The 144,179-nt window shown below is 44.5% G+C and overlaps 4 protein-coding genes across 5 annotated transcripts; 3 read left to right on the top strand and 1 right to left on the bottom strand.

Moving 5' to 3' along the window:
• The first annotated feature begins 71,617 nt into the window (after nt 1-71,617).
• TMEM72 (transmembrane protein 72) lies at nt 71,618-78,158 on the top strand. Its single transcript, XM_026076879.1, has 5 exons — nt 71,618-71,687; nt 76,059-76,125; nt 76,541-76,612; nt 77,334-77,473; nt 77,698-78,158. Exons 1-5 carry the CDS (start codon nt 71,618-71,620, stop codon nt 78,156-78,158), a joined length of 810 nt encoding a protein of 269 aa, XP_025932664.1.
• A 19,075-nt stretch (nt 78,159-97,233) lies between these two features.
• LOC112971450 (lipase member M-like) lies at nt 97,234-105,504 on the top strand. Its single transcript, XM_026076878.1, is given in 11 exon segments — nt 97,234-97,349; nt 97,351-97,391; nt 98,085-98,283; nt 99,018-99,127; nt 99,876-100,012; nt 101,608-101,750; nt 102,832-102,907; nt 104,006-104,042; nt 104,045-104,070; nt 105,272-105,401; nt 105,404-105,504. Coding segments are annotated over 11 exon segments (1,116 nt in total).
• A 6,104-nt stretch (nt 105,505-111,608) lies between these two features.
• Nucleotides 111,609-122,977, top strand: LOC112971442 (lysosomal acid lipase/cholesteryl ester hydrolase-like). 2 transcript variants are annotated; one of them, XM_026076869.1, is made up of 9 exons: nt 111,609-111,823; nt 113,928-114,042; nt 114,689-114,887; nt 115,457-115,566; nt 116,915-117,051; nt 117,653-117,793; nt 119,652-119,723; nt 121,611-121,679; nt 122,744-122,977. In XM_026076869.1, exons 1-9 carry the CDS (start codon nt 111,698-111,700, stop codon nt 122,975-122,977), a joined length of 1,203 nt encoding a protein of 400 aa, XP_025932654.1. In that variant the 5' UTR covers nt 111,609-111,697. The 2 variants fall into 2 exon arrangements, with proteins under 2 accessions (XP_025932654.1, XP_025932655.1); XM_026076870.1 differs by having other exon boundaries at nt 116,915-117,055; nt 117,657-117,793.
• A 2,062-nt stretch (nt 122,978-125,039) lies between these two features.
• Nucleotides 125,040-138,397, bottom strand: ANKRD22 (ankyrin repeat domain 22). Its single transcript, XM_026076868.1, has 6 exons — nt 138,200-138,397; nt 129,884-130,075; nt 128,032-128,139; nt 127,637-127,714; nt 126,317-126,415; nt 125,040-125,522 (listed from the first exon to the last, which is right to left on the bottom strand). The coding sequence occupies exons 1-6, from the start codon at nt 138,218-138,220 to the stop codon at nt 125,445-125,447; spliced, it is 576 nt and encodes a 191-aa protein (XP_025932653.1). The 5' UTR covers nt 138,221-138,397; the 3' UTR covers nt 125,040-125,444.
• Nucleotides 138,398-144,179: the final 5,782 nt, after the last annotated feature.

Below are 144,179 nucleotides of genomic sequence, written 5' to 3'. Positions count from 1 at the left end.
TATTGTCCGTGACATCTCTATAGCATATTTTTCAAGGTAACTATCATGATTGAGTGGGCTTTCCATAGTCATCTCCCTACTGTGAGATGAATACATCAAATCTGTTTACAAAAGGAATAGACCACCTAATTGGTCCTAAAGCTTAAGGGTGCCTTGCTGAACAACTGGTTTCTTTTAATTCAAGACAAAGCAGAAGATCCTGCTCTACTGGATCAGCAACTTGAGCCAAAGCAGAGGTTCCTTTCTTCCTTGATCAAGCTGTCACCATCTCCTCTAGTGCCCTAACCATAGTCTGCTTGGTTTTCCTACTCTGGGCTGCCTCACTGGCTGAAAGATCCAAAATCACAACAGACAATGACGCCCTTTGTAAATGAAGGGTGCAACCATACTTGAGGCATCTGTTCAGAGGAAAATACTTCCTGCTTTGGCCACTTGTGCACAGATTCTTTGGTGGGGGGACGCCATGGTTTGAAATGAACACTTACTGTTTGAACTGACTGATGATAAAGTGATGATTTGCCACCGATGTTGTCTCAACTTATTGCCTCAGGTTCAGTTATGACATTGATTTGACTATTGCATTATTGTAATGATGTTAGTTAAGTTACAGCAATGGTCTCGGTGCTGGGTTTGCTGAATTTTATATGTGTATGCTTATTCTTTAATAAGATCCACTACAAGCTCTCGTCAAAAGATCTTTCCCACCTTTTGCATTTGCAGCAGGGCTGGTAACTCAGAGAGCAAAGATATTCAGCTGAGGTATTTCAAGCCACTTGGCTCAGTTTCTGAACAAATGCCTTTGTCCTTGATTCCCACCACATTGTGGATGCCAGCAGACAGAGAAAGGAACAGGGTGGCTATGCTCCTCTCCCCCGAGGTTGCTGAGGAGAAATCCTGCAGCATTTGGCACTGTCTGGCGTTTCCAGGGGCCTAGAGGCTTAATGCCAAGGCATACGGCATTGCTAGCCAGACTGAAGGCAATAGAAGCAAGTACAAGGCTGGGGCATCATTTGTGAGGATGGGACTCTAACACTTGCAGAGAGAATGGAGAGTTAAAATGGCCAAGAAGTACGTCTGCCCCCAAACAGAGTTCCTACAAAGTCTTTTAAGCATCTGAGTCCTATTTTCTGTAGATGAACCGTACATTAAAAATAGTAGCATCTGGGGAGTAAAAAAATACATCCACTTATGGATCTGCAAGTTTGGGTCAGGAGTTCAGATAGTTGCAAAAATACCTTCTCCCTGGGAGGAAAAGGAAAACCCAGAGATCTTATGGATTATCCAGCCTCTATCCCAGAATCAGTATTTCCTTGGAGGCTCAGTCAGCCCTTTAATTTATACAGCCACACTTTACCACATGTGTCAGACTTGTACCTCCCTGGTAAACTCTTCTCCTTCCTGGCCTTTCAAGTGCAGGATCTCACCTGCTTGGATGTCTCTGAGTGATGCTCATAGGAAAACAAACCTTGAAACAGATGTGAAAATGCATCTGAGGAAGAATGTATGGATAGTACCCATCTGTCATCACCCTTTTCACCATCTCATTTTCTACCCTTTCATCTGGTGCCCACCTCTGCCAAGCTATGAACAGAGGAGCTCAGTGAAATGTGAGACAAAGGCCTGTTTAACCTGATTCTGTTTCTTCAGTGTGAGCTCTCCACTGGTCTTTACCTGACTGTGTGAAATTCAGCTTTGCTTCAATGAATATTTTCTTTAAGGTGGAAGAACAATGCTTAGGTATTTTGGGCAGCTTCCTACTGAAGAATTGGTCCACCTTAACAAAGGTAATGAAGATACGAAATTTCATGACCCATTTCTATTTATATAGAAAAAGCAAGATCACCACTACCGCCACCATGTGTAGCCAGTCTAAACAGTTGTTCCTTTCATTTTTAGCTGCCTAGATTTCCATATTTCATTTTCTTTTTACTGACCTGCTCTGAAAAAGTTAAACACTTTCAAACAAAGGGGTTTTTTGTCAGAGAAAAATACCTTTTCCAAAGCTGACATTTTTCCTGTGATTTTTTTTATATCAAGAAAGCTTTTGTGATGAAATAAACAGTCAATATTACAATGTTTTTCAGAACTTTGATGAAAATCTACATGCATGTAAAAACTAATAAACACCATGATGAGTTGCTGCTTAAAAAAAAAAAAAGCTCCCTCTCTAAAAGTACAAGAAATTTGCAGTGGATCCCTAAGGACCTTGCAAAAATACACAGAGACAGTCAGAATTTCTCAGTGGAAGTTAAAAATAAGATCAGTCTGAAACCAATGGAGTGACACCATCCTCAGCCTCTTTTAAACAGTTTTTTTTTTTCTCCAACCATTTTTCCTACATGGTAAATTCCATTTTCTATAGGTAATTGAACAGTAACATTAACCAAAACTCTCCTACAATCTTCTTAAATTATAGGCATTTCCCTGCAAATGCTTTGAAAGTCTCCAATTTCCAGTGCTTTCAAAACAAAGACCAATTCTCTCTATCCCGTTTCTTCAATGCCAGATGGGACAGATAGCACATTCTTGTTGCTCCTATTGAGAAAAGAGATTTGATTTGCTTCTTGCCTGTATCAGAATAGCCCCACTTCCTTCAGTAGAATTAGACATAAATTTTTACCACCACAAAAAGACAGTTAAACTTTTCCTTTCATTTAGTCATTTGCTCTTCTCTAGAAGTCCACAGAGTCGCTAAGAGAATCTGAATTACTATGCTGCTTGCCTCCCAGAAGACCCACCATTAACAGATTATTCCAGCATGCCCTCCCTGTTGGGGAGGTTGGACCCTGAAGATCTGGCTATGGAAGTGCACAGCTTTTTACTCAGAGACAAGCTGTATGGGGATGTGCAAATGGTGAGGAGAACCAAGCAGCAGATGGGACACACTGGCTCTGGGCTACCAGGCCCTGAGTTTCCTATTGCTCACCCTTACAGAGCTAGCCTCACCGCCCAGCATCACCACCAGTGTGGGGGGAGCTGCTGAGAGGACTCTATCTCTTTCCTCAGACAGCAGGATGACCACTGTGGTGCCTATCTTCTGTTACAGAAGCACTGTGTTTCCAAGAGGGGATTTTGGTGCCAAGGGACTGCTGCATAATTGCAAACAGGAAAGGGAAACTGCACGGCCACCCTCCAGTGCTCTAGGATCCCCATTGCGCATGGACACGAGACACCACCAATCAGCTGAGCAGTAAGCAGTATGTTGCTCCTTTCAAAAAGTAATATTTACCCCCTTTTGCTGGCATTCTGCTTATCTGCTTACCCTCTCTCTGGGCAAGAAAAACACAGCTTGCCACTCCGCTGACCCCTAGTCACCAGCCAGCCAGGAAGGCTTCCCCATGTCTACTTGCTTACAACTTTAAAGCATCATTGTGGAGCAGAAGCAGGAATTATTGTTCATAATAAACAAAGCAAATCATTACTTAATAAAAATAGACTAGATATGATTTACTGTAGGGGAATTTGTGGAAGAAGATTTACTTTAGAGAATAACATGTGGTCTTTCTCTTTTTCAGAAAAAAAAGGCTCTAGGAGCCCTCCAGTTATTTTAATTTGCCCGAAATCTGAGCCATGTTGATACAGATCTTTTAATTAGTATCCTCTGTTGACCTGGACAAAGTATTGTGAGGAGACTTCAAATCAATCAATTCCATCACTTTGACTGAGTGCTCACCTGTTCAAAGGTTTGGTTTTGGTTGACTTATTTTTTTGAAAAACTTGCAAGCAAGCAAAAAGAATTTTTCGCACCATTTTGTACCAATAAACCCTTTCAAGCAGCCATTTGAGCAGCCACTCTTGTCCTACTCACTGATCAAAAAGTCCAGAATTCATTCCTAGAAAAAATAATTAAAAGAAAAGAATTAATAATTGAAAAATAATTTTTAAAAATACTTGACTTGGTTGATTGGACTGGAATGAATTTCACCAACAGATGGCAGCTCTGAAAAATAAGAAGGGTTACTTTCCTAGCCATGTAAACAGAATGAAAAAACATAATATTTCTATCATTTAAAAATGTTATTAGTCCTGCTCTTGAGACAAGTCCTACAGAAAAGCTGCTGTCGAGTCAGTGGATTTGGCTTATATGCAGTAGAAAATGCTGTGCAGTGATACTCATCATCATGCTATGGGGTTCCCTAAGCAGCCTATACCCTTGCAACTTCCAAGGCACACAGGTTTTATTTCCTCTGTAGAAAAACTTTCAGAACCCAGAGGGTCAGGATGGAAAGGGAGGAGAAGGTGTGAATGGAGGAGTCTGTTCTGTGGGGTCTGTTCTGCCAGAAGACATGCAGAGTGCTGGCAAGATTCCAGGAAAAATAAAAACACCAACATGCAAACGTCAAAGCCTCAGAAGGAGAAACAGAATGGCTCACCAGACTGCTGCATCGGCTGCAGCACTCACCCCGGGGAGAGCAGGGAGGCAGTTCTGCCGTAGAACAGAGTACACACACCTGGCGGCAGAGTGTGCATTTGGACATGGGCGCACAAGGCTCTCTTCTAAAGATGCCTAAGCAGATGCAACAAACACCTACTCCAAACACCAGGGCAGCATTAGACATGGCCAGGATTTTGGAATAGGAAAATGCTTGCAGCAAAGACAGAAGTTTCACTTCATAGTGTGTTTTTCTGGTGAAAGTCTCCATTTGGATGACAATTTTTAATGAACTTCCAGGAAAATCCATACAAGGCTTTTTTCTTTTGAATCACCATTTCTAAATTAAATAATCATAAAAGGTTCAAACGTGACATAAAGGAGAAAAAGCTGCTTCTGCTGCCCTCAGCTTCTCATCCTCAGGAGAGCCTGAGGAACTGACTCAGCCTCCAAACGCACCAGTATCCTTTTTGCAAGATGCAATCAACATGCAAGTTCACTCTGTTCAGCTATCCCTGTAGGTCAGCACCCCTAAGATCACAGGCAGTAAGGAATGAAAATTGTCTTGTTTTCAGAAGAGCTCATAAACAAGCATCAGAAAACACAGGGATCGCTTTCTTACTTTTAGTTTTAAAAATGAAACAAACATTTTAACAGCATGTAAAGGCAGGGAAGAATTATGTGGTTAAAAGAGGCTATTGGTCTGGAATGATCAGGGTCCTGAGGCGCAGACTGCACAACAGGTTGGCTGAAGATGCTCTTTGAATGCACATTTTCCTTAGTAATTGTGAGATCAACATCAGACCAAGGTGTTGAATAAAGACATCTGGCAGCATGCCTTGACACTGCTATAGCTGTGGACGTAAGGGACATGGATGATTTAGAGGACAGGAGAGAGAACAGAAAACTCAGAGAATCGGCTCCTACCTACTGCTCATCAGAGTTCATGCAAATAGTGAACTGTCTGGCTCCTCTGAGACTGACTTGTTCTCACACAGATGGCAAAACTAACTAAATTTGAGGGGATAATTAGTTGGGTTGCCAGTTTGGGAATGTTTGAAGATCCCAATAGAAGCCCACCTACATCTGTAGGCACTTGAACATCTTGGGAAATCTGATCCCGTTCCCTAAGACTCAAGAATGATCTATAGCCAGGGGATGTAATTAAGCAAATGAAACAGAAGCATTAGTATCAGAGCCAATGCATCTCAATTTCCCCAATTTCTGGGACAGCAGACCACAGGCAGAGCCAAGGCAACCCATGGGCACCTATGAACTGCACACACTGGAGCCAGTGTCCGAGTGTGGCAACAAAATTGTGCCAATGGGGGCTAACATCACACACAGGTCACAAAATAGTAAAACCTAGTCCTTGGGCAATCTGCAGTCCTTTAGCAGAAAGCCAGAGGCCTTCCCAGGGGAGATCAGCAGGGGTGAGTGGTTTTCCTTCAGGGCTGTCAACACAAGCAGTTGTCACTAATCTGTTCCTGCTCTCGGGCGGCTGCAAACCCCATGGGGGAGGGAGAGAGCGTTTGCGTCAGCACATACACTGCTCTGCACAGGGCCCCTTTCATTAGCACCTGGGCACCACCTCTGCCGCCTTAACCAGCGCTGGCCTCCCAACCAGGGCCCTCCCCGCACTGCTGGAGCTGCCCAGGCAGATGGTGTAAGTGACCCACAGTCCTGGGGGAACACAACACTCAGATTCCCCTCGCACACCGGAGCAGGGTGTCACTGGAGTGCCAGGAGGGGGAATGACTATCGACCGTTTATCAGCACGAGGTGCGATCAGTCCACCTTCACTACCCACAGAGAGAGGGGAACCGCAACATTTCCAGAGCTGGGTGCTGCAGATGCTCGGCAGTCCTCTGCCTTTCTGGCCCCGAGCCAGCTAAGCGCTCTAGTAAAGTACATGCTTCCTTTCATGTGCAGGGGCAGCCCACTGGGATTCACGGGGACCACCCATGTCCTCACACACAGCCCCAGGTTCAGACGGAGCTTCTGGACACTTAGGCAGTGTGAGTGCTAACTGTGAAGAAGCATCCCAGAACAAGCCTGCGTTTTGCCACAACTTGTTTTCCCCATCTGTAGAGCATGCTGCAACATTCACACTGTGAGGTGCTGAGAGGGGAAGCACAGAGATTTTTAGAGGCTCCCTTTAAAAAAAGCTAATGGCAATGAGCTGAGCCAGGAACCTGGTGGGGTTGGATTGCATTGCCATGCACGCTGTCTCTAGAGGCTCCAAGGCGGACGCTATAAATGTCAGGGATTTGTCTGCCAAACATAGCATCATCTATCAGCAAAGCCTGCCAAGGAGATGGCTCTGATAGGAAGAGGTAGTTAGGTGAGAGATTGCTCACTGAATCAAAATGGTTCATCCTGAATTTTATGAACACCCTCAGCCAGCCAGGGCAGAGACAATCAGCCTGGAAAGAGATGCACAATGCAGAGGGACACAACAAGAGCACCATAGCTACAGTGCTGACTGCACCGTGCACACTGGGAAGGGCTTTAGCAGTGCCTGGCGAGCACAGTGGCATGCTGTGCCCCGACATCTCTCACCTAGTCTGTAGCTCTGCTTGCACAACTTCACCTCTCCAGGCAGCACAACAGCTGGAGCCAGGACTGCTGACTGCTTGGATTTTGCAGCTCATATGCAATTGCTCTAAAAAGCCACAACTTCTGGCAGGGATGAATTCAATTTTTCTTCACCCCACCCCCCTTTTTTTTTTCTAACCAGCTTCACTTAGTGGATCTGAGTTTAATAAAGTTCCTGCAGCAGCCAAGCTGCTATCCAGTCTAGAGGAACACACATACAAATACTCTCCTGAATGCCTACCTCCCAAGCTGTTTTCCACGGTTTGGATGTCACTGATGAAAGTGAAACCTTAGATGTGAAGTCAATGCTAATATCAGTGCATCTCTGAGCTGTGCTTCCTTTCCTTTTTTCTTTTTTCCACCCATGCTCTCATGTATACATTTTGCAGTCTTGAACCAGAGACAAGAGGGACCCTTGTTCCATTTCACTTTGCCTTACAGCACCATGGCAGTTTCTGGCGCAAGCGCCGGTACAGAGGCCCACACTTAAAATCCATCCGTTCTCTCAATCCCATACTGGAAGATAAGGCAGGCAGAGCACATCAGTATTTCTCAGCTCCTCTGTCCTTCCTTTAGACTCTGAACAGAGTCAGATCCCCGAGAGGCAGCTGCTGTGCCCTACCTCTATACAGCATCTAGGCTTTTACATGCAGGGAGTCTTTTTCCTCCCATAAACTGCAAGAGGTAGCTCCAGTCCCTTTTCCTCATAGATCTGTCAGACTTCCCCAGATGCTTTTAGTGGATGCAAGAGCCATTCCCTGTTATGGAGTACATAACAGTGAATTCTTGCTGTCCACAGGATCCATAGGTTTTCAAGTCCAGAAGGAAATGGTACAGTCAGACAATCTGATGTCTGGCATCTCACGAGCCAGAGAACATCATCCCCTGTGGTGGGGCTAGCCCAACCTTCTGCTGAGGAAAGCTGCATTTTAGAGAGGCACCTGGTCTTGATTTAGAGATGACAAGTGGTGGAGAATCCTCCACAGCCTCCAATAAATTATTTCAGCAGTTAATTCTCTTCACTGTCAAAAAATCTGCACCTTATTTCCAGGCTGAATTGGTCTGGTTTCAGCTTCCAGCCCCTGGATCTGCTTGGACCACACCTCCAAGAGAAGCATTCCCTAGCATCCAGCTTTCTCCCTTGGCAGCTCATGTAAACCAGGATGTAGTCCCCTTTGAAGCTCTGCTTGAAGTACATCTGCAAAATCTTTTATAAAGGGACTTAACCCCCACCAAACTATATGTGCTGAGTCAGTCAGAAAACAGGGCAGACATATAAGCCAGGTCCAAAGACCCCTCCAGCCTGGTCTCTTGACAGTGTTCGGAAGTAGCTATTTCAGTAAAAATACAATAACCAGGGGAGGCGGAGTGTCACTTCACCTGGCACATCTCTCCAGCTTCAGTTCTCAGGGGTTTAGAGGCACCAAGCTGAAGCTCTTAGTGAGGTTTATTAGCTCAGGTGTAGGTCACCTGATTTGTGTTCGTCTGGCTTCCAGACTGTTTGGAGCATGGTCAGATAGAGTTCATGTTTACTTGCATAATACTTTGTAGACACACCTACCCTTAGATAAGTATAATGGATGAAACTGCAAGGCAGGTTTTCCAGATATCATCTCAGTCACTTTTGTCATCTCATCATAAAGCTCAAAGTTCTGTGACTTCTCACCAAGAGTTCCCAGTCGCTTTCCCCTAAGGTTTCCCTACACAGAGCATAACCAGGACCATGGCTTGGTACCTATCCATTCACACCTGTATTAAATTAAACACAGAGAAAAGGCTCTTGGCTGCATCTCGGCCATCTCCTGGACCCATGGCTCAACATTTCTGGCTTAGTTTATGTTGCCACTACACATGCCCTAAATTGACAGTATCTGGTTTACATTTACGGCAGTTTATACAACTCCTCTGGCTGAGCTTTTGCAAAATTTCCAGTGATGTATACAGCCAAATGCCAAAAATCAGAGCAGATTATTGTGCTTTTCCCTGACAAGTATCACATGCTTCTCTTCTATGTTTACTATTATTATGATGGCACATAGGCACACCAGCCTCAGGCCAAGACCCCTTCTGTGCTTGATGCTGTACAAATACAGGGAGGAAAAAAAAAGTCACTGCCTCATACAGCTCATGACAGCAAACAAGTGAGGGCCCCAGAGGACGCAACAGTCCTCTGGGACATTGCTGCCTCCCAGGATGAAGCAGTGCTTCCTCCTACAGATGAAGGTGCTGGGCACAGAGCCCCCACCCACACTAAAAGGATTACTTAGTAGTCTCAGATATACAGATACTGACTGCCAAAGCCATCTCCCAAGCTTGACAGAATTTGAAATGGAGCAAGTGCTAGCAAGGCAGCAGGTAGTAAACTGCAGCTGACTAGCAGCTTATGTGATGTGTAGCTCGAGCGATGGGTGAAGAGGGGCTGGTTATCCTGGAGAGTACTGTGGCCTAGCCTCACGGGAGGTTGTTCTCTCATCTAGCTACTTAAGGGTTTATTTTCTGTGAAAGACAAATCTGAAATGAGCTTCTACACCAGAAGGTTTGGAGGAAACTGCAATGCAGGACTGACTTCAGTTACCACATGTGTTAAGGACAAATTAGATTCTTGTCCTGGATGGCACCAAACACGGTGTTTGGAGGGTTGATCTTACATCACTGCGCCATCTCTCTTACTAGTATTAGTCTTCTAATTTTTTAAATGAAACTTCACTCCTGTTTTCTACGTGGCTCCATTAACTGTACCTGCTAGTTCAGTAGATCACATAGGCTTAATTCCATTTCTTCCAGTGTACTGTCCCACATATGCTTTAGTTTACTTTTAGTACTGTATCCTTTTACCTAACTCATCATAAACAAAACACAGAAGCAGCAGAGATGGAAAGCATTAAACTAAACAGTTTCTTTTGGGTCATGTGCAATTTTCCGTTCATTCATCCCAAACCACTCATTTTTTTTTAATCTATCTCCTGTAGCTAATGGACGAGAGGGGATGTCTCAGCTAAGGGCAGACAACAAAGATACACCTCCCACCTATTCACCCTGGACCAAATACATGAGTTACTCCATCTGCTCTTGAACTGCCAGGGTTTACAAACTAAAGCTTTGAGGTATACTACTGCCAGTCTCAATGTGCAGTGACACACCATGCTCAGGCAGCCTGGGAGCCAGAGGAGGGGAAGCACAGAACCAGTCCTTCTTTCCTTCACATGAAGTTTGAACAGGACATGAGGCTTTTTGTTGCTGGTTGGGAAGCCTGCTGAGCACCTCCCAGCCTTCAGAACCACATGGCTGAAATCACGACAGTGAATTCCTGGCACCAAGCCCACACCTTGTGTTCCCCACTGAAGATGGCTGGCAGAGCACCTCCAGAGGGGGAGGCAGACTTAGGTCAACACCTGATTTCATGTGAGTAGTCCACTGCCAACACTCAACCACTGCATTTAGCCAGAGGACACATGTTCACTTAGCGTACTCAGCCTACGACATCTGGAAGATTGCTAGAGTAATATAATGATATATGAGAAACATACTGATTCTTACTTTGATGTTGCTGATATTCAACTCCACTTATTTGTGCCCATCCTTTCTCAAATTAACAAGTGGCACAGGGGTCAATGGGCCATGATACAAACTCCTGCAAATGCTGATAGGAAGCTCTGAGCTTTCTACAAACATTCTTGTATTGTTTCACTTGCAGGAATATTTGTGGAGAGCAACTAAGTGTGGGGAATAGCATCAACATGGCTTCATGGCTTTTATCACACTCATATTTCAGTATTTCCCCCCTTTAATAGACTCACCAGTCTGATATGTAGGTCACAAAGAAGTAGTGAATCATTTTCCCAGTTACAAAATGCAAGTCAGCAGTACAACTGCTAGGCATATCAGTACTGCTACTACAATACCCTCATTTGCAACCCTAGGATTACTCGGTACCTTCTGTAATAGGCTGTCAATAGGCAGTACTCCCTCATTACAATTCCCCCAGGACTTTGCACACACAAACATTGCAAGCTGTGTCCGAATCAGAATGTAGGGCTAAAGCCTTTGCACAGTTTGCTTTAGCTGCAAGCCCAGGGTCCAGCTCTTTTATCCTCAGCTTTCAAACCTGCTGCTTGCCAAGGTTTAGCAAGACAGTCAGCAAGGCAAGGCTGGCTCAAATCCCTGTACAGTTACAATGGGCTACCCATGGCAAGGCTTATTCAAGTACCTCAACTCTTGAGTCGTTGTGCTGGCGGTAACAGGTGTTCCCATACAAAACGGCAATAAAAATGAATACTCTTCTGACCGCTAAGAAAAGATAGCAAAAAAGAGTTTACTAAGTGACCTCCTCACTCCTCTCTAATTGCTGCACAGTCACTGGCTCTGTGAACTCAGTCAGTAGTCTGTTAACACAGCGATTAATTACAATACATGCTGAGTAAACACAAGTTAGCTTACAAAGGTACATAGGCAGTATATTTGTCATTTATTTGTAAGTGATCTGTAATAACTGCATTGTTTGGGATTTTTTCTTCTGTAAGCCTATAGCATTTATCCTGAACCCAAAGAGCCCCAGATGCTCACAACGCAGAGTAAAATCACACTGCATTCAGCGAGAACTCCAGTGTGGAAAAATGGGACAGAGCCTCCACTGAGCTCTGGGATGGTCAGTGGAGAAGCCAATTGTCTTCGCACCCCCAGCCACAAGTGTTCACTTTCATTCAGAGAGATAAGAAGAGAGGGCTCTAGAAAAAGAAAAAAAATACAAAGCAAGAACTTTACAAAACAGAGGTGGCAATTTCCAAGTCAATGGAGGGTTTGGGGACTGCATTTATGCTTCCACTCTCCATAGCTTTATGCTCCTTAACCTTTTCACCAGCTTATCACCTGAGAGGGACAGACAGCAGGACCTCAGCCCAGCAGACAGGAGAGGTGTTCCCCGAGACCTAAAGGTTGTAGGATTTGCCTCCCTGCAGCTTTCCAGGGGCAGTGATCATCATGTCATGGATGCCAGATGTAAAGCCAGCTGTTCACCAGAGTCTGTGTGGTCAACTGAGCAGGATGCTCCAGGTTTCAGGAGATCTGCCTTCCATTTCATGCAGTGCTTGGATCAAAGTGCAGGAAAATCTTTGGACTACCGTTTCCCCTCCCACTTTCTGACTGTCCTGTCTTGTTAGGCTGAAGGCTTTCAAAGGCAAACTGCAGCATGTGGAGGTCTTCCTCTTTCTCTTAACACATGAATATGCTACAGCTAGTCAGCAGATTATTTTTTAATGAAAAATGGCTGTAATATGATAGTTTGCCAGAAAATCAATTATCAGAAGTAACAGCTAATCTTTCTTTTGAAAACAACCCCCCCCTTTTTTTTTAACTGTACTGTTTAAGGTTTTTGTTGCAAAGCACACAAAATTTCAAATGTCATCCAACACTAAAAATTTGGGAAGGGTCATGGCATTTTCTAATGAAAACTTACATCTTTTGCATAAACTTTCAACAAAAACAAGAGGATTGAAATAATACCAATAGAAAAGAACATGCAAAACATAATAATAGGAAACATGCAAAATATTATCAGCATCTCTAGTTTGGACAGCACTTAGACAAGGGGATCCTAAATTCCTTAGGCAAATGAACTGTTCACAGCACAATGAGGCACTCTTCTCTGTGTGCATCTGCACAGTACTGTCTGCAATGGGACTATGATTTCATAGTACCAAAACCAACAAGCCCTAGAGCTCAATTTCATCTTGTACTAAACCCCATACAATAATGAACTACATTGGATAATGAACTACACTGGTCTCTTTACAGCTTCTAGCACAAGAAGAAGCAGCTAAAAGTTTATTAGGGCCCCTACAGCACTTGGCACAAGAGGACATTGATCTTGGCTGAGTTCTGTGCTGCAGTCATCACAATCTTGATGCACATTACAATTTGCTGCTCCTACTGATTTTATTTCTTTAGCTTGTCTGTTTAAAGACAGTGCTTTAAACCCATGTTTCCTCTGGACCTGGGGTAGAACTGTCCTTTGAGCTGTGTTGATATAGCTAGCTGCACCAAATGCTTACGAAGGTTGAGACAACTGCCTAAGCCACCCAGGGCTTCCAAGAGCTTTGGAAATCAACGTTTAGTCCATGCCAAGCATCTTCACTTCCCTACTCCTGGCAAGGGTGGCAATGGTAAGGAGTCTGTAGCCTGAGTGAACATTTGTTGCCTGGTACGGCTGCACAGAACTCCTACAGTGGCAAAAAGCACAGATGCTTCCCAAGATCCAGATGGAGGCTTCCTAATGGCAAACACTGGTGCGGGAGCTGCTGCGGCTGCAGTAGTTCTCTGCGCTGTGTGCGATGATTGCACTGCAGCTACAGTTTGGGAACCACTGTTCCTTACCACAAAGGAAGGATAGGAATATGTGCCTCCCAGGATGTGCCAGCCTATATCTTCATAGGCTTCCTCTGCGTTACTTACAAGCCAGGCTTCCTGAGCAAGGCACAGCTGGCAACAAGGCCAAAGCTAAACATTAATTACTGCCACATCAGGTTTAAAAAGTTATCCCACAATGCAAGTGGCTTGTTTTCTTTTCCTCCTCATACAACATCTTGTCACAGCTTGTGACCAAAGGACATCATTGGGGGAATACAGAGGGAGGTCTGAAGATGACCTCCTTGCACAAGGAGGTACCCAAAGAGTTCCCAGTAGTGACTGGGCCTGGGGTCTTCAGTCAAACAGAAAAGCAGATTGAAGTCCTGCCACTGAGGCTGTACTAATTCAGATAGAAATCAGGTCTATGTTTCCTCACACTGAGGGTGATTAACTACTGGACATAGTGTAAAGTCCCACATTTGGGCTTCTTGAAATCAAGGCCAGACCTTGGAGAAGGGACACTGCAGCTTATTCAGAGTCAGAGAACAATTTCCTCTATGCCTGAGAGCTACATTCAAAAATGGCAGGGGCCACCTGCGAGCACCTCATGGACTCATAACAAGTGTTTCCCATGGCTGAGGATAGAGGAACAAAATCTAAACACAGGCCAAGCTGAGCCCTTCCCATAAAACAGCGGTCACCTCTTCCAGGAAAGGCTTAGGGACTTGTGCTGTGCTTCCTGGCCCGGAAAGGTGAATTGCTGACCACTATTTCATCAGCCAACAACAGTGTCAAGATGGTGAAAACACAGAGACCCAAAAGGGCCCAAGTTGAGCCCCTCTACATTGCCTGAATTTGATCAAAGCAGAAGCAGCCAAAAAGGGTGTCTCTCTCTCGGTCAAATCTCCAGAGACTCCCCAAGGTGCTACCTACAAGTTAGAGGCCGAACGGGCAAAGGAAGGAGCACAAAACAATTCCCCCCTCTGTGCTCCTCCATTAACCCCCGCCTTTCTCCATTAAGGTCTGCTCCCAGGAGTTCTCCCCTGGGGAACCGCACAGCTTTCCTGATACAAGCACAACCCTCAGCATGTTGTGTCTTGCATCTCAAATAGGCATAGACAAGGGGCAATTCATCCTTTTAAGCAATAAGTTCCTGAGGGCACATCCCAGTTTTCCCCCAGTTCCTCTTCCCCGCAGACCCTTGTTCATTTTGTCAGGAAACGTCGCTTTGCTTGACTATATATTTACATCTCACACAGAGAATATCCCTTATCACCTCTGATGTTTATACACAATAGCGTAGGAGCTCTGCCCCAGCTACTTGCTACTGAGGGGTCAGCTAGGGCCTGATTCTTATCTCTGGCACTGCAACAAGCCTTTGCTTCCCACAAGGGCCATAAAAGCCCCCCCAGCTCTTCAGGAAAATAGCTGAAATTCCACAGAAGGACGGGTCTAAACCAGGCATGAATATGTGACCCTACAAATAAACAAACTTCCACGCATATTGCTTGGCCTTTTTAATATTTCAGTCAGCACAGGAAACTTATGGTGAAGGAACCAGACAATATTTCAGTCAGTGAAAGCAGCCTATTAGTCATGAGTTTAACAGGGAAAGCATCCCTAGAAATGCAGCAAATGGAAGAGGCAGGGGCTGGAAAGCCACAAAGAGCAGCTATGTTACCGTGGGGAGACTCATGTTCCCCCATTTGACTACAAAGAAACAGTGGACAACAAGAACAGTGGCAGCCTCACTATTAGTGGGGTAGCAGGTGACACTCCCAAGAAAGGCAGAGCCACCATGAACTTGATGCTCAAGTAATGCAAATAATTCAAATCCCAAGGAGTCAAGCTAGCTCTAACTCCAGGAGAGGTAAATTTTATGTAACATGCTGTGCATACCCATTAGTTGTTATTATTTTTCCTTTGTTAAGTTGTGGTAGAGGTAAAAGACTACCGAGAGCAACACTCTTCTAGGTCAAGCCATTTGATCTCAGTTTTAGGCTAGCCTGCTAATCTTCTGCTGACCGCATCTAACTAAGGATACAAACTGCCTGATATATCTTAATAACACCACACGCTTTAAGGCAAAGCTGCCATGTGCTAACTGCCAGCAAATTCACACATGTCAGTGTCTTATCCAGGACTTGGTCTCTCTTCACTATATAAAGGACTGTCTCACCTCCCAAATACGTTAGGCAGTATTTCTCACTATGAAAACTTGGTAACTAGCTTTACAGTTAAAATTAAAGTAGATCCTTCAAGAATAATATAATTCATATCATAGCTAAGGATAGAAGGGGAAAATTACAGCTTATTTTTACAGGAAATTTAAAAAATTTGTTCTCTAAATCTTCAGGGGAAAACTAGTTGAATTAAAAATAGGAAAATACGAGGAGAGGTTTCATTTTCTCCCTCCTCTCTCCCTGCCCATTTTTATCTTTGTGGCCTCCTTTTTCAGCAGAAAAAAAAGGATAGGAGGGAAGAAAAAAGGGAGGTGGAAGACTAAAAGAAGAAACAAATACTAATGCTGATATTGGAATTTTGAATCAAATAACTTGGTTTTCTCCCCAGGCATCTGGTCCAGTCAATATAAGGTTCCTAACAAGACACATTTTTATTCTGTTACATACTGCGGGGGATTTGGGGGGGGGGGGTTGTCATTGTATTATTTGGCTCTGAAGTCTCTGAACTGCAGCTATGGCCAAAATGTCTTCTCACCTATTCTTGTGGAGCAAGGCCTCTTATCACATTGTAGTCCAAAGAGATGGCATTCTACCTATCAGCTGAGCCAGAGTAACAGGTTTTTCTAGGTACAAAGTAAAACCTTTAGTTAATTTCCCTGGCTGAGCTGAAAAATAAGTCATTAAAAAGCAATAATTAAACCACTCTGGGGCAGAAAACATACTCTGCAAAGCTTGATGCTGCAAGGAAAAATTTTCAACTGAAATCAGCCACTGGATTTAGGGTGACTTGTAACTTTCTTTAATTAGGGGCTTTTGCTGCCTCCCTTCGCACACCTCCCCTCTGCCCTCCCCGCTCTGCCAAGCTGTGCCCCCCAGCATCCCTCCCTCTGCCCATCCCCACCGCAGGCTTGCCTAGGCCACCCTCTCCCCTGCTCCTACAGCCCAGATTGCTCAGGGCTAAGCACTAACCCTCCTGCACCTCTGCCTCACAAATTTCAGCAGAGAAAGAGCTTCCTCCCTTTGTCTGTGGCTCTACATGCTGGGCACCAAGCACCAAGGGCAGAGGGGTGCAGACTGGGGAGCCCTTTTCGGAGGAACCCCTTTTGAGGGCACTCCCAAGAGGTGTTCCACAAGCCACTTACCTCATATGCTCACAAATAAGGAGCAAGTGACCCCAGAAAGTCTGAGGGTTTGGCATTCAGGGAGCAAGCGATACCTCAAGCTTTGGGGAACTGCAACTGCTGTAGCACATTGCTGTTCAGCCCAATCGCCCACTGTGGAGGGTCATGACAGGGTTAAACTGGTAGAAAGTTGCAAGTAGCAAGCAACAGGAGCCTCAGACAAATGTACCCAAGGACATTGGTGCAGCTGGGAATGATACATCCTGAGAAAGTACAGATAAACTAGCAGAAGCCAGTGGGAACCAAGGTTAAGGGCAAGACAGCTTTTCTAAACAAGTAGCAARGTACAAGRCATGATCGCTGCGTGCGTGATCGGTGTAATGATTGGCTACCTGTGACATAATCTGCATGATGACTGGCTTAGCAAAGTGTGTCTGTGAAACCACTGAAGCAGCTAACCTTTTAAATATGCTCAGAAACAAACAATAAATGTCTCAAGGTGCACCACGTCTTGAGTCCGTGCCATTCATCCGCCACAGCCCACAGCTGCCACATCAGAGATGGGAGCACTGGCTGCAGCACAGGGAGGGGGAAGGACAGGCCCCCGCAGCCTCCCAGACGAGCACCCTCAGGAAGGGGCAGCACAGGAGGTGCGCGGGGCACCGCCCAGCACGGCTCAGCTCCAACATCTGCGCGTGAGCAGGGAGCCAAGCCCCGTGGGGTGCTGCGAGGGGCCAGGCCCCGTCTTCGCAGCAGATATGCAAAGGCACATCTGTGATCTATTTCTTGTGCTAACAAGGATTCCCTGCATGAAGTCTTTTAACTTCCGATTCTTGTCCTTGAAGATGAGGCTAATGATAGTCCTAGGATCTCCTATACAGGAACAGAGGAAACTTCATTAATGCTTGCAAAACCCTTCAGAAAACAGCCTGGGAATGAGCAAGGGTGATTTCACTGATAAGCTGTGCATTAACCTACAGTTTGAGGAGTCAGATTTTCTTCCTCCGTGTTGGAGGAACTTCTCTTTTGCCCACCCGGACTGCAGTGGGATCAGCTTAGGACTGAAATAAGCTTTGGGGAGTCATTGAACTCTGACCTATGCTAGAATAATAGGATGTGTTTATGTCTGACAATGGGGGGCTTTGCAGAAACCTCCATGAGCTCCATATGCAACACTGTTTTTATGGTCCTCCTAAGAAGGGAATTTCAAGGGATCGTATATGCCTTAAGTGTAAATTATGACATGCATTAAGGACCACCCGCATCAAATGGATGGTCGCCCCAGCCCGGGGTTTTCATGGTGAATTGAGAACAAATTCCACAGCCCCTCTGGTTTGTGCTTCCATAGAATAATATATTTTCAGGTCAGCAGAGCCGTCTGCTTCTCACACAATAGATCCTTTCTCCCCTTTCCCCATACCTGTCAATCGCTCTCTGCCTGGTGCCTAATTTATGTTTCACTTCCGAACTGTATGACTAAACTCTGGAAACGTGTGAGGATAGAACACCTAGGAAAAGCCTATTCCCAGCCATATTAAGCTCAGAATTATCACTGCAGAGATCCAAATGGACACAAGGAAGCCTTAGAGATGAACTGCATTACCGTACAACGTGCATTCAAGATGGCAATGCCCCTTTTTCAGAAGCCCATTTTTGTAGTTTACTTTGAATATTTCACGCTTCATATTTGCAAGGAAACATACAGAAGCATTTAGAGGTCAAAAATTTTCCAAAATTAATCCATGGGTCAAAGATGTAAATAGATACACCGATCAAAGCAGAATGTAAATCTCCAAACTCTCCCTTTTGCGTCCCTACACACTGCTTAATGCCATAAGCAGCGTGCAGACTATACCAGATGCTTTGGAACTGGCAGCTGGTAATTCCATGCAGATATTCTAGTTTACCCAAAAGGACTAGATTTATGACCACAAAGCCATGACAATTTGATCTACCTCACTATGTTATAGAAGAAGTGGTCATAGTTCCATTATTAAAATGGAGATTTTCACTGAAAGCTAAGAATGAGCTGCTTTGCTTGACAGGCCAGAAAGTGCATATCTTCCTCAAATTACAGTGCTCAGTTACAGTGGCAGGTCTACCTTATGCTTTCATCACATTCAGATTAATTTTAAATTTGAATCCTTAGGAGGTATAATATGCCATTACATTGCAGGTTTATCTCGAGTGATGTTACTAAGCTCACAGATTTTTTGTATTTCATCTGTAATAAAGAATTACTGAAATTTTTGCATTAACTGAAGCCTTTTCCTTTTAAGGATTAATCATTGTTATTGTTGCTATTTTTCAAAATGGAAAGTTTTTGTTCATTGGGTGCTGACAAATAATATTCTTCTGCACAAAGACCTTTCATGAGAGACTACATTTAGTCCTCCCATAAGCTGCTTGTTCACATCTCTCTAAATCTTCTGTTGCTGCATTGTCCCTTGATATAGATGCAAACTAGGCAGTGCTATTACACAGACTGCTTTTCTGTTTAATAAATCCAGGTAGATATCAGTATCTCTTGCTCTGTCTCATACAGCTTTTTTCAATATAATTTTTTCTCCTATTCCTTCCTCCATGGAAGGACTGTGGGGCCATTCAATAGTTCTTAGCCCCAAGAGTAGCCCCAAATCTGCTCTGGTGTGCTATACTTCACACTTGGAGCATTTTGTGGCAGAGAAAAGATCCTGTCCTTTTCCTATATGCAAAAAGGGAACAGATCTTCAAATTGCTAGGCCTTTTCCCAGTGCTCATCTGGAGAATGATTTAATGAAACTAGCCTCACATGGGACTGCTTTATCATGGCTATTAGACAACTGAACACATCTCCGAAGAAGGGCTGTAGTGCAGACCCTGTGTGTTTTTCATGCCTTGTTTCAGGATGCAGCTTGCAGTGGAAAATGCCATGGAACTTCCTGCTCTCATGGGAATTCTTGCTAGTTTAGATCTTGAGCAGTGGAGTCATTGGGCTCCCCACTGAGACTGTGCTCTAACATTGAAGAGCCTGAGAGAAGCTAGAGATAACACAGTGGAGACAAATCTGGGATTTTGGATTGCCAGGAATGAACTGAACACTGAGAACTAGCCCTGAGAAAGGACTGGAATATAAACAACTCAAACCTGAGGGTGGCCATCATAATTTAGAAATACCTCAAGATCCAACTTTTGCTTTACTTCCCCACTGCACCTAAACCGTGGAATATTGCTGTTACCAAACTGGCTGACCTGGATACTGCAACAAATAGCAGGGACATAGGTGAACATGTAACCTTACTGACCTGTGCATCTGGTTTCATCAACACCCAGCCCATCCGTAAGGACCTTGTTCTTTTTCATAACAGTACAGAGCATTAAGTATTACAATTACATAATTCTGAATTCAGTAGAACTGTCTTAAAAACAATTCTGCAAATTTCATCCTTCTCTCTCCCTTTTGGTTGTTGCTGCTGTTTCCCATCACTAGTTCGTTCTTCCTTTTCACAAAGCCCCCCTTCCCACACTCTCTTTTCTGTAAGTATAATTCACTTAACTTCAGATGTAGCAACTTATACTATATATGTTTTCAAGACTTTTACAGAATAAACACATCTTGGCAGTAAATTCAACTTACTGACAATTCACTTACAATCTGTCTCTGGGATAAGCACTTTAATTTTTTCCAAGTTAAAGCAGAGTTTGGATTTTATATAGCAAATATTCTGTGTTGACTGCTTTTCAGACTGCCAGCCATCTGTCTATTATTAGCATCAGTCTCTGACAATGGGAATATTCTGCTTATTAAATCACTGTTCAGCAAAGTGTTTAGGTTTTATCATCAAGAAAAAAGAAAGGCTTTACGTCATGAATGGTTCTCAGGAGATATGTGCTACCATTTAAAGCCAAAACTAATAGGGTCCTCAGAACTGACCCTGTTTCATATTTCCAGCTTCAAAACCATAGGAATGCAGGCCTGAAAAGGACTTGCTAGATCATCAGGTCCAGTTCTCATACCACCACATAACACAATCTGTAGAGGTCTGGCTCATATTTGGTTTCTCCACTTCATAGATTGGCAACAGATGATCACAGTGATTTTGGCCCCAAACTTGAAGGCACCAGCTTGAAAATATTGGCCTAAATAATGCAGCCAGTGCTAAACACTGGACCTCTGTCAGATCTGACATGAAAATCTCATCTACAAAACTATACTGCCATTTATACCCTCCCTTCCCTCATGACTTCAGACATAGATGCCACATTTGGGCTCTGAAAGGGAATGAAGGCAACAGAGTTCCTTCTGCAGCAAAACCTCCAGGGGTGGCTAATCTCTCTCTCAAAGAGGGAACATCCCTGTAGACATGCCCTGGGAGTTGCAGTATGGGCTCAGCAGCCACCTTTTGCAATCAGTGGAACCAGTATTTAAGAATCATGTAAGCACATTCCCTACTGGTGCTGAGGACCAGGAAATGGACCTGTCCATACTGAGTGAGGTCAAACCAGCCTTGCATGCATACTGTAAACTGTTTTTAGCAATGGTAGGAAGAATTATTAAAGACAAAGTAAAGAAAAAGATGCTGAATACTCTGACCTCAGCTTAGCAAAATCAACACATTGATTTCACATGCCTGAGCATGCAGCATTCCCTCCAAGAAGTTGGCCCAGAGAGGCAGAAAAAGGGTTAATATCCTTATTTTGAGAATATGTCTTTAAATACTAGCATGGTAAACAGGTGAAGAAAGAAGCCAGCACTGCAGACTAAGTGAAGTGCTAGTTTTGCATCCAGTTGCTGTTCAGAGGAGCAAGCCTATTTCCAAGTTATTAATAGCAGCATGGTTTAATAATAAAAGAAAACCATCTGGATGAAATCAAATGAGGGGAGCAGAACCACATGTGCACCAGGAACCCAGGCATGTCCCAAGCTCACTTCCATATTTTGGTACAGAAAAGCCAGAGTATTTCATTGAGAGGGGAAGGGGAAACCAGCCAGAAAGCACTCGAAACCTGGAATTCTGCTACTTTTAAACTAAACAACAGTGCATTTCTGCTTATCTCCTTACCCCTGCAAAGACAGCTTTTGCTGAATATCCAAATGCTAATGGAACAAGCCCACAGGGAAGGCAGCCAAGCCAAGTATCCCTGCCCAGGACGAGCTTTTCTCCTTGATTCTCCCCTTTTTCATTTGTCCAATGTTTCCCAGCCTGTTTCTTTCTCATTATGCACCAAGATCATCCTGACATCCTCCTAATTCATCTTGACTTGTACAACAGGCTCCCCCAGCCCCAGTGCCTCCAGATGCATGTGGTTTGCAGCAATTAGGCAGGGCAGATAACAATTGCTTCTCACATACAAATGTCAGGATGGATGTTACTTGGCAGGGAAGGGGAGTTGTCTGCATTGCTTTGCCCTTGAAGGAGGAGGATGAGACAAGATGGAGTAGCTCAGTTGCTGGGACAACACGAGCTTTATCAGCTGTGCACGAACTGAGACATCTTTGGACAGAGGAGTGACAAAGGTCGCACCAACCTGTACTGTCATCCCTCTACTTGACTGTCAAGTCCGGCAAACAACTAATCACCAGTGCTCCTTGAGAAGGCAAAACTAGCCAAATTAGCCAGCCACATGCATCCCACAGGACCGCTTGAAGGAGGAGCTTGTTTGCACTTGCAGAGGGAGAGACTAGAGGGCTGGCTGTCAGCCTGCATTGCTGCCAGCACAGACGCTCTCTGCCTCTCTGGCTTGCTTGAGGGCAAGGCACCTTGCTTCTCTGTGCCTTTGCTGAACTCCTCCAGCAGCATACAACTTTTTCGTGTAGGGATTTCAGAGATCCTGGTGACTTTCTGGTATGGTGCATTGGCTCTTGCTATAACACGAAGTCCATGAACATGAAAGCTCATACAGCACGAAATGATGTTAAGATAGTGTTTCTTGCATGTGCTCAGCAGTGAGAGCGAGTGGTTGAAAGCTCCACACACTGAAGAAACTATCTGAAAAGCAGTTTTGTTTTTTGTTTACCAAACATTCATACTAAGGGGTGCCCTTCTTTCGCATATTGGGGGGCAAAATTGGGTCTGTTCAGCTTCTACGAGTGCGTGATTCCAGCTGGGACAAGTGGTGGGCTGGGTCACTTGGCACACAACACGGCTGAGGTGACTGTACACTACCTAGGCTGACAGGCATGTGTGCGTATGGAGGCTGAGTTGAGCCATCGAAGCCTCTGTTGAAGACATGCCTCAGAGCAGGAAAAAAAAAAAGAAGTAAAGATCCATGGGACCGGAAGAAAGAAACAAAGCTGTGGAGATGAAGACCATGTGGTAGGAGAGGCTCATCTGTGTTCCAGAGACTGATTAGACATGTTTATATAAAGCAGCCTGCCACCAAATTTAATCCAGCCACCAAATTAAACCGTCTTCCAAGACCCCAGAGTTGCTATAATAAGACTGTATATCAGCTCTATCCAGAGTGTCACAAACAAACCTTCCAGGAAAGAAGGTAGAACATTTCATTCAACTTTTTCCTTTGCTCAGCCCTCACCTAGGGGACACAGGGTCATGGTTCTCCCACAGGCTGTGGGCTAGGTGCCGTACAACATGGCAGGAGACAGTGTCCCTTCTAAGGGAGACTCTACAGGAAACTAAGTGAGAGTACGTGGTTAGACACAGGGAATGCATCTGGACAAATGAGGAAAGTAAATAAAGACCTATTGCAGTGTAAGAAGTCAGGTCTGCCCCAGAGGTGAGGCCAGAACCCCTCCACACCTTCTGCCGTGGCAAAGGAGCAAGCAAATCCCTTCTGTTGGGAACCATTTGTTTGGGATCTCAGAAGCTCTGGAGCAAATGAAAGGGAAATGTTTGAGAAAGAAAGAGCAGTACAGAGCCCTCTGACTACACATAGCTCTTCCAGATTTACAGGGTGGCCTCAGCCTCTGGTATACCAAATCCTTCAGCATGTTAAATACATCAGCTTATTTTTCCCTTTACTGTAGACTGCCAAGCCAAGGGGCTAAAAATCACTGCCGTGTCTCCCTGTCAGGCTGCAGTTTTACCTTGTGCAAGCAGAGGAGTCCCAGCTACTGATCTAAAATAAACACCTCTGCACCCAGAGCAGCTGGGGAATGCGCTGAGGCTCTGCACAGTCCCGAGACTCGGACTGGACCTCCAGCCGCACCTCCCCATCGTCCAAGGCTGCATTGCACCAAGATCACAAAGCAGCGGAAAGCAAGGAAACCAGAGCTTGCTGCCAATGGCAGGCCCTTCAGCAGGCTTGGGGCAGACCCTAAATACAGACCTTGATAATCCAGATCAAAGACTATTTCATCAATCATAAAGCCAGAGACTATTTTGTTCATTACTTTGGCTTCCTGGTCAGAGGACTTTCCCCAGCAACTCCTGTGTCCAAGCAGATAAAAATCTAGGTGGGAGGGAATAGATTTTGGAAAAGACATTGTTGCTCAGCCTGCAAAAGTACTGGAGAGCTGAGAGCATCCCTGCATGATCTGATAGAGCAGTCGATCTCCACATCAGAGAGCTGCAGACTGACTCCAGCACAACCCACTCAAGTGAAAATAAGGATTTATGATGCAGCAGACAGAAGGTGATTACAGTCTGTCTTAATAGTTACCTAGGGAGTAACGACCTTACACAGATGAAATGGTGAGGCTATTAAAAAGCTGATTTACTGAAAATATTCAAATAGTTCTCGGAGAGCTAGACAGGGACATTGCTAGAATTGCTGCTCAGAGCAGCATCAGTCAGCCCACTGTCAGGGAAATATGCTACAGGAAGCAGGGTCTGCCTCACGTGATGTTTACAGAGTCTGTTGAGCAACCTTGCTCAAACATTGCCCAAAGTGATTTGTAAGGATGAAAACAAGGAAATCCCTTTTCCTTCTCCTGACAACATTAACTTCCCACTTCCCCACTATTTTTGTGAACTCCATTATCATCTGCCAAATAAATGTACAGCTTAGGAAAGAGTATTATTAGCATGGAACCAAGAGAGATTAAGAAGAAGAGGAAATGATGTGAGGAGGTTGCACATGGAGAAATCCAGTGACACATGGAAAGGGAAATTTCAGGGAACTGGACATTTCCTGGAGCAGATATTCACTGCAAATTTTCGGCGTGCAGCCAAAAAAAATGCCAAGTTGCAGGTCTACATGGAGTTCTTATCCTAGACTGCAGTCTGCCAGTCTTTTCTCTTAGGGCTGAGGGGATTCCTTTGTAGTAACCTAAAGAAAGAGCCTTCTCCCTAAATAGAAATAACATGAAAAACTAATCTTGTTTTGAATCTGAGAAGACAATACATCTCTATTACAAACAGGACTAGAAAAGAAAGAACTCTCAGAGGAAATAGCAGTAAGATATGAGAACTCATACATTTTGTACACAGTGTCTCTGGTGTACAACAGCAACATAGAGCTGAAAAAAGCCAACATTTTTAATAATTCAAGAATGAAAGGACACTACAACCAGAAGCTTCTTAAATGGTCACATACAAGTGGATAGAGAAAAATATATATTTTTTCTGTTACAAATCTCCCACATTTTCCTAGTCCCTGCTGAACAAACAGCCCTGTCCCAGCTTTCTGAACATCAGCCAGAATAATTCACTTACAAACTTCGTAAAGGATCTCAAATTGAAACAGGCTGCCACTTCTTGGAAAAGCAGGGAAAGATCAAAAAATAGCCTTGATAACTGGAGAAATGGTCCTAACCAACATGAAATTCAGTAAGTGCAAGTACAAAGTATTACCAATCATAAGGAGAAATCAAGTGTAGAACAGGAGAGAATGATTAGCTGTGCACTGACCGAATAGGCATAAAATGATCAAGCACAGCATAAAATGAACAAGTCACAAACTCAGGGAGTCAACAACACGATGCTATTGCAAACACAACAAATTTCATTCAAAGATGTATTATCACAAGTGATTTCACAAAAGCAGTGATTTCACTCTTCTGGAATACTCTGTTCATTTTGGGGCACTACAGTTAAAGAGATGCAGACAAACTGGAAAAAGTCCAATGGACAGTAACAAGAATGATTGAGGTATAGAAAACATGACCTAGGAAGAATAGCTGAAGGAAGTAGATTTGTTTAGTCTACAAAAGAGGAGAGATGTAATAGCAGTCTTATGGCATTTAAAAGGTCAGGCGGATAGTGATCGATTGTTCTCCACGTTCACGAAGAGTAAGAGAAGAAACGATCAGTTTTATCTGAGGCAAGGTAGATTTAGAGGGGATATTAAGAAAGTTTTTCTGCTATGAGCATAGTTAAACACTGCAGCAGGTTATCTAGGGAGGTTTTTTTTTTTTTTTTTTAATAAAAAGTTAGGGAAACAACCATGAGCATTGTCTAGAAATAATTCTCCTGCCTAAGTGCAGAGTGATGAAGGAGATCTCTGTAGGCCCATTCCAGCACTATGAGACTGCGATGAGTCTATGATTTTTCATATTTACATTAGCCCCAGGAAAAACTCACGCTCCTGGCTTCAACTGCCGAGAGAGGCTAAATCAGCCCTAACAAGGAACAAAATTCCATCCTTCCCTAAAAATCAGACCAGACAGAAAACTGACCAAAAAGTCAAAAAAGTCAGAGCAGTGTTATCCTTTCAGGTTCAATCCCGGATTGGAAGGATAAGCTGACAGGAATTCAAATGTCTTCAAACATTTGAATGTTTCCCCCCACTCCACCCCGACATTCAGACCCATTAGCCATTACTAGATATCCAGCTTTCTTGGCAAGCTCTGAAGACATTCCAAAGCACCCTGTGAATTTTGTTAGCCTCCCTTGCTCTCTCGGAACCCGCGTTTATATTTTTACCATGTCACCATAAAAATGTTGTATCCTTTGGGGAAGAAAAACAAATTGCAAATAAATTCTCAGATGAAATTTAACTGGGAGATGTTACCAGCAGTAGGGGAGACAGAAAATACAAGTGTATTTAGAGATTTATAGAATACTGTGAAAATACTAGAACAAGCAAAGAGCCAGACAGCAAAAAAGCAAGCAAATGAATTTGAGGAAAATTACCTAAAACAAAGATCTGCTCTGGGAGAGTGGAAGCTGGAAAGCAGTAACGCTGACAAAGACTTAGGAACAGCAGCAAGCAGCAAATTATGTCTGAGCTCAGGGACAGTGTGAGCTGCAAGGTGCTGCAAACTTGGGAAAATACAGCGCATGTGATTATTAGAGAAAACACACAACCTTTTTGTTCCATACTAGGTGACATCAGAAAGCTAAGTTACCTTTTGTGGGAAATTCCTCCTGCCCTGGGCTTTCTGCTCCCTGCACAGCCCAGCAACAGCCCACTTGGACTCCATCTCTTGCACATTCTCATAGCCAGAGATACTGGTTTCTCCCTCCACCCTGGCATGTCCAGTGGGCCCAACAGCATTGCAAAACCAGTCCTCACTCCCAGCCTTTATGGGGTAAAAATATTAGGTACATTCACTGCAACTCTCAAATCCCAGAGGCACTCCAACCCTCACGCAGAGCAACCAGGTGAGGCATGGCACAGCCCCCTTCTCTGCTGCAGCTGGGGTGCAGACGCGCCCTTGTGAGGGAGTGCAAAGGCAGCCTCCAGCCCCCGTGCCTGGTGATCAATTCCTGATTTCATTCCGTGCTGCATGCATGAAGAAAACCTGTCTGACTCCTGCCTTTGCTTCACCTTTCCTTAACTCCTCCAGCAGCCTTTTCCAAATGCCTTGCCAAAGGTCTTTCAACCCTAATGCTGCCTGGGGTCTGTTCAGGATCCAGACTTGGCACATTACAAGTACCATAATCAACCATATTAGTGAGGAATGGGGAAGCTGTCTCAAAAGAGACAAAAATCATCCCTCCCAGTCCATAACGCTCCTTTATTATGCTGTATGCACACAAGATCAAAATGCCGCCCAGAGGAGCGTTATCATCAGAGGAAGAGACAGAGCAAGACTATTCCAGTGAGCCAGCTTGATTTGCGGTTGCACCCAGACCAAAAAATAAACGGCATCATTATCAGCAAATTGAAAACAGATCAGGGCTGAGCAAAGGCTTGGAATAATAATAGGAGCCTAATGCTTCTCACAGAGGACACAGGTCCGGGGGAGTTCAGAGAGGATTTGTCATGATGACAGATGTCGTCCCTGAATATTTATCCTGTGGTATTAAGCTGCTCACCAAATGCACAGGAAGACTGAAAGCCAACGTTCATAAAATTCCTATCTGTGCTCCAGCAATACATCATCCTTCAGCCAGCACAGCCACAGGGCCCCCGCCACAGCAGAGGGGTCTTGTGCCTCCTGGAGGGAAAAGCAAGCAGACAAGCCATTTGTAGCCACAGGGGTGTCCCATTACCAGGCAACTCGCATGCTGCAGACAGACGTTGGCTGGTGTTGCTTGTGGTTTGGGGTTGCCGGTCAAAGTCAGGGCTGGTTTACCAAAAAAGTTTGCTGGGGGTTACGGAGAACAAGCGCTCAAAAGCCGCAAGTATTTAAATGATTGTTTCCAAAGCTTGGAGTTAGACAGTGCCTGGAGGCAGAACACTTTTGGGTGGAGGGTGGGATTCCTCCCGCCACCACAGAGGCTCTGTGATGGCAGGGACTGTGTCTGGCTGCCCTTCACCAGGGATGTCATGAATTCTCTCCATAGACCATCCACACCCCAGCCCAGAGACTTCCCCACATCTTTCCTTCCCTACACACAGCTCTTCCTCAGCCCAAGCAGATACTTGTTCAGGTCCCCGAGTTTGTCAAAAATATAGATAAATAAGATGTGCTTGAGAGAAATTTTTTTTTGGTAGAAAATACTGTTTTCTGCAAAAATATTAACAACTCTTGACATAAAGCTATAAATACATATTTTCCAATGTACCCTAAAATTTAAGATTGTGGGGAAACATACTAAAGCTTTTAACTTTTTTTTCCCCCCTTAAGAAAATACTTTTTCCATGATGCACCCAGACCTGCTTCCTGCAAGTGCCACCCTTGCAGCACATATAATGAGATGATGGCAAAACAAGGGAACTTGATTCAGTATCCCTGCCCTTGAGAGGATAAGCGTAAGTTTTGCTGGGGTTACAACAGGCAGAATATAAGGTTTCTGAGCTTCTGCAGCTTTGCAAACATCCCACACCTTCCTGCCGCTCAACTCCTCAAACTCCTGGTGCAGGCTCAAGCCACAGCCATTCCCAGCCCAAACCCTCATGCAGATCACGCGACGTTTCCTTTCACAGCCAAGGTTTGCCGACCTGCCAAGCTAGCCATTTGCCTGCCAGTTCCACACGGCCTCATCCCGAAGGAAAGCAACAGTTGTAGATTAAAACTGCTACAGAACAAAACTCCTATATTAAGCTAATGTTAAGGGCTGCTTCAAACACCAGTGCCTGACACAAGCCAGTCCCCACCACCGAACTGTTGCCAGCTGCTGTCTGTGCATCAGGCTGGTCCACATGTTCATCGAGACCTTGGCACACAACAGGATCCACAGCTCTAATGGGTGAAGAGGAGCTTTCCTGTGGCTGCAGAAACCGTGCGACTCTCCCTGGCCCCTTGAAAGCTCACCATCAGCTGAGGCAGCCCCGGCTGTCCCTTGGGATCTCAGGTGGAAACCATGGTGGTGCCCACACATCATGCCTTCTTTAGCACAATCCCAGGGTGGGATAGCCTCACATGTCCTTTCTGAAAACAGGCTCCCAAAACCTTGCTGCACCAGGAGGTGTCTCAAATCCCACAGTGATAACAGTGCTCTGGCCTACACAATTTGTCCCATCCAAGCTTATGCAACTTCTGCATATCTTATCGAAGGCCAGCAGCATCACTGAGCTGTGAGTGAGGATACTGCATGGAGTAGGAAACTTAGCAGGTATTAATTGATATGCCCACGAATATACAAGGAATTGGTGACAGATTCAGAGGAAACCCCAGAAATCCTGGATTCTGACATTATGTATCTCAGCCTAAAGAAACTGGGTGCCTAAATCCTTTGGAAAGCCCAGATTTCATGATCAAGACAGCACACTTGATTTGGGGTGGCAGAAAAGCCTCAGGTCTTCCAGGCAGCTCCAAACTTGAGGATTTCTGGATTCAGTTCCTAGCAGTTTGTTTTCCCTTCCCCTGTATGTACTCAAGCACTCTTTAGTTTAGCTTGAGTGACAACTCCTGTCTCAGAGGTGCTTGGTGAGCAGCCAGCAGAAACCCGGTAATAAAACACCTTCCCTTTGCTGATAAGAGGGCATAAGGGAATGGTATTGTGAAGCAACTGCCGTGGAGAAGGAATGCAGGTAGCCTGCAGTGGATCAAACCCCACTTCTTCGCCCCTCCTTCCCCAAAAGAGCCCAAGCAACAAAGAAGCAAAAACTTCTCTTGCTGGCATTACTCATTTGACAGCTGGATTTTGCAATTTAGGCTAGAGCGGCATGTAGTTAGGACACATGCTTACAACAATGCCTACCTACCACCTTTGCTTCCTCACACAGGACACCAAGTGCAGTGGGGGATACAGCTCTACTTGGAGTCAGGGAGGCTCACAAGGAGAACCAGGCTGTTTTCCCTGCTGTAGTTTTCAAGTCTTGATACAGCCTCCGTATGAACAAAGGGAGATGACAAAAACCACATGGCCACAACACACCATAACCTGGGGTGCTTGGAGGGTACTAAGAGGACTCCAAGGACATCCGAGCAGACACAGAGCTGCTGACCCTCACACTTACTGACAGAAGGTTAGGAAAGGATCAATGACTGTTTTCAGTGCGGGATGCCCAAAGTCAAGCTTCACAGTTGGTAAAATAAAATACTTTAATAGTAGGCTCACTTTTTAGTTTGTAAAACACTGCAAAACTAAAAAAAAAAGCTAAAGGGAAGGCTCCATTTTGAACTCCCACAAGACAAAGCAGTCTTGACACTGCGGTGCAGTTTTTCCTGAGCTGCTGAATTTCTCAGCTAGCCACATACTAGAGAACTCGTTCAAGGCCAAAGAGAGGCAGGGACTTCCATTTCTTTTCCCTACCATCTTGCTATTTAGACTGAATTAATCAAAGCAGTGTCCTTCTCTTGGTAAGGCCCTGCAGAGCACTATGACCTTGGGTGAGCGCCTCTAGCAGTGGTAGCTACATAAACAGCAAAATCAGTTTTTACAAGTCAGTCAGACATCTGGTTACGAAGCCCCAGTGACTTGCTGAATGCACCACTTTGTAACAGGATATCAGAGGGCAGAGCCTATATATGGCACCTCTGTGCATTTCCCAAAGAGCCAAAGCCATCGTATCCTCCCACGCAGAAGCACACAGGACGCCATCCCCACTCCAGTGGGACAGGTCAGACCACTAACACAAGAAAAGGTGTGGAGAAAGACCTCTGAAGTTATGTTCGCTAAACACACATTTAGGCATTTGGTTTTGGCTGTGAAAGCATTCATCTGGCAGCAGTATGCATCTGATCACTAGACAGCGTTTATCACGAACATAAGATTTTGAGGGCTGAAAAAGAGGCTGATCTTTCAAAGGAAGCTGAGAAAAATACAACAAGGTACTCTACTGCCACAGCCCAACTGCTGGACTTCATATCATCAAGCAAAACTGCTCGTTAGGGACCTCAGGAACTGGTACACATACTCCTGGAACATCTGACAACTTACACAGGATGGAGCTGGTGGCAAAAAGGGAACAGTATTTCCACCACCACTTTTTTTTTTTTTTAACATACTTTTTTTCTCCTCCTTCCTAATTTACTATTTAAATTATGGGAATTGCATGGAAATTTGGATATGAAAACAACATCCAGAGCTAACTCCAAAACATTCACATCTCTTCCTTTCACGTGTCTGTCTTTAGAGTCCAGCAAGTGGTGGGATGAACTCACAAAATGTTGCTTCCAGATCCAGCATCCTCTAATGCAAAGCCAATTCTGACAGTTCTAGGGGCATGCTCAGAGCACAGTGATATTTCCAGACAAGCAGAGATGAAGTGACAGACTTGGTCAGGTCCAATTTGGCAACAGTAACTACAATGAAAAAAATCCAAAATGGTCACAGGCCTGCTGATAATTTGGGATGTTTCAATTTGCAGAACAAGTTCCATGCTTCTCTTATGACCGACTATGGAAAACCAAGTACTCTGATCTTGTTTCACTGCTTCTTGGACTGTCAGAGTTTGATTTGTTCTCAAACGTTAGAGAACTCACATTCTGCTTTATAGAGACATCAAGCAAAACAAACCCAGATAGTTCCGGGAGCTAATAAAACCGAGTTTTCTACAGATTTCACTCTTATGATAGATGGAAGCGTTTCCTGAAATTGAGCATGGTGTTTCCCCACTCCCTCTCCCTCCCTATATGGGGGAAGGGCATGTATTTTATGATGCTTAATAAGAGTTAAGCACTCTGAAGTTTTTCCCCTCACTGGAAACATTAACAAGGTCTTGCCTGTCTATCCAGCCACTTATTTTCACAAAACATATTGGAGCACAGTTGTCTTGAGAACTTTGCTTTTCTGCTAAATTTGGATAAAATTGCCACCATAAAAAAGAAATATTGGGTGAAAAAGAAAAAACCTCACATGCACACAAATAGATTGATTTCATAGCCTTTGTTTCCTTGGGAACCCAGGCTAAAAATCACAGCAAAAAGTGAAAGTCACTGAAAATAAGAATGAGGCTAGAAAGCAAATCCAGATAATAGCCAATGCATCAATCAATGAATAAAGATAGTTCATGTTTTCTACAGCTCAGCTGAGTCTGGTGGGATGTTTTAGACTTCACAGAACAGCTTCAGCTTTAATTCATCACCTGACATTATTTTATTTTTAACCTGAAAGGCCCTGGAAAGAAAGGGGTTTAAATTACAAGAAAAATGGTTCACAAACTCAGCTAGCTTTATGAACCCATAAAACAGTTTGCAAGGTTCATAAAACCTCAAAAGCCAGAAAATCCTCCACCCCCGATTTCCTCCTTATTTCAGTTCCAGTCTTGTTTCACTCATTGTAGGATGTTACGAACTCCCTCCTCTAACGATTGTAACTTTTACACTCTGAGCTGATTACATTGCTTTCGCTCTTTTTTCACAACATCTCTATAGTGGATTGGAGCTGGCATTTGAGCAGAACCCCAATGTAATGAACCCAACCTTCCCGCTTGATTTCTGATTGTGAATCAAAGCTGGCGGGGTTGCTTAGCTTTGCTCTGATGCCAAGCGATTGATTTCACAATAGCATACAACTCCCTAATGGCTCATTCTAATTTTCTTTTCCGTTCTGCTGAAGAAAGAAAAACCGTACTCAGTTCCTGGGCAAGGGGAGTGCATCCTCTCTGCAGTACTCAGAGCTGAGTACCCCAAGTGATTTGGGAGGAATAAATGTTTACATCTTAACCCAACTGGCAAACCTGAAGCAGGCTCCTCCAGGCCACATTTTCTAGTCCAATAAAGCCCCAAAAGGAGGTTTGTACTGAAAGACTGTGCCTGAGAGAACCCTCCCAGATGGGCCCTGAATTCCTGGTAGCTCCTAGGACCCAGCATCAAGTGTCCATATAGCCTCTGGAGACATCTTTGGTTCAGGCTGCCTCCAAGCCCTGTAGCAGCACGCAGCTTCAAGGCTCCTGCAGGAAACATGGTGGAGCCACCACAGTGAAAACGCCCTGGTCATTTTTTCTGCCCATTACTGCAGAGGCAGATGAAATCTGGAGGATGTGCAGAGCAGAGGGTCAGCAAATGCATGAAACCTGCATGGCATTTTCAGACAGCCCGGTCACACCTCTACTAAATAGGCCTGGAGTCTACCTGAGAGCTGTTCCACCCCTCCATGAGAACTGGATGGTCCTAGCATAGGGAGACATCAGCTGCTGGAGTCCATGGAGAGGATCCACCCACACATGGGCACTTCCCTTAGACTTAGCAGCAGGCAAGGGCTTCAGGAGTGGATCTGCAACTTCTTGGGTCATCCAGGCAAGCAGAGACTACTGCATTAGCAGGTCCAGAACAGCTCTCCCATGACATTTGGGAGATAAAGATGTATTTCCATCCTTACTCCTTGTGAACACCTTGCTGGAGGCAGGCCCCAAGATCTGGTCCTGTCTATGGCAATGGCTGAAAACCCTCTCAAGGGCCGTGCTTAGGCATCTGTGGTTGCTACCATCTGAAGACTCAGTCAACTGGCCACCTTGTGAGCGACGTTCACAGCATCAGGCATGTGAGTTCTGGATACATTAGAAACACAGCCTGAGCCCAGCTCTCCTCCCTCAGGCAATTCAGACTGACAGAGGGATCTGAACGCTTCTGCCTCAGCCCTCCGACTGTTCAACAGCCCTGCCAAACTCCAGGGGCTGCAAAGAAAGCCCGTGATGCTATGGGGAGACAGACAGAAAGGAGGCTGACTCACCAATGAGAAAATCCAGCCCTGCCCGAGAATATGACAGGAATAACCATCAAAAAGAGTAAAATAACTCCCAGCTACTGCCAATAAAAATGAACTAGTTGTCTGCCACCCTTGGACACAGGCAGAACTGTGTGCTTTCCTTACCCCTCAAAAAGTCAAAACCATAGTTTTTACTAAATTTAACAAAATATACATCAGTGTAAAGTAGGCACCAGCACAAAAAGCTTCAGCTCAAACAGCAAGAGGCTGGCAAAGACACCAGCAACTGAAAAGCTCCTTTCAGCAAAGTCTGTCAGGCAATCCATAGGTGGTGCTGCTAGCTCTGCATACTGCCCCCCCCCACAGCCCCTTCTGGCCTCACTGGCATGGTGGGAACATCATTGCAGGAGCCCATCCTACAACTACCGTGCACAGAGTAGCAGCTCTGCATGAGCAGCCAGAGCAGGAGTCAAGGGCAGAGCTTTTTTTTTTATTATTATTATTTTTTTTAAATAAAAACCTACCTAAACTTTTTGGAAGAAATCCTTACATATATGGCACCCAACTGTTGTTTGGAAAGTGGTGAAATTACTAAATAAATCAAATACTCTACAGTAAGCAGTTGGTAAACAGTCTTGATAAACAGAAGTGTATTTTTAATTGGAATTTAATTGCTGTATTAGTCATTTACTGCACATATGTCTTGTATTAATGGCTTTTTTTTTTATTTCCCCACAAAGCACATTCAGGATTCCTCAAAGGAAAAACAATGATTCTAAAATCTCCTGAAGATGATCCAGAATCCTTCATGTGCAGCAGCTCCCATTGTGTCTGCAAGAAACACTGAGCTATTTGAAACATGGTACTAATCACAATCACTGCCAGCAGTCACAGACCTTTATCCAAATAGGGAATTTTAACTCACCGAAACAAATGAGTTACTTATGGAGAAGGAACCTCCATTTTGCAACCACCACATCCAAACAAATAGGCAGGCAGACTCTTTCTGTAAACCAATATGGATAAGTGGCTGCAATTTTCCTAAGCTGTCTTTAAAACATGGACTTTATTTCCAGTGCTGCCAGAAATGACCTTGTGTGACTTCAGTTCCTAGTCTCTCCTCCTCAGTCTGCAAATTATTATTCTGTAATAGGCAGCAGGACCTAACTCATATTACCAGTGTGCTGTAGCTGATGTGATATTTCTTGGAAAGAGCAAGGCTGCCAGATTCCAGGGCTAGAATGGGAGAGTACTCAGTGAGTTACATTCATTAAATAGCAAGAACAACTGAGAAAAAATAAACACTTGTAGTGTCTATGACTAACTGAGGCTGTAAATTTCAAACACTTATTACAAAGTCATAGCTCAGTAAAACAGCACAGGATGTGTTATGTACCAGAAGGTAACCTTTAAAGGAGGACTTATGCACTGGGGAAATTTTAAAGCAGAACAGGATAAACTTTACATGCCTTTTTCATGTGGTTCTTTTAATTAACCAAACTGTCACAGAAAATCGTCCTAGACGTCTGGATTCAATCCAGCCTTGTAACACACATGTCCAGTCATCTCTCCTGTACTGAAGTATCTGCAGTGTTGGTTAAGTAATTAGAATCTGAACAATTTTTCAAGACTTTTTCCAGCAATTCAACTTCCCTCTGTTTGCAAGTTTTCTTTAGGCAGACTGCGGGGCAGGGGAGTTATCCTTCTTTCATTTAATAAGAGTAATACATAACTTTTCTGAAGGGACCAGAGCAACAGGTGATTCCCAAACTGCTCTTAACACATCAGATACCCTGCGTAAGTAATTTACAGCTTGGGCTTGGTGACTGGTCATTTGGGGCACACAGCAGTATTTCTGATTGCTGAACTGCATGACCTCAGCTGACTTTAATACATTACCTTTGTTTCACAGTTAAACAGCAAAACAAAGTCTATTCCTTGGCTAAATGAACATTGGCCACAGGCTCAAAAATCACTCTCCATCAAGAATGTAAATTTTCCCATGTGCAAGAACTTGCAAAACAGCAAGAAAGCTGCACAAAGGGACCAGATGGTAACTTAGCTTCTGATTCAAGCTGTTTGAAGACAAGTTTCAACTTTATAACCACCTCTCCACATGACCATGAAGGGCAGCCACAAGGGGCCAAGAGTTATATTTTTGTCCAAAATATTGAGGTGTTCAGACCTGAACCTTGGCTTGTCCCATCATAGATCTGTGTGAAGGGTACTGGCACATTAGAGGGAGGCTGAGAACAGTTCATAGTCTGAGAACATCTGGTTCTGCAACGTGGGGCTGGGCTGACCTTCACTGACTGTCACAGTCCAGTCTGTTTTGCTGTATCTGGAGTGTTCTCAGACAGTCTGTCTCAGGAACAGCTTGGATGAGAGTGCACATCAAGAGAAGTGTTGCACACTTCTTTGTATCTCTGTATTGCTCTTCTCAAATTCAGTCTTTGAGAGAAATGTGTAAATGCAAATGTGTTTAGCTATGCAAATATCTGGAAAGTGCCTGGTCTGTTTAAAAATAGTTAGCAATAGAAAGACATGATCAGTGTCTTTAAGCTAAAAAATAGATGTGTACAATTTACAGTAATAGATCATTCAAAATTGTTGATTATTTGTTGTCCTGACAGAGCACATCATTATCTAAAAGAAAAAATGAAAAATAGAGCAGCAAGACATTCATTAATCATTTCAGCCAGTGGTGTACCTGAGCCCCATGAGTAATATAATCTTAAAATAAAAGAGGTTATAAAGGGTTATATAAGAGTCACTGCTCAGCATGATGAGTTTGGTGCAAAAAACAGCTGTGTCACCAGCTCTAGTTGTATTGGGTAGTTGTAGAACCACAAGACCCAGAAAGGATCACCTTGTTCATGAGTCAGTTTGTCACCTTTCTATATACTGACATGGTGATTTATTCTTGATTATTCAGAGCAGTCTGAAAGAGTAGCCAACATCCCCGCTCTCATTCTTAGTTTTGTTTTCAATTCACATTGGCAATTGTCGATGCAGTCTGTTCTCCAGGTATTCACCTGGAAGTGACTGAGACATGCCAGATTTACCAGCAGCTTCTCATTAGTGTCTCTTCCTTGATTATGACATCTGGTGAGGTTGATGACAATAACAGAAGAAAAATGTGAAGTTCAGTCATTTGGAAATGACTTAAGTGGAGGCTGTTTTGCACAGTATGATGCTGAAATGTTAGGAATGATTGAGGCCAGATTTATGGCTCAAGCAGTCTTGCATCTGCATTTCATTTGAGAGCAACCAATACAAAAAACACTTTTAAAAAAGAAATCTAAGCATTTCCCAACTGACCAAGAGCCCTGGATATTCTGTCAGCAATATAATCTAGACCTCAAAATGTTCTGCCTGTTGAAACGTATTTCCAGAATAGTTACATGGCTAGCCCAATAAACCTCTACTAGTCAAGACTGTCAGCATTCCACTTTTGGCTCTACAAGATGATCTTCAGTCATTGGCCAGTAAGAGATTCATAAAATGCTTCCAGAGAGGACAAGGAGACCAATCACAGACCTTTAGCTGTGAAGAAAAACTATGATGTTTAGAAGCAGTTCAGATCTGGCCTTCTTCAGTAACTTATGGTCATCCTGCTGTCTGGCCTGTTGAAATAATATTTCCGCCCTCAGTGCCCTCCATAGCTCAGTATGACAGAAGCATGCAGCCATAAGGGAATAGCTGAGGATTTGGTGGCCAAGCTGTTACCAAATTAACTACTTTTCAGAGCTGTGCAAAGCTCCTTTCATTTGTACTAGAGTTTGAGTACTGGATGCTTGTTGATAAATGTGTCTGATCATCAGTTTAAGGCACAACAGCGGGCATGAACTGAACTTCCACTGTGCTCATCACTGCCTGAGTAGTCTCCATATAGAGCCCAGAGCAGAAAGCTCAGTCAAAACTATTTTGAATAACACTCAATTAACACTGCCACATACATTCAACAACAATTCAAGGAGAACAGGTCTGATAATATAAGGGAAGTGATCTTATCTTATCAAGCACGCCAGAGTACAACACATACACAAGTGTAGTGATTTTCTATGAAAGTTAAGGTCTTAACTGAGTGCCTAAATCACTTTTTGTGAAAGTGCTCAGGCATGAGACAAAGCACACTTAATTTTCACATGTCCTTAGAAGGACAGAAAAATAGTTCTTTCCTGAGGGTGCAGCTCTCCTGCTTCCACACCATGTAAGGCGAGATGATAAGACAGAGGTCTTATCCAAGATACAGAAGATAATTAAGCAGAGTAAGTCATTTCTAAAGCAGTTGAGGAATCACTGCCAAAGGGATGTTTTTATGATTTTTACATACATTTGAGGAAGTCTGTGGTTGGGTCGTAAACCAAGATGCTGTGATTAGATTGAAAATTCCTATTTGCCAGCATTGCAACCTTTTAGCTAGGAGTCATCTGTTACCTGTCTGAGAGATCCTCCTATAGGCTGGTGGGGAAACTTATGAGTTTGTGGAAAACTCATGATGGTATTTTCTGATGGGTTACTTGACTCCCAGAAATCTCTTCCTCCCCACAGAACCAACAAGGTCCAATCCTGCATTTGCAAGCAGTCAGAAAAGAGAGAAAGATCAGCAGACTCCCCTTCTCATGCTGCCCTTTTCCTCTCCTATAGGCAGGAAGGTGGAGTACATCTGAATACAGATGATGGAAATGATGATGGAAATTCAACAGACAACAACAGGGGAAGGAGAGTTCTCTGAGCATATGCCTATTGCATATAAATGTTTCCCTCTCAGGTAAATTATGCAGTGCATATGGTAGTGTAGGAAGATCTCCACTAACCTTCACCCTGAATTTATTTTTAAACCAGAGCTCCTCCCTGGTCTGGAGGATTTACAAAGCCTCTTTCCACCTCTGTGGTCATGCAGGATTCCCAGTCATGCTGTGCATCTTCTGACAGGACCTGGAGACAACGCAGCTGGCACTAGAAACCCACCGGCAGCAAGGGAAGCTGTCCTGGCTCACTTGTGCCTCTTCCACTGTGCTGAACATTGGCACTGTAGCTGTCTTGGGCAAGCGGCAGCAAGACACATCGGTGGTGTAAGTGTCCTGTCAGCCACAGCTCATTAATGAGGCCTTGAACTGATAAACATGTCAATAAACAACCCAGGAGACAGCAGCCAGTTCTTGCCCACTGACTAGGCATTATTCCCACTGGGAGGATGCCTGTTCCCAGTGCTTGTGCACACTGCGATTTGTCTGCACCCTCACTTGAGGTAACTGCTGTCTGCCAGGGCACTTCTAAGAGCCAGAAGGGGGGGGGAACTAGAGCTACAACGCACCCCAGAACAGGACAAGGATGTAAAACAATTTCAACTGATGTGAAGAGGGAAGTTTTCCTATTACCTCGTACAATATGTGGGGGATATTAAATGTGTATCTTAAAATGCACTTAAATATAGACCCATAATTTAGTAGTGATGAGATCTGATTTTCCTCACTTTATCTTGGTAAAAGGATTGATCTGAATAAAGCAAGCAGAAAGCAACAATCAAATGCAAATAACACAAAACAGCATTCTCTTTATTGCAACAAGGGTAACAAGATCTCTTCTGTCCTTAAGCACGCAAAGGGAAACGAATTCACAGCCTGTAAAAAGAGAGCTTCCTATACGCCAAGGATCTTACGAGCTAATGCTTGCAAGGCACTTTGAAGGTAACTGATATTCTTAACTTGTGAATACACGTTTGAAACAAGTCATGGTTGTAGTTGTTGAATGCCAAATGGCTGAACAGTGCAAGGCAGACCCCAGAATATCCAACTAGCAGCCTAATTTGGTTTTACCAGACTGGTCTGTTCACTAAGATTAATGCAACCCCATTGTCCTCATGAGGCTTTCTAGGACAGGCTCCAAGTCTAAAGAGGAGTTCTCATGCCTGTGCCTTTGATAGACTGCCTGCCCAGTGAATGCTCTTGCTCAGAGCCTAATCCTGTGAAAGGCTGAACACCTTACCTCAGGCAGCTATGGAAATTGATATTGCTCAGTTGCACCCCAAAAAGTCTACCTGGACTGATTCACTTTTTTGATGTCCAAATGATATAATTAGTTATTCAGGACTGCCTATATGGGAGAACATTTCCTGGTTAGGCCATGGTCCAGTAAACCACTCAGACTCATTCATAATGTTAACCTTATGGGCAGACCACTGAAGTCAATGGCTGATCTCGTATGCTCAAAATTAGAACCTAAGTGCTTTGCTGAATCAGTGTTAATTACAGATGGAAAAAGCCAATTGCCTACAGTACAGATAAAGGCCCCACAAAGTCATTAATTGTTAGGAAACAACTGTGACCATTACCAAACATGAAATACGATAATGTCAAGATACAAAGTAATTTGTATGCATAACAAAGCTGTAATGTGAACTGTGCATAGCTATGAATAAAAGGCTTTTTTTGAAATTGGCCATTTCTCAACAGTTAAATGCATGCAGACAGGCTAAAGCATAAATCAAAGATAAGCCAGGAGTCCTCAATGCTGCTGCTAATAACGTTTAAGAGTCTGGACTGGAAAACACCTTTAAAATAAGATATTTTCATATCAGATGCTGTTTATTTTCTTCTACTTCCCCATTGGCAAAGACACCAACTGACCAATTTCTTTTTAGCTGGTTTCAGATTTTTTTGGCTGCCTCTTCTGATTGTAAACATCAGTGGAAAGCATTTGTTTAAAAAGTACTCTCCTGGGAGCACTGTGATAAAAGCTGTTCTTCAAAAACCCAGAACATAGGCCAAATCTGAGAAGAAATCATCTTTGTGTTGCCAAATCTTGAGATTTTCATCCTACCTCTTCACATGTAGGATGTTTTGTCCAGAGAAAGGTTCAGAAAAGGATATGGGAATCTCAATTTTTGCTTTTAGCCCAGCTTCTTAATGAAAGAAAACTTATGATTGTGCTATCTGTATCCCCTCCCCCAGAATAACTTTTCCATCTGCTGGACAAGTCTGACAAAATTTGACAGAGAGGAAGGCAAGATATTACGCTTATATGTTTCCTGAAAAATCAGCAGCTGGTAAATGGCAAGCCCTGAATTCACATCCTCAGGGACTCTGACCTGCAGGCTTGACTGCTGCCTCCCACCCACGCATGGCTCCAGACAGGCAAGTAGCAGGGACACTAGAGGAGGGGACATCACATGTTTTGCTTCAGGGCAAACCAGGACTGTGGTGCTGCTGGGCACATGGTCCCAGAAGGACCAGAGCACCAGCCTGGGGACTGGCCCCATTACAAAGGACAAGTGGTTTTGTTCAATATTTTCAGCCATTTTTGTGATTAAAAAAAACTAGAAAATTTGTCCCAGGCAATGCTCAAAATCCAGAGGAAAAGGGAAGGCAGCAACTGTTATCCTTCTAAAAAAATAATGATTCTGATGGCAAAACTTATCTCCAGGTGGCTGACTCATTTGTGAAGGTGCAGGATTAACAGTGTTCATTTCTCTTTGGAAATGCACATACTAGCCAGGAGCAAGCAGGATTTATTGTCCATGTTCCTTATGGATTTATAATCTACAATAGACACTAGCTTTGCAGCTGAATAGGTTTTTCATTGAAAAAGAGCCAAATTGAGTAAATACGTCAGAGACACTTGCAACACTTCTGACAAGGGGACAATGCCTGACTCCATACCCAAGCACATGATGAACTCTTAACAAGCTGTACTACTTCCCTGGTCCTGTGGTCTTCAGCATCACCTGAGAGTTCTTGGAGGAAACCAGTCTGTGGGTCATGCTAATTTAGAGCAGAAGAATTTGTGGGGCTGTTGCCCTGAATACTGGTCATCCTTTAGTGTCTTTTGTCCAGTGCAGTGAATAAGACAGAGGGATTATTCCTTCCTGTCAGCTATGTTATGGAGTTATTCTGGAAGAGCATTGCCACCCTGCCTGTTACAATTTTAGCTTTATTTCCCACCAGAGACATCTCTCTCCAAGTGGATTATTTCTGTGAAGTTTATCCTGCATAGTCTTCTGCCAAGTTCTTTTGTAGTGGAAGTCTGTGGCTAATCAGACAAGGCATTCAAATCACTCTTACATTTGGAAAAGCCATCCCTGCTTTCCTTGGGAAATCACAGCTTACAAATGACTAGGAAGTTTGCATCTTATTCACTTACCCTCACTAGGAACTCCTGGAAAAAGTGATGTATAAATTCAGGAGACTGATTTTGCAGTTATTTGCTACAAGTTTTCTTAACCTTTGAAAACTGACTTCCCTTCTGTTCTCTGTAGAAAAGAGATGTCAAGAGGCCCAGGGCTGAAAGTTCATCCCCTGGACCAAGCTTTACCTGGACCCTTCAGACAGCGTGCAGGAGAGCAAGGTACCAGTCTGCTGTGGGAGCAGAGCACTACATTCCCCAACCTCCTTGGGGAATTCCCAAACCTAAACAGTCCCAAGTTAGGAAGTGGGGAACAACCAGCCCAGGTGGTCTAGTTTATGCTGTCTGCTCTTAAAGCACAGAAGGGTGGCTAGGGTGCTGCTACTAACTGACACTGCCACACAGCAATCTTGCTCTCCTAAGTTATATAGTCACTAGCCCAAACAGCAGTGGTGACAGCTGCCTGCTTCTCTGGTCAGCAAATCAGGAGCCTGTAGTCTTCCCACTGAGCTGAGAAGCCAGTTGTTAACAGCCAGGCTTTGGCCATTACCAGATGGCATGACTTGAGCTGGAGGAAGCTCATTATCAAGTAACTGCAAATAGTTCATCAGGGAAATGATTTCCATTGACTGTTTAAAGAACAATTTACCACCAGGCTCCAAGAGCTCTCCAGAGAGATCACATCTATCATTTTGGGCTTGCCATTTCTTAGGAAACTTACTCTTGCACGCTTCATCCCTATAGTCCTCATTCCAGTCCGGCTGAAGAGGAAAGCTGCCTGGAGCAGCATGCAAAGCACATCAGTGCTCTCCTGTCTCCCCAGCACCCACCTTGTACATCACCACATGGCACTTTTAGCCATCTCCACTGCAGAGATAAGCCTCCAGTGCAGCTAGAATTAAAATACAGGTCATGGACTATTACTGCTCCATGTAGTCCCAGCCTCAGCACACAGAAAGGACAGGGCCTGCTTAAACAGCTTCTCACTATTTTCTTTCTCCTCCATTGCTCAGCATGGATTCTCAAGCTTTGCTGCCTGCACAGTGCTGTTACTTGCACTTCCTTAATTTTTATCTCATTTATCACTCTTCAGTCGGAGCCCCACAGACACTAAATTTAACAAACTCCTGCCCTCTAAGGATAAGGTAACATTACCCCCAGTTTACAGACAGAGCAGCAAGGTACTGAGGTTAAAGCCAGAAGTAGCCATGCTGAGAAATCAAGGCCCAGATTCATCTGCCTGGCTTTAAGTATCCAAAGTGCAGTCATCTTAAGCTCCTTCACACTCTCTGCTTATCTCTGTCCATCCATCCTTCACCATCCTGAGTACGTGCATGTGTTTTGGCACATTGATTTGTACAAAGTCTTTACACTGTGTTCCCAGGATTTAACTAGCAATAGCCGTTTAGCCATGCTGATCTTTTATAACAGTATCTTCCCAACTGCTCCGCAATGCTGTGCATCTCCTCCAGACAGCCCCAAGCCACCACACAACTCCTTCTGCACACTCAACACACAAGTGCTATTTTCAGAGGCTGATGACAGTGATTAACCAGCCTCATATGCAACCAATTACCCAACCTTTCAGGCAAGTCCCAGAGACTCCACACTTCACTTTGTCTCCATCAGGCATTTTATCATGATGGATAACTAGTCTTCAGCTTTAGTAAATTCCTCCTGGGACAGGTAACTGCTAGAGAGGTATGGACTGTTTGTGCAGCTCTCAACCATGTGTAAAGTGCAGACAAGGAATCTGGGGGAGAAAGAAGGCGTGGAGCAAATACAACTGGAGGAATCTGACCAAAACAAAATGAACAGAGACCAAGAGGAGGAAATGTCTCTTAGACCGAGGAAGAATCTACCAAAGAAAGGGACAAACTTCCCATTGCTCAAGTCCAAAGATAGTTTGGACAGAGTCCAGGAAGGAATAACTGTCCTGAGTTTTTTTGCACTGATTGTGCACCAAATAACTACCTCTTCAGCACAGTACTGGAGAACTGGGTTGCTATTATAGCATGTTTTCTGCATCAGTGTTTTGCACATATTTCAGCTGCACAAGGAAGCTTTTTGACTCATCTTAGTCTTGTTTGTTTAAAGGAAAGCATTATCTTTCTCACACCTGACTTTTAGAATCAGTCAGGCAGCTTTGTGTTGAGGGTCCGCAGTCACCTGCATTATGAAACCCTTCTGTAACCCTCTTTCTAGGCAGAACATCAAGATACACTGCACCCTGCAAATGCAAGTGACCCTGCATTAAAAAAAAACCACACACTATATTCTCTAGCACAATGTTCACTGAGTCTTTTTGTGTCAGTGGCATTTTCTTTCAGTTAAGACGTCAGAACTACAGCAAGCTAACAAACATGTTAAACCGAACAGCACATTCACGTCCTCGTGCTCCTGGTCTAATTGTCCACCTCAGGGATTTAGCCAAGCATACAACAGCCTTCTGTCCTTCAGGAAGCCAATGTAAGGCAAGAGGGTGATGGAGCTGATGGGCATCTGGTGCTTTTCCTACTGTGGGGTTGAAGCATGGCTGGATCAAACATGCCAGTTCTGGAGCAAGGAAGCGCCAAGTTCCCGTTTCAACAGTGGCAGGGTGTATCAGCACAGTACATGCACATTGCTCTGCTGAGCTGTGCTAATGTCGCAGCACTGACAGCAGATCTGAAGGAGCACATAAGTTCCCCAGAGACAGCTTCCTTCTGCTGTGAAATCTCAAGAAGATTTTTCCAATGACATTGGGGTTTTGCTTCTACTTCATGGGAACATTTAGGATGGTCGAAGGGGAGGAATCAACTCCTATGAAATCAGTCAAGACCTCACCGACCTCTGTAAAACCTAGATGTGCACCCTGTTTGATAACAGTCCTAGCAACACTGTCCTGGAAGAGCTACCACCACCAGCAAAGATGAGGCCCTTGTTCCTTAGTGCCTGTTCTGTATCACTTACTAACAAATTGCTCCAACATGTTGCATTGGTTTATGAGACAGACAAGTGTCCTTTGGGACATAAGGTGCAATTATAGTGCAATTTCAATTAAGAATCAAACTATGGTCCAATAAGGTAAAAAGGTCAGTGTTATATCTAGCAATGCAGCTGGATGGTGGCTTTGCACTTGGCTACAAAATGAAGGGAAATCCTAACTCAGGCCAAAAATATCCCTGTCTTCACTCATGATTTTCTGCCAAGCATCAATCCCAGAGCAAATTCTGAAAGGATATTTGCCTGGATTTACAGTTTAAGCAATGCATTATACACTTTGTTTTTGCAAGTTCAGGCTACAACTTCCAGTATTTGCAGGGAGTTTTTTTCCCCTCCTTCCCAAGTTTTGTTTATAGAAAAGCTAAGCTGAACAGATTCTCATTCATGGTGAGAGTGTCTCAGCTGTCAGATTTTAGATTATAGCAAACAAAAAAACATGCTGTCCTGGCATAATTTAAACAAAGATTTAAGGAGCAAACAAAGTAGACATGTGCCAGTTTATCAACAATACTGGGAAATTATCTCAGAGCACCTCCTAGGGGAAGAAGTCCAAGAGTATACCTGGAAGGGAATTTGATGAAACACTAACTAGGGCAAATAGCATAGAGTTCAGAAGGGAAAGTTAAGCCAGAACAACTTGTTAGAGCTTTAAAAATTCCCTAGAAAGTTCAGCATGCTTAATTTCTCCAGTGTTGGACAGTGCTTGACATCAAGAGTCCATAGCTGGGTCAAAGTGACATGGAATAGGATATGAAGCCAGCAGCTGAATACAAGACCAGCTAAAGAGCCAGAAGTAAAGGGCAGACAAGGTAAATTCAGATGGTGGCTGGGACTGAGGCTGCAGGGGAGGCAGCTCTGGAACTGGAATTGTTTATTGGGAGTTATACACATGGCCTAGACCATTTAAAGAGCACTTTTTTCCAATCTTTCCCAGAACTCATTCAAAGAGGTGTTAGACAACTCCAAGCAGGACAATTTTTTTCTTCAAATATTTCCAATCAGGAATATTTGCAGATGCTGTGTGATTGCTTCTGCATGGTTATAGATTCTAGTTATAGATATGAAGGCAAATGTTAAAGGATTACAGGTTTAAAGAAGTCCTCAGCCTAGTTTCTCATATGGGGTCTGGAAGTGATTGCACATGCCTGTTCATGAACACAGCTAATCACAAGTGCTGGAGACAGCAGCAAGCTTTCCATCCCAGCCCCCTTTGGAAATATCTCTGCCTTTGGTTGGGATCCTATTTATCCTATTAAGTTTTTGGCAGGTACAAAATGAGAAACTGGTTTTAAAACCGGGCCAACTAAAAGGTCAGACACTTCATTGCTCATGTCAGCCAACCATGACATGTTATCCAATTTAAGTGTAAATAGCCTTTTAGGCTTTAAAACCATCTAAGGAGGCATCCAAGGGAACAGCATCTCAATGCATCTGACTCCAGAGACAAAGGACACAGCCCAGGGAAGCAAAGGCTGAGAGAGTTATGAGAACAATGAATTTCCCATTGACTGGAAGAGTAAGGCCCTTCTAAATAGGCAGAATCCCCAGAAATAATGGGTGTTCATCTGATGTCCACTAGAAAGATTCCCTTAGACCAGCTAAGAAGAAACTGGGCACAGAACTGTGCCAAAGAGATCTGGACAGAGATAAAATGGGTCTCAAAGATTACATGAAAAGCATTATGTAAGGCTGAATATAACGCCCCTAGTCATTGTGGAAAAGGAACAAACCCTGGAAAAAAAAAAACTGGCATGATTTTGCCTAGGAAAGAATATCTGAGAAATTGTAACAGGCATAGGGTTGCACTACTGTCAGTGTCCTCAGCACAACTGACAGCAGATTTTGCTTAAAATCATACTGATTTACTCTGTTCCTTCTAACACATTGCAACATACTCACCCTGTTCAACAATGATGATCAAAATGTTAAATTGATTAGCTGAGATTTGTCTCTTGTCCAGAACTGGCTTCCAGTAAGCCTTTGACAAAGTAGAGAGAGAACCTCTGTAGCAGATTTTAGATCTGCTATCCCTGACTTATACAGTCTTTCCAGAAGTCTGGAATAAATAGCCAAAGACACTGATCTCTGAGCAGGAATTAACTGACCAATTTGATCTTACTCACGAGAGTTGCATTTATCTGAATTACTGTTGACTTCACTGTGAAAGACAGACATGGAAAATGGTATTCCACAGAACTGCCTGATGGTTTTGACTGGTAGCAATATATGTTCCCCAAATAGACTCACAAGCAATTGATCTGACAAATGCAGAAGCAGGTCCATCACTGTCAATAACAGGTTTAGAAGACAATAAAACCATGGAAGAAACTATCATATTGGAAAAAGGCACTTTAACCTGCCGATGAGTTCACTTTCATAGGCAACACCTTTTGTAAGCTTAGAAAATACTCTGAATGTATAACATCTTGCGAGAAAGAGACAAGTGCTGATTTCTAGAGTCTCACACCACTCTAACCTTATCAGTGTCAGCATGGAGATATGTCTTTAGCAGCAATGCAGGAACAATATTCTGTCCAGCTCTCTGTAAGTATGCTGGAGCTAGAAACAAGCAAAACAAGGAGTGTAAAGTCTGTGAGCATGTCCAGCTGCCCACAGCTGCACAAGATGTGGAGGAGAAAGCCGCCTCATTTCAAAGGTGCTGTACGAAAGACTCTCCATGTAAGCTCTGCTTTGGTGATCCCCCAGCCAAAAGGAAGGGAGGCTAATCCTTAGGGATCCAAAGTGGAGGCAGCAGCTTTAATTTGTTCAGTTTGCTGGTCTATCAAGAAACAGCCCAGAACAGAATTGGCTGGCAATTCCCAGCCTTCTGCACCTGACAGTGCAAGAAGCCAATTGGTTTGGATATCTTGCCATTTCCAGTTTGATGTGACATAGGAAACAAAACTTCCCCTCCTTGTCCTGACTGCTATTTGAACCCAGGTTCTTAAATCCCAAAGGAAGAGGCTTCATTAAAGATGCTGACTTCCTGACTCTATAAGACACATACCAAACAACACCCAGAGCTCTAGCTAATTAACCTATTATCTCTTAAGCTCTCTGCCCTTATGCTGGAATCACACCATGAAAATGCTGTTCTTGCTCCCGCACCTGGTTTTCCATCCTGCCCCTGTGATCCTAGTGCCTCTGGCAGAGTCTGAATTTTTCTCTCCTCCCTTGCTCCTCTGCAGCCTCACAAACAGATGTGGAGCTCCAGGCTCAGGGCTGCTTTGCTCTTAATTTCACTCAGACTGAAGAGTTGCATCAGCAACTGACAACTATTTGGTTGTATCTTGTTTTCAATGGTTTGACTTCCATATGTGTGATCAATTGAGAAGTGTTCACAGCTGCTAAAAAAAACAGGCAACAGCAAGCCTACAACTTGCCACATAGATGCAAAAAAAAAGAGTCAGAGTCAATTTCTCAACAGGAATGCCTCAAATCACATTTAACACAGGAATCAGTCCAGGAAGCCAAGCTGCTATACACAAACCATAAACCATCTGTCAACACCCAGACCTGGTCCTGCCCAATTTTAAGTGACCCAGACCCACGGTTCTGGTGAAACTCCAGAGCTTTGTCAACATTTCCTAGCCTGCCCATCTCCAGCTGTGAATATACTGACAACTGTCTTCTTCAGTCCGTATTTCAAAGGCAGAAGCTGGGAATGTGTCATTCACTGCTAAAGCCTTCCTCCCATGGAGGTACCCACAAGGTCTCTGACAACAAACAGCAGCTCACTGTCATTCTCATTACATGGGCAAACAAATTTGCTGAGCATGAGAAAAGTTTGTTGCTCCAACAACTTCCTGAAGTACCTGCGTGCAGGCATAGCACGCTGGCTGGTACATGCAAGACACCAGCAATTTCTGAGAATACAATACAGAAAGTAATCCAACACCTGCAGCAAGGAATAAGAGGATGAATTCATTTTATACAATTTAAGTTAAAAAGTCCTTATAACTCTTGCTTGAAATGCTCAGAAAGACTGGTGAAGTATAGCATCCATGGAAACATATTCTTGTTTCTGGACAGACAGGTTGGTTTAATACAGTCCTCAGCACATCAGCTGCATACAGTTAAGTGGGCTCAGCTCAGAGAGCCAGTGCAAAATCAGTATAAATGGAAAGCAGGCTCTAGGGGTGTATGTCATGGACTTCGGACATAGCCTTATTTGTACAGTCTTCATCCAAGCTTCAAAGCCCTTTAAGATTATTCACAAAGTAAAAATAAATGACATAAGATAACTGAGCAAATGCTTACAGTATAAAAATGACTACAATATGCCCATTGCTTCCCATCTGGTTAAACAGTGGTAGATAGCAAAGTTTCCAAATTTCCTTAAAATCTTGGAGTGCTGCAGGGGTAACATGATGGATTTAGACTCAAGACACTGATGAACTACCCAAGAAAACAAAGTCTTTGATTTACACTCAAGTAAATCTTCCTCTGGAAGAATCTGCCCAGCTCTGAGATAACATGTAGATATTCTTTACACAGCCTAATATAAACAAATCCTCCATGTGCAGTGAATAGTGGGGCAATGAAGAGGAAAGCTGTTTGGGAGCATGCACTTTCCAGGGAACAGAAAAACACTTTGTCATTCACTCTGAGTTTGTCTTTCAGAAGTGCTGCCAGGGCACTGAGTGTTTGATGTAATCAGTCTGCTACCAAGAGCTTCATTTAAGCACAGAAAGCTTCCAAAAGAGCCTGCATCACTGGGTGATTCCCAAAACAGGGAGTCTGGGAACCATCACCTCGCCCACTGCTGCTCTCCCTCAGCTAACCATGACAGGACAACTGCGCTGAGGGCTCTAGTCTGATGCAGATGGGGTGTGCTTGTGCAGCCACATAAACTGGCATTATTGGTCCCAAGGAGATCCAAGGCTATGAAGGCAGCTTGGCAATTATTTTATTCCCAATTTTTTTTCCAGCAGTAAAAGAAATAAGCTTTAACAACTCAGCATTATGCACATTCTTTGATCTTCTACCTTCAGCAGCATGAGCTGCTACGTTTCATTTTCTGATGTTTCAGTCCCAGTACTGGATTGCTGGAACAGGCCACAGTATTGCAGCGTGGACTAAGGTGGGATGGATTCTCGTTTAATCAGCACAAACCTTATAGAATTCAGGTTTTTCCTCTAATCCCAATTTTATGAACCTTAAGCCTAACCTCAATGCTAATCTACTCCCTGCTGGTTCTGGCTGGGCATAGCTCTTTGCCCTTGCACTCCAACTTTGGCTGTTCAAGGCCAGCTATCCCCTGGGCCTCCACCCCCCCAGGCAGGCCTTGTACAGAAGAGATGCTCTTTGTCCAAGGAAGGAGCCAGCTTCCCTCAGGCTGGTTTTGAGCACAGCCTTTGCTGCAGAGCCCATCATCTGCAGGCTGTGAGCACAGGTGCTGAGCTCTGAGGGAAAGATCTTAACTCCACAATTGTCTGCTTCAAAACCCCTGCTGCATCTGTTAAAGTTTGTTTGTTTTTCCACCAGCAATGTTTTGGGAACAGCTGAGCACTCGGATTACCCTTTCCCTTGGACTGAAAACCAAGCAAATTCAGCTAGCGCAAACAGCTGCTCCTTGATTTAGGAGGAACAATGTTTTGCATCTGGCAAGGCCCCTCCTCAAAAGCACAGCAAGAAAAAAACACTTGGATAACAGACAGTTTACACAACAAAAGGCACTTGGAAATAAAACCAAAATACTTTACATGCATACTGATTTCCCCGCAGCCAGGTTCTTCTGGATTTCCAACCCACATATTTTTCCCAGGCAAGAAAAAGCTATTACTCTCTTCTTGGATCTGCTTGACCCCAGTCATACAATCCTCCTCTTCCTAAAGAGGCACACTTCTTACTGGGATAGCCAGATAAAACCCGAGTTAACAATATGGGTTCTTCGAGCAGCTCCCGCACAGAGTCTGCCCAGCAGATCCCTCACCCTCAGCAAAGCCTTGCCAAGTGACTGCATGTGCATTGCCTCTGTATTGCACCATAAGCACAATTAGAGCTCACATTTAATGAGTGACAATATAACTGTATTTGGCACTGTCTGACGAGCACTGGCATCTTTTCTCATGTCAATACGCTGAACAGCCTCAGACCAGTTTGAAGCAATCATTATTGCAATCTTTGCAGAAACGGAGGCACAGGCTACGCTGACTTGCCCAGGGCCATCTCAGAGTCACAGAGATTCAGAAAGGGAACCCAGATCTGCCAGTTCTCAAGATCCTGGTTTTGCCAAATGATCTTATCATAAGCAAAAGTACTAGGATAGGAAGTGAGCCAAGTCTTAAAGCTGTCAAATCTATTCAATTTCAGGCAGGTCTCAGCTGAAGATGAAACACAGCACTGCCAGGAGGGAATCTCATCATGGGCTGTCATTGGCAGAAACCATGCAGACTGCCATTCAGGGCCGCTGCCAGCTTCGCACACCCGAAACACTGAACAGCTCCATGCCACGCTCCTGTTCAGCAAGAGCGGCACAAACAGCCTGGAGGTCAGACACCAGCACATTATGTGGAAAGCAAAAAAGTTAAATGAAATAATTCATATCAGTTGTTTTACAATGCCAATAGGCTTCTCTGTCACCCACTGCACCAGGAAGGAGTGGTGGGGAGAGCAGTGCAAGAAGCCATAGGAATGGATCCCATCTCCAGCAAAACAGGAGTTCCCATTGCAGCAGTCCAGCTGACTGCTTAATAGGGAGATCCTGGGCTTGGGGAGTTCCCAGACAAGTAAGGCATTGAGTTCACAACATGCCTAGATTTACCTCCATCCCAGAGGGCCACATTTCCTGTACTACAAACCCCACAAGAAGGGGAAATTAGTTTTTTCCTTCATCAATGTCTGGCTCTGTTCCAAAGGCTTTGGCTTTTTGACCATGTGTGTGTTTCCCTGGGGACCCTGTTTCCTATAGGTCTATGTTCTCCTCAAACCCAGCCCTCAGCTGAGTAGGGTTACAAGAGGGGCCTTAGTCACATCTCCAGGAGGTCTCCAAGTTTGATACTAGCCAGGAGTCCCCCACAGACCAGCCTAGCTCCACATCAGGCACAGAAAACCTTACTGGCAGATCCCCTCAAGGAAAAGGCAATTACATACCAGCTAATCTGCAGTCGCCAAGAAGGCTGAGCTTGCGAGAGGCAGGACCACCGCAGAGCAAACAGCGCAGCTCTGCAAGGGTAGCTCTGGCCACGCAATGGTGCTTCTTGCCAGCACCACAGCAAGTACAGCCTCACAGAGCAATGTCCTGGTGGGCACAGCCTCAGTCAGCAAGGCCTGGGGTCAGACCCAGGAGTGCTCTGCTCCCTCTGGAGGGGGGCATGAGGGCAGGAGTCAACCCCAGTGTGCCCACGTGAGCCAGTGACTGCATACACCACAAAAGCACCAGTCCAGACCCAGAGGCTGAGACTCTTCATTTGGAAAGTACCAAGCCCCAAAGCCACAGCACAGACTCCCACCAGCTTTCACATGTAGGAAGGCAGACTCCCCTCCTCCCAGATAGTTTGGCTGACACCTCTCCCCTGCCTCCAAATCCTGAGACTTAGCCAAAATACTCATGGGGGAGGAGCTGGACTTCCCCCCTCCCCCCCAATAATTTCACATTGTAAAGTCAGTGAGCAGCAAAATAAGCTCGAGAAAAATTTCATGACATGACCCAACCCCTGGAGCACGTTGTCAACACATTAATTCACTTCAGCAGAAAGTTTTTAACTGGTTCTGACCTCCAGTGTCAGACAGACCTTCCTGAAGAGCCACATCACCTGGCAGCTTGATCCTGCTCTGTTCATGCAACACTCTCAAACATTACAAGAGCCAACAGCAAGAGCACACATTAGCTTCTTAAAAACTGTTTGCTACTTCTGTCTGTAGATACTTCCCATACCCTAACATTAACCTTCCAGCTCCTTGCCATCCATGGAGAAATCACTTAGGAGTAGATATGACCATCCTTTATTGGAAGTAGCTCACTTAAAACAAGCCTATGAAGAAAGTCTTCATCTTGAAAGCTGGCATCATTGCAGGAGGCAGATAAGACTATATTGGCTAGCAAGTCTGAATTTCTTGAATAGCACACAGCTGAGCCCAAAGGGGCTAGATAACATTTGCTTTGCTGATGATGCAAGTCAAGCATACCACCCAGCAAGCGTGCTTGATAGCACAGAGGTGATGGGAGTGTGGTTGCAGAGGGTAAAGCAAGCAAGGGTTCAGAAAATAAACAGATAAAGTTGAGGTTGTAAAACAGCGCTAACTGTGCTCTGTGTGATCTTGGGCAACTCAGTTCACTTCTACATACGTCTTAACTGTCCTGACTTAAAAAAATAAAATTTACACATACAATAGAAAATTGATGAGTAGAACAGTAGATGTAGATGTTGCCTTCAAGGGTTCTCATGCACAGCAACATTTAATATGCTTTGGTGCTATTTATACTCTTCAGTAACAATGTAGCAACAGTTTGCTATTGATTTCAATAGAAGCAGGTTCATTTCTTGAAATTGTACTGAAGTTCTGTGGAGGTCTGCATAACAATGCTGGAATTACACCGTGGAAAACCAGCAAAAGTAGAGAGGAACTGACAGGCCTGGGGAAGGGGGAACACCTCCAGATCCCAGTCTAAGGGCAGATGAGTGGGCCACAACTCAGGCCCCGGGCAGAGCAGACAGGGGAAATTCATACAAAGAGGTCCATCTCCCTGGGGCTGTCACAGCAGCTTAGGAAAGAATAAGGAGCCAAGATGACAATCTCAGGCACCACAGGGGAGAAGACATGCAGTGGCTGCTTGCTGGGCTGACAGTCCTAGCAAGCAAAGCAGGACTGTCATCAGCTGCCAGCAGAGCCCATGACAGAGCACCCTGAGGAGAGGGCTGCAGTGGGTCAGCATGGCCAGAGACTTTGCAGCGCCAAGTACAGAAAAGCTGAATTATGCATTGCTTCTGGGATCCAAGTCACAAGGCTAAAAGCTGCTCTGCAGGCAGTGAGACCTCTGAGGAGCAGCACAGGCTTTAGGAGAAGTTACTGTAGGATGGGTCACATGCAGAATAAACCTCTTAACTGTTACAACCACCACTACTGAGAAAACAACCGGTGAGAACAGTATTTCTGCAACCTACTTCTCCAGTGTCACTGAATTCAAGGGATCTCTAAACAACATGGTTGATGAATAAAAGTAACCAATGCACCTATTATCAAATGAAAACATTTATACCTCTTAAAGACATTCCTGAAATAACAGGCTTGCTTCCAAACAGTAACTAAAGTCCCCCTTTCCTGAGCCATCCATCTGTGCTTGCCCTCTCTCCCAACAGCTGTACAACTTCACTTCTGCCTAATACCCCTCCAGATTTATTGGATGTCCTGCTAGAAAGCTCTAATTGTTCCCTGTTGCAGTATTTTGCCATAGGTGAAGAATGTGGGTGGGATCTATAATATTTTTATGACTACTATATGACCTTCTTTTAGTTTGACAAGATGAGTCACAGGGCCCTCCCCTGACAGGAGGGCAAGCATCCCTGGAGATGGGTGCTCTTGGGCAGGCAGAGAGGTCAAAGCCACAGTGGGGCCTGTACACTGGTAGGAGTTTTAATTATGAATTATGAATGTAGCTACTATAGGTTGCTATTTGGGAGATGCTAACTTAACAGCCAAGTAAGAAGCAGAAGGATCTTCTCAAAAGAAGGGTCACTTTGCATCCCACTTGTTAAGGGATGTGAAGTTTAAGTCCTGGACCTGAAACAGCAGTGATTTGTGCTGCCTGATTTATCAAGGTCACAAGACTCCAAAGCAAAATCTGTCTCCTCATGTCAAGGAGAGAGCTAATCCCCCAGAATCCCTCTCACCAGCACAGATTAGATTACATAAAAATGCATCATCTTCCCTCATCTCACCTTCCAGACCATAAAGTGATGTTTGGTGGCTTTGACTGGAGTAGGATAATGCGACACCCTCACATAAAAAAACATTGTCACATTAAAGCTGAGAGTTTTTAGTTTAAATTCATGTCCACTTGCAAAGTAACTTCACTTTAGGTAGAAATATCAGATTAAGAGAGTTTAGATTCATTAAAAGAGAATTTCACTTCCTAAGGCCTCCCTTTCTTCCTGGCTTTCTGAAAAAAAGGTTAAGTTTTCCTTGAACTTTGTGCCAGATTCGAAACCGACTGTACCATAAGCTACAGGAGATTTACAGTCCTGCTGTCCCCATCACAGCCAATTCCACATCGGTTAACTGACAAGGCTGCCAAGGCCATCCTAAAAAAAGGTGTTAAACCACCAAAACAAGTGACAATAACCAAGACTGGCATCCACTGACACCCCTGAGCAACAGGTGTTTCCCACAGCCTCAGCAGGGCATCGGAAAGGCCCACGACACCTCCAGCGCATTTCAGGCCCTGGGAGCCCAGGCAGCAGTCTGCAGAGGGGGGACAGAGACCGGGAGAGGGAGGGTTCAGCACCTTTTCTTACCAGATAATCTCACAGCAGTGCCACAGCCTGGACACCGCTCACTCCCCATGTTTTCATCAGCAAAGCACAAAACAGACCAGGGAGTCTTGGACTGCCGAGTTGTTTGGGGAAAAGGTCCTTCTTATTCTCTTCACAATTAAAGCTGTTCTCATCAGAGGGCCCTGGGGCAATTTACCTCCTCGAGCAGGGGCTTGCTGGTGTCAAGCTAATGGAAACAGGCTGCCGGCAGGCTAGCGGGTGGCCTGCAGAGGCTGTTCATTTGCGTAGGGAGCAATCCCAGCCCTAGCAGGTAAACAGCATTTTGTCTTTGCTGCTCAAAGCAACTCGACTCACAGATTGCCTGAATCAGCAGCTATGCGAAGTCTACCGAGGACGGGACGGCTGTGCGAGGATTGAGGACGGTTCACACAGCGGCTCAGGCAAACAGCACAGTCCTCCCCAGGACCGCTCACAGTCCCAGCGGAGCTGCCGCTGCCACGGGCTGGGAGGAGGGTGGGACACTTCCAGATTTGTTTACTCCGCCGCAATTGCTAGAAGCGGCAACAAGCTGCACTGAGCAGAGAATTTCTACCAAATATGCTTATGGTGGGAAAATGCCTTTCTGTTTAGACCAGAGCAATTTGTGGATACAGTCTGGCTCTGACAGGCTTTTCAAGAGGAAAGTTGCCAGGCCTGTGGCAGGCCCTGTGCCACTGGAGAAGCTGGTGGTAACAGATCCACTCCGCTCCTTCCACTTGTGCAGGAAGGAAATATTTTGTGAACTTGTTTTCATCCCACTTTAGAAACAGAACCAAATTTTGAAACATCAGATTTAGCCAAGTGGAACCAGCAGTCGCTGCCCAGCTAACCAGCACCTCAGTGACCAAAGTCTAGCAACAGCACCAAAATTCACTACTTTATGTTACCTACCTGCTTAATTAACCTCAGCTGATAATTTCTTATTTTCTGCCCCATCTTTGCAGCAGACCTCACTCTCAGCAATATGGGTATAAAGCAGGAGCAACTCAGCTGAAGCCAGTAAGTCCAACCCCTATGTTTCACCTTTAATCAGGGCTCACACCTGGCAGAGCCCCTGGCAAGCACCAAAACACCTGAACATCTTACTTGAAGCACCCTGCAGCACATGGGAGACATCTCCCAAGCTGGGCCCTGTGCCAGAGTGAACATGCTGCAGCAACAAGGTTGAGCTTGCTCTGGCTGAGGGTATCACCTGGCCCCAGACCCCACAACTGTCACTGGGGCATTGCAGTCAGCCCAGGGTCCAGGCCCCACATTTTCCAGCTGAGCCAGGAGCACACAGGCTCCTGCCCACACTGCCCTCCAGCTCCAGCCATGGGGGCAAAGCTCTGCTTTGAGAGACACACTCACCTTCAGAGCCAGTTCTCAACTCAGGTGTCTCCAGCTCCTACTGCCAGGCAGGTCCTACTTGCAAGGCTGTATTTTGCTGAGGTGAGGGGGGGGGAAGAAATCCTTGAGGGAGGCAGCTTGGTGGGAACCTCCAAGAACAAAAAGAAGGCAGCAGCAGAGGCAGCACTGCCACTCTAGGCACACACCTGCACCTCTGAACAGGGACACCAGCCAAGAGCAGCAACAGAGGGGCAGAGCTTCACCCCTCATTCCTCAAAGCCCCATGATGCTTCTCAAACCAGCACTGTTTCACCCAGCTATGAGATAGGTTCTCCACCTAGTCAGACCCCAGAAGCAAAACATCTCCCAACAAACCTTACCCAGCTGCTACCATTCATATTTAAGTATCCTGCCATGCTCCCATAGGCCACCACAGCTAGCCAAGACCACTCGTCACCTGAGATGTGACCTCCCCAGTGGCTCTCACAGGTGGAGCCAAGTTTGGTTTCTAAAAGCCAAATCACAACTTCCCCAGGAACAATCCCAAAAGCAGGAAAAAAGGCTAAGCCAGGCCAGGCCAGGGCTGGGGAAGAAGCAGACATATGGATGCCAGCCAGCTGATGAGTGACAATATCTAGTTTTAGTCTTGGGATAATCCCATAACAACATGCTGAGAACATTTCTGGAGGGCATGGCCGCAAGCTGTGCTCGGGCAAGCCAAGGCAGTGTACAAAGCAAAATGAAGTTCATGATCACATGCAAATACATTGTGCTCAGTCACACAGTCTGTTTGCATAACAATGTGTCTGAAACATTGCTTTGTCTTTAAGAGGAACAATTTGTGAAAAGGTTTGTACCTAGAAGTGAGTTATTTCTTTGTGCTTAAAATTAATAAGAACACTTCTCCTTTCTAAACGGTTGCCATCCAGAAACAAGACAACACTAGCTGGTTGATGACATACCACAAATAGTCAGCAGCAGAGAGGAGGCAGTCCAAGAAAAGAGCTCGTTAACAATCCACCAGCTGAAAATCATTCGTCTTATTTTTTTTGGAAAACACTTCAGATAATTAGAAAAGCATGAGGTTGAGTTGAAGAAAGAGGTAGGAAAACTTCACATGTCTTTAGAGGTTTTAGTCTGGTTTTCACTGTAATTTTGACTCTAAAATATACCTTGAGCTCCAGCACAAGCAGGACTGCATTCACTGGAGAAGATCCTCTGTGGCAGCCTGTCCATCTCCCACCTGATTTTAACTGAGAATCTCTGAGTAATGAATATAATTTTCAATGGATGTTTTGTCCAACTTTACCCAGACATTTCCTGTGAAGAGGTCAAAGGCAAACCTGAGATAAATTGCTCCCTGCTTGGCACCAAAACCTTCTGGTCTGAAGCCATTCAAGCCCCCTCCATTGCCGCCAGCCGAGCCACCCTCAGCGGGCAGAGCGGGGCCAGGCCAGTAAGAGGACAGCTGTGCAGCCTCCCCAAGCCACCAGCGCGGGCTGGCGAGACGCAGCCTTGTCCAACGCTTCCCCGTTAATACGTGCTCCCGATTGAAAAGCAAATGCTGCCCGGCCACAGTGTGTTTCTAGTAAACAAAAGAAGACAAACGCATGCAGGCACTGGGGCTGTGGGAGGACGAGGAATGTGTAACAAGCTCCCAACTGTCATCACGTCTCACGCTGAGATGGTTTCTCCTTCTCGGGGTTATACGCGGTGGGAACAGCAGCGCAGCTCGCAGGGGCTCGCGTGAGCAGAGGCCAGGTTTGAAGCTCTGCATCTGAAACCGCAGGCCTGACTGATTTTACTGAGACATTTCAAATCGCCAAGAAGGATTGCCTCCAGCGGGGCTGCTACTGGGCCTGACTGTGCAGGTGAGAGCACAGTCTGGCCAGCTGCAATTAAACACTGGTCTGTTTGCTGGGTTTAAATCAGGACAGTAAACTGGCCTTGTCGAAAAACTCATTTCTTTCCTTGGATGGGAGCAGAACATGGTTCATCTAAAAGAACATTTTAAAGCCATTTTAAAAAATTGCTAGATGTTTCCTGAGAGGACCTTAATTGTGTGAATTACATATACTTTCTCCGCTCCATTGGGGGACCCAGAGACAGCTACAATGTTTAGAGGGCTAGTTCACCCGGGGATTTGGTGCAAGTTTATTTACTTGTAGGATAGAAACAAGGTCCTTACAGGAGAAAATATTCAGATACTGGAGTCAACCCCTTCATGGACACAATTATATCTGATATCCAAAAATAATAAAATCAGTATAAAGCTGTGTCTGCTTAAACGGAAGACAAAGAGAAGAACATTTCCAAGTAAAAGTACTTGTGTCATTTCAGAGCTACTGGGCACTGTGCGTTGCTGATGACCAGCTTTGAGGTTAACCTAAAGATAACAGCAGCCGTTTGTCCTTTGCATACTGAGTCTGTAAGAGATCCTTGGCTCTTCAGAGTGCCACTCTGATCTGCATCTTTTTACTGACCAGAGATCCTCATGAGCTTCCTTTTCAACAGTAAGATTAGAGACATGGGAGTTCATGGGAGGGCAAGACAGAGCCAGGCTGCCTGCTGGGGCCACACGTTCTTCCGTCCTGGGCGTTGTTCCTTATGTTGCTCCCAGTGGCTCCTTTGGAAGCCCAAACGGGGCTCCTGGGGACCCCATCTCCCCTAACCCATGCGTTGCTTAGTCACAGCCAAATGGCAAAGTCTGATGCCTTCTTTGCATTAATGCTGGGTGGAGGAGACTGAGTGGTATTTGCAATTGCTGGGCAGGAGAAAGCCAAACCATACGCAGATGCAATTTCTCCTGTGAGAATTTTTAAAGCAGGGCCTAAACCAAAATGTTGGATCCAACCCAAGTTCACATAAGAAGCTGACCTCAACTCAACCCTTTTCTCTGCAGGAGGAGATGCTGGCATTTACAGCCATGCAGCCAAACAAGCACTGGAGTTATCTCCAATCTTTTCAATTTTTGCTCATATCCCCCTCCCTAACCTTCATGTGTCTTCTTCCAGCCTCTTCTATAGCTTTTTAAGCCTGCGGTGGCCTCTCAGAAATACTAAATATAAATGTGTGGACCCAGCCATATAAATAAAAGAGCCCATGTGGTGAGCATACGTGGGGGCAGGAGATCTTTCCCATGGAGGGGAAGGTTGATTGCTAAGCAAATCCCAAGCCCTGCGCTCCTATGCAGAGAGAGGGAGCCTAAGATTTAGGAGCAATTACACCTTTACGTAAAGCAGCTGATCTTTTCCTGTAGTTGGGGTGAGATGTGTCAGTTACTGGAAGTGTGAAGATATGCCTCTAGCACCAGGAGCTGGAGACCTGGAGAAAAGAGGGTCAGGGAGCAGGAGGACTTGTAGGGACCTTTTATGGATGGGTGTTATTCAGCCAGAAGGGGAAGGATTTCTCCAGTCTTACTATTGCTGGCGTAGATGTACATCGTATGGCATATGCATGCCATATGAGGGCAGCTCTGGGCATGTTGGGAATCATTTGTTTGACTGAGTCCCCTGTTGCTATTTCCTGAAAGAGAAGAAGCTCAGACTGGAAAAATAGGTCGGGGGGCCAGTTCAGGAGAAGATTGCCAGACGGCTGCCTTACTGTCTCCTGTGCAATGTCCCTTGGCAGTGGGGGGATTTAACCCTTTGTCAAGCAAGCAGATGTGCTGGGGACTGCAGTCTGGTGAGACAGGGCGTGCAAACTGTGAGCTTTCACTGGTGCACACCCTGCACTAGGTTAGGGGGTGTCTTCACTATCTGCCACACAGTGAATCTCTTCTTCTGATAGAAGAAGTCTTCGTCAAAGTGCAGGCTCTGATGCAGTCCTTCTGTGCCTCTCCAAGGGTACAAAGGAGCCATTCATGCATATGGGCAGGAGGACAACTCCTTGGCCTTATGAGGAGATCAGAGCCAGCTCTGAGTTGCTCACATAGAGCATATTCATGGCATGAGCCGAAATGGCTGGGGGAAAAGGGAGATGGTCAAGAGGAAGGAAGGTGTCCCAAAGCACATGGCCACATGAGAGGATGAGCTCACAGGCTGGGACAGTATTGAGAGCACACCCAAGCTCTGGGGACAGCAGCTGGGATCACAAGCTCTTGCTGGCTGTTACAGGAAAACAGTGCTGAGCCTGCTCTTACATTTCAGCAGGTCCAGAAGAGCCCACACCAGACTCAGGGACTGGATGTGAGTGCAAAGGGAAGTACAATACAGCCTAGCTGCCATAAAAATCATAGAAGATTTCCAAGCCATTCAAATACTTCATATGGCCAGAAAAGTCTTCCTGAACTCATACCTGGAGATCTGACTTGTTGGATGAATTCATGTTTACACCACCAGGTTTAGCAGGACAGGCTACTTTTCTTCCTCCAAATCACACCAACAAAGGCAGGGTCACAGGGCTTGCCCGAGAAGCCTCCTCTTTTCCAATCCAGTGCCCAGCTCCCACTCTAGGAGGGCTGAGATGCTCCAGGGACTCATCTAACCTCATCTGAACCCTCTTCTCCAGGCAGTCTGTCTCCGTTGCTGTTGCTTCCCCTTCATCCTCTCAGTCTTTCCCAATTCCCAGCCCCAGCTAAGGGCGATGGGGCAGACGTGTGCCTCACACTCTCCCTCCTGTAACATTAGGTCCTGCACCACAGAGGAAGATCCACATTAGGACTGTCACAGAACAAAGCCTTTCCCAGTATTTCCAGCCTAGGTCACCCATGACAGATTTCTTACTGCTCAGCAGAGCCTGATTCTGCTCTTGTCTGCTCTTGTTTGTTGACCCTTGTCAAGAGAAGCACCTTAACATGATGCTGCTGCTCTAAAGCTAGTGTGAAACTTGAGCACTGTTCCTGAGCTCTTTCTAAATGCCCAGCCTTCCCCTACATGCTTGAAACCTCCTGCTTTAAACCTGTACATTGAACCCATTTTAGACAACATAGTAAAAGAAGTGATGGAACTGTTGTGCTTGTTTGCTCTGTGGCCCTTTGGACACAATGCAAAGTAAAATGAAGTTCTAGAATAAATCCTACTGAAAAGGAACATTTTCATAAATAACCTTAGCTACACAGCTAGGAAGTCCTTAAGCTTTTCCACATCTCTGCAGGCAAAAGCATGTGTTTTGTGTTGCTTCACATAAATCTCCCTGGTTATGTATCTACATAAATCCTTCTATAAATTACTCACTGGGCCTTGAAATGCAGCAAGCAAACTCTTTGATGTATGCCTCAATCACCAGGTGAATCAATCACTGCTGTGCACACCTTGTTTGCTCCTACGCAGGGAGAAGTTACCAGTCCTCTTTGCCAGAAAAGAGGGCAAAAAGTCAAATGGTTTTGATAGATGGATAAATGTCTGTGGGCTGAACCTGATGCACAGAGCTTGTTTATACTGAGAGTTACAAGCACTCCCTCCTCTTGCTAGCTGATAAAATACTCCTTCTCCACCCATCCTTATGAAATATATGCCAGACCAACAGACTACACATGCGTATTGATCTCTTTGTGATCTTCTTTTATACTACTGCATTTCCCCTGCAGTAGCAATTCCTCTCTGTACTAGAATAAGTAAAACATCAGCCCTATTCTGTGGAGTGCAGGTAGTGTATGGTCTTGTTACAGACCCACTCTGCACAAAGGTGGATTTTACTCTACACCATCATACGATAACTGTTAGTACTTAGTCTCAGTCTTGTGAGCAAATCATGCTCATTTTGGTTACAGTTTAGCTGAGTAGCTTTCTTCTTGATTGAGAGCTGCCATCTGATTTCACAAGGGATGGGCAAACTCATTGACAGACAGTTGGGATTCACCACCCTGGACTGAGCTGTGCTGCTGACTTGCTGTGCAATACTGCCTGGATCAAGGCATCACTCTGTGCCTCAGCTTCCCCATTCAAAATGGAGATGAATCAGAGCGATAGAAAAGCTAAGAACATTTACTCTATGTCGACATAGCGCTTCTGTTGGCAATGTTGTCAGGTTTCAATGATGAGATGAGAGTCGATGATGAGAGTCAGCTTACTTGTGCAGTACATTATAACATGTCAGACTTCTCCAGGGAAAGAACTTGCCTCTGATTGCTCCCTTCTCCCCTGCACGTGGTTCCTGGGCTGCCTGCTATGAGTTGCTCATATGCACCGAGGGCAACAGCTCATATTGGGCATGTTTTTTGTAGGGGGAGCTCAAGGGATGGAGAATTTGGAAAATGGGAGATGGAGCCTTATGCAATTTGGCCAGCAGTTCAAATCCCTCCTAGGGTGACAGCTCAGAACTCATATCAGCTGGAAGCTACTGAGGAGGGACTTGACTGGCCTTGGGAACAGGCTACAATCTTAATTCAGGGGTCCCAACAGCAGCTGAGCTGGTGATTCAGAGAGAATATGTGTGATTGATTTCAGCCTTTCTTCAGCTATACACAAATAGGCCGAGACTGCTCTGGAGTATCTCATGGGCAATATTTCTGTCTCTGCACTGCTCCTGTGCAATTATCTTTGGTCCACCCTGGGCTCTGTGGTTTCTTTTGACCTGTGGTGTGAGGCTGGATGTCTTTTACTACAGGCTCTCTCTTAGAAATAAAAGGCCATTATTAAAAGTGAGGATGGGTCTTTCAAGCCCCTTATTCACCTCCCAACATGACCACTTCAGTCCCATGGGATTTCTTGAGGGGTGAGGAATTTCTCAGTGCCAGTGGCACAAGTGGATGTGTCTCAGATGACTCACATCCTTCAATGGGGCTAAAATCCAAGGCCTTCACATCCAAGTCATAGGCTATGTCTATGCAGTAGCAAGGGGTTTTAAGCACAGCCTTTTCCCTCTGCTTTTGCTATCCACATCTGCGTTACCAATCACTTCTAGCTGCCTTTTAAACAGTGCTGATGAACATACCCACCTGCCAGGAGAGCTTTGTCACATCAGACTAAATATACTGTGGGGGAGTTTTTCGGCCGCACTTCAGCCCATGCATGCAGACTTTGTGGAGAAACACGATGAATCTATTTTTGGTGTGTCAGTCCACTCAGAACCGTTGACACCAGCTTCAGCGTGGCAAGTCCCTCCAAGTCCTACAGCAGGCTGGCTCGCTGCTTTGCGGGAGGAGACTCCTGCACGTGTGGATAGGACACATCTACGGGACATTTCAACTTATCTTTGAACACTTCTGGAGTCACGCAGCCATCGTGTGGGATAAGCTCGCAACAGAGGAGTGTGACCAAGCCAGCACTCCTGCAGGACAGGCTGGGACCCAAGGGCAGCAGACATATGGAGGAGAAGCAGGGACTTCCCAGGGCATCGCTGTCCCCCAAGCCCTGCATGCAGGGCCCTTCATGTCTCCCTGCCATCATTCTGCTGCTACACGCCTTGTCGCAATCTCCTGTCATACCCCAGAGATTCTGGTCCAGGATCCCAAAGATCACAAATTCCCAAAGTACGGGGAGGAGGGCTCTAAGCCCCTCCTGCCATGCCCCCAGCACTGCTCCCCCTTCCTCCTCATGCTCCTCAGCAATGCCCACACGTGGCCTGGGGGATGCCTCTGCTCCGTCCCCTCTCAGCAGAGGCAAGTGCCAAAGAGACCAGGGAGACCGACTCACTTGTCCTGCTGCCTTAGACACAGCAACAGGCCAGCAAAAGGCTGCTCGCGCCTCGAATGCAGAGTAGTTCCCTGCTTCTCACACCGGGTACATCCTCTGCTACAGGAGCAGCCAAGCCCCTTGGCCTGAGCCCAGTGGGCTACAACCAGGCCACTCACATCCCACTGAGCAGCATTGCCTTGGCTAGCTTGGCAGCACGCTTCTGTCGCTGCCAGAGCTTTACCTCCTCCACAGACCTCCTCAGTGCGCAGCCTCACCGCTTCGCCTCTGTCTCAGCTCTGCTAATCACTCACACACTGCTATCAGCAAAGAAACTTCACAGGCAGCTGAGAAACGACCAGATAGGAGGGGCTGATTTCCTTGGGGCTTAGCAATGCCTTGAACTTAAGACTCAGCTCTCTTGATGTCTCCCGTCCTGCATTCTGCTGCTGCATTCCTGCTTTAGCTTTACCGTCATCCCCCAAAGATCATGAGTTTAAATTGTGTGATTAAAGGTAGTACTACTGCTAAAAACAAAAGGATTTTTTTTTTCAGGTGGCATTTTTTTTCTTCTTGGTTTTGAGTCTCTTTTCACAGCTTTTCTCTGCAACTTCCTGAGCTAGAAATGTGTTTTCACAGAGAGTCTCGCATAATCACACTGCTCTGGGAGCTGAGTACCAACCACTGGGACCCCTGTTGTTGAACTGGAGAGTGGATGAATACTGAATAAATCTACTTTTGATAGTTCTTGTTATTACAGCTTGGTTTAAGACACACACATGTATGGATTTTCACTACATACACACCCAGATGTCTGCACGTGCATCTCTGTTGTACATCCCTCTGCCATGCACTATGCAAAATACCAGCAAGTTCGGACCACACTGCCTACCTCACCCCATCTTGGTGAATGGGGCAGCAGGGGGAGGAGGATCTGCCCCGACCATCTGGACACAGAGCAGAGACCTGGGGAAGGGCCAGGGCAGATGGCCTGGGATGGGGGAAGAGGCTTGGAGGGTTCGCAGGAAGAGCAGCAGTCAGTAACAGCCTGCCCAGCCCCGTGCCCTGCCTCTGCTGGATGCCAGGTGCTGCTGAGGGCTGTGAGATCCCTGCAAGCACACCAGACTTGTTCCCATGTCCAGTTTGCCTTCCCCGCAGAGGCACAAACATCCACCTCCCTTTCCTTGCCTGCACCCTGATGCCACCCCAAGCGATTAGCAACGTCTGGACCAGAGCTCACCCCTGTCCTTTGCCAGGCACAAGGCACCACACAAGTGAAGGCCAGACCCGGCCCCAGGAGAGCCGCCTCCTTCCACATGGAGGCATCTCCGAGTCAGCCCAGCAGCACCCTACGAAGCAGTGCCCCTTCGTCCGTGACAGCAGCGAGAGGGGGTGAACACAAGGGCTTTTGACCAGACCCTCCAGCTCTGCCCGTCTGCTGCCGCAGCCTGCGGCACTGCCATTCACTCTGACAGCCCCTGGGGATGCCTCTCTGTGGCGGGATAATCACAGCAGTATATTAAGGAGCCCTTGATCCCCGTCCCAGCAGGGCCAGGAATGTCCCAGAAGAGTGGGCAAGTGTTCAGCAGGACGGCGGCACATCGGGCACCCTTTGCTGGCACAGCATCAAGCAAAACAGGACAGTTACTGATTCATGTTTGCTGTGGCTCTGGGCTCTCCCCAGACCCCTCCAGACCCATGTGGTGTCTCTCACACTTTTCTTGTCCAGACAGTAAAGCTTTATGGTGCGCTTTCCTTGTCCCCTTGCAGAGGGCTGGCTGCAGCCTGCCTGTTGTGCAGAGGTGGGACCCTGCTGTCCCCTGCCGGGCGGCCCCAAAACAGCTGGCGGCATTGCCTCGGGTTTGGGCCAGGCCCAGGGGCGGCTGGCAGGCTCCCCTTGCCACGCTGGGCACAGCAGGGACCAAACTACTCAGATCCCTGCCAGGGACAAATTTATGAAGTTATTATGAAGCACTTAATCCCTTCATAGTTGCTTTCATCCAGCTTTGAAGACTCCAAGGAGGGCGTGATTTAGTAGTTAAAGCAAAGGAAGGGGGGCACGCTTAGGATTTCCTGTCCAGCTCTGCTGTTTATTTAGCTCCAGCCTCCCTAGTGCCATGTTTTGCCCCTGCCCAGGAGGGGAGGGAGATCTGTTAAGCTCACGTCAGGATGCTCGGTTCGTCCAGATGGTTTGGAAATCTGTGGGCCAGCAGTGATACAAGGGAGAGCAAAACTCCTGTTGACTGTGAGGAGGCATTTGCACCCAGCGGACTCACAGCTGGATTTCATCACTGCTTCACATCAGCTGCGCTCAGTTACCATCCATCGGCGGTCAGGAAGCCCATTTACTCTCCGTGAAAGGTCTCCTGGTGAAGGGACAAGGGGGTGCAGAAAGGCATGTTGCAGCATCACAGCAATTGCCATGGGCAGTCGCCAGCCAGCTGTTAGCCCTTCAATAGCCAAGGAGGGAGAGCTGGAGCCTGTCGCAGATCAGCTGTTGGTGGAAGGACATCCCCATTCAGCTGTGACCTGCCAGTGAGAGGACCAGCACTGCCGAACAAGGCTGCTCGAAATGGTGGTTATAGCTGCAGAGTTAGTGAAAGGAGGGGAATGAAGAGAGAAGCAGATTTTTAGGGAATTCACTGGTTGTGTGAGGCAGTTTGGGAACTGTTTTTACATGATGGGCAGAGAGTGAGAATGGGCTGAGTTAGTCAAGCACATTCCTCTAGGTTGCTGACAGAGCACGACTTATGCAGCATGTGTCCTCCTGTGGGACATGCCACTCCCAGAGTTTTGCTGTCTCACAGGGTGAGGTGCCAGGTGCATGCCGGTCTCCTCCGGCTGTCCAAGGCCACTCGACATGGCCATGGCATCACGGCCTCGATCACAGGATAGTGGCCACAGTGGCCGCACCACAGCAAGATGTGAGGAAGGAGAGATGAAGGTGGGGACTAACTCTACTATGCAACCCTAACACTGAAATAAAACCCTCTCAATCCAGATAACCCTGGAGGCAGCCTCAAAATGTGAATCCTGGCTGGCAGCCAAAGTGAAAATGGCAGGCCTCTGTGCAAGGGAAGCAGCTTAATGTACAGTGGAGACCACTGTTATTAAGTGTCCCAGAACAGGCTGGGCTGGTGCTTGGGGTTTTGCAGCATTGGTCACAGGCTATTAAATCCCTGCAAGGTCAGAAGTTCTCAGTTCTCTTCCGGCTGCATAAGCTCATTCCTAAAAGCCTCACAGAAACACGCTCACACAGCTCACAGTTTCACCAAGGGCATCATCCCCTAACTTGTAAGGAGACAGACTAAGAAGAGACCTCTCTGCCAAGAGAGGCTTCTTCGTAGGAGATTCCTACATGAGGGCAGCTGTCAAAGGGGAGCGGGTACAAAGCAAGTCGGAGGATGCCTGTGCTGCTCCCTCTGTGCCCCCTTCCTAGGCACCCTCCAGCCTCAGCACAGGAGAAGCTGCTGCAGAAAGGTGTTATTGGAGTGTGCAAAGAGCAGCTCCCAAGGCTGATGTGTGCAGTTTGCTGTCTGTCCTGAGTGGTCAGGGGCACTGTGAGATGAGTACACAAGCCACCTGCCCTTGCAAGGCTGCAGTTGCAAGCAGTGACAGCCCTGGCTATGGACACCAGAGGCCACTGTGTCCCCAGCTGGGTGGCCTCTTGGCCAGCTCTGGGCTGGCGACTGCTGTCAACTTCCCCTGCTGCTCTGGGATAACATCTCTGCCTCCTGCTATCCCCACAGCAGCCGAGATGGCCGGGGGGAGCTGAACCACCCCCTGCAGGCCAGCTCTGTGCCCAGGTCCCTCACCCAAGCCATGGCCTCTGCCACCTTGGAGGGCCACAGCTGCGCCCAGGTGGCCGCCACGGCTCTCTGCCAGCCCCCGGCAGCTGTGGGCGATCAGAGTGCCAACCCTTGTCCAGATACCGGCTCATCCTGCTGGCCCAAAGCTGTGGTGATGCGAAGCTTCGCACTCGGACACGCTTGGGAACCAGCAGGAAAGCGGCCCCAGCTGCCCACGAGTGCAGGGTGAGGTGGGAGGAACAGTCCCAGCTGCAGCAGCTGCCTCTGCTCCAGGGCTGAAGCAGGTGGAGGCACGTTGAAATCAGAGTGAAAGAAACACTGGTGTGCGTGTGAAATAGTGACTAGAGGAAAGCTTACATTACACCAGGCCAGGGGTCTCCCCGAGTGAGGGGCAGGCACCCTCCAGTAGGTAAATCCAGGAGCTGCTGTACTGGGGTCCTGGGTGCCACTGGTTCTTTGGAGGCAATTGGGAAAGCTGAGAAATGTGGACAGGGTGAACAGAGCAGCAGCTGCTTGGATTGAAGTGGAGATGGTGTTGGCAAAGGACTCCAGTGGGGATGTAGTCTGGCACAGCAGCGCCGTTCAGCTCAGTGGCAGGGCCCAAGGCAGGGATGGAGACAGCCCTGCGCAGGCTTTGCATTTCGCCAGCCCTGGGCAACACAGAGGGGCATGGAAAGGGGGACTCCAGGCAGGCTGTCGCTATCCGCTGCTCAGAGGGCAGAGTTTGGGCAATAGCTAAGGGAACATAGCTAAGGGAGATGGCAGGTTAAATTGTTAACATATTAATTGCCTTTCCCAGATGTTTTCTGTCCCCACCACCAGTAAATTCGTGCTTATTTTAAGCCCTGGGGCTTGCTACTTGCAAGTAAGGAAACATTATTGTCAAGGGCACTTTGACAAAGACATTTAGTTTCTGGGTGAGAGCTCAGTCCAGTTTGATAAGAGCTGCAGAGTAGCTGAATCAGTGCTGGCGAACAGGACACCGGCCACAGGAGGAGGCCTCGGGCGGCTCCCGGGCTGGGAGGTGCCCTGAGCCGCTGAAGGTCAGGCAGAGAGAGGCCTTTCCTGAAGAGCAAGTCGATGCTGCCAGGTCTCAGCTGTTTTTCTTCAAATTTTGGTTCGTGACTCTAAGCAATTCTGAAAGACTCTTTGCCTCCTCTGATCTATTTACTTTTCAACTAATTTTCTAGCTTTCGTGTTTGTAAAGAACCACTTGAAATTCAGTCCATCGGTGTTAAAAAACTAGATAGCAAAGAGAAAGACATCGGAACTATTTCCACAATTTCAGGATTTTTAAGCCATTTTTGTGATTTCTGGAACCTGAGGGTGATTTTTTGAGCTGGTAGCAGTATGCCACAAGAGGGCACAAGGGATCCGTAAGGTATTTTAAAGTTCCAGATGGGAAGGGAAGCAGGATCTTGATATACCAGGTTGGCCTCACTGTAAACTTCTCAGGTGACATGCCTTTTGTTTTGCCTGTCTCTTTTAAAAAGAAGTTGCGACACAGTAGCAAGTGATCAGCTGTGGAAAAACTGCAGCTCTTTCAAATGCACTCAGTGGTTTAGAAGGACAAAAGGAAACAGGAACACCCAAATGCAATGCTAATGCTGAAAGGCAAAAATCTATTTTGGGCCCACACCTTTCAGCACTGCCTCTTGAGACGCCGTGGAAGCCCTTCTCTGACGGAAAGTGCTTGTGTGGAAAATGTACAGTGTGTTTCTCTGCCCCTAAACCTTGTCAGTGTTGCCTCGTGCCGGCAGGGTGGCAATATCCCTGCAGCCCACCACCTTGGAAGCGCTCAGGAAAGCATTATCTGAAGTTATCTACAGGATTTAGGGGCCCATTTCATGAGCTTAGGCATTTGGCTGGTCTGGGAAAATCCCAGCTTGAAATACAAACCAAGCTCCTCTGGAAGAAAGGCTGTCGCTATGTCCTTGGATCAAGTCTGGCCCTACCCCGCAGGACGCATTAGCACAACACGCACTGGCCAGGTTCAGCTTTGCGGTCTCTAAGCAACCCTGGGAAGGGATCGCAGCGGACAGGCTCAGCCTGTTGCTGTTTCCCCATGGGGCTGTTTGTGCTGGGGCTGAGCATGAGTCACCTAGCCCCCTTGCTCGCCCCACAGCCCCAGTTTCGACATAAGCAAAGCGAGGGACAGGGAGCCGCAGTGACTCACGCGGCACGGGCCGCCGCGCGAGGTGAGCTCGGGGTGCTGCCGGGGAAGGCATGGGCAGGAGGCGCCCGTGCTGCCTGCTGCAGCAGTGGGGTGATCGTATGCACACCGCTCAGGCAGCGTCCGTAATGACGCAGCATGCTGCTGGCACTGCCTTTCCCCCAGGTGGGAATCAGAGACCCCCAGAGAGCCATACCACATTCTTGCCTGGAAGGACATGGGGCTGGGTATGGAGCAGGAGGCAGACTCTGTCCCATCTTGGACTTCGGACATATCTAGAGCAGCCCTGCTTCAGAGGCTCCATGTCCTGGAGAGACAAGCCAGGGCCCCCGCAGCTGTGCACCAAATCAGTGCAAAGGGTTCAGAGCGCATTTGCGCGGCCCTTCTCCTCTAACCCCTCTCCGCTTGTCAGGGCACTTGTGTGAGCCCAATACTATATGAATGACTCTGTTTCATTTAATGGCCAGGTGACTGCAGTATAGAAGTACGTTTTACTGAGATTCCCAAGAAAAGAAATACACAACTCCCCTGCTCTGGCCAGCCCGGGTCTGTATGACCCTCAGGAATAGTCCGATCTCCTCGTGCCTGTGGTTGCACATCTACCCTGACAGTTCCCGGGCTGTACAGGGAGCCTGGCAAAATCCGCACAGTAATGAACAGCCGTGGCAGGGAGCCCCGTCAGCATGAAGCAGCAGGGCTGGGATGCTCTGGGAGCCCTGCAGAGCTACCAGAAATGTGCTGCATTCTTGCCAAGAACAAATATTGCCGTCCTCACAAATGGTTAACCTGCTGGGAACTGCAGAGCATTAATGACTTCACATGCATTTAATCAGCTTGGGCTTCCAGAGCCTCCTGCCTCAGGAGCAGGAAAGGCCGTGTACCCCGGGTGCAAGTGCTCCCAAAGCTGCACCACCCCCCTTACCAATCATTAATCACCGCTGGGCCGGCAACGCGAGCAAGCGGCAAACAACCAGGCAAAGGCCAACTCTCCACAGCCCCGGGCGCAGCAGGAGGCAGCGCTGACCGGTTCTCCTTGGTGGCAGCTCGGTCTCTGGCCACTCTCCCCTGAGAGACCTCGGTGGAGGTGACCAGGTGTCCCACATGCACTGCCGTTTCCTTCAGGGAGGTAACTTGGTCCTTCGGATGGGAGGCTTTGCCTGCAGCTGGGAGCTGCTGGGTTACACGTAAGGGGGGGTCTGAAGAGGGAGCTTCTGTCGGCATCACAAGGTTTTCACCTCTTCGCCATGCGGCACAAGGCGTTTTGGACTGCTCTGGAGTATACCTGCCGATTGCTGGGCATCTCCACCGCAGCAGGTAAGAGCTAGCTCTCTTTTCCTTTGCCACTAAAAGGCACTGAGTAGGCGTCGGGACTCCCAAGTTGTCTCCCTGCCTTTGATCCAATGCAGCCACTGCCCCATCTGACAAAGGGGATAAGGACCACTGCTCACTTTTGCTTTGGGACCCAGGGAGGGGGAGTGCTGGATGCCTGGCCAGGATCTTCCCAAATGATGTGAGAGGCACCATGAGGCATCAGAGTCAGCGCTCAGTATGAGGGGAGACAAGCTAAAACATGAGTGGAAAAGAAAACTAAATTACATTGTTTGAAAACAGACATGGTGACAGGCAAGATGTGCAATGAGATGGAGATGTAAAATGCTCATGGCTACACAAAACTGCCAGTCTGCTTTGTGGGACCTGAAAATGAAGGATTTCCTTGCACTGTGCACAGTGAGGGTGTCCTATGCCAAACAGGATCAAGAGACTGCAGCCCTTGCAGAACAGTTGCTGCAAAAGTGCTTCTCCACCTCTCTGATAATCTGTCAGGAAGCAAATTCAGGGAGAAGCTAAGGTTATAGCCACAGCACAGACATCATAAATTCACCCACCTGGCTAGCTGCCTCCTCTCTCCCAGTGCCAAGGGCTGCTTGGGACCAGCCTCCTCTGAGTTTGGTGACATATCAGAGCATACGGTCTCAGCTGAAATGCTGACGTTTTGAGCGGCTATCTCAGGCACAGTGTCTCACCAAGAAAGACCGAACTGTGGAGAATAACCGTCTCACATGAAACATCTCTGGATGGAGATGTGGGAAAACAGCTCACACAGAGGCTATGAGGAGCCTGGTGGATTCACAGGCTCACTCTGGCACTGCTGCTGGCTTTCTGTCACGCAGCAGGGCAGGCTGCTCTCCATGCCTCAGTTTCCCCCACCAGTAAAGCAGAGATCAAAGTATCTGATTTGTCTAAAGGCTGGAGTTGTGAACCAAAGTTTTCTGATGAAAGATGTCTTAAGCTGGTGCCTGTGGTTGCCGTGGCAGACCCCTGTGGATTTCAGACACTGCAGAACAGGTCACAGCAAGCCCTCATACCTTGGAATGTCCTTTATCAATGCAGTCGACCCTGAGAGACACTTTGCTTGAGTCAGAGTAAAGTAAAAAGCACACAGGTCAGCTGCAGAGAGACAGGTCCCCAAGGACACCCAGAGCCCAGTGAGGAAGCTGGAGGCTGTGCTCTGGAATGTGCTTTAAAGGACTGATAACAGGTAGAGATTTGAGTCTCTGAGTTTGTACAAACTCCCACTAGATAAGTGCGTATCGTGATGAGACTGCAACAGATAGGAGCTGGGACACAGCTTTTAACCAGCAAATGCAAATCTCTTCTCCTCCCCATCCCCCTCAAGGCCACATGTGCCCCATGATGGTCAGATTCTCTTTAATGTTCCAACGAAGCTCATAGACACCTTCCTGGGAGAAAACATGAGCTTGTTGTCATGGGAAAAGTAAAGCTAAAACAGCAAAATTGGAAGTAGCTTACAATTTGGAAATGTCTTAATGGAATACAATCTCTCCTTCTGCTTGCACTCTTTTCTTTGTTCTGCATCATCTGCACCTATAGTTCTTCTTGATATTAGCAGTGCAGTCATCTCTCAGCCGAGCATCCCAGAACATAGACAGCTGCAATACTGATCTCTGTACTTTTCCATCTCTCAACTCTGATGCATTCCCAGTGTCACCTGACTTTCCCAAAACGCCAAGGAAGGAGTGGGAGGTGCCTGTATATTATTCCTCTGAGTGTCTCAATGGAGTAAGAAAATAGCTTGATGCAGTGTTTAGTGCCTGATGAGGTGTGTGAGGTTTTTCCATGAAATGGCGATCATGCAGAAAAGAATCCCATAGGCTTTGTTTGAAAAATATGAAAGAGAGAGGAGAATGCATTAGTCTCACTAATTGATTCTGAGAAGGCCTGGCCAATTTCACAAACTGTTCACAAACAGAAAAAGCTACCCACATAATACAACCCCCCCCCCACCAGATCTTTGAAAATACTGGCTGTCTGCAATGGCGGGACTATAAGGTTTACTGCATGCAAGAAATCGAACAGTCCTGCTATTGGCACAGCCTCATGGCTAGTTGGTGATGAGTGACAGCCTTGCAATTCATTGCAGTTTCTGGGACATCTCTGTAATTCTTAGATTTTAGGCCTTGTGATTTCTGCATCTAGAGAGAGAGTTCTTAGTTATTTCTTAATTCTCATGCTTTCAACCATTTAATTCCCAATCATGTGTCTTTAGCCACATGGTTTGGATAACATCCAAATTAAGGCAGCAACTAGCCCAAACAAATGCCTCAGAAAGAGCCCTTTGCAAATACTTCATCCGAACAGCTTTGTGGGTAAAGCAGAAGCTGCACAAAATCAGGAAACCTTCCCATCCAGAGGAAAGACTCTAGCATAACAGCTGAGCTGTTGAATTCTGCATTCATCTGTAAGGAATGAATGAATGAATTCTGCATTTATAGGGAAGATTATAAAGAAGGCTGTTCAGTCATGAAGCAGCAAAGGACAATACTTTTTATGTAGGAGCATGAATTGGTGACAGGGGCCAGGCTGACAGCCTGGGAGGGGAAAGTCCTGTGTTTTTTTGCAGACCTTGAATGAGATTGATTTCCCCTATGGTTCTGCTTGGGGCTAGAGAGGCAGCCTCCAAGGAGGAGGCTGGGGTGTGAGCCCAGTCATTTCTCTGGCTGATGAGGGACCAGCATCTGCCAGTGACACAGAGGGAACCCAAGTGAGACCACAGGGTCCTGATGGGGCATCTGAGGGCCTGGCAGGTGGCAGGGGAACTGTCTGCCCTGTCCTGGACTCAGGCCAGTGCTGCCCAAGCAGTGGGTGCAGTGGTGAGCCCCAGCAGTGGTGGCCAGCAGGAGAGCCTAGTGCCAGGGCTTGGCTCAAGCAGACTAGAAGGAGGAGAGAGGGAGAGCTTTGCTACCAGAGCAGGCTCAGCCTGTTAGCATCACTTCAGCAAGGCTATAAGTGAAGCAGAAGCACATGAGGCTCTCCTTCAGGACTGGCTTTGTGCACTGAGGTCAGAAGCACTGTGTGCTCAGGCACAAATGCTTGTCGTTGACCCATCTCATGGTTATAATGGAGCCAGCATCACTGGGGCTTACTCCCCCATTTGTGAGACTGGTGCCCTTCTGAGTCCAGAGCAAAGCCACAACTCAGCGCCACAAATCCAACCAGTATCTCAACATGTATTATGCAGAACCAGCTGTGAACATCCCATGCACACATGGACACCAGGGACAGAAAGCTCCAGCTGAGCTCATTGCTTAGCAATGCCTAATGGCATAAGGGAGTGTTATGACTATCTAGAATGATTCCCCCAGCCGAGCCACAAGCCCTGCATGAAACGTGTGGTTCCATTCAGCCCCACACCGCTGGCACTCAAGCACCATGACCACCCAGGTCCCAAACCTCTCTTTCCACAGCACATGCTGCAATGGGGGTGAGGAACTTTGTTTCTTTGCCATTTTGAAAACAACCTTGTGGGGAGTGGAAGGATATCAAGGGAAGTTTTCCATCCAGTGAAGCTATAGGCCCCCAACTACCAGTCCAAGTAAGATTTTGCCATACTAATACTCTTAATCCCCCTTAGCCTCTGACTCTTCAGTATGCTGTCCTGGCTGGGGCACTGAGGGGATGTTCATTCCTTCTTCTTATTCTGCCTGCTACCTTTTTTATGTTCTTTTTTCTTTCTGTTAGGCTAGTAAGTGATCTTAATGCCATGACTACAGCCCTTCATTAATGTAGCTGGCACATTTCCCCCATCATGCTGTTGCTCTGCAGCAACATATTGGGTACAACAGGCCTGGGCAAGCTGGGAGGCCTGGGAGGGCCAGGAAAGTGAGACTGACATGACCTGAAAAGACCCCAGGCAGAGGTGTTAGTGTGGGCCTGAATTCCCCCCGGGCTGGGAGAGGTGCATGGGGTGAGGAGCAGAGCTGGGCAGGGCAGTGGAAGGGAACCCCCTGTGGCAGCACTGCTGGAGCTGCATGGCAGAGAGGCAGGAGAGGCACTGACACACTGATGCTCACCTCTCCCACTTTCCAATGCCAGCTGGTATCTTCTGAGCACCTCCCCCCAGCCTACACAGCTGCAGTGACGGGAATGAAACTGGGATGACTTTCTGAGCTGTCTGTCAAGGCCAGCATTCAGCTCTGGCCCCCCTGGATTCATGTGTCAGCATGAATCACTGGTGCTGGCAGTCCTAAAGTGCTGCACAACACAGGAGGAGCAGGCTCACTAGCCACCTGCGGAAACTGAGGCATAGATCCTAGGAGCTGATGGGGCACACGAGAGTCAGGAACCAAACCTGCAGTCAGCATTTTTCCTGCCTTCTCTTTCTAGTACTGATCGGCGTGGGCATAGAAACTCTGCAGCGAGGACAGTTCAAAAGCCTGGCTTTCTATCTGCTGTGAGTATTTTTGCCCTTGTAGTTAGAGCTTGCGGGGCTGTCACGTTCCACACCTGCACCATATATAGCACCAGACTAGACTGCAACAGCAGCAGGGACCAGTATCCAAGACTTTGGGGCATTTAGATACCCATCTTCAGGTTTCAGAAAACACAGCTCTTTCTCTTAGAGAAAGTGATCCTCTCCCCATGCTACCTGCAAGCTCAGGCAGGCCAGAGTTGACAGTGGCCGCAAACTGACACCCACAGGCAGAAGAGCTTTGAGATCTCTTCCTCAAACCAACTGGGCAGAGGCTGTTCAGACCCCAGCACACAGACTGTGTTGTGAACTGGACAGTAGATCCTGGCCCTCTATGCCCCTTCTACCATCTGGAGAGGATACTCAAACCTGCCCCCTTGACGCCTCCACCTTTCAGTTTTTCAGGGGTTGCAGTTACGGTCTGTGAAGGCTTCTTCTTTATCACTTTGTTCCTGGGGCTGTGCTTCACGTGAGTAGACCCTATCCAGTCTTCTCCAGCCTTGGTGGGACCTGCCTAAGGCAACCTGCCCCTTACAGGCAACACCAGACCTAGCCAAGCTGTAAGTGCCAAAGCAAAGGTACTGCCCTTACTCCCATGGCATGTGCTCGAGGAGGTAAGTGAGGCTGTGCCCATAGCCAATTACACTTGTGTTTTAACACAAATTTGTGCCACAATTTGCTGAGCATCAACACAACCGACCCTAGTCTGCAGCATCCCTTTAACATGTGAAGTCCTGCAAGGGACTGGGGTTGAGAGGAGAGTCACATCCCCAGGATGAGCTATACCTCCCTTCCAGAGACAGCACAGAAATTCAAGCCAAGATGTAGAAACTTCTTAGGCACTTCTCAGAGCCTGAGCACTCTGATCTCGTTTAGCAAAAAGTCAAAAGCCCTTGACAGCTGAAGAGGCAGCACCCTACTCCAGCTAACAGGTACCCTGCTTATGGCCAGGCAGGCAAACATGCCAAGGAGAGACCTCCTGAGATGCTGACCTCTGGCGGAGGTAGCCCAGGGCCTCTCATCCTCCATGAGGAAGGCTCAGGCATTACTTAGCTTCCCTGACCAACACACTGGTTTCCTGACAAACTGGAGTGGGGATCTGAACCTCTAGGTGGGTGAGGGTGAGGTGCAAGTCTTCTTGCCATGGGCTTGGTGCCCCAGCCTACAAGGGCCTCTGTCTCTCTCCCCAGATATGAGCCAGGCTCCCTGGCACATGCCTGCTGCAAACAAGCTAGACGCCCAGGAAGCTTCCAGAAATTCATGGGGTACACGCTGCTCTCGGTGGCTTGCTTCCTGCATCCCGTCCTTGTCTGGCACGTCACCATCCCTGGTGAGGAGCCCATGCTGGGGTGGGGGCTTGTGCAGATGCAAGAGGAGCATGGTGTATGTTGGGGCACCAGGCTGGCAGACCCAGAAATGGTGGGGATGTGCGGGGTGCCAGACCAGTTGTGGGGGACGCTGAGCTAGCTGGACTAAATGCTGTGCCTTTCTAGCACTGCTTGGCTAGCTCGTCTCCTTGCCCCAGCCCTTGACCAACACGCTTCTCTTCCCCAGGCTCCATGCTGGTGCTCACCGCCCTGGCCTACTTCCTGCTGAGCAAGAGGAGAAAGAGCCCAGGGCATAAAGAGGCACAACCCCAAGCAGGCCAATACGTGGACCCTTCAGCCACCATGGCAGCCCCAGCCGGCACTGGTGACACTGAGCAGACCTACACTTTCCATGGGGCCCAGAGGGAGCAGCACTGCTCACTGCTTGGCCACATGAAGAGCATCCTGAAGGGGAACAGGGACAAGAGCCTAGCCCAGGCAGCTCCATCCATACCAGCATCCCCATCAGCCCCACGCAAGCAAGTGCACTTCCAGGAGAAAGTGGTGCGGATCATCCCCTCTATCAGTGACAGCTTGGATGATGTGGAGAGTGAGGCTGAAGAGACCACACTGGACACAGCACCCATCCTCACCCCTCCAGATACCCCCGTCATCCTCACTCCTCTCAGCTCCACAGGCCTGTTCTGAGCACTCACCAGCAATGAGGACAGGGCAGAGAAACTACACCTGCATGTCAGCATCCCTCCCTGTCATTCTGGCAGCCAAAAGGTCCTGAGCCAACCCCAGCACCACTGCTGCATGTTGTGGGCAGAGCTGCAGTGCTGGCTGGAGCACCACATTCTCCATGGGGATGTCCCATGGGCCCCAGCAAGGCAGCAGACAACCAAACAGGCCAACCTTACAGCCACCAAGGAGGAAAAGGGGTGAGGGGATGGAGCACTCGTGCCCTATCAGGGCAAGGGAGGAGAGGTGGCTGGTGCTCTGTTTACCAACCTCCCTGCCCTAAAGGAAAAAGTGTGAAGGACCATGCCACCTGTCCTACAAGGGGCTGCTGGCAATCAACGGTCCCAAACCTTGTGAGGATGGCCAGTGGTGGTTCCCAGCCTCTGCTACACCAAACCCAGGGGTCAGGCCATGGTTCAGTCAAAGTATTCCCAAGACATTAAAATTTCTGCTCCTAGGGAATCTCTCTTTAAGGCCTGACACATGGGCCTCTGATACAGCACTACATGTCAAAGCAGCAACTCCTGCCTAACACCTCCGCCACAGCATTTGCCTACCACGAGGCAGCAATTGGCAGAACAAGAGGAGACAACCACCCTCTCAGAGCAGTTTCCGCTAAGGGCGGTTTTTGCCTGCCTCCCTTCACTGTGCTAGAAAAAGCTCAGGACTGGCACATTTCCAACACACAGGCACCTCAACCTGCAAGTTCCCTAGCAGCAACAGCAAAGGCTGCAGCAGGCCTAGCACATCCAAAACATCCCTCCAGGGGGGACTGAGACAAATCACACCCCTGGGTCTAGCACCCAGTAAGTGATCTCACCTGAGACACGCTCTGAGCCCAGCAGAGAAATCACCCCTGACTTTGGGGACACCTATGCAGAAGCACGGAGGATTGTGGAGCTTCCTGGTGTTCCTTGCCCAGACAGCCCTCTTGAGTTAGACAAGCTTTGGGATGATGTGGCGACTCAGGTTACTATGTTCAGCACTGCATCGGCACAGCAGACCACTTGTAAACTCCCTGTGTGTGTTAATTATGGGCCTCAGAGGGCAAAGATAATAACAAAGTTATAACTCTGCCCCACTGGTCCCCTCCATGCCAGCTCCTCCCTAAACTTTTCACCCCTGGCCTAATCCTACCGTGTTTTCTGCCCTTTCAGGACCATTTCCCTATAATCAAGCACTTCTTGCCTGTTCATCCCATCCCCTTGGCTTTCTCTCACCTTCTAACTATGACTTTCTGCTTCTCACTCCAGCTGTCTGRGGGGSKGGGGGGGGGGGGGGCAAGCATCCACTAACCAGCCCCCTAACTGCATCTTGGTCCCAATCATCCAGGCAGCCAACCCCATGGATTTGGAGATTATCACCGGTGGGCAGGTTGAGCCAATCTCATTCCTGTCATGTTGCCTTCTGTCTTCCAAGATAAATCTCCCTCCTGACCCAGCACACACCAGGAAATGCTGTTAGTGCCCCACAGTACTTTAGTCCTTAATCTCCCTGATTTTGTCCCGCAGGCAAAAACCTGCTACTTCTTTGGGGATATTACCCATGGTGGTATGGTGGGCAGGCAGCCCAGGGCTCCTTTCTCTGCTCCTTGCCCATGGCAGAGAAGGGACACACAATTCAAGGCTTGTAGAGAGCCTCTGCTCCACTGCCATCTCCTCCTCAGGAGCAGGGTGTGATAGGACCAAGGGCTGGCTGCTATGAGCATGTGTGTGTGAGCCCAGGGGCTATCCTTTCCTTTCTCCCTGCCGGCTTGGTCCTAACAGCTGCTGGAGGGCAAGGCAGTTTCTTTACACTACTAGGCAATTATAAGAGGTTTCAGGGAACTGACATCATGCCCCCCGTCTTCTCTGCTAGCCCTTATATACTCTATTTGCCGGACCAGCTTGTTTGGAACTCACTCTGGGAGAGAGAAGCCCTGAGTAAGAGAGCTCTGGGGTAGGAGAAGGTCCCAGGCCATGAAGCAGACTATGGGCAGAGACAGGGAATCACTGTGCTGGATGCAGGAAAGACACTTACTTCAGGAGGCACGTGGCCGGGAAGGGCATCCCCCACCGCGTCCCACGTGCCATGAACTGTGCCAGCTGCCTGCTGCTGTAGGTAACTACAAGATGACAAGCACCTGCAATGCCTGCAGATATCATGGCAAAGACCTTCTCATCAGTGTCAGGCAGCTCTTTTGGCTGCATGTGGGAAAGAGGACAGGTGTGTGGGTTTGCTCAGACACAGGACGTGTGGCCACACGTTGCCCTGTCACCTTTGCTGAGATGAGGAACTATAAAGGCTCTGAACCCAGAAAGCCAGATTGGGGTGAGACGGTCATAGGAAGGGAAGATCCCTGAGACCTACTTCAGCTGATTATAAGGCAGAACCCAATGGGGCTGACTGTTTTTCTTGGAAATATGTTATTTCCGCTTTTAAAATTCAGCTCTCTGAGTCTGTCAGAGTCACTGTGGCCATTGTAGTTTTAAGGAAGATTGAAAACATGAATCTTGAGTGTTCAAAAATCAGAAGGCAAATGATAAGAACCCCATGTTACTTTGTAATGCATTCTGTTTAAGTCACTCCTGACTTGGGAGATGGGTAGGCAAGAAGGCAGAAGATGCTGGCTGATAACATTTGACAGGCTGTCTTTGATAATGAAACTCTGTCCACAAGGGCAGCTTTTGAATAGTCTCATACATTCAGTCATTACTATAACTTCTAGACATGAACAAAAAGCTTTTTGTAGCATCACCAACATTTAAAATGCTAACTGGTGTTAATCTGTTTTAAATATGATACACAGGTTTGAGACCTCCCTCTTCTGGATGCACAGATTAACACTCCAGTCCATAATTGCTTCCTGGGGAAGAGTCACGTACACATCTGCCCGGGTGGTTCAGTCTCCTCCTGCACCTGCAAAAATGTCTTCAGAAAATTGTGCCCTTTTAAAACCTAATGTTGCAACACTGAGAGCAGCAAGCCCAGGATCTAGCCACCGGATCAAGCCGCAGCTCTTTCACCCTCAAGATAGTGTATTCATCACATTAAGAAATAAAAATAAAGGTACTTCCTTCTAAAGTTCGTGGTCAAGCAGCAAGCCTGCACCAGAAAAGGTCCTGGCCCAGCCAGGCAAACAGGGTACCCCTCCTTGCCCACTTGCCCCTAAATACTGTGCTCAGAGCTGGATCCCCATCTCAGTCACACATCTGCCTATTATATCTGCTCTTGATGGCAAACTCTGCTTTCTGCATCATCCAAGGCTCTTCATTAAACATTGCCTCATTAATTACACACACAGAGGTAAAGCAATGTTCCTAATAGATCAATGAATCTGCTTACAAAAGAAAGACTGCATTTCCACAGCCTCCTCTTTAGCCCCGAGCAAAGTTCCAGGGGAGCCTGGGTGGGGACAGCTGCCTGGCACTGACCTTCTTCAGTCAACTCTTGCTCCATCAGCCCCAAGGTCCGTACCTGTGGGGCAGCAGGACCGTTGGCAAGGGGAACAGCAATGGGGTGACAGCCCCTGTGGCACACTGAAGGGGGAGGTGGATTTCATTCTCTCTGAAATGCATATATTGAGTTTGTAATCTTTAGTTTCTGTAGCATTAGGCATTATTGGTTTCTAGGTTCATCTTTTGAAAGCATGTTGTAGGTTTCCCTTGGGAAGCAGGACTGAGGGAAGCTGGAGGTGAAGTGGTTGCTCAGGCTTACCGGAGATAGCGGTGGGCAGGGTCCTGTTTCCCCATTGCATCCCCAGTTGCTTTTCCTGTACACTCCCTTGTGTTAGCCTGGCTCTTTTCCAACCCCACAGCTAGCTGTTTCAGGAGACAAAGCCTGGAAAAAAGCTACTCATTTTTTCTGTGGTATTAAATTGCCTGTTCAGTTAAGCTCCCTGGCTGGCTCACCATGGAGTTTGCTGAGAGCTAGCACTAGCTCAAGGGAAGCACTGGGCAGCCAGACCTGGGGGGCAGGATGCTCCGTCAGCGGCAGCTGAACTGTGGGCAGGAAATGGCACCACAAGGATGCACTTCCACAGCATGTGCTGAGCTACTGCACTATGTCACCCCTGCCAAAGAGTCCATCTCTACACGCCTCCGCTCTGCTCCCTGCTGCCCATCCCTGCCCTTCCCTGTGGGCCTCAGTGCTGCCAGCCGGCTCCATCAGGTGATGGAACTGCTTAGCCCAGAGGAAAAACAATTAGGAAAAAGAAGGCAGGCAGCTATCTTCTGGGATAATGAGCCAAATTAATTCATGGAAGGACTGATGAGCACCAGAGCTGGTGCAAAGGAGGGGTCAGAATTGTGCAGGCAAGAGCAAGGGCCAGCTGTGAAATGAGTGGGAGGGCGATAAGACCACCTCTTTCAGAGGCAACAGGCTGTTAGAGCAGCTCAGCAGCTCAGAGAAATGCAGTCTCAGGCATTGCTTAAAATCCCAGTGTAGAGGAAATGTTCAGCCTCAGGGGGGAGTCAGATGACTTTGCAGAGGGCTCAGAGATTATCAAGTGTTCACCTCTCTGTTGGTCCCTTTCCCTACAATTAGCTATGAGGGGCATCCCAGGGGCTATTGAAAGTACCAGAAATAGTACAGAACTGTAGGGGGGGGGCTCTATATGATAAACTCCTACATATGCAGGGAAATTGCAGGAAAAGGAAGAACTAGACACTATTAACTGTGCAGTGCAGTGATACCTGAATTTGAGTTGCCGGAACTGTAAGTCCACACCACCCTGCTATATCACTTTTCTGTGCATTACAGTTAAGTCATGACGCAACTAATCCACTGAGATTAATCTGCTGAGTTACAGTTGACTGTATATGGCTAAAAAAATTCTACAGATTCCAATACTGGAAGGAAGCAAGATGAAACACCCAAAATAAGTAAGTGTAAGGTGAAACTCTGAGCTAATCCTGGCAGAAACTGTTTCCTCCAATGTTTCCTCCAAAGGTTTTCCTGCATGAGAAAAAAAATCCGCCTGCTTTGCATAGAGGGTAGCATATGTGCATTGAAAACACTCCACAATGGTACTTGACAGCCCCTGTCACAGCTTAGTGAATTAGTATGTTGCAAACAATTACTCAGTTTTGGCTTTTATATGAAGGCCAAAATAGGTTGCAGTGCAGGTTTCAGTTACAATTCCTCTTTGCCTCCAGTGCAAACTAGAGCGCATAGCTGTTACTCAGACCCGGAGCCAGGTGCGCCGCCTGCCCTGCCACAGACCCCCAGCCTTGGCCAAGGCACCTAGATGTTCACCCCCCAAGCTCTGTAGCTCCCCCCAGGTGATTCTGGCTCTTGTTTCTCTGGGCACTGCTCTCCATGTTTGCAAACACGGATAAGAACATTTTACCCATGTAACAACAGTATTAGGAAAATAAGGCCTATTTAGAGAGAAAACTGTTCAGTTTCTGCAGTGTTAGTATTCAAAATGAGAAATGGCCAGCCTCCACTTCTGTGTGTAACACCAGTGGCAGCAGTGCCTGTTAACACCCACAGGAGCAAACAGCTGTATTGGCATCAGTGGCACAGGCAGCTCCTGATTCAGTATTAAGTCATACCACATGCAGGAGAGGGCCTGACTCCATTCACTTCCCTGAACTAAGAATTAAATGCTGCATGTTCACTCACCTGCAACCCTACTGCACCTTCTCATCCCTGCATCATATCTCATCCCATTGAGGGGTTTCCCATGCTCTGAGCCAAAACACAGGTCCTGTTTTGGCTGGACTCCTGAATTTTGTGGCAGGTAGGAACTTAGAGGAACCAGAGACCATGTCCCAAATCTGCCTGAGATTCCTTGGAGCTGTCAGCTCCCATGTCTGCTTCACATGCGCTTGGCAAAAGTGGGGATCTGACTTCCAGCTGTCATATATCAACTTGCATACGACTGGTGAAATGACTGCACTTAGGTTATATCCAGTGAATGATTAAGGTACCTTTAGTAAATTAGTTGTAGGCAGCTATTCACTCAGCAAGCGACTTTAATGGTTCCTGTTCTAAGGAACTATGTACAACACCAGAAACCAACTGCTTTCCCAACCCAGGTCTTTGGATTACATACTAAGTAGAGAAGACATATTTCAGACAGGCCAAAAAAAAAAAAACAAAAAAAAAAAAACAAAGATAGGGTCATGCTTCCCGGGACCTCCTCCTCACCCCAGCCTGTACCTGAAGGGAACCTCATACAGCCAGGAGGAAGTTGTTGACTTTTAATGATAACCCCATCTCACAGCTCTCTCTTCATTCTGCCCAGCCTTTCCTTTGCCCCAGACTTTTCCATCCCAGAGCTGGCCTTTTTCTGAACAGGTATTTAAAATGGAATATAATCCTGATCATTCTGTGATGAGGAGAATTATAGACACTGCGATGTGATTGCACAACTCCTCCTTGCCCTAAATCTTCTTCCACTTCACGCCTCTCCAAAACTCCCCAGTAACAGGGGCTGGGTTTGGTACTCTTCCAGGCTGCCCAACCTTGTTCTCCAGCCCCAGACTCCCCCTCCTGCTGGCACCCTCCTCACACTTTCGGTGCATCGCCCATTGCACCTGCACCTGCTTTCACTGGAGAACTACAATTGCAGCTGCTGTTTTGGGTAAGGATTTCAACAGCACAGATGGAGTTAACACCTACCGAATTGTGCCTAGAGGAAAAGGAGGGCAACAAAAGAGGACAAATCCAGAAAAAGGAGAGTATATGGTAGACCTAACTCTGAGAAGACAAGTCCTTGACTAAAGTTTTTCAGTACCTGACTTGATGGTGTAAAGCCATTTGTAAGATCCAGTCCTGAGACTTAGTGTCTCCATGCTGACTTGTTAGAGTAACAATACTTCCATTTTCAATGCCCATGTCATCTCTCCATACCATGAATGACAGGCACGAGCTGTTTTTGCCTGCACATTTCTAATTAAACTTCTAGGTTCTCTATGCCCTAGAATAAATACAGTCCTAAGGATATTTACAAGAATTACTAAAATTCGAGAAGATTTTTTTTCTTACTTCACATCTTTGCAAAGCAAGGGAATCTGAATATATCATTTTTCTTTGGTACAAGTATTTTACATTCATTTGCTTGTCCTCATGAATAGATTCTTAATGACACACTTGGAAATAGTTCTTTTAGGCTCAGGATCACCATTGGTGACCACAACCTAAGCGGATCACTGTGCCTCAGCTGAGTCACACTTAGCCATCTGCATGCTCTTAGCCTGTGGAAAGGTAGCTCAGGTAAAAGGGACATTTGCTTCTAAACAGAACTGTGATGAAGAAAGCCTGGAAACACACTTACTGGCAGAAAAATTCTTTAAAAGTGTCAGGTAAAAATAGTTAAAAGAGGTTTCTCAGCAGTTCAGGGTCATTTTCAAATTCTCCATGGAGACACTTTAATGGGACAGCTCTACAGTCAAATTGCTAGCAGATGAAGATGTAGGGAATTATTTTTGCTTACTATCAGTCAGTTTATCTAGCTGGCTAGTTACTGATTAGACTATTATGTTTGATTTAATGTAAGAAGTTTAAATATAAATTACTAAATTAAAAATGAAAAAATTCTTCTTTTGGACCATTAATTAAAATAATTCTTGTGTGATGCCAAGAAGAACATGCCTGGATTGATCAAAAGCACACTCCAATCACATTTAATTGATGGGACAGAGTATTTTTATCTCTTACAAAAACAGTGATAAAAAATAAAGCAGTTAATAATGTAAGTTTTAAACCAGGTTGTTAAGTTCTCTTCCGTTGTTTTCAGGCAAACCTCACATTCCAACTCTTTATACCTGCTGATGTGCTGCAAACCTTACATGATTAAAAAAAGCAGGTTTGCTTTTTCAGTAGTATTCTGTGGTACACTTGATTACTTCCTCTAACAGAGTGAAAAAACGGAAGCCCAGATAGAATTGCACAAAAATGATCAGCTTTACGCTGCAGAAAACTGAACTGAAGAAGCTCTTCGCTGGCTGTTCTCAGGGCTGCATGCTAGGAATGCTGGGAGAATTTGTTACAGTAGCATTACATTTGAATTTGATATAGCAGCATAACATTTCTCTCTCACAAGGTAGGAAGGTTATGTCCAGGTTCTTTATTACTTCTTTCATTCTCATGCCTATAAGCAGACCGTTTAGGAGACAATTCACAGCGTGGGAGCAAGCCTGCCTCCAAGTCAGAGCACATGAAGGGGCCACGTGCTGTTTTACGTCAAACTATATAGCTACGGCCCCATACATGTGCTCAGGCAGACCAAAACACAAGGCTGACAATGAAGGTGCAGGCTTATGACAAACTGTAGATCCTCTACATGTCACTAGAAGTGGAGAAGAAGAACCTGAAGCGCTTCACTGGGTATATAACTTTGTAGCAGCATGGCATGGGAGCTTGATCTGGGAGGCCTTCAGGGAAAGAGTTTGGGAAGGGAATTAAGCTTTTTAGTCACTCCTTCCTCTCTAAAACCCAGGCCTGGGCGTGAAAATGAGCTCCAACTTACGCCTCTCACATTAGTCACTATTCACTGTCAACATCTGTTTCTGATGCAAGCATCTGCAAGTTCGGAAGAAATCACCAGTTGTATAAATGGAAGCCAAAGCATCTTCTCCAGCAATAGGCTTTTAAGTGTTTCATATTGGGGCTGCACATGGTCACAGTTTAAAAATATGACAATCTTACTGTCAATGTTTCTCATGTGAAAGTGTCATAAGAAGGAAATTACAAACAAATTCCTGTTGACTGGTTTGGAAATGGAGAATGCTCTGTTGTTGCCATCATTTGTCCTGGCTCTTACTCAGTACTAAGGTATCTCATTCAGCTTGTCATTACTTTATCATTCCCTTGTTGCTAACTTGTTTTATGATTTCTTCACTTCCAGCTAACAGTCGCAGGCACAAATATTCCCTGACTCAGGCTGACTCCTTCTAAACTAAGTCTCCAAATGAAAGCACAACATAATCCCTCTGCTGATGTATCTATCAGTTATAAATACAGATTATCTTTAGCTGCTGTAGCCTGATATTATTCATAAGGTTGCTGTTACTGTGTTTGTTTTCTCAATTTCATAGCAACTTCAACCATGGAAAAGCTGGCACAAAAAGACAAAATATTTTTTGCTTTGTATCCTGCAGCCACAACTAAGAATGCTTCAAACCCTTTAATTATAGCATTGTTATTTCCTGAAGCAGCAAATCATGTATGAGTTATTGCCTTCATATATGAACAGTGAACACTGAGCTTTTAGAAGAAGTACCATGGCAGATCATGGGATACAGACTACCAGACAAGGCAAAAGAAAATATTCTAAAAAGAATTTATATTGCCATGGAAATGTTATTGCAGCCCCTGTGCTAATTCTGCCCTGAAACAGTCCGGCATGCCCTTCTAGAAAGGCTCCCTCCTTTCCTGTTCTTCGTTTAGAGTTGTAAATGACAGCAGTGAAACACTCAAAGTTCAGCTCCAGCTGCCTACACAAGCCCTTTCCATGCCTTCCACTCTCGGGCAGCTGACACTTGCAAAACATTCATACAGCCACCCAGGACTCTGTATGGAGCTACCATGCAAAAGCTTAGTATTATTACTCAATTGCTTTATTAACAAAAGTAATTACTGTAGTTTTTCTATTGCCCCACAAGCACCCAAGGCAATAAAACAGAAAAAATATGTAGGAATAATTAGCTTAGGCAACATCTTAAACATTTTAAGACTGTAACTCCCATGTCACTGGCATTCAGAGGAGATTAAGGCTTTCCCCACTAAAAAAGATAGTATGTCCCAGGCAAGCACAGTGAAAATTACGAATTGAATGGGATTTGGTCAAAGATATGACTAGTCTCCAGAAGAAAATCATTAATAATTTGTAATTAATTTTTGCAAAGTTGTCATGTAACAGTAATTAGAAAATACAAGCTAGATCATATTTCTGAAAACATTCCTTTCTTTTGGCAGTCTCAATGTTTTTTATGCTGTAGTTACCAAGATGAAAGATATTTTTATTAATAGCATTTTGCTTCTGTTCTTCTAGGAAAAAATCTGATATCTTTAAAAAGTTTCTGTTCAAAGCTGAGTAAGTGTTTATATGGCTCAACAACTACACAGGACAACTACTAAGAAGAAGTTGTACTAAAGCAAGCACAGTTTCTGTTTTAACATAGTTTAGTATATGGTTTATATTTTATTTGATCTATCTAGTCATATTTAAAATCTGATTTGTTCAAAAGAGTTATGAGAAATTTTAGAAGACCTCTGAGTTCACAAGTCTTTAAGTTTACTCTGACTCAGATGAATCATTTACAAATAGATGTGTACAAAAGGCAGTCAGGAAATAGTCTTATAGCCAACATCTAAGAAATCACATCTAATATACATTCTTGAAATTCATAAAAAGACCTGAGACAACCGCCTCTGTTATAATCTATTTTATAAGAAAGAATATGTTGAGTTTCAGGAGGACACATTGGTCAGGGAACAGAGTAGATAGATAGAACAGAACAGAACAACTTTGCTTAATGTAAATGTAATTCTAATATAAATAACTCTTCAAGTTGCCATTACTAAAAATGTGGAATTGCTGAGGATTGCTCATTGATGGACAAGGACTGAAATCCAAAGGCAAGTTAGTGATTCTGTTTTAAAACTACGATGATTTCCCAAATGTACTGTTTTTCCACACCTGCCTGTCAGCTCTGTAAGATGGAAAAGGCCATGCCAACTGCAGTATGGTCTGAAGAAAAAGACCAACAGTATGACATTGAATAGTTACTTCCTCAGATCCGTAATCTGATTTAGTATGAGAAATTCCATGACAAGAACCACTGGGATTTCATTTGGGGTCTTGATGTGCCCAAGCACTTGATGGTATGCAAAGGAGCATAGTGGACAGAACAGAAATTGAAGAGGCAAGAAAATACATATGAGGAGCATGAAGGCAGTATAGAAAAAGGTCCACAAGAAAGCTGAAGGCCTTTTAAGAAAGGCTGAAGAGCTGAAAAAAGAACAGATAGGGAAAAAATGTGAAGAGATAATGAAATGAAAAGCAAATGTGACAGACAAGAGATGCTAAGGGACATGCAAGAAAACAGTGAGAGTAGAGGACATTGATAGGACTGCAAAGAATGAAGAACAGAAGACTAACCAAAGGGACAGGGAGACTGGCTGGATTAGGAGCTTGACTCACCTCACAAACAAGGAAAGGGTAAATGAAGACTTGTTTCACTCATCCAGACCAGAAGCATGGCAATGTATGGTTGAATCTGTAACCACGAATTGTGAAACTTCTATTAGAAGTGGTTATTTTCCCTTCAAAGACCAGAAGGCAGACTGGGGGGGGGGGGGAAGACATCTACATGATAATTTATTATCCTTTATAACTTTTCAACCAAGTTTTAATTCTGAGATGGTTTGAACATGTGTTGTGCAATACTCCCCTCCTTCTTGCAGCATAGCTGGGTGGTTTCATGAAAAGAATGGAGATACAGAGGGAAGATTTGCACCACCTCACAGTCAAGATGTAGGTGACTGTATGGGACGCAGAGACACTGCCCACTAGGGCGTGTAAGGGAATGACACATTCTTATAGCACCACAATTACAGGTAATTGGCTTTTCCTTTGCACATACTGGAGGTACTGCGCCTCTTCACACTGGAACTGTAATTAGCGAATCCGGTTCTTCCTAAATGACTTCTATTTATTACTTATAAAGGAGATAAATGTGCATTGCAAAGTGAGAGCCTGCTATTCCATTTTGTGTCACATCTGTAAATCGCATTGATTTGGAGGGAAGTGTCAGAATGATTGTCTCCAGTTAGGTGGAGTTATACTATTTCTGACTGAGATTTCCCAAACAGAAATGCATGTGTGCATGCTGCATAGCTCCTGCATGCTGCATGTGATATTTCAAAGACAGCAAGCACTCTGGAACTACTACGCTAACAGAGCTGACATCTGCAGCACATGCTTTTCAGCAGCACATGCAGGCTCAATCAGTATGTGTTTTACAGATCTGTGCAAGCAGAATGTCCTGTTTCTCAGTAGTCTGCGCAAGGAAATGTATCATGATTAGAAAGGTCTGGCATAAAGTAGCCTTACCACTACAGTTAATATTAAAACCAAATATATCAATAATAAAAAACCAACTAACCTGCACATTAAAGAACTGGATAGAAAGCTATAATATTACCTATCAAGGATTCTGAAGTCTAAGTATAATATCAAACTCTATCTGCTCATAATAATACTCACATGCTTGCAGTAGCTATGGAAAGTCATAAGTTACATGATAAGGGCTTAATCATTAATAGTTACTTAGTACACAGCTAAGATTTTATTGAAAGGTTGGTTGGTTTTTTTTCCTTAAAAAATACTGCTCCTGGAGTCATATGATTATGTAGAACTCTCATCTCCCTTTCAAAGATGTGTCTTGGCCTCACAGTTGTAGACAAGAATCTTGAAAACTGCAACCTCCTTGTGATCCTGGAGAGCTCATTCATGGTTTTGAATGCTACAGACTGGCTATTTTGCATTGTCTGTAAAAGCAAAAACTGTTTAGAATTCCCCTCACAAATGACTTGCCACTTTTCATTCATTTGTGTTTTCTATGATGTTCAATTACGAAGAGTAAACATTTTGCAGGTGACAGATGTTCAAAAGTTTAACTTGTGTCCATCAGTCATCAGGGATGGAAAGCCACTTATATAGAGATTACAGTGGTTCCCCTCATGAAACAACAAATTAATTTTTTTTAAAAAACATCACTTAGGCTATGAAATTTTATTTTGACAACTGCCTTTGGGGAGATTTAGTGTCTTCCCTACACCCAACAAAACATCATCAGTAAACCTCACTAACTTAGCACTTGACATTGCTTCACTGAACGCAGCAGTACCTTTACTGTTGATTCAAATGCAGACCACAAAGAAGCAAGCCATACCTCTTTTTTTAGGCTGAAGATCATCATATGTTAAGCTAGAAAATATTTTGTTGCTAAGCCCTCTAGCCACATAGTAATTCTAAGCTGCTGAAGATTGTCTTCTTCATCATCACAAAGAAAAAGAAAGCCTACCTTGACCAAATACGCTTAACTTAACCAAGTTTTGTTCCATACCACAGAAAAAAAATACATCTGAAAATCTGGCAGATAGATGGACCTGCTGCTGCTTTGCATAAACTGAGTGAAGGATACCTGCAAATCCAGTCACTATTTACTAATATTTTTGTCAAAAATTTGATATTTAATAGATAAGGTTCCTCCAAACGTGATCCAGCAAGAAACTGGTTCAGTCAAAATGAATACACACACAGCCTAGCACAAATTCTAGAGCCAGGCAGGATGTTCGAGGGCATCTCAAATGGCCCTATATACCCATGTTTGGATACTTCTTGCTAATGGGATCGATGAACTGAGTATTGGGTCCTTGAGTATGCTCCTTGCTAAACTCTTCCTCTTTGTCCAATGTCCCATAGGTAGCAGTCACCTAAGATTCTGAATGATAAAAAATATGGGAGCCAGATTAGTGGCTGAAATTCTGTGATTTAGTCCTAGATGAAGAAATGTTCCCCCGAATTCACTCCAAGGTGAATTGTCATCTAAGGGGGAAAAGATGTTATGAGCAGGGGTTGTATGTGCACATCCTGTATGCACATACACCATTTATTTATGATTACACCCATTAGTGCTTTACAGCTGGCATACAATTTAAAGAAGCATGTATGTCATAAACAATTATCTAGCTCTGGCTTTGATTTTAATTTCAAATAAATAAATTCCAGGGTTGTAAATCCCTTCAGCCCTGAATGAAAATTACAGACTGAAACCTAGCCATCAGAGAAGCCATGTCAGAGCCAACCTGCCTGTGCTGCTGCTCCCCCCGTGGTACCGGTCGCAGCTGAGCAGCGGGGGAAAGCATCACATGCATGGGACGGCGCAGCTCCACCACCCTCCTGCGGGGCTAGATTCTCCTGCTGCAGCGATGGGGAGCCTGGCTGCTATCAGAGATAACCCACTGCACTTCTCCTCAGCTTTCACCGTATTCTCAAATATACCTGGCATGACTCGGAGGATTAAAATATTTCTCTAAGCTTTGAGAATGGCAGACCTGTAATGTCCATGGAGCAGGGCACAGGGCATTGGAAGATCCAGAAAACGGCGGACTTCTGCATTGCTGGCAACGTGAACAACACTACCTCACAAACTGAGCCCTCCTCAGTGTCCCTCACCAGGACAGAAGGGGATGAATAGGATACCAGGTGGATCCTTTCTGTACAACCCAGAAAAACTTCCAAAGCATTGAACATGTTAGGTGAGAATTCCCGCTATGAAAAATGTGAATGCATCTTTGTGTGTACATACCAAAACACTTGGAGACAGGGACCTCCCATCTATTTTTAAGTCAGCCTTATAAGGCCTTCTGTGAATGGATCTGATTTCAGTTCTTCCATGGTTGAAATTGTACCATGCTTAGCTGTACAGAAAGCAATGAGACAAAATTGAGGGTGCTTCCTAAGCTGGTGTCTTTTGTGGAAAACAAATGCTTTCTTATGGACTCAAAAAGAAGGGTGCCCACTATATGCACCAGGTAGAAGTTTTATGCTGCATACTGCCCATTAGGCTAAGGGTGAGTCTGTAACATCAGAGGTCTGTAACATCAGAGGAACTCAATTACACAAAATATTTGTACTTGTCTTCATCATTTGAAAATGACACTAGTTTAAAAAATCATTTGGGTTTTGCAATAGTACAATCCTTTATCAAAGCACTAAAACATTCTTTTAAACAGGAAAGAATTCTGACATGATCAACTGAAAATTTTAATAGCATTGCTAGCTCCAAGAACCTGCCTTCCTATCAAAAAACTATGTTTAAATCTGTTCTCAGGTATTTATTTCTCTTTTTTAAAGGAAAATCTTTTCAATGACTTGTTAGTTTCCAGCAGTCCATTCTCTTAAGTCTTTGGCAATACACCTCATAATAAGGAACTTTCTGTCTTTATGGCTTAGATTAATCAAATCTGACAACCTTAAGGCAGGCAAGTAAGGATTTTAGCCATGATTTTTATTTATTTATCAAATAATTACCAAAAATTGGAACGAATATTTGGATTAATAGGAATGCAATTTTTACAGACATACCCTGTTCAGACAAGTATTAGGAACAGTCCCTGCACAAAATCCTTATAGTTGGAGGTGCCAGCTGAGCAATAGGAAAGGAAAAAAAACAAAAACCCTGGAGGTCGAAATGACTTGGCCAGAATCACACAATAGCGAGGAATGGTTCAGTGTCCTATTCATTAGACCCAGACACAACTTATTTCGATTCACTGGGGTGACTTAAGTGAGACTGTGCATCACAAGTGTAGAGTCATTCAAGCTGAGCAATGCCCCAGCAGAGCTGGGGAATCCAGGAGAGAGTTACCTGCCTGCCATTGGGAGCTGCACAGCTGCAGCTGACAGGCAAGGTTCGTTACATGGGGTATAGGCCCACACAAGCGCGGCTAATAGAGCCAGGTCTGAGCTAACAACTCTTTATGGTGCTGTGCTGCTTTGTATGGATGCAACAAGCTCAGCTCAGAATTAATGTGGGGATGACTACATCACAACCATGTGCCCAGTGTTTCTGTTTGCTTTCAAAAGGAAAACATAAATATCCAGCGATTCAGATTTGCTTCCCCTCCAGCACTGGAGCTACTCTGCCATAGAGTGACAGACCCACCAGCAGAGAGAGTAGAGCCATGAGGCATCCCTGCTGATGGACTCATCATGTTCCTGTGTGGATCTGGGGAATTTGCCACATTTCAGACAGCGTCTGCTATCTGTTCCCAACTGGGATACAACTCTGCAAAGGGCTCTTCCTTCCTCAAGGCACTTCACAAAATGCTTCCAAGGCAAAGAGATCATTCTGATCATAAAAAGACACAGATTTGCTGAGTAATGGTAAGAACTATGCCCATGTCTGGTATTATTTGGGTTAATGAAAGTTGGTTGAGAGTGGTCCAAAAGCTCCATTTGTCCTATTTCTGTGCAATATTGTAAAACAACATGGTGGCACTAGCACTTTAGAAGTAAACTTTCTTTATGTAGCAAGAGACATAAGTAAAATAGAATGTGTTGTATGACTCTTCATTTAGTTTTGAAAGACATCACTTTGGGGTCAGAAGACAGATCTTGCATTTATAAGGGAAAGCTTGCATTGCAAACACATAGACCATATTCAATACACAGCTTTGTTATTTAAAGTGTACTTTCTACATTTCTATAGTCAAGGTTGAAACATTTTTATAGCCTTTCATTTTCCCTGCAAGAGATGAAATCAATATTCTAATACCCAAGTGAAAAATAATCACCTTAGTTTCATAATTATTTTATAATTTTATGTTTTGTTATTTTTACGGTAGAGTAATAAATGCGGAAAAATCACTGTTATTGCCCAGAGTAGACCAGCATGTTGTTTTGGTAACTATGTCTTCACTTTTTAAAGAAAAAGGACCAGATCTATGAATTGAATAGACCTTGACTGTTTCAAAACAAGTTCCCACTGTATATAAAGGGAAAAACAAAAGTTTCACTATTTGGAAAGACAGAGTTATAATCATACAATTTGCTGACCTAGCAGAAGTTTTTGGAGAGTTACTTTCCATGCATGAAAAGATTTAACAAAGCAAGACTGAGATGATTAGTATCAGGATTCATTTTTGAAGGACAATTTTCCATAGGAAGCAGGCAGTGAGAAAGGTGTTCATCAGAAGAGACAGACAGCTGTCCTAGCTGCCCAGCCCTGACCTTGGCTCACTGCCCCCTCCGGGCAGTAGTCAGCTTAACCTCAGCCCAGCCCCAGCTCCAGGTGTGTGCCAGCTTGCCAATTTGAATGGAGGATGGAGACTTTGGTGACACCATCTCTAAGCCCCCAGCAGCCTCTTTCTGTCTCAAGAGCAAACCCTTTACTTTAAATCTTAGCTCTAAGAACAACCTGCCCCTTTGCCCACAGACCCACCAATCCCATCCTTAGCTGGGTAGCTGCTGCTGATGCCAACACAAAACTTACCTGAGCAACTGTCTTGTTCCAACCCCGGCTAGGTCATTAGTCCACACTTTCCAGTTCTGTTTGGTACACCTTTACCAGTACTGATCAGTACACACCGAGTAACTGTAGCTTAGCCTGATGCTAGTTCTAGTCCTTCTGCCAGAGGATTTGAGTACATGCTCTTGAGACTTTTACCAAGTCTATGAAAAAAAAACAAACAACTATATTTAATTCAGCTTTCCATGATTGTGGATGTGGATGTGTGAATTTCTTTTTTTCTAATTACAACTGATTCATATAAGGGTGAGGAAATATGCTGTATACATTGCTACAAAGGTAGCACAAAGATAAAAACATTACCCGTGGATCTGAGGCAAAACGATCTGGAAAGTTATGAAGAACTTATGAACTGCAAGAGAGACTTCATCCACCCTCAGAGGTTAAGAAATCCTGTTTTACATAAATTTCACAAACACTGGCATTAGCCAAAAAGTACTATGAAAATGATTTCTGTTTTCAGAAGTTGTTGTTCTCCTTGACTATGTAACAGAGGGGCCAGGGCTGAGTTTTTAGTTTTTAAGCTGCCCCTTCTATGGGTGACTGATGCTGTAAGAGGCTAGGGCAGGAATGCAGTGTTGCCTGGGCCGTTCCCAGACACGGTGCCAGCAGTGTGAGCAGGAGAGAGGCTTGCAGCCCTCTCCATCCCTCCCGAGCCCTTCCCTTGGACATTTCTTTACCTTTGTTACATGAAATATTCATAATTATGTAAGTGCCAATTCCAAGCTAACTTACTCATCACTTAAGAACACTGTGCCACTTAACCTAGCTGCTGGAAAACCTTCAGGCAAGACCATATTACTTAACTTGATTATGAGCAGCAGAAATATTTTTGCATGCCTGACAGATCTCAACAGAATCTCTCACTCAAGCAGCACCAGTATTCACCAGTGCTTTATATTTTTTCACTTCACTTTTCTGGTGTTCCTTGCCCAGACAGCCCTCTTGAGTTAGACAAGCTTTGGGATGATGTGGCAACTCAGGTTACTATGTTCGGCACTGCATCGGCACAGCAGACCACTTGTAAACTCCCTGTGTGTGTTAATTATGGGCCTCAGAGGGCAAAGATAATAACAAAGTTATAACTCTGCCCCACTGGTCCCCTCCATGCCAGCTCCTCCCTAAACTTTTCACCCCTGGCCTAATCCTACCGTGTTTTCTGCCCTTTCAGGACTCCTTTCAGGAGTCTCTAGGTAGCTCGCACTTGGCACTGGCGGTTACAGCACCTGTGTGTTCTTGTCTTTATCTAAAAGTGCAGCAACAAATTTTCATGGGAACATTCTTTTCATTTGACAGTAGAAGTGATGAATAGAATTGTTTTCTATTAAGAAAACCCTGTAAGAGCTCAAAAGACCAAAACAGAGTTACCCTTTCCATGGACAGGATCTGCGCAGCATGCTGTGCCCTGACTGGAGGTCCATTTGATGCTGCACAGCTCAGGGTTCCCAGCATCTGAAGGGGCATAAGATTAGTACAGATAATCTTCTTTCTCCTTACAGTGTTAGCTCTAATAAATGGCATTTTAAGTGATACTTTACAGAGCCTGAACACCGAACTAGCATCCTAGTGCAAAACAGCCATTCACGACATGGCAGTTGTGAAGCTCACTGGATTTCTCTGAAGGTAGTTTAAATGAATTAGTTTCACTTTGCAGTGCAGCAGACCAGGCGCATTTATACATACAGCTCCTCATCTCAGCTATGGGAATCAGAGGCTCCAGCTATGAGGTTATAGTGATTCCTGTATCTCCATAATATAAGGGTTTGCAATTGCATGGCTGCAGTATAACATATTTTTTATAAAAGAGATTTTAACTGAATACTCAAATCCTGGAGATTATACAAAAATGAAGGTGACTGTGAAAATAAATCTGTGATAATTTTAAGGTTGTGATATTCCAATCTGATATTGCTTTATTCAAATGCTCAATAAACACAGACTAAATCCCCAGCTGTATCTGCTCTTTAATATTTCTTCATCACAAAGATCTTATACACATAATGTAGGAAATGGACTTCTGCAAGCAAATGCATTTGCATTTTCGCTTGCAGAATGAGCTCATTACTTACAAAGGGTACCACAGTGAGTAGTATGACGTGATGACTGAAGATGGTTATACCCTTACAGAATAGAATCCTTTATGGTATACAGAACCAGGAGAACCCAGGCACAGTCTTAGTATAAGGCAAAAAAGATTAGATAGGACACATTTTGGAAAGAGATCGCTTATATTTGTAAAATGTCCATCAGACTTGTATATACACAAGTAAAATTTAAGCAGGGAATTCTGGTTGCCTTGACTGGACTGCAAGATCAACAGGATTTATGTCAAACATACCTATTTAAAATAAAAATCAGCTATGGTATGAACTATGTACATACCCTTATCATCAGAGTTGATAAGCAAAAGTTAAAAAAGAGAATAGAGTAAAGGCTATAATCTGCCTGGTCAGCCCCTTCTGAGAAAGCTCAAACACAGTTCCAGCATCTGATTTTGGTTTGCTTTTGCTAACATCCAGTTAATTTCAGTGACTCATTCATATTTTGGATAAAGGAAACCTCTGCGAAAGATCCCACACCCTCATTCTTTGTATCAGTGTTAAGAATCTCATGTTAATGAGATTGAGCTATACAAACAATGACCAGAGGGTACCAAGCTAGTTTTCACTGGTGTCAGGCAGATATTTCCATAAATCTTTACAAAACTTTGAGGTCTCTCTTTACAAAATGGAATGTCTTGTTCTGATGATTAATACACTTTAAGTTGGTGCAGGCCCACATCCCAGTATTGACTATGGGACAGCAATGTTCCTGAACTACCAGATAATCAAGCAATGCTTGTTTTTGTTTTGCTTTTCAGTTGTGAAGTCTGCTGTTTTTCTCCAACATGGATTACAGGGAGATGCTAGTAACTGGGTCACAAACCTGCCCAACAACAGCTTGGGCTTCATACTAGGTGATGCTGGATTTGATGTTTGGATGGGAAATAGCAGAGGGAATCGCTGGTCCAGAAAACATCAAAATTATTCCATTGATCAAGATGAGTTCTGGGTTTTCAGGTAGACTGAATTATTGGAGGGCATCTCCACTACCTATTCTTATACATTTATTTAAGCTGGCTAAATCAGGGGTTTAAATACACTACCTTTTAAAAAGCATTTTTACATTCACTTCTGCTGAAGTGCCTCTATGCACTCATGTGGACTTGAATAATGATGGAGATCACCCTCCTCTATTACTCAGAAAAAAGATTCCTCTTCAGACTAGAAGCATAGCAACAGGGCAACTCAGAGGAAACTGCACTGTTCATATCCCAGGCAGTCCTTCGTTTTGGAGGCAGTGTTTCACTTTTTAGGAACACCAAACTATATATCACAATGACACAAAAATCTCAAAAGAGGAAAATGGATATTCTTTTTGGACTTCTACTTTAATGAACATTAAAAGCCAGACCCTTCCTTTAATGCTAAACGGTATAAAAAGTGTGATTCCATGGAAAGAGCTCTGTTACTGTACCACTACCTGTTCCTTAGAACATTTAGACATTTAGAGTTCAATCTGATGCTTCTTGAAGTTAAAAACAGGCATTCTGATGATGTCAAGGGAAAAAATTCCCCAGAAAACCATGACTGATATTTTCTATATCCAGTTCTACAAAACCCCAGAATCTAAAATAGCTGAATGATTCACAAAACAGTTCATGTTTTTTCTGTGCTGACAAGCCTGTAATACAAATGTGAATTCAATGGGATTTTAATTTATGCATGCCTCTCTTTCAACCTCCTTCCTGCATTTTTGATAAGATGGCAAATTTTGATCTTCCAGCAGCAATAAATTTAATTGTGAAGAAAACTGGACAGGAAAAATTGTACTATAATGGCTATTCACAAGGTACTACTATAGGTAAGTTACGGAAAAACAGATTGATGTTTTAGGAAATCACATGTGTAAAACATAATTTGAGATACTGAGATACTGAATGTACCTGGGCCTTTCATTAAACCTTTGTTGGGGTGAAAAACACATGATAAGCTGTTTTCAGCATGCAGGCTGTTTTAACTCATTATAAAGACAATAAAACACAATGAGCCAAATACACTACTGCTGAAGTCTATTGATTTAGAATTATACTGTAAATTACTCTGAGCCATGCCAATTATTTCTTTTCAAGATGCAAGGGCATCTTCAAACCCAACAGCAGCTGGCTCAGTCAACCAAAATAAACAAAGCAGGAAGATGACAGTGCAGAAAGAGAAGCTGGTCAGTTTGGACAGAAAAAAAAAGAAAGAAAAGAAAAAGAAAAGAAAAAATGAAATAGCATTGACTGTAAAGAAAACACCTGCAACTCCAGATAATCTACAAAATGCATGAATGTACCTCAGAACTGTGCATTTATATTCAAATGGGCTTGGGAGAAAGTATGAAGGCACAATATAGAAAGAATTTTTTCTCATAAGAGGGAAATAAAACCACAGGCTGTTAGAAAAGGAAGAAGAGGGGGTTTCACATAAATCTTTGCTGAACACAGAGCGTTTGAACAACTGACACAGTTGCATGTAAGTCTGAAGTTGCAGAGTAGCCTGTATAAATACTGGAAGCTGTCTAATGCACAAATGATGCTTTTTTTATCTCCTCTTTTTTATTTTCTCAGCTTTCATTACATTTTCAGCAATGCCAGAGCTGGCTCAAAAAATCAAACTTTATTTTGCATTGGCACCTATTGCTACTGTTAAGTATGCTAGAAGCCCAGCAACAAAACTCATCTACCTTCCTGAAATATTGCTTAGGGTATGTGATGACTTTGCTTCAACTATTTAACCATTTGCTTTTTTTGTTTAGCTCTTAAAATGGATATACTCAAAGTATATGGTTTTATGGAGTCTACTCATTTGCCTGTGAATAGGTTTACCTTACAGTGACTGAAGCCTTTGGAGGTTTAGATTGGACATTGAGAAAAATTTTTTCTCTAGGGCAGTAGTGCAGCACTGGGCCAGGTTACCCAGAGAGGTATGGAGATGCAGAGCCTCAGAGGTCTTCAAGAGTCTTTTAGACAAAGCCACAGCTGGCATGATCTAGTGAAGGTGATAGTTCTGCTCTGAGGAGGAGGTTAGACAAGAAGACTTCCAAATAAGACTTCCAAGTTTCTTCCAAATAACATTTGTGCAATTCTATAAGCCAGATATTTCCTTTAAACGTTAGCTTTTGAATGGTACATGAGGAGACACAGCTCTAAGTGAGCAGGCTGGCTGACTCAGAAGTTGCCAAGTCTCTTGGTGTGTTTTGCAGCAGAGTTTTAGGCTATCACAGAAACAGCTGTCTAAAAAAAAAAATCAAGCTATTTCATGTGTTTCAGCATAAGCTGCAGTCTCTACTGTATTCAGGTCCTCTCCCAATAATGGGAGAAAGAAATGACTGCCTTCTGTCCTATAAACTTCTGCCAAAATATAATGAGTTCACACTGTGTTCCACAAATGTAAGATGAAGACTTAAGAAATGCCTATTTAGACCTTGTGAAAGTAACATAAGAAGAGTGGGCCAAGGATAAGGCTAAATTATATGATCCTTGAGTTACACACATTGCTAGCTGTAGGAGATATGTAATTCAATGTTACACTGAATACAGGACATTTTAATCTCAGGTGCTTAAGATCCATTGACTCTTGTTACATATGACCTTTTGGCCCTCTTAAGAAGAGTATATCAGCCATATGACAATGCCCTGGGGATGATGGAAAAAAATGGCTCTAGATTCTGCACCGCAGATATGGGCAAACTTGGCTAACCTGAAAAGGCAGAAGGAGGCCAAGCCACTCCACTCTAGTGTGCTACAAAACTTGCCTAAGTTTATAACATGAGCACACACTAAATCTGACAGATTTTTCTTGAAGTGAGAGTAGGCTGGGTCCCAGGACACCCTTGGACCTGCCTTCAAAGCCAGTATAAACTTACTCATCGCATTGGTTACTTTCAATTACAGCAATTAAAAACTAATTTCTTGGTCCCCAGTCCAAAAAACACTAAAATCAGAAATGGTTGTACTCACTCATTCACATTGCTTTTAAGGCAGTGTGCCTACTCATATGTGCAAAGCAACTTATGCATATAACTATTTGCAGCTTAGAGCAAACATGAGAACTGGAGTTAATGTTTAATGAATCTCTTCATTAAGTATTATGTAACATACAAATTGGGCAATGCCTGAGCAGACTGATGCAATGGAAAAATAGCTAACTTTTTTCATTTGTGAGAAAACCATTTGGCAAATGAAGAGAAAATAAGTGAGAACAGCTGAAAGTGCTGGGGGAAAAAAAGGGTACAAAGACTTTTTAAAAGCAATAGCATACAAAGGGCAGCTTCTCCAATGTTGCCTTTGTATTTTACAGGGTTTGCTTGGCGAAAGAGAATTCCTTCCCCAGACTGAATGCCTGAGAAAGCTAATAGTTCCCCTCTGCAGCAACCGTGCTTTTGCCAAGCTTTGTAGAAATGTCTTCTTCAGTCTGGGTGGCTATAACATGAAAAACATTGAGATGATATGTATAACTCTCATCAGCTCTGAGGGTTTAAGCTTCTGCTCCCAACATTTTTTCCTGGGAAACTCACTGTGGTGTGAACCCTGAAATCCAATTTGTCAGCATTCCATTGCAGGGAACAGTCCCCAGTGATGGACTGTGATATCCTCAGGTTGTCCCATCACTACTGGGGGATCATTGCTTCATCCCTCAGAAGAGCACTTGATTCTATCCCTACAATCAACCACTGTTCCAAGAGCCCCAAAACTCTGCGGTCTGCCTTCTGTCAGGCCTCCCACTAAGGCACCATGTCCTTCTGGTTCATATTGTGACTTCTGGTCTCACCTGAGATCTTCCATATGCTGGCACACCACAGAAAAAGAAATAAAACCTTGCCTGTGTCATGCTTCCAGTAGCTCTTAGCAAAGGAGAAAGGAACACATTTATTCCCCTTTTCCTCCTCCTCCAAGGCTATGGACCATCAGGGATCTGCTCAGAGGTGCCAGACACTGAGGGAGTAATTGAGAGACAGTTTGCAGACACTAGGGGATAAGACATGTTAAGGAACTTCATTCTATGTCCACCTGCAGGCCAGACCACCTACGCCTTAAAGTTTTGCTCGAGTGTTTTCCAAAAAAATCTCAGAGAATGTCTTCTGAGTAAAGAATGTGCAGTAACTTGTTAAGAAATCCTCACCAGACTAGGATGTATTTTTTTTCAAATATTCATGCATTCCTCAGACAGCTAGTTCCTTTTGCTGTTCTATCCAAGAGCAGTCCTCCCTCACACAGGATCTGCTGCAGACTCCTGAATAAATCACCCACTTTGGGATCTAGATTGTTGACTTTCTATTCTGTCCCTTCTAGCTGTTAGATTCTTTTAGATTCTTAATGATCCTGGAAAATGTTCTGGTTGTGGGCTGTTCTACTGTTTGAATTCCAAGGCTGGCACATCTTCACATCTGGAGTAACTCTGAGGGAGTCTCTGACCATGCCACTTTAACTTCTGTTGGTTTTACTGATACATGTCATTGCTGAAGCTGCTTGTATCTACAACTGAATAAAAGGGAGGAAGAGAACACTCATTGAACATTGTCTTTCAGAACCAAATCAACACGTATACTGCACAAACCCCTGCTGGAACTTCTGTGCAAAATATAATCCACTGGAGTCAGGTACTATTAAACTTCTGGAATGCAAAATATTATAAAAATATATACAGAAATTCCCCAGGTGATACAGGTAAATTTGAAGCCAGCAATGAGGTACTGTGTATGTGTAAATACACATATGCTTGAAGTTGTGCATACAGGTGTATACATCACTCTTTCTGTTACGTATCCAGTACCTTATATAAATAATGTCTACAATACTGTACAGAGTTTACCTTAAGAACTGACCATTACTGTTTCCAGTGTAGGGTCAAGAAATGAGCAAAGACATGAGTTCTCTTGTACAACACCAAGTTTTACTTGTAAAAGCCCTTGTATTTTCATCTCTTGCTCTCAAAGTTCACAGTTTGTGGTCAGCAATAGAACTATAAATAATAAACTGTCCATTTAGTAGATTCATTATCTCCCTGTACTTGCAACTTCTTCTGTCACAGTATGTTCTCAGCAAATGGAATTTGCCTTTCTGTCTTTGGGTTCAAACCTTCAGGATTCATAAAGTCTCGGCCTCATCACACAAGCTGCTGTATGCTAAGAGAAGCTTCCTGGCAGCACTGCAGGCTCTGGAGCAGAGCAGGAAGCAGTTTTGAGCACACTTGCCTTCAGCAGTAAGATGCCATTTGGTGGTATCTCTCACAGTAGTAACAACTCATGTTGTAGGCAAAGCCAAGGAGCACAAGGGAAGAGCTAGAAACGGTGATTCTGTTTCATACCAGAAAGGGAAAAGAAAACATAAGAAGGAGCCACTTACAGAGCTGAGTGATGACAACATGGCTGCCAGAAGAGGACCCAGCAGCAGCAGGGAGGGAACTTGCTGGAGGCTGCTGCTAACAGCAAGATTCCAAACTAGAAGAAATTGCCTATGAAAGCATCCCTGGGTCTTACTACAGGAACAGTGATTCTTTTGATGCTGACAACAACATCTGGCTGCTTTTTACTGATTGAGAATTTTAATTAACTTACTGTCGACTCCTCATAGCTCTTAAAAAGGAGGAGCATCAGTTAAGGCTTTAGACTGGAGTCAGAGGCTTAGCAGGGAAAGATCATATAACCTTCTTGACTGTTACTTTGTAACTATCTTTCTTTTGCTTATCCTATTGGGAGGTCCATTCCGGGAAGTTCCAAGCTTATGACTTGGGCAGTTCAAGAACATGGAGAAATACCAACAGGTACCTTCTGGTGAAACAGTATCATCACCCTTAGAAAACACAGAGGCACAGAGGAAGAGAGCAAGCAGGTAGCAAGAGACTCCTTTTATGAAGACATGTAGAAAGATTTAGCCACCACCACCTGTATTACTATTTTCCAGTTTGGAAGTTTACAGACAAAACATGCAAGCATTAATAGCATTAGTAATTCTAACAAAAACAAAGGAAAACAGAACTTTTTAAATGAAATGATCAGGAAGAAAGGACAGGAAAGAGAGAAAATGAATTTTGAAAAAGAAGAGCACATCTAGTGGATCAGACCAAAGAGGCTTTTGCCTCCTAGTGCAACTGACACACTTAGCCAACTATGAGAGCTCAGGGAAACAATATTAGGAAGAGGGCAAGTGGAGAGCACTAATCCCATCTAATATCCACCCCCAAATTCTGGCGGCCACAGATGGAAGGACTTTGTCCTCAAGCATCCCTGAGGAACTTCTCCTTCCTCCATGACTAATTCCATCCTTGACGCTCCTATCCTTTGGACCTCCACACAGCCCGTCATAGGGAGTTACAAAATTTAATGACAGCCTGCGTGAAAGGCAGCTTCCTTTGGCTTGTCTTGAATTACTTGTCCCTCAAAAGTCACTGGATACCTCCTAGGTTTTCTGTTATGAGAAATAATGGGATAGTTGCTTCCTGTGCTCTTTCTTCATTCCATTCATGATTGTATAAGCCTGTCTCCTGTCCCTGCTCTGACTTTTTCCCAGACTCAGCAGTCCTAAGCTACTTACTCTCTCCTCCTACAGAAACCACTTCATGCCCCTTTTCAGCCTTGTCACACTTTTTCTTTTCCAACTAGACCATGTCTTCTGGGGATGACCAGAACTTCATACGTATTCCAGACTCCCAAGCTGGGAGTTTACCCAGAGGCATCTCAATATCTTCTGCCTTGTTCTGCATTTCTGCTCCATGAATCCTAGCTGAGAGGACAAAGATCCAGCACTAACTCTTTGTCAATTCAATAGGTATTTTTCCTTTGGCTGTACTATCAGCTGGGTCACTCCCTGCAAGCACAGACAGAAAAGGCAATGAGGGCACTTTCCCTCTGATCGCTTTAGGCACCCTACTTTGAACAGTGACTGAAGGAAACCCCAAATGCACCCATATAAAGTTTGCTGTGCTTTTCTAGACATTCATTCCTCCACTGCTTCATGTTTTCCAGGCTACTCCTCCTCTCTACAACGTAGGAGGGATAACTGTACCAATTGCAGTGTGGACTGGAGGACAAGGTTTGCTCACAGATCCCAAAGATACAGCAATTTTACTGTCTTGAATTAAGAGGCTCATCTATTGTAAAAGATTCCTGAATGGGCACACCTAGATTTCATCTGGGGATTGGATACACTTTTGTGTATGTACAATGAAATTATTGATTTGATGCAGAAGTATCCCTAACCCCACAACCAGTAGCCATATCTGACTCATTCAATGACTCCTGCTTTTAGTACGTGGGAAGAAAACACTCTTTCATCAGATAGATAGTCTCTGCTGGAGTTAGAAAAAGATTTCCTCCTGACTGATGTTATTTTCACACCACCTGTCACTGCAATGCCTTTTGCATTCTGCCAGCGCACTTCGTATCTTATAGCAATCCCTCATTCAGCAATCACTTTTGAATTGCTATGGCCTAGATTCTCTAACATGCTGTGCTTTGCTAACAGAAGTCAGGGTTTTCTTGCACCTGCTCTCTTCTTTAGAGCTATCAGTAATGAAAGCACCGACTTTTTCTGGACATAGTCAGTGATCTCAGTAAGTTTTCCATTGCCCACATTACTTCTCAGTTTATTGGGTTGGCAGTTTCTGAAAGACTAGTGCAAGCCAAGACTAATTCTAGCAGTTATCACATTGCTCAATTTTGTTACTAAATGAGAGGATAGTCACAAAGTAAAATACAGTTTACACATAAAAAACTCACTCCTTAAAGAAATGGGGTTTCTCTTCATTTGAAACTGGACCAGCCACTTTTTCATGAGGAAAATCAAGGCACACAGAAAGGGAAGATGCAGTAAAAAACAACAAGCAGTCTTGTGGTTCAGGCATGCATCTGGAAGATGGGAAACATGAGTCAAAGCCCCTACCCCCACCCCAAGATACAGAAATTTCAGCAGACTCAATCTCTGTTGACGACACTTTCAGATTTGTATATGTGAACTCTCCAGGATGGGAGAAAGAAGCTGACTTCATCTTGGCAATAACAGCACTTCAGGAGGACACTTTTGATTCAAAAATATCCTCTAAACCAAACAGGAACATCACATCTGCTAATTTATGTGGAAGCTACTGGCTACCACAGAGTTGAGCTGTTCTCCCTTTATCACAGCTCTGAAAAGACTGAGCAGGAAAAACTCAAATGAAAAGTAACCAGACATTTCTAGAAAGAATCCATTATCTCCATCCCTTGGGTATATAGAGCACTTTACCTATTAGCAGGAAGGGCTGCTTTGAAAACAGTGCTGAAGAAACTATCATCCTATGTAATTTCCTGGAGGAGCTCTGCTGCTGCCAATCTTATTTCAGAGAGGTAGTTATAACATAAAGGCACTCACTTTATGGGTAGCCTCCGTGGTTCTTAGGTTACACCATTATGGGTCACTGTGTCTTCAAAACAAAATGTATTGGCCTCACTGTGAAAAGAAACAGTGCATTTAGGGGTTTCCTTTTCTGAGTGACGCCTTCAGTCTCCATTTTGATCAAGTGTTAATGGGGGTGGAGTCTGGGATGCAGAAGTTACAGCTGTCACACTAAGGCAGTTCACTGGTAATACCACACAACCAAAGGGTCACTTGCTCAAACTATGAAATCCTTCATTAGCTAAACAAATTAACCACAGCTGGTGCCACTTCTGTGGCTTTCCCTTTCAAAACACCCAACAGAGCTTTTTAATCTCCAGAGCCCACTGCTGGAGTCCATCCTGTTTCCTTGTGCTCTGTGAACATAAAAAGAGCTTGACCCAAACAAAACAGCTCTTCCTCCAGGGAAGGACATACCTTCCACCCAACATAAATTCCTGGGGAAAAAAATGCTTTCCAGAGGATCAGCCCTTCAACTGCTTGTAAGAGAAACAACATCAGGCCTTGAGACCCGGTTTATGAGTTTCCAACACTAAAGACTGGAAATACAATATCAACATCCCTGAAAGAAGCCAGAGCATCTCCAAACTCCCCTAGCAAAGAGACTGCAGCTGCATAGCTACTTTGCACCTTTGGAGACCACACAAAAGGCTGGTGTGGAATTTTCTGTCATGGAAAATCAGTAAAAAACAGGCTAGGCAAGCCGTACTGGAAACATCATAGGGACTGTTGATCCCACCTTGGTACACTAAGGATGGACTAGATACAATGGTGCAGAGCCTTTCTGAGTGACGAATTTATGGTTTGATGAAAGTTACTGTCACACAGAGACATCAGAGCTGCCGATGCTCTTCACTAAGAAATTGTCTTTTTCATCAACCCACAGAAAGTTCTCTACCTTGTAAAGCAGAACTGTTCCTGTGGTTACTCTCACATCCTGTTCTAATAAAGACTTGGTTCACAGCTTTCTTCCCCCATCACTCAAAGGCAGCAGATTATTTGCAAACATGTTCCTGAGAAAACATTACTTTCATCTGGTGTTCTTCTACATGTTTTCAGACTGCTCACCAGTTCAGGAAGAGGAGCAAGTTTTTCCGAAGTCATCTCTGAGTTAACCAGCCGAAGGAACGGGTGCAAACATAATAGGATTCTACTTTGTTTGTAGCCTTGCTACCTAAGTGCACAGAATGCGTCCTTCTGGCCCTGGTTACCTGGCCAATTTCAGTGAAGACTAAGCCTCTGGGCTGATTAAAATTAATTCAGTGAGGTGAGGCAGCGTTCCCCAAAGACATTATGTTTTCAAAGAATGCATGTAAATGTTTTGGAAGAAACAAAAACGTCTGTCTGTTCCCTCACAGGAAGAAAGGTTACACAACATGTTCAAGCCTTATTAGGCACTAGAGGGTCCATACAGGAGCCATGTCAACTCCAAGAGACTAATCCAGAGTAAGATGGGCATCATGGTTGTGCTGCTCACTGAGCAATAGGTTCAGTTACGTGTGTAATGCTGAACTTAACACAAATGTAAAACGCTGTAGCCGAAGCTGCATTCTTGGAAGAATATGTTGAGAGAAGCCAGACACTTCCCGCACTTCAACCTAAATAACATGTTCAGAGCACCCCCCAGATGGGTGACAGTACAGGTAAAGGTCTGCCACAGCCTCAGGGGATTGAAACACCCAGATACTGCTAAATATCCTAACCACTGGTGCGTAGGCAACTCTTAACCTCTCTTACTCCATGGTGCATTCTGGTTTTGTGAATTTAACTGTAAGATCTTTTTCATCATAAAGATTTCTCCACTTCCGAAGTACTGCCAAATCAGCACATAAACACGCTCTACAATACATGCTGCCAACTCATGACACTCATTGGTGCTACCCTGAAATACTCAGTCTGTTCGGCATAGGTTTCTGCCAGTGAATCAGCCAGCTAGTGGAGGCAGCCTAGGAACTGCCAGCAGAAGATACAAGTAAGGCAATCAAAGCAGAGGTAAGTTTCTTCTGTATATATGTTCATGGTCTCTTCTTTCTTGCCTGTCTCCAGAAAGATGTGCAGCCTTGGTTTTGTGCAGTTGCTTCCGAGAGTAAACAGCTTGTTTCCTCCCTGATCTGTAAGCCTGTAAGCTATACATAGAAGCGTATATTTGCTGTAACTTAGGATAGGAAGAAACCTATCCTAAAGGTCCCTGTTTTGACCTGCACGAAGGGGAGAAAAACAGCAACTGAATGTTTCATTTTCCACTATTTTGTTTTCTTCAATCTGAGAACACAGAAATTAAAGTCTCAGTATTCCAAAAGTGTGTTTAAATTGGCCATTCTGCTCTTGCAGTTTCATGCACATGTATGTTTTGTTAGTAAGGCAGTAGATTCTCATATATGTTTAGCCACAGATGCTGCTCTGGTGCTTGTGTTTATCCCTTAGAGTCTACATGAAATAAATTTTAGAGTGCCTAAAGCAGAAGGGTAGATTGATGACTTTCTAGAGGGTTTGTGGTTTAATTTCATTAAATCTCAAAAGTCCCTAAAGAACTTGTATGGGTGTGTCTATCTGTCCTTTTTTTCTTCCAAGTACATTGTTTTATGACAATTCACTGTATTCAATGCTTCCTTATGACTTCATTTCATTAGATAAAAAGTGTAGATTGCTGTTCAAGGCTCCTATTTTCAAGTCTTTGCTTCTGAAGTTTAAGGGAGTAGTGGCCTGCCAAGCTAGGTGTTACTTAGCCTGCTGTACCTAATTTGAAAAGCAAGTACCTGGAAGTCCATGAGGAGGGCTAGCTAAGTTAGGTGATAATAGACTTCACTGAGAAAAGCCTGCACTAACAAGAGGAATAATTTAACCTCCACATTGCCTCACCTAGTCTTGACAGTGATTCAAAAACAAGCTGATACATCAGCAGAACTTAAGTTTTCTTCCCAAATGAGATTTCAGGTGCAGAGAGAGGGGGGCATATTTTACTCCCATTAGAAGAGTAAAACAGCAGAAAGCAGAAAACAGTGTTGTACTAAGTATGTAGCTGGGAGGATTCCTGTTTTGACAACAAAAATTAAGAAGTATTTGGCATACAAAGGGAGTGCTGCCAAATTTAGTGATGGGTGTTTCCAAACTATGTTTCGTTCTACTTGTCTGATGACTCAAGAGGTTTAACTTCTTTAATTTTGTTCTGTCAAATTTAAAGATGAAATTGAAAACCAGAAAAACTGGGAGCTCCCTGTCCTATAAGGAGTTTTAGAGAATGCAAAAATCTCTTGGGCAACCTCCCTCACGCCCACAGCTCCTGCACATCTTCCCATTATTTGTAAGAGAATGCTCTCCTACCTTCCCTTGATCTGTATCTCTCTTTCCAAGCACAAAAAAATTCATAGAGAGGCATGTCTTCTCATATCAGATGTCTTATGCTAGAAGCAGACTCTCAAAACATGTGACTGCATAAGAATTTCTGCCCTTTATTAAGAATTGGCTTCTCCGCTTCTGGTGGACCTATCAATGAGTGGTTTCCGAAAGACTTGTTTCCTGAGTCTGTTTAACTTCCTAACACACATTGTAATACAGACAGCGCTCTCTACAAAATTCTCTCACAAACCCTAACACCCAGCCATGCATACTGTGGCTACTATGAAGCTATTCGTATGCTGATTAGCAGGCTAGTTCATGCTTGTGACTGTTCAGCTGGTTACAGAACATGTAACAGCTGATTTCTGCCTTCCCCTCAGCAGGGCACTACCCCCAGTGGACACTGCTTCCCCAACACACACTCCCTAGGAGCTCCTGGGAACCCCATTACCTTACAGGCTTGTGYCTCACTGTTGAGCTTGCTAGAAATTTACCAGTGACATCAAGAAGTTAATTACAGGATGGACAGAAAGGTGAACTAACATAAACACACCATGGTCATATAAACACGCCTTTTCCTTCTGAGGAAAACAAGCCTACAAGAGCAGTAATGTCCCCATGATGGTGAGGCAGTCTTACAAGCAGCCTTCGCGAGCTGAAACCTTACATCGCGTTACGCATCCCTTTTGTCCCACAGATCCTGTTGATGCACATTTTTAGGTGGCCTGCCTGATCTTGAAGGTCCTTCTCCATCTGCAGAATGACTGTGACTTTTCTCCTCATAGCCCCCATTCTCTCCTCACTCGTGCAGACACAGTGTACAAGAACTGCTAGATGCAAAAGGGCTTTTCCAGTTACGCACGGGCCTGAGCTTCAGGATGAATCCTCTTTGTACAGTTCTTCACACTGGAAGGAAAAATCCTATCCCACCTACCTGTAGCTGTCTTGGAGGCAAGGAAGGTCGTCTTGCACTGAGTGTTGAACATGGCAACACTTCTCTTCCCCTCCAAACAGCTTTAGCTGGGAGCCCCACACCCAGCACCTCTCTACGACGCGCAACCTGCCCTTCCCTTTTCTAGGAAGCCTCTTGCACAAAATTTGCACGTTGACAAAAATGCCGGGGAGGCACACAGAGAGCAATGTTTCTGCTCTGATCCACTAGGTTCTAGGGAAGAAAAAAAAAGAAAAGAAAAAAGACTAAAGCCTTGAAGGAAATCTACCATAGGCAGAGTCATCGTAAGCTGGTGCTAGGCAGACGCTGCTCTGCAATTTCTGGTCAGAAAAGCTTCCCTGTGGCCAGCAGTCAGCCCAAGAAACCCAGGAAAGGGCACAGTCTTGCCTCCACCTGCCCACGACATAGATTTATAACGGGGAGAGCCATTTCTGAGACAGAGCAGATATAGTCCCGTGCCACAAACTGGCACTGATCTCACACAAGCACATTCCCCAAGCCCATTCCACATCCTCCTGGAGCCCCTGACTCACTCACGACCCCCGTTACCTGGCCTGAGCTGCACACCATCCCTCCTCACACAGGCACTTGTTTCTGTCAGACCCTGGGGGAACACACCCTGGCTGGCCTTCAGGAGACTCCCCACTTAGTGCTCTTGCATTGCACAGAAAGACCCCTTTTCTAAAGCAAGGAAAACACACGTGCATGTGCTCTTTCACACAGCCCCAAGATGCGGTGCCTCCTTACGCTGCTGTGCTTCCAAGGAATTGCCTTTTCGGCAGGATTCCCCTACACTCTGAACTCAGAGGAAATCCAGAAAAGGAAGCTTCGCAACCCCGAATGCTTCATGAATGTTGTAAGTTGTGTTGCTGTCTCTGCCTTTCTTTTTAAAGCGTCGGTTGCACTAGCAGTACCCCTGTGCCATCACTAACAGTCTGCGTTAAGACACCGAAACCATTTCTAACTTTCCCCAACCTCCCTTTGCCAAAGCAACTGCATTAGAGTCATGACTGCAACAAGGGCCAGCTCTGAACGTGCAGGGGACAGATGTCACCCTTGCACATTGCACGAGGACAGGCACAAAGCACTGGAACAGAGAGGGCCTGCTGCTACTTTTCACTCAAAGGACAAACAATTCCCCAGGACCTGCTGAAGGGCTCTTGGGATCTGGGCTACTGAATTTTGACCCCCAGCAATGTCACTCAGTCCAGGACTGTGGCCAGAGCACATGCTACCCAGCCCAGGCCAGCCCAAACTGAACACCAGCCTTTCCCTGCCTACATTTCGGGTGAACCCCAACAGATACATGAGGAACAGAAGCCTGGGCTATGCTTGCAACCCCGAGTCTTCGTCGCACAGTCACCCTTCCCAACGCGCCTTCACATTGTCACGCCTGCTACTGCAGGAAGAGTGGGAGAGTGCGATCACGGCAAGAGGACAGAGTTCCTCCAGCAACGTGATAGGCAGCACCAGCCTAGGGGAAACCATGGCTTTTTACCTGAACAGTCTGAGCTGCCAGAGAGAACATCACCTTAGCCGTGGAGGCAGCAGCTGGTTTCTTGTCTAAAGAGAAGCTAACAACCTGTTTGCTCAATACAAGTGGCAAGGGACGCTGAACCCCTTCTTCTAACAGTAGATTCTCTCAACACAAAGTAACACAAGACCCCATGCTCTGACTTACCAAAGCTCTCCCCACGGCACAGGCAAAACTACATGTAGGTGGTCTCAGGAGTTCCTTCAACTAACTCGCCTCGCCTTGCCTATGTATGCCTTGCCTAATCATGCTTTGGTAAGAAAGCACTCCTTATGGATCAAGACCACATCGTTTGGCATTAATCCAACACAGATCCTGCCACATGTTTACTCTCCAGAAAGGCACAACTTGCATCAGCCTTGCACAACACAACAAACTATTGCACTTGCATTTGCTGAAGGAGATAAGACTGCCTCCTCTTAGGAGGCTGCACCTGTACTCAGTGAACCTCGACTTTTCTCATTCCTTTCCCAAGTCACCACACTTCCCAGCAAGCAATGGATCCATTCATTCCATTTTCAGAGGGGCAGTTCTGGTGAGAATGAGCCACGGTTTCAAGCTCTGTAATGCACTGAAGGCTGAGCCTAGTCTAGTGCTACCTCCCTGCCTTCCTGCATATACACACCTGCTTCACACAGTACAGCTTAGGAAGAAGATGGTGCTGAAAGGCAATTCTGACATTTCTGCTCTGCGGCAGACACAATCAAGGAGTCAATGCAGCTGAGGACTGCACTCAGGCAAGCAGGTTAGTCACCCAGCGCAGTTCCTATTTGGCACATATGGAGTCCAACTACCAGCCAACTACCACCTAAACAGGTCTGGCTACCCAGCTACCCCCCAAAACAGAAGGCGGTCAACAAGACCTTTGATGAATCTTTCACAAGACCGGTAATGTTTAACTCTCAGCCACAGTCCCCATGGCCAGCAGCCTTGCACTACTGTCCCCAAACAGCCCACAGCCACACTGGCCAGCTTGTTGACCTTCCAAAATAGGACAATGCAGTTCTTGGTATTTCTATCTGAGAGACACAGCATTAAAGACCACGCACAAATCACATCACCCAAGCAAAGCTACCCTGCTCTCACTGCCTTTTGCATCCTCCAGCCTTCCCTTCATGGCTACGTTAGAGGACGCACCCGCTCTTCCCCAGGAGGGAGGGGCATGGGCAAAGCTGTGCTGTGCTGTCCTGTCCTGCAGGAATCTTTTTAGGGACCCTTCCCACCAGCACAAGGTGCAGCAGAAGACAGTAAGCTCCGTGGTATCACATTCGCCTTCCTGGCCCTTCCTCAGCTCCTCCGTAGCCGAGTACCTTCTTGGCTAGCTTCGCATTCTGGCACAGAAGCAGCCTCCAAACAGACACCTCCTTCTCCACCCACCTCTACACTGTCAAAGTTTGTTAACAAGCTCTCCTTTGGCTTCCTACAGAGTGAAATTATCAGATACCACGGGTACCCCAGTGAGGAGTATGAAGTTACTACTGAGGACGGATACATTCTTCGTGTTTTCAGAATTCCTGGCGGGAGGAACAGTCAGAATACAGGTGTGTCAGTTACAGCACATAACGAAGGTCTGGGAGCCAGCTCTTACATGGGTCACCCATCTTTCACCTTTGCACATACAACAGCATGTTCCACACGCTTCAGCTGCAGCAAAAGCACCTAGTCAGGAATTTGGGCTGAATTCTGAATCCATCTCAAGTCTGCACCTTCAGTGTCTCTGTCCATGGCTCCTTTGAAAATCTTCTGCACCAACCCAATTCTCAAAGTAAGAGTAACCAAAGTTAGATCAGGATTCTTGTGGTCTTGTCCAATTGAATAGTGAATAGACCTAAGGTCAGATACACTTCTCTGAATGAATTATTCTTTTTCATCCACATACTGTTCTAACATTTCTCAGCTGCAGACAGATGGTTTCAATTGGGGGACCTGTAAGTTGCCTTTCCAGAGCAAAAGGACATGAGACTGGCCGATTCTGTACTTTCTTTATTTGCTAGTTCTGACATAATACAGTTAAACTGCTTGCATCGTATCAGATCCTCCAGGTTACTCAGCCCAATGTCTATGCCTAGTTCTCCCATGAGCTTTGTGAAGTAAGGGTTTAAAAACTCTCACAGACTAAACTCTACACTCCAATCTTAAATAGACTTAATTACTGCTCCAGTATAAGAATACTTCCATTTTTTTCAGGGCAAAAGCCTGTAGTCTTCCTACAGCATGCTTTTCTAGGAGACTCTACCCACTGGATTTCTAACCTGCCCAACAACAGCCTCGGCTTCATCCTAGCAGATGCCGGCTATGATGTCTGGATGGGAAACAGCCGAGGGAACACTTGGTCTTCAAAACACAAGATCCTTAAGCCTTCCCAGAAGGAGTTCTGGCAGTTCAGGTACTCTGTGGGGGGAGAATTACTCAAGGTGGCAACTCCCAGGGGACTAGATAACTTCAGCCTGATGGTTTTTACCTAAAGCAGTATGAAAGCAGGGTCTGTATCAGCTGAGGAGAGAAGAGAACATGACCAATAAGGATACTCCCTAGTACTTACAATTGGGAGCAGTGCCTGGGGAAGAGATTTCAGAAAACAGAAAATGAAAGGGGATGCTGAGGAAGACAGAGGCAATGCTGTGAGAAGTACAAGAGCAGGCTGCTCAGCCTTGTCTCAAAATCTCTTATCTCTCACAGCTGATGTCAACTGAGAGAGAAATGTGTTTTTTAACCCATGCTAGTTAGGCCCTTCCCCAAGGGCCACAGCTAACATACAAGGCCTCTGGCAGCCTGGTAGCGCAGCTGCATGCTTCCCCCCCTTTCCCCATGTCACAACAAAGAATCCACATGAAGTGTGCAACCTCATCTTTGAATGGGTTTTACCTGGTGCCATGAACAAAGCTGAAATCCAGTAACTCACACTGTGATAGCCAACCTGTCCATGTGTCAGCTTTTTGTGTTTCTCCTCTGTAGCTTTGATGAGATGGGTAAATACGATCTTCCAGCAGAGCTGTACTTCGCCATGAATAAAACTGGACAGAAACGTGTATATTACATTGGCCACTCTGAAGGCTCAGCAATAGGTAAGGTTAGAACAGCTCAGGGTTCGCACCCATTCATGTTACAATGTAATCAGTAGGCGGGTCTCCCCATTGGCTCAGCTAGTCTTCTTGCCTGTGGAAAGTTATTTAAGGTAGAAGCATCTTCTGATTTGAGATTTGCAAAATACGTAAAACTTTTCTAAAACCAGCTTTGTTTATCAGAAATAAGCAAAGAAATGTAATAGCAAATCCAAATACAGTTCCACCTTTTTAAAAAATTATAGAGACATAAAAGCCATTATTTAATGGGTACTCCACGTATGACACTGGACATTTTTCTTAAAGTCTCAGTGACAGGAATTTTCATTAAGTTTAACTTTTGTATTAAGATATACAATTCTTTTCATTATGAATTGGAAGGAAAAATAAAACAACCCCCTCCCCCAAAACAGCGCACAAACTACTTAATTTCAAACAACAGAAGACACAGAAAAAGAACCTCAACATTACTAAGTCACATGACTTAATGCCAGTTTTGCAATTTAAAGCATCGTTCATGAATGGTTCTAATTGGCCACATTACTGTTTAAAAACATATTGCCAGAGACTGAAAATTAGGAAGAACACTAACAACTTCCTTTCTGTTAGTTCCAACCTTTAAAATGAACTTATTTCATAACTTTAGAATGCAACTAACTTTCCTTCAGCATCAACTGAGATTTTCTGATGTTTATGGTTTATTACTAAGATCCATGAATGGACAGTCATTGGTAAGGAGCAACTGCCCTTTCATTACAATAAATTACCTGGAAAATAGAGAAAGAAATGTGGGAAAAGCATATGTTGCCACATCTCCAGATCTTTTCTTACTTTTCCTCTTGTAAGAGCTTTTAAAGACTCTCACGTCCAAACTAACCATTTAGGCTGTCTTTAGCTGCCTTTGACTTAAGTGATCAGTTGAAAAAACTCAAAGCTCCCGGTATTCAGGTAATTATTCTTTTACTTCATGGAGGCATAAACATAGGTAGTCCTTTAGAGACTACAACCTGAAAACTCATCATTTTATGACAGCTTTGTGAACTTTAGAGGGAATCTGATCGTATCATAAAAATCTGACTGATATATCACCTACAAAAACTATTCTGATAAAGTCAATGTCCAGACGTCCCCTAATCCTCAGAATGAACTCTGTCTCCCAAATAAAGTTCATTTCAGGACTTAGCATCAACACTTTCCTTAGGCAAAACATGCAGCACAGACAAACATGGCCAGACAGACAATGGGCTACTAATCTAGTCTCACTTCTTGTTTGCTGCCTACTGCTTATTTATTTATTTTTGTCTAAGGAAGATCTCTTCACTAACTTGGGCTGTCTCTTCTGTGTTTGCAGGGTTCATAGCATTTTCTACATACCGTGAGCTGGCTCAAAGGGTCAAAGTGTTCCTTGCTCTGGGCCCAGTAGCCACATGCACACACAGTACGAGCCCTTTGATTAAGATAACAAATGTTCCTGAATCACTACTCAGGGTATGTCATTTTTCCTCTTAAGAGGCCCAGTGCCTGATTTACCTTCACAGGGTTCACTCAACCTGAGCAGAAATGTTTCCAAAGGGGTGATATGCTGATATTGAGTTCAGGAATAACCTAGTGCACTTGAAAAATATATCCTCAAGTGCCATGGGGAAGGTACTGGAGAACAGAAAGATGGGATTGCAGCAGCAGACCCCAGTGAAGTAAGAGACTTGTGAAACTGGCTTGTCATAGGACTTTTGCTGTTACCTAACATAGTGCTGGCTTCATGCAAGAAGAGCCAAAACAGATCTGCAATTACAGCCCTGGCTATCTCTGGGACTTCATATATGTGTGAGCACTGAGGTCACTGTACTAGGAGAAGAAGGATGGCTACCCCCAGGATTGATACCCAGTAATACAAGGCAGGAATGATATATGGTGTGCTCTGGCAAAGAATACATTTTAATGAGTATCGGGAGCGCAAACCATTTCAGCAACCTTAGAATATTGAGCTAAGAGTGTAGGCTATTAGACAACAGCAAGTTTCCTGCATTAAATGCTCATGTAACAAGAAAAAGAAGGAAAAAAAAAGTGTTGTACTTTTCCCTTCCTTCAGCTAGTATTTGGCTGGAAAGGAACCATGCACCAGATTGAATTTCTGAAAGGACCTGTGACACAGCTCTGTACAAGCCTGGATAAGCTTTGTGGCTCTATACTCTCTTACATAGCTGGGGGCAGCATTCAAAATCTGAACACGGTAAGCATATGCAAGAACACTTTATCAAAGCAAAGTTTAAGTAATTTTGGAAATTTCATTTGTGCACTCTATCCTTATGTAGTAATCATCACACATGTAAACATACATAAAACAACACAATACTCAATAGACTGAGGGAATACAAGGACACTGTATAGTTTGAACAGTACTGAATAGGACTAAAGCTAATGATGTGACCAATAAGCAGGCACATTCAAATCACAGGAAGAAAGGACTGAATTCAGTCTGGAGCCTAGCTGAAACCTCTTTTAGGCCTGAGCTGAACAAATTTTGGCCATACACACATACTGTTTAAAAAGATCCAAGGGATTACGGAGTGGGACTTCTCAGTAATACTTCTCAGTAAGTTCCTAAATTCCTTCCTAAGCAAGTAGACGCCATAGTCCTCCAAACACTGGAGGAATTAAAGAACTGGGAACAGCTGTTTCTCTGCCCACATTTTAAACTACTTGCACCAGAACTTGGTTCCAAAGTACTACCCAAAGGAGCACATTCCCATTTTTGTTCTGGGTCCTGCTTTGTCTTTCTAGTCCTTCCATATCTCATACATCTGTTTCTCTGGTGGTTTTTGCTCTCTCACACTCAGATTATCTAACAAGCCTCCATGCCCCATAAAACCCTACCACACATGTAGTATCATTATGTATGAGTAGGCAGTCCATTAACAATTATCCCCTACTAATTAAGCACAGTGCTGCTCAAGGGCATCAGAGCTAACCTCAGGCCCTGGGAAATGGGAACTGCCTTCCTAGTGAACTCCCCTGAACTTCTTTTTCCATCTGATTAATCACTAGCATAGGAGACACTCTGCAACTTCACTCTTTCGTCAGTGTCTTCCCCACACAAGCTCTGCCAGCCTTGATCCACCTGGGAACTGAGGTACCACATACTTAGCATTAGAGCACCTCTTTCCTCAGAACTGGACCCCCACAGCTCAATCCACAACACAGAGAGCTACAGAACGTCTTTGTATGCACCTGAGTGTAGAATGCCTACAAACGGGATTCACAAAGCGTAGCACATCAGTTAGAGGAGACAAGAGGGACAGGAGAGTTGTCCCCACACTTACCAACATGTAGATACTGCAGTGTCTTAAATCCCCTTTACAGTGGGCATGGCCTAAGCAATGCCCATTACTGGGATATCTTTGAAAACCTGGGCACATTTTTCTCAATCTATAACCACTTGTAATAGCACATACAGGAAAGTCATGAGACTCCAATGCCCAATACAGAAGCAATTAAAGGCATAGCAGCCCTTTCAAACAGTAGAGCTAAACCATCTTTCTTGATTCAAGCCACTAATGTGCTTCTCGGGGCAGGATAACAAGCTGGAAGAGGAATCTAAGGAGACATTAGAACATCTCCTTAACAGAACTAGAAAAATTCAAGTAGAAGAAAAGGCAGTCTATATGGGGGTGTTTTGTAAGCTGGCTTCCTTTGGCACCAGGAGCAAACTGAAGAGTAAGACAAATCTTCAAAAGACTTAGAGATGCATGACAGTTGAGTGTGAGGTTACGATTCTCCTTTGAAAGGACTGGAAATGGTTGGATTTTTTGTTTGTTTTGTTTTTTTCCTTACTGTTGCTGAACCACATGTTTCTACAGTGCTACTATCTTTATGGAACAGACTCCCTCTCATGGAGAAAGCTTTGCCTGTAGACATGTACCATTAACCAGCTATTCCCAAGTCTGCCCCTCAGTTTTCCATTTGCTATTTCAAGAATATCCTGTTAAAGTGGGATTTTTACACAGACGTACATTACTCAGGTCCTTCACAGTTTTATTCTGTCATAACATTGGATCCCTGCATTTGTAACATTTCTGCTTTCTCTTCAGAGTCGAATAGATGCATACGTAGCACATTCCCCAGCTGGAACATCAGTTCAGAACATCATTCATTGGCATCAGGTATAATTGCGCACTGACATATAAACTGACTCTGACTATTGCTTTCTACTCAGCTGGCAGCCTACAGGGAAGTCCAGAGGCGGTGGTTCTGGGAACCTGCCCAACACATCTTCTCACATACTGTCGTGAGCACCTGCCACAGAGGGAGTGCTGTTTACCTCCGGCCAGGGCAGGACTGAACTGAACCTTCAGTATCAGGCACTGAGATTTCCCTGTGGCACATCGGGCCTCTCCATACTAGCCTCTAGCGGCTTCCAGCCTTCATCTTTATTGCTGAAGACATTTGCCTTGAAAAGCTGCAAATGAACTCGAGTACAGTCTAGGCACTTGGCAGGCACTAGGAGGATAGCGGAAACTTGGGCAGCCAGGGGATAAGCCAGAACAGGGAAGTGATCCAGGTTAAAGCTTTCCCCCAGAGAACTAATTGCAACCTGGATCAGCTCCCAGAGCCAGTTAAACACACAAATGCTTCCACTGGCATAATGAGAAAGCGGGAAACTGCCTTATGCCACTGCCAAGTACAAGATGAGCAACAGTGTTCTATAGGGAGGCTCTTAACAGCCAGGTTTTTCCAAAACCCTCTTCATCTTTCATGCCAGTGTCTAGCTCCTGGAGTCAAGTTCCCTAAAGGTAGGTTTCTACTTATGCACCAGCAGACCTGAGCTTGTTCTGATTGTGCTCTGAATCAGACCAGGGAAGAGAACTCCAGCCCAGAAACACATCACTGCACGTGCAGAGCACTGGGTCCAAGGTAATTGCACCTGCAGAGCCAGGATCTATCTGCATACATCCCATAGGCAGATCCCCCATTTCTGCCAACACTTAATATGGTATTAAATATAGGTGTGCTCCTGGGGACACCCCCAAAAAATTCCCAGCAGTCAATCCCTCAGGATACATCTACTCAGAGCTAACAAATGAGGACAACCCATTGACAGCCAGTAGCTTTACAGCCTGTTTTGCCAGCCTCTAACAAGGTCAAGCGGCTACAAAGCAAACACAGATACAGTAGAACAGAAGAAAAAAGCAAGAGTAATATCCCTAGCAGGTTTCTAGCACTTTCTCACTTACTTGAAGCCTTGAAGTCAAGGGTTTCTAAATCACGCAATCCAAGCCAAACACTACAGGAATAACTCAGCAATAACCATCCCATGATGTTCTCTCACCCTGTATTATACACAGCTGCTAGAAAAAAAAAACAAAAAGAAAAAACTATTCATCAGGTTTCAGTAACAAATAAAACAAAAGAACAAACATATGTACTCACCTCTTCATTCATCAGTCCTGCAGAGCAGATTTCATGTCTTGTAGACAACACATACTCAAGGTGGCTAATGTCTAGTATCCAACGTCCTGCCTCAAAATTGCTCTCAAAGCACAACACATTTATAGCCAAAATCTTGTAGGAATTATGGAATCTCTGGAAACGTTACCACTACTGTGAGCACACCAGACACAACTGACAGCCAAAAGACAAGATGTATGAAGACAGAACACACAGTACGCTAGACTAGTAATAGCCCCAACAGCTTCTAGACATCCAGGTCCTCTTTCCAACAGGAAACTTGTACCTAGCCACAGGTCAGGATGGCAAGCCCAAGTTTACTCAACTAAGTCAAATAACATTTTAATAACAAAACATGCCAAGGGTGGTGTCTGAGGATCAGCAGGGAATGTTAGCAAGGGGAAAGGCAATAAAGCCATTCACCCTATGATCCGTACTCATTACTTGTGGAAACCTCCAACCACAGTGAGGAAAAGGTAGGAGTCACTCACAGTTCAGTGTCTGAGCATTGCATTAAATCACAGGGAGGAAACTGGCCCCTGAACTCTGCTCTCAGTCTTTTAACACTTTCATTGTATCTGTTCTTGTTGCAATATTAACAGCTAAGGCATGCAGACCGATTTCAAGCTTATGACTATGGCGCTAAGGAAAACATGAAGAAATACAACCAGGTAAGACAATATGGTTTTCTTGAGAACTCATCCTTGGGTTCTGGCTAAGAATAGAAACTAAGAATAGAAAACTTCAGATTTTAGGACCCGTGACCTCACCTGCTACTGAGAGGAGAAGAAAGTGGTCTGAGATAGATAATCTTTCACTTGAACCTAATACGCATGAGCATAAAAGCCTATTCATAGGCAAAGCATAGGGAGTTCCTTGTAGACAGCAAACAAAAGCTGATTTGGGTTGATTCTGTCTTCCTTACTGATGCGGGGATGTGTCCCATGACAGGTCAATTTACAYGCCATTCCCAAAAGACAAGACCCACACTYAAGTCCTGGGACTGGATGAGGATGGAGCAATAACTCTTCCCCAAAAGTCCTCAAGGTCTGCCTTTCAGTTAAGGGAGGAAATGGATCTCTTACCTAAGCTATGATGAGCTCTCCAATCAGCTGACAATTGTTTGATTTTTAATCAGCACATTTGACTTACTTACAGCACCCTGTTCTGAATCAGGGCAGGTGGCTTTTCATGGGCAGAAAGGCTCCAAAGATATATCTGACAGTTTCACACATGCCCATGATCCCTGAAACCGTCTAATGTCAGATTATAAATGGCCAAAGTATTTCTTGCTTCTTGCTACTTAAGTCCCAAGCAGAACAGCTAAGCCCTTCAGTTTCACTCCATGCCCCCAGCAAAACCTGAAGAGCATCCCAGGCTAGGTGGGGATGGGACACATACGAACAACAGCTCTGCAGTCCTTGCTTGATGAACACAAATACTGCTCTCTCCATAGCCCCACCTCTCAAGGGCACGAGCAGGACTCATACTGCAGCACGACGTGTATCCATGCACTATGGAGGGGCCGAGGAATAGGACAGATCATTGTTCTTCACAGTAGACAAGGAATGGAGTAGGGGGAAATAAACGCTGGGAGGGCGGGCTTGGTCCTGACTGTTTTCCTGTAGTGAGGGAGGGAGGGAGGGAAGCAAAGAGATGCTTGCACAGAATCTTTTCTCTAAGAACAACTTCTGGCATGACAGCATCCACTTCAAGTCTCCTCCCTTCCTTCCAGTCTACTCCTCCTGTATACGAGATAGAGAAGATGAACACAGCAGTTGCTGTTTGGAGCGGTGGACGCGACAAGTTTGCAGATACAAAAGACACGGCAAAGCTACTTCCTCGGATCACTAAGCTCATTTACCATGAGGATTTTCCTGATTGGGGACACCTAGATTTCATCTGGGGCCTTGATGCAACTAAGAGAATGTATTTGAAAATCACTGAACTAATGAGAAAAAACCCTTAAAGCTTCACAGAAGGAACTCATCCATCCAGTAAAAGCCCTCAAAGACTTCTGTTTAGCAGTAAGGGTGATTCCTGGGGAAGGGGTAAACACACAGTTACACACAATGGATATTGGTATGGGGGTTACAAACCAGTGTAGACTGGTTTGTATTTTCTTGCATTTCTAATAGTTTTAGGTTTTCCACAGTGCTACAGTATTTAGGTGACTGGTGTCTTCCAGAGGAGTTTGAGGCATATAGGAATGGCTGCTGAAAGCATGAAAATATTTCAGCACACACTTCAGGGATCACTTAATTTGGACAGTTTTTACCTCTACAAGACTGATTTTCCTAAGCCTAATCTCTGTTGTTCTCTTGTATATCTTATGTACCTCATAGAAGTATTATCCCCTGAAAACACAAAAATGGGATTTTCTCATTTCTCTACTGAAGTACTGATGACCTTTTTTTAAATTGAATCATTTATCAACTTGACAGAGAGCGCAGCCTATTTTTTTCTCTTCACATTTACCAACACTGTCAAGACAACCAAGAGACCTTTAGTCACAAGAATCTGAGTATACAATAGGTGGCTTCCAAAGACAAGGAATCCAACCTTAAAAAACAATGTCAACCTTCCTGTTGGACACATCCAAATATTCTCCTGTCTTTTACACCCAAACATCTACCAAAGGTTTTTTCATGCACTCTACACCCCCAGATAAAGAAACCACAGGTGTTTTGTGCTCATGACTTGGCAGCTGGGGAATGAGGAGATGCAGATCCATCAGGCAAGCTGCACTCCGAGCACCACAGCACCTACCTAAGGAAGTATTCTTGATACTGGCCGTGAAATTGTTGCAAGCTCCCCGAGATACTGGCTTTGACATTTACATAGTCCTGTTTTGACCATTCTTTCTTCAAGGAATTTCTGCAGCATGGGAAAGTAGTCAGTTATTTTCCCCTTTCAGGTCCCTAGCCCAAAGAGATAGCTTCTTCATTACCTATGTGAATGCCTCACATTACTCACCTACAAGGTGATCTGGTAGGTAAAAGAGTGCCTGTTCCCATGTTACACCCAAAGTGTTCATTATTACAGGTCCAGACAGGTTAGGTTTGTTATCTGGGGTTTTCTGGGTGGGGCCTCAAGCTCATATTAAGGAATCAAGACCCCTTCCAGTTGAAGTCAGTATCCAACACCATGGTGACACTCACAAAATGTATGTCTTACACAATATAGGAAATGTACTAACTTGTCCATGCACCTGGTCTAGCAGCCTTTTGCAGTGCTGATCATGACATCTAGCCTCTGAACCTATCTCAACTTAAACAAAATGGCCAAAACTGTCAACAAAAATAAAGATTCATTAGACCAAGGAAGCAAGCTGAACAGAGATTTGAAAGCATCTGAAAGGAGAATCCCCTTTAATGTCACATTACTAAAATTAGAAGGTGCCAGGCCACCTTAATACATTGCCTACCACTGCAGGTTTTCTTCTTCCTTTATTCTATTCAAGGAAAGGCACCCGAAAAATTTTATTATTTTGGCATATGCACCACCTGCTGTATACACTGCTCTGAAAAGAATACTATAGTGTCCAGTCCCCTGGGGATGATGCATCTGGCTCCCATCAATAGCATTTCATACATTGATTTTTTTTCTCCTTTAGCATCTTATTTACATTGGAAAGCTATTCAAGAGACTGACTTCTCTTCTGAGCCAAAAACATGTTTCAATTATTATTTCTTAATGCACTAAAGGGACCTGGGAACTGGCTTTCTTTGTGATCTCCAACAACTCATTCAATCTCTTCTTACTGTTTCTTATATTTAAAAAATAAAAAATAAAAAATCCTTCCCTGACTTCCCTGGCAGCAATGTAGTGAGGATTAGTTAAGGTGTGTGAAACTTGTAGCAGAAGGAGGAAGTGCTAAGAAGCCATAACTCCCACTGACAGAACTATTTTCACAGTCACTCCCACTGTAGGAGGAAAAATACTAAGAGGAAAGGTGCCAGACCCTGCATAAGTTGTTGTGGCACAGTGTTCAGTTGTCAAGTGTATCTCCTATAGAACAAGTAAAACACTCACTCTAAATGATATTTTATTTTTGCATTGGCTGCCAGTCATGATGTACAATTTGTTAGGTTTCCAGAAATAATACAGCTAGCTTTCAAAATCCACAGCCTGTGCAAGTCAAGCAATAAAACTGGGTGAGGAGATGGGAGGGGCAATATCTTGAATACTATTGTAAACATTCAAGGCTTAGTAAAAGCAAATGAACTCCTTCCAGCCACATTGCCTTGGGAATACTTGACAGCTCTCCAACACACAAAACAGTCTTGGACTGCAGCAAAGAACGGATGGATTTGGACAAGGCCTCTGATAAATACCAGCCTCCAGCAGCTGTCCTGCTGCTGCTGTGCAAGACAGATTGCCAGATTGAGTAATTTTCTCATGTTCCAGAGCCCTTGATACCATCTCATCAAGCACTAGGAAGTTTTCTTTAGCATGCTTTCAATGTTGCTGAACTGTAATCTTCTTGCTATATCCAAGGGAGTCTCCCCCTCCTGAAAGAAACAGATGAAATATATTGCAACGTGACAGATATGGATCAAGTACAAAGAGCTTCCCTGAACTTGTCACCCAAATGCAAGACTCTCCTGAATGAGTTTTATTGTCACATTGTTGCTCTGAAACAAAGGTTTCAGAACGTGCTAGGTCTAATACTATTCTCACTGAAGTCAGCAGGCAGAATCCTTTTGTCGCAGTAGCAACAGTAGTGACAGCCATTCCTCTGTTTCCTGGGGCTAATGTCCAAAGACAGTGCAGAGCTAAAAGCTGACTTCAAGAGCAACGTGAACAAAACATGACTCATCTCAATTGAGCAATGCAGATACTCCCGGGTCAATATTTCTTTGGACAGCATTTAACAGATGAGCTTTTCCAAGGACAGAAGCAGCTTGACTCAGCCCATTTCAGAGGACTAGTATCTAGTATCACCCCCCTGCTGCCAGCCTCTCAGGAAAAGCTGTAGAGAGAGCAGCTCTGAGTTAAGAGGCACTGTCAAGACAGCTAAGAGATCTGCCAATAAAGTGGACATCTAAAAGCCTTTACAGGTAGAAGTCCAGTAGTGAAGGACTCAGACTTTAAAGGTGCTGCTGCCAAGGAGGACAGTGGGGCTGCTGCTTTATACCCCATAGCAAACAAGTCTGCTGCCAGGAAGCAGTGGACCCTTGTGGGTTTTTTTGTTTGTTCATTTGTTTGTTTGTTTAAAAACAATGGGTCACACCAACTAAGGCCTGTAACATATTGGTTTACCATCTTCATAGTGGAAATACAGTTATCAACTTCACCTTCTTACCTGATTCTTAACAGAAGGGTCTGCATGAGCTTCAAGCAGTAGAGAAATGACTGCCTGGTTTTTCATTTCACAAGCATAGTGAAGGGCTGTGCTACCAGACTGAAGGGAAACAGAAGCAGATGGACTTTATTTCTATTACATCTTAAGCAGACCGTAGGCAAGTATGACTTTCTGTAGCCTAATCGGTCTCCCCCTGCAACAGCTAGATGCAAAAAAACAAACTCCTGTTCCAGTACACTGCACAAAGCAAAACAAATGCATTCTCACAAGAGCACCAGGAACAAAGAACCATTCCCACCCCAGGACACAGCTGCTAAAGAGGCCTGATCCCTTTAGCAGTAAGCCAATAGCTCTTTACTAATTTCAGGGGATTTCATAATTTTTATCTCAACAACTGCGCGTTACACAATACTGTTTGCTCACACTTAAGTGCTTTAGAATTTGGTTGCTGCTAGAATCAAGGTTTCTCCTTTTCTGCCTTAGGGGAAAGGAGTTCTCTATCACATCCAGGTATGCTAGTGGATACAGACACCATATGTGGCAGATCAGTGCACTCTGAAGACCAAGTGAAGACACAGTGTAACACTGGGCATGACCTTTGTCCACAAATCTGCTCCGGTCCAAGAATTCATAAATGGTGATAAATTCAGACACTTCTAGGAGCAGAACCTTTACAGAATCAGGTTTTTAATACATAAGTGTTTCAACTGAACTGGCTTGAATTATTTTAAGAGGACATTGGTCAGAAAGAAACTGACAAAGTTAATGTAGACCCAGAGAATCGCTTCCCTCCAGAGGAAGGCAGCTGGGAACAGTCCACCCAAATTTGTTAAGTTTGCAAATGTCTCACCTCAGTCACAAACACAGAGCTAGAAGGCGTTTCAACATACTATCCATCCTGCCTCCTTCCTCTGAAGGAAGATCTCACAGGTTGAAAAGGCCATCACAGCAATCAAAAAGTTGACAGTAAAATATAATATTCTAAGGTAAAAGTGCACATCCAGCACTGTCATGCTGGTTTTCACTTGCTGTGTTTGGAACTGTTGTTCAGACTCCAGAGCTAAGAAAAATGCTAAGCTTGAACAAAAAACTGCACTGAGCTATCAGGGGAGAACTGGTTCTGTGTATGTTGCAAAACTATATCCTAAATGTCAGGGGAAAACACCGAACCCTCCTGCTAGACAACCTGCTACATCAAAATCAGTTCAGTGCCTGATACTACCCTGAAAGCAGGAATATATTGCTAGCAGATTGCAATGTCTGTTTTTAGTAATGCTGCATGCACAGGAGCCACATGTGCATTTGCACAAAACCACTTACGAAGTCTGCAGCATTAACATCAGCACCAGCTCTCAGCAACATCTTGATTAGGTTTTCATTCTGTTTAGTTTTTGAGACCTGTTTGGTGCAAGGGGAAGAGAATAATACAGTGAGCCAGTTAATTTGCATCCAGTACAAAGTAGATTTTTTTTTTCCTTGATATTGTTTTTCCAAATGGAAGTGTCTGGCTTCTGCATCACCCAATTCTATCCCTCCACCAGTTACATTCAGAGCAAAATCTCTGCTTCTTCTGCTGTTCTCCATCAATCCTTGTTTTAAAAAGAATAATCTATCTACTCCAGGGGTTCCTGCCCTGAAATACTGCCATAAGACAGGTGATAAAGGACAAGTGAAAAGTATGGGGTGAGAGAGGTTCTGATTTCATTCAGACTCACCATGAGAAGATATCCAATGAGCATAACCGGCATGAGGATGATGATGAGCACGTAGTCAAGGAAATTAAACCGTTTTCTCACAGCATAATGCAGACAAGTGCGCTCCTTCTAAATACAGAAGGACTCTTTGATTAGTATCAGATTCAGTGAATTGATTATATTTGAATAGTATTGACAATACTAGATCCTTCTGTATTTCACAAGCTTTCTTTCAAGTTATCTGCTAGAAACATTCTCTGATCTGCAACAGAAACAGATACATCCATTTTGCTTCCTTCAAATAGAAGCATGTTTAACACACACAGGCTCATGGAAACTAGGCTCCACATGAAAGAAGTATGTGGGATCCAAAGGATTCCAAATGTATGTCTCCAAACTTGGACTTGGCTGCAGACAGAAAGAGAGCAGAGTGGCTATTACTCCTGCCCAGCAAGTTAAATCAGCAGGAAGAATCCCACAGGTACTCCTGTTATAGAAGTACTGGCTACTGAAGTAAAGATGTGAGTTTATGGCATCTTCTGTTAAATCTCCTGCAGGTGCTACTCACTGAAGTGTAACAAACCAGGTTACTGTGTTACACTATGGCCCAAAACAAACACAAAAGCCTTCCTGTGCAGTTCACAGCTCTGCACTCTCAGTCCTGCTACTGACCTCCATACCGCAGGACCAATTCCATCTGCAAAGGTGAAGAACAGACGAGTTTCAGATGACCAGGTAAAGTTGGAAGATGGTTGCCAATGCTAAGAATGGTCTTACTGCACAACACAGAACCTTTTCTAAAGGAATTTGAGGTAGGAGGGAGAGTCTTTCTGCATTAAGAGCAGTCGGGATAGAATATGCCACTCATCTTACAAAAACATTTGTAGTTTATCTATGAAATAAACACACAGGAAACCAGAGCTACAAAATAGCACACAAGTGCATAGGAATATGCTGAACGTTGCCTTGGAGTACAAGATGATACTTTAGAATAATAGCCAGAAAAAAAACAACACTGCCCATTTATCACCCATCACATTATTCCAACTCCTCCAAGCATAAGTTAGGAATGAAGCCAGAACATGAATCTTCATGCTACTTTTTATTTGCAACCTACGAGCAACCCTCCCACACAAACATGCTTCCTCATCACCTTAGGGAAAATAGCCAGTCACAGCTATTGTGGAAGGCAGGTAGGGTTTTTTTTTGGTTTTGTTTTAAATAGGTAACAGGGGAAAAAACAGACAGGAAACCAGCCCTGTTCCCCACCTCACCCCACTCCCCACATACACACACACTATTATGTGCTCAGGTGACATCTGCTCCTGAAACAGGCTGAGCTACTGTTCTGTAACATGACAAAAGTGGGTCTGCAGAAGGAGTGGGGTTTTCATAGGGTCAGTCACTCCTCAGGGATACTTTCTTGAGAGAGGAACAAGCTCTCCTTCAGACCTTCCTCTTAACCAGGGTGAGGAAAAAGACTGTGGGAAAAGAAAGTCTGCAGAAGGAACAGATACAAGCTGGAGAGCAAGATGAATGCTGAGCACTCCATAGGTGAGTGGGCAGAACCTACAGGGGACTGGGGAAAGGCAAGAGCCTGGCTGGCATACAATATTACCTAAAATGGGAACACGAACACAGAGAGAAATTCAGGTTGGCAATGCTTATTACCTTGCGTTCATTGGCAAGTTAGAAACACAAATGAGGAGATAAATGAAAACATAAAGGTTTACTGAGGTATGATTTGGGGGTTAGACTCATGTCTCAGTTGGAGGCAAAACTAAGGTTTGGCAGTGCTGCCAATGTCCCCATATGCACACTCCAAAAGTCGCAAAGAATAGTCACTGCAAAGGATAAATCTGTGGCCACTTACCTTGTTTCTGAGGTTGACATCAGCATTTCTTTGTAGAAGATAGCTAACTATTCTGTTGTTTCCCTGTTTGCATGCACAAATTAAGGGCGTGTCTCCACCAAAGCTGTCCTGGATGTTCAGATAGTTGCTGTTGTTCTCCAAAAGGAGCTGAACTTCTTTGAAATCATTATTATAAGCCGCCTGGCAAATGGGCTGAAGAGAGAAGAAAATATTCAATCAAAACAATCACTACACTAGTAAGTCAGAATAGATGGTATAGACTTCTTAGTTGCACATCCCAAGAAACTGCCAAGCACTTCTGACAGAGGTTGTAATTCTAGGTGACTTCCAGAAGATGGTGGTAACAGACACTCCTGTAGCTGCCACACAGCATCTCTCAACATAGAGTGCAGAAATCTGACACTGCTTTTACACAGCAGAAATTAACTTTCTATTTGTTTTGGACAATGTTTCTATAATCCAAGAAATAAATCCGGCCATAATCAGCCATAAAAAAAAAAGAAAAGAAAAAGAAAATCAGCTCTTGATCTCATAGGAGTTGGTCACTACATTAAGCAGCAGGCACTGAGAACTGAGATCTTGATTGCTCAAAGGCATACAAGCCCACATTTATCTGAGTTTACAGCAAGCCTTCCCTACTGCTGAACAAGAAGCACCACTCATCAGTTCTCAGAACAGAACTACATTTCAGGTGAAAATTGAGCTAGAAGTTAAAAAACAAAAAAAAATCCAGTATTTCTTTCCCAAGGAGCCTAGTGAGAATACTTATGCATAACAGGCACCATTTCTTACAAGGATAAATCAGAAAATGCTAATTTTGAATCCAAAAGTTAAGCTTCTTACCTAAAAAAATATTTGCATTTATGCTCACAGCTCAGACTCTGTTTGGCTTCTGCGACCAGCTTGCTGCTCGCGGATTTGCTCAGCATTTCCAGGCATCCCTGATCTAATCTGTAATTCCTTTTCTCTCCAGCAGCAGGAGCTCAGGCTAAGCAGAGGCTGAGAATGATATGGGCACTATCAGTTTCCAGCAGCCTAATGGATGCAGAAAACAATAGTGGAAGGAGTCAGGCAGGCCAATAGCATTTCAAGTTTTCCAATCAAAAACAAAAGAGGCTTTTTCTTTTCCTCCATCTTTGCTACTGAGGTTTTTCTTCACCATTTTCCAAGATAGCCATTTTCTTTAAATAACTGTATTACCTGCAGTTTTTTCCTTCCCCTCCTCCCTTTATCACATCCTCAATATGCTAAGTGAGCAAAATACAGCCTGGAACTCTGAGCCCTTTCCTTGCTCCCTCCTCCTTTTAGCTTTTTAATGAGACATTAATTTTTTTTTAATTTGCACCATAGGGAACTAACTTTGCATTTATAACAAAAGTTCGCGTCCAACATCTTTCATTGCTGTTTAGCCTTCTGGACAACTGCATGAGAAAAATGATTTTCCTTTCTAGAAAGTATTTATTTACACATTAGCCAGACCTTGCACCACTTTCTGCTTTATTATTTCAGGCAAAATCTACAAAGAATACATGTAACAATGTAAATTTGCATCGTCTGTCTGTATTCTTTTAAGACCCTACATATGTTCTTTGCTATTATACACTCCTCTAGAACCAGAGCTCTTTTAATGATTTTGAGAATGGTTCATACATAAACTCCTCTTGGTTTAAGCGACATGGGCACCTGTGCCACCTAAATGATTAGTTTACTCTAGAGCCTCTTTCACTCTGTCATTTTGGTGTCTAGTACTGTATCTTCATTTCCAGGAAAGAGAAGATCAAGTGGAATGTATTTGCTCTGCAGAATCTATTTGTGCCTCTGATTTCCCTATTATTCTTGCTCTTGCTTATTGGTTTGCTGTATTTAAAGATGCAGGAGGTTTGCTGTTTGACTGAACACCCGTTCAAATCCCAACAGTTTACCACACCACTTTACTCTTTTCCAGTCTGGTTCTTGCTAGTTCAGCAGCTTGTGTCACCAAATGATATGCTATTGTGCTTTTCTTACTGTACTGCCTCTGAGACTTTTACTTGCTCGGCCATTATGTCCAAGGCATCCCTGACTGATCCTCACATTGACCTGTACTATCTTTTTCCAAATCTTACATCATTGTTGTATCTAATTCTACAGTCATGAATAATGATAGAGCAATTACCATTCCATAACTCAGTGCACATTATTTGGGCCTGAAGACATGTGTAAAGGCAGGCACACAAGAGTCATGCATGCTCTTTTGTGCTCTGAAACTGGCCGTTCTAAGAAAATATCCCAGGCACAAAGAATGCAAGGAAGCAGTTCTCACTCATTTGACCAGCTACTACACAGGTTAATTGAAGCTTCTTGCTACAGAGAACAATAAAGAAAATTCAAGAATAAGGCGTAACTTCAGTAGGGACCAAAAAACAAGCACATAACAAGCTCTTAGAAACCAGCTCCAGTTTTGCAGTGCTGCTGAATAAAGTGCTTCATGCATAAATAAGGATCTCTTCTGCAGTTTGCCTCAGCTTCTTGAGTACAAGCTACGGTGCATCCAAGTGAAAAGGGTAGAAGTAACTTCCCTTTAGGAGCTAGATTGCACAGAAGTGGCTCATCCCATGACCTGCTTTGCTTGCAATTTAAAAGCTGTCTAAAAGAAAAAGGCACAAGTATCAAGCTTAAAGATGAACTGCACAAAAAAATTATTTCACTACTGATTGGAAGAGACTGGATTTTTAGATGAAACAGGTGAGGGAAATTTTTAGCTACTACCACCAAGGTAAAGAGCAGTGCTGTTCATTCTCAACTTCAGTGACACTGCATTAGTGCAATGACTCAGAAGAGTCACACTGAGTCAAATGCAGGCTTTGAGTAGACCCAATAACTTAAGGAGAGCTAACATGGCTTTTTTTGCTTAAAGAGTATGTCAGGGACATGTTACATAACTTAGTAGTGGTGCTATTCTCTCAAAAGAGAACAAATTCTTTCTGGAGAAATTCTTTCTCTCATTTGGAATGTGGTGCTACAAAACATGCACTACCTGAAACTAGAGTTTGTAATCTGCACTGGCCTCTCACAGTTGTAGCTTATAGACCTGCTCCTCTTTCAACTTTTTTTCCCCTTATTGAAAAGGGAAAGTGGATGTTTTATACTTTGATTCTGTATTTTTCAAAGAAGATACAAAAGTATGCATACTTTCTCATTCTCTTTCAGTTACTTGGAAAAAATAAAAATAAATCTGTGAATGCATGCTTTCCACACACTCCCCCAGAACCTCCCCTCCACCTTCACTTTGTTTATCTTTGCAGCCCTGAAGAAAGAAGGGTCCTTAGTTATCTTCTTCTGAAAAATAAAACTATTTAAGCACCACTGCTTCCCCAGTTCTGGAAAACACTCATCTTAGTTTTTACACACACACACACACACACCCCTTGTCTCTAAAGTGCTTGCAGGTTTCTAAGATTTCTCATCTGCAAATTTCACTTGTGCCTGAAATATTTTCACTGGCACTTTCATTCCAGTAAACACAAACACAACACAGAAATACTTTAGTGTCTACTCTGTCCCTTGCTCAACTTAGCAGAAACAAGGTTTGGGGGCTTCTCCCCCCATCAAGGGCCAATTATCCAGGAGGCAAACAGGAATTATCAATCTCCTCCAAATCAGGACCTCTTCTTACCAGCCACGTCTTGACTTCTTACTAATGTACTGATATAGAATGTAAGATCTATTTATATGATCTCCAAGTCTAGACTACAAGACAGTTTTCTTTGGCCTGCCTCTTTTACCCCAAAAAGCAAAATTTCTTGGACAATACAGGACTCGTATTAGCTGTAAGTTGATTTTCTTTCTTAAACCACACAAGATTCTTTTATCCTCTGCATCAGGGGCTCTCTCTACTCCCCTTCTGCATGACAGCATGCTTCCTCTTCCAAGAGGAATTTACCATTTTTGCAGATTACATGTCCCACTTTCCATCATTCTTCTCTTAGGAGAATCCTTTTAAGTTTTTTTTATTATTATTACAGTGCAGTGGGATTCTTTGTAAAATTGATTCTTTCACACATTAAGATGTTACATTCATCTAAAAAAAAAAAACCAACAAAAAAACCTCACAACCAAAAAAAAAAACCCTCTTCTCTTCTTTTCTCCTGGTTTCACAGGATTGTCTTGAGGCCTGCTTTCACTCTGCTGGTTTGCATTCTAGAAAAACATCTCTTTTAGCCAAAAGGACATATAATTAAGATGAAAACATCCATAGCTGAGACTTTCGATACATCTACCACACTGATGAACAGGACACCATGACTGGAGGAGCAAACATAGCAGCTGTGTCGTTAAGAAAGGGAACGAAACAATCCAAACAACTATAAGCATATTAGTCTGATCCCAATAATATTCAGGACTTCAGAGAAAACGTGCTAGGAAAGGATAATTTAAGAAATTAAAAATTACAAATAGGTGACGATCAGTCACCTGTGTAAAGCAGACATCAGAAACAGCAACCAGTAGCAGAGAATATATCCGGCAGTCTTTCTCACAGAAAGAGAAGAAAGCTGTCATGAAGGGTATTCAACTGGAATAGTGGATGCAGTTCTTGTTACCCATGTTCAGCAAAGATGAGCTCAGATTGTGGCAGTAGCACAAAAACTCTACACAAAAGAGGAGTGTAAAGAGCCCAGAGAAAGACTGATTTGCTTAGCTTGGCCTAGAAAAGAAAGAAAAAAGAGGGTTCCAAAATAAATTGAAGGGAAGTATTAGGGAAGAAGAAGAGCCTATTAACTTCAAGGAACAAAGTAAAAAAAGTTGATGCATCTGGCCAAGAATAAACTTAGCATGAAAATTAGAAAGAGATTTCTATTCATGTGCAGAATAAAGCTCCAAAAGAGGCCTCCAGTAGCAGCAGAATGGACACAAAACTTGACAGGTTTCAGGTTGGAACTTGAAAATTTGAAAGGATTTTTGTGATTGCAAAACTTCTGCCAGAAGCTGCTCTTCTATCTTTTACTTTCTGGGGTTGCCACTTTGGCAGATCTATTTAAATTAAGACTAATGGTGTTTAAGACTTTCTGGTTTAAACATATTCTCCAAATCTTGCTCAGAAGGTAATGAACAGTTTCTTACATATACACAGTAACACAGCAGTGCCAGTGGTATCTGGAATATAAGCTGTGAGGCCAATTATACTGCCTCCACCTAGAGTTCAGACAGTGTTTTCTAGAGACAAAGGATTCCAAACAAAACCCTAGAAAACACATTTCCTATATGCCAACTGAAAAGCATGGAGCCTAATAAAATCCGAAAGCCCTTCTTCAGTTTTCTACAGTGTTAGAAGGCTTCCTCAGCAGTGGTGTAACTTAACAACCAGATTCCAATTTATATTATTTTATTAGTTATCCATCATACATCACAGGGAAATAAACTTACCTCATATATACTTATGGTAACTAGGCTTTACATGCATGAAGAATGCAGGATCAGAAGAATCCAAAGTTCACACCTCAAAATTGGTCTCAGCTGCAGAGAGATGCAGGACTGACCACAAAGTGCAGAAATCTCACATTGCTGTTACCACTGCCTGGCAGCTTAGAAAAACAAGGAGAATCTGCACAGCTCTGCTTGTTACAGATGCACTGGCAACACAGGCCAATGCTCGTGTAACAAAACCCCTGAAGAAAGCGTCAGTGGGATTTGATCTCACAACCGCTGGAGATGTCAGCAGTCTCAGACACACAGACTGGAAAGTGGCTGCTCTCACCTACACCACATTACTCGTGACCTCCCAGTGGCCTGACCACCCCAAAGAACTCAGAACAGACCTAGCCCTTCTCCTCAGCATAGCAGGGGAGATGTTGCATAGGCACATAAAACGATACCTGCAATACAAACGAGAGCTTTAGGTCTGAAGGGAGGGGAAGCTAAAGAAAGAATTCTAGCTCAGGCAAAGAGGAAGCAAGTGCCTCCTTGAACTGTCTAGCAGTAAAGCCCTCCACCTCTGCTCTCACACTTCTGCAGCACCACCTAACATTCAGGCAAGCTGCACGCTATGAACCTAACAGCATGACACTGCACAAAACATATGAAGGAAGGGATGGAAAACAAAAGATCACAACACCAAACTCCTTCCACCCTCACCAGCGGTGCCTTTTCCCTACCACAGAATCAGCGATAACCATGAACTAATCAAGGTTCTCAGGCCACACTGCTCTGCCAGGCTGAAGCAAGCAAAGGGCAGACCCTGGAGACTGGTTCTGGGAGATGAAAGAAGGGGAATCTAGGAGTTCCTCGAAACACAGTTGTGTGCATACATGTCTAAGAACGAGCTCACTCAGCTCAGTTCGGAAGCAGCCACCATGGGGCACTCAAGCACATCAACTTCAAACTATTCCAGAGAACCTTCCTGTCCGTTACAGGAAGAACTAGCCACAGACACAATGCCATGTAAGAGCCTATAAGGTCATCATGAAATTAGGGACTGAGGTTTAGATATGCTGATGACTAAGTGGTGCTCAACCAAGTCAGGTTTTAGAAGAAAAACTGAATATTGAATTTTAAAGCACAAGCTCTATGCTTTAGGATTTCTCTTTCTACAAATACTACTTCTACAAGCCCTTCAGGAGAGGATTTCATTGTTCAGTATCTTAGTTTTCAATAAAGGTGAGAAGTGGTCATAGGACAGGCAAGGATTTTCATGGCTAAAGTCACTCAGTACAAGATCACCAGATGAGGGGATACAAGTAGAAAAACACTAGCTCTCAGGAAGTATGACAATACTTCTACACAGTTGATTTTCTTTATGAACTATGGGCAATGTGATTCAAATCAAGATCTAGTAGTTTACTTGGATCCAGACGAATTGCTGCATCTGGATTTCTCTATCTGTTTTCAGAGTTTCTTGCATCTCCTTCTGCTTGGCTTGGTTGAGGTAGTGGTCAAGTACCAGAGATTCACTAAGTTCTACCCTACTTGAGATAAAAGTTCAAAGTATGACACTAGAGACAAAGCATTTAGCCCCCAGAGAAGAGACTGAGTTAAAGTTGGTCTTGGAACCATGACAGCCATTTCAGATACCTCTTCCTTTGAGAACTGCAAGGGACTGCTAAAGTTATGTAAGAGTTTTGCAGTTGTTTAGACAAAACAGAATCACTTCATAAAGCCCAGATATTCTGAACCACTCCGATCTCTTCCTATGCAGTAAAATTCATTCAGAGGCGTTCTACAAATTAGACAGGAAAGTCTAAATCATGTCTGGAAAGTTGAGAAATGCACCAGTATCCATACCATTCAGTAAACAGAACTCATCGCTTTGTCATTTATGATACTGTAGATTTCTATCACATATAAATGAACCCTACTCTACCCAGAAAATTACACCTCATTCAAAAACTACAGGAAGAGAACTAATGAATATGAGATTATTAACTAATAAGCATCACAGATATGGACAGCATTTAAACCTTCTCTAATTAAACACCTTCTTTAATTAAACTAAATGACACTAGTTGAATGTAGAATAACAACTCAGAGCAGTAGATCTGGGGAGAAGAAACAATTCTTTTTAGAATGAAATGCAGTCTAACCAGTCCATCAGCTTATGAATACAGAGATTCAAGCTCCCTATAATACTGAAAGAGGATAAGATACTTGATTTCATTGAATACTCTTTTAAAAATAGAAGGGTGGCTTTCAGTTTAGAAATGCAACCTTTTAAAAAACCAGCTACCGAATGCTATCTTTGGAAAGAGAAAAAGCAGTGCTATCCACTATATTCACAATCTAAAAGGTCTAAAATCCTAATTTGTTCTCAATTGTACTATTGGAAAGTTAATAAAATAATAAGTATGCCTTGGGTAGCATTTATGCTAAAATGCAGGGGCATGTTAAATGGACCAGCGTCTGCGGACAAACTCATAAAGACAAGAGGAAAAAAAAAAAATCATGTTCCTGAAACAAACATTGCAGGGGCACTTGTTTTCTTAGGCACTAGCTTTATTATCTGTATTCAATGTAAACCAGGGAGTTCGTTTGTAGTTCTTAATTACACATGCACAGAGCTCAGAACCACTCTGATCTCAACAGAGAACAACAGAAAATGCTTATCTAACACATACCTTTTTCTGTGAAGTCAAAATAATTACACCAGTTACCATCTTTTTTTTAAACTGCTACAAACAGTATTTTTGTCAATTTGTAATAGCCGAAGTACAGCATTTCTAGAGAAAAAGAATTTTCTAATTTTTATAAGCCTGTATATGGGAGGCTGGAAAGGGAATAAACCAAAGCAAGTGTATTTCCATATCTTTAATAGCTTCAGATACTATGCAGAAAATGGTCACATACCTCTGAATAGAGTATCCCCATGCCTATTCTTCGATGCTTGAGTTCCTTCTTGTTTATCAGCCCAACAAGTTAGCCTTACTTTGAAACGCTCTTGAGCTTGTTTAAATCTGGTTAATATTTAACTTCAAACATAAGTATCAATCTTTCTTAAGCTACATTTGCTTTAAGTGCTTTCTACTTGGTAGTATGAAAGAACTGTCTTCAGAAGCCCAACCCAGTGAGGTAAACTTGAGAGCAGCAGCTTACAGGAGACTGACAGAACAAGTTACAACAGACAGAAGCATTTTCCTTTGTCATTTTTGCAACAACCTCCGGTTGCCTAAAAGCAAAGTAGCCAAACAGCAAGAGCGAAACAAATTTCACAAGTGAAAAAAAAGGGGGGGGGGGTATAAAGACTAAAATTGAAAATAAGCAACTAAGAATAATAGCTAGTTTGTCACCCAAGCTGTAAGAACAGAGTTTCATCTATGCCTGACTTAGATATACCCTAACTCCTCTGCAAGACACCTCAGACGCCTACAGGGAAAAGGAAAGGAATCAGATCCCACACCTTTAATGAGAGTTCTCAGTGTAATTAGCTTCAGTCTCTTATTAAATAGGCCGGCCCCTTTCATTATCTTTTGCTCACTCTCCTCTTCCTAGCCCTGCCCAAATAATGAACGTGATTCTCCTTAGCCTGCTAATTTTACACACTTGTCAACTACAGTGCAGCTTCCTTAGGAAGAGAACGATTCTTGATGACTCTGCTCCATTCAAGTGTTTATGTCTCTGAGGATAAGATGCTGTACCATGTTCAGTCAGTCCTTTTGTGTAGGACACGCATATTCCGAGGATCTGCGGACACTGCAAAATCTCTTTTCCATTTACAGATGAAACCCACTGACATCCCCTTTACGTCTAGCATCTTTTTAAACAAATATATGTAACTGCTCATCTCAAATCCAAGCCTTCCACCTTATATAACTTTTATTTCCCTGTAATTTGTATTTATTCTCGTGGGGGGGCGGGGGATGTGAAATTACTCACAACAGTTCTATCCTTCTCTGGTTAAAGTAGTATAGCTCACCTGACTCTAGTGCTGGGCTGCTGGCACCAGTTCTAACCCTTTCAACGGCTGTTTACCAGAAGATAAGTAGGTGGGCCTCTAACAGAAACCTACACTATACTTACCTGTGACAAACCTCACTAGGATCCTCACAACAGACCAATCCTTCAGCATGTGTTGAATATTTCATTGGCCTGAAGACAGGGAGGAGTGAATAACATCTTAAAGGTGAAAAGATACTCCTTGCTTGCATTTCTTCACACTTGGATGCTAAGAAACAGCTATCCTCCTATGCCCATTAGTAAATCCCTCAGCTATTCCTGGCTAGGTTGTTTGCTTGAATTTATAAACTATAACCCATTGAAAGAAGCCTCAAATTACTCATCTGTTCCCTATAATAACTTAGCAGGTTACTTAATCCTTTCCTAACACATATAGAAATGCATGCTAGCAAGGAAATGAATTAAAAAAAAAAAAAAAACTCAAAAAGCAAAAACTCTTCCACAGAGCACAGAGATGGCTTCAGGTATCACCTGTCCCAAGATACTCTGAATTAACATTTAATCTAGCATCACATCTCTGGCCTTCTTGAAAAATCACTTAACTGAAGTGACTATTGTGGTCAGAGATTTAGCTGGAGAAGAGATAAGCAACCCAGCTAAGATGAGATAAGACGATATGCAAATTTATGTAGTGACGGGTTCACTTCTGCTTCATATATTTCTTTAGGGTTCTTTATCCTGCTTATAGAATGAGGATTTAGATCTTTTTTGCTGAATTAGCCTTTTTTCTCCAAAAAGTGACAAAACTCGCTGCATGGGCAAACTGGAAGCCATTCAGTCTATGTGAGCCGTGTACTTCTTACTTCCTGCAAGAATTTAAGAATGCTTACAAAACTTCAGGTGAGCCAGAAATGAACTAAGAGTTACCACAGGGGTCTTCACCAGGATGAAAAAAAAAAAAGGCAACTTGCTTTTCAAAATAAATATCAATTACACTTTATAACAGCACCTTTAGAATACGGCAAAGAAGATAATTTGCCTCTTTAATTTCTAAGCAATATAGATGACACTGCTCTAAATGGCCTAACTTGGATACACTACTCTCAGGAAAGAAAACTATGCCCCGCTGGAGTAGTGTGTGTAGAATGCTTCTTTGAAACCAGTATTCCCAAGGAATGCAAACTCAGAATGATCAGTGTCTGGACAAGTACAAAATCCCCCACCCCTTATGCTTCCCCCTGGAAGACTGCTGGCTATCCAAACTACATCCTTGTAGACTGCAAGACTCCCTCACACCTCTGCTTCTTCTCTGAGATTAACTGAACACACCTGAACAGCACCACTGAGCACAAAGAAACTCTCCACCACAACACAGACTGGAGCCTCTATTTTATAACACTTTACACCAAACTCAGAGAGCCACAGGCGTCACACAAAAAATGCAAGCAAACAAGTTGAGTGCTGGAACAAAATATTATTTTGGTTGCTTGCCCAAATTAGACCCTCCTGTTCTTAAAGCCAGGAATGAGACTAGCCACCAGGACCAGGAGTGGTATTCCAGGACAGGGATGGCAAACAACCAGGAAGAGCCAGAAATACAAAAAAAGGAAGGAAAGGAAATGCCCTTACCATGCCCAGGATGACAGGACAAGCTAAATACAAGCATCTATGCATAAATGCACTAGACAGGGATACAAGAATAGGAAAAAACAAGAGTGATGGTGTTCCTTGTCCAAGAGAGAGTTTGACTGGTCTGACATGGTTCAGTTTTGACAAATCCATGCTGACTCCTATCACCTCATTATCCTGTAGCACTCACAAATCAATTGTTGTACATGAAGACCATTATTTAGGTCTAATGGGCTACATTCTCCTTGACCTTCCCTCTGTCACTTGGTAATGGCCAGCAAAGCTCCTTTCTCCTACCCTCAGATATTTCTTTCAGCTTTGTAAATTCTTAAGACAATCCCTCCAAGTTCACAGACTGTTTTCATGAGTTGCTGAAAAACTGTAGGATAGAGGTCAATTTACCTGAACCTATTTAAGGCACCTAGAGAGTCCTATTGCACTTTCTGTTCCTGCCTACTTGTTCCTAAATTCATTATTAAACTAAGCAGGTCCAAAGAATCTTTGATAATGAAGAGCAAAGCTAAAACAGAGGGCACTGAGTTTCAGGCCACTGAGTGCACTCATTGGCCTTAACAGCCCTTACCAGACTCACCTGTGGCCCACACCCACACCCACAGTGATGTTTCCCTGCACAGAAGAGAAGCAAGATTCACCACAGCTCAAGAGAAGGAATAAAACAAGCTTCCCTAATAGATGTCTGGATACTAAAGACAGTAATGTCAAGGTATTAATATTTCAAGAAGATGGACTCACACTTCAGGACCTTCATCGAAAAACTTCAGTCAAAGGAACTTTCTAGTATGCAGAAAGGGCATACTAGAATGCACTAAGGCACTGAAGTCACACTAGCTTGGTCCCCTGTAACACTGCACCCCTGGACACCTGACGGATGAGCCAGGCCATCCACACCTCCAACACTGTGGCCGCTGGAAGAAGACCTTATTATCCCCATCGTGCTGGGAGGTAAGCAGAAAGAAAGTAACACTTAGGCCTGCCAAGGGAGTTAGGCACACAAACGCTTCTGTGGACCTGACTTGTCTTGATTCCCAGCAGAGATCTGGGGCAGCAACCTGGGAAAACCCTAGGCTGCAACCCCCGACTCTGCTGCCTTGGGAGGAGAAGACAACCTTTGGGAAGGAGGATATGTGGACAGTCTCTGTTCCCTACCTAATACAACCAATCATAGTTATTTACCACCATCATCGCCATCATCATTCTGCTCTCATGTTTCCTGCCTCTCCCAGTCCTTCATCTGGCTCTTGCCTGTGCAGATCCCAGAGCGGAAACTGACTCCACACAGCAGGCAACATGGCAAGGTTATTCATGTTCACAGACTGAAACATTCTAAGTGGAGGCATCAGACTTACTGATCTCCCTGTCTCCTGACATGCTGATAAAGCCTCTGTCTAGAGCACCAGGCGCAGCCCACTCTTTTGCCTCACCACATATTAGTAGCCTTGTTCCAGCATCAGCTCTGCAACCCTGCAGACCTTTCCAGCAATATCAGCATCCTGGCAGATGCCTCGGGTGCAAACCAGGAGAGGCCAAAGAGAACTGCATCGGGGCTCAGCAGCACAGCATGCAACGCCTGCACTTTATTTCTCCCCCCCCCCCCCCGTCTCCCCACCCACCCTGTGTCCCATCCAGACACCTCCCATGTACTAGTCAGGGGGGAAAGTCCCTTCCTCTCCAGTGAGCCTTCTTGTCACCTACCACAGTCACAGACTGACCACTGCACCTTCACTTAAACCTTCCTCTTCTATGGCCCCTTATCCACAGACACCTTCTTTAGCACCAGTTTTCCTTAATTCATGTTTCTCCTTACTTAACTCCTTCCAAGATTTGGATGAGCTAGATAAGGTACACAGCCAGCAAATACTCAAGCATGTACAGACTTAATAGTGTTTGCCAAATTAACTAATAAGGAATTAGGTTGGAGAGAGCAATAAGGGCAAAACTGTGACTTAGAGGGAGCCTCAGGCTGCTCCAGGGGTGGTCTATCCCTCCCTTCCTCTTGCTGAAGACCACCTGTGTTTCCTCAGAGGGAATTAAAAATAGCTTGAAGTTGGGAGCCACCACATCATGAGATGTGTTGTGCACATGTGCTTGTCTATGGCTGAGGTTTACTGGGTTTCATGGAGAGGGTGAGAGGTTGCCTGGCTGATCCTAGGTGCAATGCTCTAGATGATCAGTAAATTCCCTTCATTTTCCACCTGATGCTACTATGGTTGCTCCTGGGGCACTTCTGTAACAGCACATGCTGTGGCTAAGCCACTGGCTCCAGCTGCTTGGCTGCTCTTGTGAACATCCCCAGTGCATGACCAAGCCACTGATCCATCTTCACCCTAGTTTTCATGTGTCATGCCTTGATCCCAAAAGGTTGTTGGCAATTACCACTATCTAGAGAAGATATCACCGGGGCAGAAAGCAAATGGAGAAGGTGAAAGGCAGAAATTGTTTTACCTGGACATACAGTAACCAAAGAGCCTTAGGCTCCTTAGGCTCTTTCTGCTCTCTTCTGTGCTACACACTTATCTCTGCATGTTGAAGGTGCACTGAGCAACACCGCAAACACCTCTCACATGCTGGTGTACCCTCTTTCCTGAAGAAAAGGATGACTTGGTATGGAATTTATTTACTACCCACCTGGCTCTAAATATGTGCTGGAGACATCAAGGGCAGAAAAACACGCTTTGTGCTGATAATGAAAATTGGTGAGACTGATATAAGGACTTGGATAGTTGGTAGTTTCCAGGAAATCCATTCGTTCAGACTCAGGATAGTTTTGAGAAAGTTCTTCCACAAAGGGGAGCTTTATCGTCACTGGAGGCAGTTGTAGGGCTAAAGCTGTTTACTGACTACATCTGCAGAGTTCAATGCATTTGATAACCTCCCCAATGCCTGTAAGCACTATAAAATAGGACACAGATGTGTGCCCCCTTCACAGTGTATGCTAACGAGAGAACACAGAAGGAAGTGCTGCTTAATGTCTTTCTCTTTTGTGCCACTCTTTTAGGATTCCTCATTCATAAAGGCTGATCCTGGCCTGCTCAAGATAATATTCCCTAGAATGAGTTCTCTGGCAGTTCTGCACGATTGGGAATACAGCAGTCCTGTACAAGTAAGTGGGCCTGTATATCTGCGCAGAGTTGCTGACATCCATAAGCATCTGCAGGATCAGTGTTATCTTATTGATATCTCTCCATTTAAAAGTAACCCAGCAGCATATTGACTGAGCAATGCCTCAGCAGACTGATGCAACTGATAAACAACTAGCTTCTTTCCCACACAACAGCAGATAACT

The sequence above is a fragment of the Apteryx rowi genome, unplaced genomic scaffold (genome assembly GCF_003343035.1).
Source record: "Apteryx rowi isolate R43461 unplaced genomic scaffold, aptRow1 scaffold_440, whole genome shotgun sequence".
Lineage (NCBI taxonomy): Eukaryota > Metazoa > Chordata > Aves > Apterygiformes > Apterygidae > Apteryx > Apteryx rowi.
The sequence above is the reverse complement of the archived record's forward strand: the minus strand, read 5'-3'. Positions and strand labels throughout refer to the sequence as shown.

Bases quoted from the DNA above. Each gene is read 5' to 3' on its own strand.
- ANKRD22 (XM_026076868.1), bottom strand. From the start codon at position 138,220: ATGGGGATACTCTATTCAGAG. The intron at 128,140-129,883 runs GTAAGTGGCCAC...TTCTGTATTTAG, and splicing joins ATGTCAACCTCAGAAACAAG to AAGGAGCGCACTTGTCTGCA. The intron at 127,715-128,031 runs GTGAGTCTGAAT...TGCACCAAACAG, and splicing joins TCATTGGATATCTTCTCATG to GTCTCAAAAACTAAACAGAA.
- LOC112971442 (XM_026076869.1), top strand. From the start codon at position 111,698: ATGCGGTGCCTCCTTACGCTGCTGTGCTTCCAAGGAATTGCCTTTTCG. The intron at 111,824-113,927 runs GTAAGTTGTGTT...GGCTTCCTACAG, and splicing joins CCGAATGCTTCATGAATGTT to AGTGAAATTATCAGATACCA. The intron at 114,888-115,456 runs GTACTCTGTGGG...TCTCCTCTGTAG, and splicing joins AAGGAGTTCTGGCAGTTCAG to CTTTGATGAGATGGGTAAAT.
- TMEM72 (XM_026076879.1), top strand. From the start codon at position 71,618: ATGCGGCACAAGGCGTTTTGGACTGCTCTGGAGTATACCTGCCGATTG. The intron at 71,688-76,058 runs GTAAGAGCTAGC...TTCTCTTTCTAG, and splicing joins GGGCATCTCCACCGCAGCAG to TACTGATCGGCGTGGGCATA. The intron at 77,474-77,697 runs GTGAGGAGCCCA...TCTCTTCCCCAG, and splicing joins CTGGCACGTCACCATCCCTG to GCTCCATGCTGGTGCTCACC.